The sequence below is a fragment of the Oncorhynchus mykiss genome, chromosome 13 (genome assembly GCF_057628025.1).
Source record: "Oncorhynchus mykiss isolate SJ-2025 chromosome 13, ASM5762802v1, whole genome shotgun sequence".
Classification (NCBI taxonomy): Eukaryota; Metazoa; Chordata; class Actinopteri; order Salmoniformes; family Salmonidae; genus Oncorhynchus; species Oncorhynchus mykiss.
This window is the reverse complement of record NC_143034.1, coordinates 43,371,213-43,493,108: the sequence shown is the minus strand read 5'-3', so window position 1 is coordinate 43,493,108 and position 121,896 is coordinate 43,371,213. Positions and strand designations below refer to the sequence as shown.

General features: G+C 41.8%; 4 protein-coding genes and 1 long non-coding RNA gene across 10 annotated transcripts; 1 reads left to right on the top strand and 4 right to left on the bottom strand.

The window, feature by feature from the left end:
* Positions 1 to 1,544: 1,544 nt before the first annotated feature.
* LOC110486179 (uncharacterized) lies at positions 1,545 to 5,841 on the bottom strand. 2 transcript variants are annotated; one of them, XM_021557597.3, is made up of 9 exons: positions 5,738 to 5,841; positions 5,397 to 5,493; positions 5,132 to 5,255; positions 4,819 to 4,976; positions 4,470 to 4,612; positions 3,991 to 4,162; positions 3,405 to 3,544; positions 2,580 to 2,742; positions 1,545 to 2,290 (listed from the first exon to the last, which is right to left on the bottom strand). In XM_021557597.3, the coding sequence occupies exons 1-9, from the start codon at positions 5,758 to 5,760 to the stop codon at positions 2,225 to 2,227; spliced, it is 1,086 nt and encodes a 361-aa protein (XP_021413272.3). In that variant the 5' UTR covers positions 5,761 to 5,841; the 3' UTR covers positions 1,545 to 2,224. The 2 variants fall into 2 exon arrangements, with proteins under 2 accessions (XP_021413272.3, XP_090052386.1); XM_090196260.1 differs by having other exon boundaries at positions 5,393 to 5,493; positions 5,738 to 5,776.
* A 1,627-nt stretch (positions 5,842 to 7,468) lies between these two features.
* LOC110486178 (insulin-like growth factor 2 mRNA-binding protein 1) lies at positions 7,469 to 66,130 on the bottom strand. 4 transcript variants are annotated; one of them, XM_021557594.3, is made up of 15 exons: positions 63,536 to 66,130; positions 62,263 to 62,323; positions 20,698 to 20,746; positions 19,488 to 19,539; positions 18,679 to 18,742; positions 16,767 to 17,054; positions 16,315 to 16,449; positions 15,983 to 16,105; positions 15,483 to 15,618; positions 15,148 to 15,264; positions 14,806 to 14,922; positions 14,340 to 14,414; positions 13,880 to 14,011; positions 13,546 to 13,659; positions 7,469 to 13,379 (listed from the first exon to the last, which is right to left on the bottom strand). In XM_021557594.3, exons 1-15 carry the CDS (start codon positions 63,708 to 63,710, stop codon positions 13,212 to 13,214), a joined length of 1,806 nt encoding a protein of 601 aa, XP_021413269.1. In that variant the 5' UTR covers positions 63,711 to 66,130; the 3' UTR covers positions 7,469 to 13,211. The 4 variants fall into 4 exon arrangements, with proteins under 4 accessions (XP_021413269.1, XP_021413270.1, XP_021413271.1 ...); XM_021557595.3 differs by having other exon boundaries at positions 15,148 to 15,258; XM_021557596.3 differs by having other exon boundaries at positions 18,679 to 18,733.
* On the top strand, positions 62,758 to 69,383 carry LOC149978896 (uncharacterized). Its single transcript, XR_016485909.1, has 2 exons — positions 62,758 to 63,099; positions 68,997 to 69,383. It is a non-coding gene; the product is annotated as an uncharacterized LOC149978896 (long non-coding RNA).
* A 9,694-nt stretch (positions 69,384 to 79,077) lies between these two features.
* On the bottom strand, positions 79,078 to 98,360 carry LOC110486177 (ubiquitin-conjugating enzyme E2 Z). Of its 2 annotated transcripts, none has more exons than XM_021557593.3 (7): positions 95,792 to 98,360; positions 94,237 to 94,309; positions 93,593 to 93,780; positions 92,898 to 93,009; positions 92,386 to 92,498; positions 87,926 to 88,016; positions 79,078 to 82,889 (listed from the first exon to the last, which is right to left on the bottom strand). In XM_021557593.3, exons 1-7 carry the CDS (start codon positions 96,226 to 96,228, stop codon positions 82,713 to 82,715), a joined length of 1,191 nt encoding a protein of 396 aa, XP_021413268.1. In that variant the 5' UTR covers positions 96,229 to 98,360; the 3' UTR covers positions 79,078 to 82,712. The 2 variants fall into 2 exon arrangements, with proteins under 2 accessions (XP_021413268.1, XP_090052384.1); XM_090196258.1 differs by lacking the exon at positions 79,078 to 82,889 and adding an exon at positions 83,177 to 85,830 and having other exon boundaries at positions 95,792 to 98,354.
* Positions 98,361 to 101,001: 2,641 nt separating this feature from the next.
* On the bottom strand, positions 101,002 to 108,195 carry LOC110486176 (ATP synthase F(0) complex subunit C3, mitochondrial). The gene is made up of 5 exons (XM_021557592.3): positions 108,114 to 108,195; positions 106,608 to 106,655; positions 102,259 to 102,339; positions 101,557 to 101,735; positions 101,002 to 101,324 (listed from the first exon to the last, which is right to left on the bottom strand). The coding sequence occupies exons 2-5, from the start codon at positions 106,644 to 106,646 to the stop codon at positions 101,210 to 101,212; spliced, it is 414 nt and encodes a 137-aa protein (XP_021413267.1). The 5' UTR covers positions 106,647 to 106,655; positions 108,114 to 108,195; the 3' UTR covers positions 101,002 to 101,209.
* Positions 108,196 to 121,896: the final 13,701 nt, after the last annotated feature.

Sequence of the window (121,896 nt, the reverse complement as noted above, 5' to 3'; positions counted from 1 at the left end):
CCAGCCATATCCGCAGCAGCAGGAAGAATTAAGTCCTCCACAATAGTATGGGGCTTGCCTGTCCTAGCCACTCGGTAGCTCACCATATAAGACACTTCTAGCACCTTCTTATTAATGGTATCTGCTGCTTTTATACATGTCTTACTACTCAAAAGTCGTCTTAATTCTTGCTCAGAAAACTCCATGGCTTATTTTTCAAATTGCCATGTTTTGTTTCTAAATGTCAACAGTGAAGGTTTCATAGAGTAGTGAGATAGTACTTTTTCACACACACACTACACACTGTGTATGAGGAAAGGCACTACTCCAAATATAAGTGAACCCCAAATCAATGTAGTGCTCATCATATTTGCGCCTCTTCGATGGTCCAACGTCCCTGTCTGTTGTTCGGTGCTTTCCCGGGTAAGGGGGCAGTAGCTCTTCGGCACTGTCAGATTCACATCTGTCAGTGTCCATGCTAGCTGGGCTGACAACAAATGTAGAATTACTGATGGCAGCATTGGATGTGCTCGTGGAAACAGAACAATTTGTGTCGTCGACAGGTGCAGGTGTAGTACTGCTGGTAGTAGCAGTACTACCAGTAGAGTTGGTATGTGTCTAGGTATGCGGGCCTTACTTCTTTAACCATTTATCAATATTTGAGCAATTGGAATGAGCAGCAGCTACGTTTGGCTACATACGGACAGTTAGTGGAATTCCCACGAGAGCGTAAAGGTTAATGTGATTGGATGTTAATTATTTGACTAGGCTACCTGTATTTGACATTGTGTTGTTATTTCGCTGAATAGTAGACTGTTTCATTTTATTTTTGGCAGTGAAACGAGGCTACTCAGGTGAGAGAAAAACCTCACCCAAATGTATAGGCCTGTTGGAAAATATAAATGGATTGTTTAAAAAAGCGAAGAATTTAATACATATATATTTTGTAAAAAAAAATGTACATTCATTTTTTAAAATGTGAATCACATTTTCATTTGGCGAACCCCCAATGGCATTGTGCTTACCCCAGTTTAGGAATACCTGGATTATGGAAATTAATTGATGGGATTCAGTTCTATACAGTATTTCTGTTGTTGTTGCATAAACACATTACATTTTCCATTTTAAAGTCATATCTGATAATGATTGGAACACAGGAGCTGGGCCTCTGAGCTGACTTCTATAAACTGAGAGGCCCTCTGTTAGTGTGTCAATGGTATAGGCACATGAGCTGAGCCATGGGGCAGACATCTACCAACCCACTATCATCAGACTATTATCTGCAATCACCATTACCCACTCATTAACTTGTCATTTTGTCAGATAAAACATGTTGAGCTTGTACTTCATCAATAATTATTTTTACAAATTAGCATGGCATTTAATATAATGGCAATTATTATATCATGCAGCGTTGGATGTTATCCTACTCAAAAGCAAATGGTTTAGACCATTTGGAATTTTCTGGAGCGCTTAGCCTGCTCTGACCAATGAATGTGACCATGCGCATCCTTTATGAAATGACCCTGTTCATGTATAAATGACCAAATACACTGATTGGATAGTTTTTCTTTAAACAAACTATTTATTATGGGGACCCGAACAATCAAAATAAAATCAGAGTGATTGAAAACCCCACTCAGCAGGTCGATGCGAGTTGTGTGCACTCCGGTAGACTACGCAACCCCAGTAAAAAAAACTATTCTACAGCGCATTTGGTAACAATGACCCGGCAAATTGCATTGGTTGTCACTCAACTAGTAAGACCCTACGATATGACACTGAGAAAGCCATTTTCAAAGCCTCTGAATGTTGAAGGTGCCGCGGTGATGTCCGGACAGCCCATTAAGAACATGGAGAGGCCTACTTCTAGTCGGCGCAAGCAGCTGTGTCTACCTGACAGTCATGTGCAGTTACACGCATAAAAGTTCAATAGCCTACTGAACTGAAGGAGAGGATGCATCAACTCAGTCACAACACATAAGAGGCATTTTTGGGATAAAACAATGAGTGAAAAGAACTGGCGAAAAGAACTGGCGATTGTAACGTTTGAAAATCGGTTTTCTGACCGATGCATGCTAAATTTGGATTGGTTTGGGGACAATGCACTAGCAACATTTGAACCAGGATCAATGCATATTGAATTGTTACATTCCTAATATTTACATATTAGAGGTAAGGGCGCCCCTTTGGTGACCATGGAGAGAAACAGCCACTTCCTCTGTGTCAACTAGAGAGAAGATGGTCAGACGTACGGACTGGAGGAGAGGAACTCCAGCCACTCTGTCAGAGAGGGGGTCTTCTGGGGAGGCTGCAAATTCAAACATACATGTCTCACATTATAACAGAACAGAATGTACAAATCAACATCACTTACATGGTTGTTTGTAGCTGTGGATTAGAAAATAAATAAAAAAGAAGACCCCAGAGGGTAAATAACTTCAAGAACTAAATAATTCATGTTTAAGCGTAGATAATAACTTGAGGAACAAGGGCAGTTCTCCATCTTTGCTAAATAAAGTTTTTCCTAATACCATTTCAATGGGACTCAAATGGGCCTCAATATATCAATAAACAAGTAATGGCGATGAATGTTTTACCTGTAGGACAGCGTTGTCGACCAGTTTGCCGTCCCTGCGTACAGAGATGAGTGTAGCTGTGCCTCTGGAAGGGTAGTCCTCCTCCACCTCCAGGTTGCACACCGAAGAGGCAGTCTTCAGGAACACTAGCAGTCTCTGGCCTGGACGCCAGTCTATAGCAAACCTACACACAGGGGAAATTGTCACCATGTCAAAAACAGGTGTTTAAGACCGCAAGCAGATTGGACGTTAGAAAACTTCACGTGTCATTGTGCTTGAAATATGAAAAAAGTCCTCAGATATGAATAACCTCTCACACAGTGTAATTCTTGCTTAGAAGTGTTGGAGTATAAGCAACGTTATGAACATAAACAGTGTTCTCGTGTGATTGAGAATGCATGCGAAAGGTACTCAATATTGGCTGACAACTTCTACTCACCTTCAGTAGAACTGAGTAGTTCAGAAGTAATATTGTGAAGATATACTATCGGGGGTCATTAAAAACATTGTCTTTGATGGGTTCTCAGCTGAGGTAGTTATGGTTTTTGAGTGCTACTCTGCATGTTTTCGTTTGTAGAAATCTCTGTTGATCTGATTGACTGTATACAACTGTTTTACATTGGTTTTTGTAAGCGCGTGTCTCAATGATCCCTCTCCAAAAGAGAGGCAGTGGGATATAGTCAGACGGCTGCTTTCAATGCTTTAGATCACATGGTAAGGCAATTCAAACAGTTACAGGATTCAGTCTCAGAAAGAAACATCATTCTACATCATTGAAGATCAAGGGTCTCACTTCTATCATCGCTGACTGATCTTCTTAGGCACTGTGTGTGTGTGTATATATACCTGGAGTGTAGGGCCTGGATCTCAGCCAGCATCTCTCCCTGGCTGATGTAGCACTGCATGACCTCCAGCAGGGCAGCACTGAGGTGAGAAAGGCGACCCTTCATGGACTCCACTAACAGCCCTGTAGTACCCTGATACACCTTGAGAGAGGGACAGGGGACAAAGTGGGGGTTGTGACTAATGGCGTCAAAATGTTGTTCTTTTCTCAATAGGTGCCAAAAACTGAGAAATATTGTATCAATATCTTACTTGGCTAAATCAAACAATGATTACCATCTAGGAGACAGGGCCAGGTAAGCGGCTCAGAGGGAGCTAAAGAGAAGAGTTGTAGGAACTAGGATGGAACCAGACAAGGAGCTATGGAAAAGAGCTGTAGGGACCGGAAACCAAACCAGGAGTGTATTCATTAGTCACTCACTGTAGCAAAACATTTTACAACGAAAACCGATTACTCTAAGCGGAAAACTTTTTGAAACTAAAACGAGTTTTTATTGGACAAATTCAGGAAGGTCCCTCCACATTTTGTTTGCTAGCGTTTGGTTCAGAGTGAATAACAACCTGGTCGGAAGTCAGCTGTGTTGTTTACCTGGAGGTGGAAGTGGTCATCAGGGCTCCAAGTGACAGTCAGTCTGAGAGGCTCCAGCTGGCCAGAGGATTCACAGGAGCAGGGCCTCAGTTCCACACACAGCTCCGAGGACCCCACTGACAACAGCCTACACTGCATCACCCCTTGTGTCTCCTCCACATAGCCCTGCAGGCTGGGGAAGGGAGACAACAGGGGACAGAGGTGAGTATGGACTAGAGCAGGGCAGTCAGGTGCCCATCCTAATTTGGAATTACCAAGGGTCTAGGTTAAGGGTTGATTTTAGACTGGGCAAATTTTCATCTCTCTCTCACGTTCATTATGAAATGGTAAATTGAATGAGAGTTCTAATACCTGAGTCAACAACATGGAAGTGTGGTAGCTCAAGACTAAAGTCAGGGAAAATTAGTGGTGGTAGAGTAGAAATAGGACATGTCTCTGCAAGGATGTATGATTGGTGGATAGAGCTGCTTGTTACTCACACATCTCTCAGGTGCTGCCAGTCAGCCGAGCGGGCCAGTGTGGCGTCTGTTTCCACCCTCAGCTGGGCCAGCTGCACCTCACATACACGCAAGGCATTGTGGGCCGTCTTGAGGGACTCCCCCATCTGCAGGCTGAGATCTTTCTATGGGAGAGATGTGGAAAGACATTACACATCCAAAACATGGCACATGACTATACAAAGTAACCATACGAAAGACCACATCCATCAAATGCCTGCAAATTGTGAGGACTGTTGCTCTCTTTTTTTTTAAATGTGGAAAGTCACTGTACAGACTAAAGTGTGTGTGTGTGTCCATGAGTGTGCATCATGAGTGCGTGTGTGTATACCTTCTTCTCTAGTGCTATGACCAGGTTTGTCAGTCTGTCCCGTTTGTGGTGCAGTTTGTCCATCCTGTCCTGTAAGGTGCTAATAAGTGTCTCCACCTCCTGGACTCCCTCTTTATATTCACTCTTCAGGACCTTCCAGCGTCTGTGAGCTTCGTTGCCTGAACACAGCAGACCAGTCATTTGCAAAAGTACTACACTGGGGTAGACCTGACCCCTCCAAATACTATTACATGGTACTCGGAGGCCATGGAAGTAAGGATATCTTGAGTAGCATGATAGCTGATTATGTGTTGGGTGTGTCTCTGTGTGTTACCGGGGTTTGGGGGGCAGGGTTCATTAAACAGCTGGTCAGTTGTCTCCAGTCTCTCCAGAAGCTGCATCATGTCATCCAGCACAAACAACTGTCTGCACAAAATCTTCTGTTTGCTACGACTTTCCTGAACAACAACACAGATAGTAATTATAAAACGTAATTATTGCAATGCATATGTTTTCTTTGACCATCTCCAACATTTTGACGAGTTGTTTGGCCAAGCATTTCAAAGTGTCTAAAGTGGGTGAGGTGTTAACCTACTCACGGTTAGGTAGGGCACCATCAACTCCGCTTCCCCACCCTCCTGATGCTCTGCCACATCGTACAATTCCAAATGTAGATGGTCGCATCTTTCAAGTAACCTGAAAACGATGGTTCAGAGTCAAACTCCGAATTGCTATCTAACTAGCAGCTAGCTAGCTAGCTTGCGTGCTTGCTTGTCTAACCACTCACATCATCTTGACAGTTATTTTTAGGGATTTATAATTAACTAACGTTAGGCTATTATATGAAGCCTAATTTAACGAAAGGCACGATATTATGGCATAAGGTTGAAATACATTGCATAAGAGTATTCCATTTGATAAAAATGCTTAGGCAACTTACGCTTGAACAGCCTCAGTAGCCATTTTGGTTTTCAAAATTGAGCGGCCGCCGTGCAACGTGGAATGTGATTGGATAGATTATTGTCCAATTAGATTGAAAGTAGTCCGTGTGTGATGGAAAAGGGAGCGGCTTCTCTCATAGCCATAAAAGGCAACGTTTATAAGGACGTCTATGTAAAAGCCTAGAAATGGTCTGCTTTTTCATTTTCCAAAGTATTTATTAGCAGCACAGGTTCCTGACTACCGAACTCAACAGTACTTTAGACATAAATACACACCACAGTGATGGTCTTAAACAGGTATGATTAGTGACATTTCAATCAGGAAACTACCAAGCTAGCACATTTGGTTCCTTGGAAGCTGTGGGAATGTAAGTTTTTGGTTTCACATTGGTTCTGGGAACAAAGTCATACATTTCCTGACCGGTAAAATTGAAAGGTTTTAAACGTTGTGAGAACATTCATTTTTAGGTTGCAGGCGGGTTCTGACAATGTTTTACATGGTTTCCTGAAAGTTTTCCTGTGAGGTTTTCTTAACGCTCTGAGAGTGGAAGCTATAGGTTATTTGGAGGTTTTAGAATAATTTCCTTAACTTTCAATGACACTGCTAGCTTAGTTTGGGTTAACTGTTTTGAACTCCAAGCACAGATAGGACACATGGAAATTATTTTGTTAGGCATTAATCATGCAAAAATGTTCATTTTCAGTGATGCTCAAACCTATGATCTTCTGTTCTCTATCCATGGAATTAGTCCACAGCGCCACGAGGATGGAGCGAGCATGCTATGTGTATTCTAACAGACCCCATTTCAATGGAAACAAGCATTCATTAAGATCAGGTGCCACCAATTAGTGTGCTCAGCCAACACACGTAAACACACTTAATAAGACCGAGGATAGAGAGAGTTTTGTTGGAGCTGAGAATGGAATGTATGTTTTTAAATAACATTATTAGAACTTCTTTTGAACGTTACTAATATTTTCTTGTGGTTTTTATGGAAAGTGTTCTTAATGTTCTGAGAACATTAATTTCAAATAGAACCATGAGGGAAAAAGTTGAAATTCCCACTTAAGAAACCTATGGTTCTCAGAACGTTATGTGCTAGCTGGGTATCTTGTGCCCAGAAAGTTGTAGGAAGGCTGTATGCAAAATAACCATAGAACAAACATGCTCTCACCAAGCTCTAGGAAATGTATGGTTCTCAAAACGTTATGTGCTACCTGGGGATTTTTTTTTAACAAGAGGGGGGTACTGCTAAATTCATAGACTGTAAAACAAATTTTTAAAAATTATAGGACCTTGATCTAGCCAAGTGTGTACCCATGATACAATTATTCTGTGTAATTTCCTCAGAGAGTAAAGCATTTTGGTAAACTCCTGCTGAGTGTCTCCAGATATAGGCTTAAGTATATTTGTTAATAACAGTGTTTGAGGTTGCTTCTAAGAAATTTCAATACCTAAAGTGCATCCTCTTTGCAAATATTTGCAGAAAATGCAGATAGTCATGGAGTTCCTAGACTCTTAATCAATATCTTTGATTGGAATTTCAAACTCTAGATCGAGGTATCGGATGTGACATGATACAGTGTTCCACTCATGGAAATATAATACATTATTCTAGTTCTGTGGTTAAATTGTAGTTTTTCTGTAAAGACCACAGTGGGTGAAGAAGGCACTGGTGGAGGCACTGTATAGTTAAAAGACAACACAGAAAACACAAGACAGAAGCGGGTTCCGGTTTCTCGTCTTTTAATAACACGTATCTATATGCTCTGTTTTGTTTACAAGGAGTTTAAAACAAGTCTTGATGAGAACTAAAGAAATCAGGCAGGCAGAAGTTGAAAGGCCAAGTCTCCAGAGGTGGAGGAGGGCTGGCAGCAGAGCAGAGCCCGATAGATGGGCCTCTCGCTCTACATGTCCTCCTCCTCCAGCTCCTCCGGAGACTGACCAGCTAAACCGGTCCTTTCTTTTCAAATGAATCATTGAAAATTAAAATAAACAATTCAATCGTTTAGACATCATGCTGCTCTGAAAAGGATTCACTGGGTGTTATTGTGTTGCAGTTCACAGAGAGAGAATCCTAATGCATTCAAACACAAGAAATACAATCCTATGTCATTTGAAAAAGCAATCAGAAAATAAATCAAACAAAAAAAAGATGAAGAATTTGAGGCTAAAAACATACGTCTAATGAAGAACAAAAATGCAACTGGATAATTAAATCTTGTTTTTTGGAGAGAAAAAATACTTACGTTTATCTCTCCCCTTGAATTTTTCCATTTCATAATCTTTTCAAAACAACTAACAGAGAAAACAAAATCATCTTTGGAAGAATTTAAAGTAATTTCTTTAATAGACTGAGCTGCAGTATATGGAGATGCCGCTACCTAGTTATTTATTCATTTACTTACTCTTTATTTCAGCATTTTCAAATGTTGAACTTTTTGTTTCCTTTTTTAATTTGACCTTTTACCTATTTTTTTTCTGAAGAGGTAGATCAATTATTTTTTACAGGGTTACAGGTATCGTGCCCCTTGATTCCGGAAGTGAAGACAAAGGGAGAGATGGTGGAAGAGGGGCAGAGCTAGAGAGGGGACTGTGGGAGGAGGAGGGTGGGACACTGGGTCTCAGGGCCCCAAGGTGAGGGCCCATGGGGGAGCTGGTTATCCGACGGGAACACGGAGAAATGTGGAACAGGCACAGAGTGTGGTGTATCGACTGAGGGACAGAAGCAATTTCAGGGCCCTCGGGTTCTCATTCAAGAGAGACCGAATAACCCTGCTCCACCAGAAGAGCCACAAAGGGTTTAGTTTCCCATGTATTCACTTTGTTCCAATCCTCAGTGCCCCCTTATCACTCAAACCAAAATGTCCCAGGCCTTATGGGGATGCCCATAATAAACCCAGTCACTCCCCACACATAGTCCTCTCCCTCCCTGCTCCTGCACCCCACTTCACCCTCTGTATTTATTTTTATTTTTACAGTCCCAACAATAAGCCGGAGAGGTAAAATGAAAATAAAAAAAATAAATTAAAGTGAAGGAAAGAAAATACTGTAACATGCACTGTTTGCTCTTGTCTGGTTGATTAAAAAAACAATCTTATGGCTAAGTCTTGAGGTAGCGTTCCCAGTTATGTGTGAGGTTTGTTTCATCTTTCTAGCACCCATCTATGATGTTTCGTTTAAGTGAAGACCAGAGTCTACCAATGAGGAAAAAACCATTGCGGTGTGCATCTTTGTTTCAATAATCATAGCCATCATTGAATCTGTCATCAATATGCGAAGCTACAAGCTTTGATGGGAAGTTTCAAAAGAGTTTTGTCATATTGTTGTGGGTTTGTTTTGTAAGTGGATAATCAACAGTCCACATGCCAAATGTTGACCATGAATATAGCTTGTCAACATATCACTCAAATTGCATAAAAAAGGACTTCAGTTCAGACATGAGAGGAATTTTGTTTGTGGACACAATAGTGAGCCATTCGCTTTGCCACAGACAACGAGCATGGATTTCATGTTATAGTGCTTCAAAGTGTGAGGGCTGAAGAGTAAGCCACTCAGTGAACAGACCAGGTGTCATCCATTACAGATAAAACCAAATTCTCATTCTTTCTCTTTTTGAGTACAAAAACTTGTGTTTGGCACAGTTATTACTTACATCATGTAATGTGTTACATGTTAGTATTTAGTATTTATTTAGTAGCTGTTTAAGAGTACTGTGCATTAAAAAACATGATCAGAAAAAAATGTAATCAACAATTTTTCCAAACTAAAGCAATGGAAACAAATTGAAAAAAGTATATGTAATACATCTAGAAACATCTGAACAGAAGTGAGAAAACAAACACAATCGAGGCCAGCGTAAGAGAGGGTGGAGGACTCTGTAGTTCCCCTTAACTCCCCAAAATGAAATGATTTAAAAAAATGTCCTCCTAGTCCTGTGAAGTACAGAAAAGTACAAATAAAATCCTGGTAGTAAGAGTGTGAGTAGAAGGATCTTAAACCAGGGTGGTGAAATAGTGAAAGAAGACTAGGGGGGAGGAGGTTAAGTGTGTGATGTTAAGTCTACTTTGACTGGACTATGGTATACAGTTGCATTTCCAGTGACCAAACATAAATAGGCAATTCTTGTATGTCAAACAAGGGTACGCTATTTGTCTGTCAGTCTCTGACATGGTAGATAAGTCCCTCCCCCGCTTTTCACAAAATATTGGCCCATCTCCTGTTACTCGTCTACGCCTCCGTTACTAAATTGCATCAAGTTTTAAAAAGCCCTGGAGGTTCTCTGTCATTTCAATATTTAGTTGTTTACATTATTCAATTAGTGTAACAGTATTTAACCAGATGTCATGTCCAAATAAAGCTTGCTGAATACAAAAAAAAGATACAAAAAAATGGCTGCAGTCTGAATAATCCAAAATAGTGTGTCTTGGTGTTTGTGAACAGAGCTCTATGGGTCGGAAAGAGACTGAAACTTCTGAGGAGCATTTGTACCCCACATGATGATGGAGTCATATGCTCGTTGCCAAGTAGACCTCTAAACATGTCAAGTCAGCTCTTGCCATGGCAAAACAAGAAGTTGCCCGTCTCTTGAAAAAAAAAAAAAAATGGAAGCATAAACAGTAGAATAGACTTTCACCTGTCGATGGTAAGAAAGTATGTTTCAATGCCGCTGGCCAGTCTACTGGATGTGTTAAATTAGTAGCTCAGGCTGTGGAAATGATGCTATCTGGCAGTGTCAATCAGTGACCTGGAAGTTTTTACTCTTCGGCTTTTCCATCATTCCTTCATCATTTTCCCTCCATAGTTATTTCAAAAAATACAAAAGTCTGGTGATCGGTTTCCTTTTACATCTTATGAACAGGTTGAATCTATTTATTTTATGCATTTTTTTCAACTTCCTTGTTTTTTGCTCCCATTTTTAAAAGGTTTTTGAACACCCCTCTGTCTGTTAAAAGACCAACCGAGTCCATAGGTTCTCTTTCTACTTTTTTTCTGCTTTTTTTTTACACCCCACCACTTCCCCCACAAAAAAATGTAACACTTAAAACCAATAAAAAAAATAAAAATAAACACTAACACACCCAAACCCACACACGATCACACTCACAGATCAAGATCATGAGAAATGGGGAGGGCTGAGGCTTATTGGTCAGTGCACAGAGCTAATAAATATTCACATTCAGTGTTTTCAGAGTAAGGGGACAGATCGAACGCCCTTCAGTCTTACATCAACATTTCTCTGGCACAGCACAAAAGATGGACTGCAACATGTAAGTAAACATTCTGCGCATTAAGCTGATGTCATCATGAAACAGACAAGAGGGCCTCGGATACACAGTGGTCAAAGTCATATCATGGGAATTCTGCCTCAAAAACCTGTCCTGTCATGCTGTCAGTATTCTAGTTCAGCAGTAAAACAAATGATAGCTTGTATGACAAACATATATAATCATAAATAACCTTTTGACCATGTCAAAAACATAATTACCGGGACCTGATCATAACCCACCCCCATGGTGTGGTATGGACCAAAATGTGCCCAGAGACCCTCTTGACTAACAGCGCCATTCCCCATTGGCCAATACTCTGATTTTAAAGACCGAATGCTCCAATCATACTTCAGAAGAGCCAGAGGCTGCCCCCAAAGCAGGCATGACAACACATGACATGGTCCTCTATCACCTGGCCATTGTTGGCTGATTTCACTTTTTCATCTGGGGCATCACCTCTGGGTCATTCTGATTTTCAAAATAAAAGTCACACAAAAAAAAAACAGAAAAAAATAACCAAAGCAACAAGACAAAACCTAAAAAAAGTTTTTTTCTTTCCTTAAAAAAATAAAAAATATTCAGGACTATCAGCTTTATATAAAACACCAGCAAGCAAAAAAAAAAAAAGAAGTTAGGAATACTGAGGTAACAATACCCTGAGGTAGGTTTTTATTTTTTATTTCATTTTATCTAATCTTTTCTAGTAACGGTGAGAGCGCCCCATGCTTCTACCCCTCCTTCATTAGGTGGGGTCTGGAAGCGTCACCAGCAGGCCTTCAGCGGAGGGGAGAGAGAGCGAGAAGAAGCCATTCCCAACTAACTGTTATTACCTTTCCATCTAGAGGAAAGGACTGTGGATCAACTCACCTGACCCATGCAGTCGTGGTCCTCAAAGACCGCTGTGTGTACTGTTTTTGATTCCATCTGGTCTCCTAACTAGTTTGTGACCACAGTAAGTATGGGTTCAATCCTGCTTGGTATCAAATTAACCAATGGATTTAGTTTTTGTAGATCCAATAAAACAAAATCCAGAACACACAGGAGATTCCAAAGAACCGGTTTTGGTCTAAATTGGGTCTGAGCATGAAAAAGGCAATGAGCAAAATCAAATAAGACCTCTTGTCTGTCAGTCATTGCAGGACTGCTACATATCTGGCTCAACTGTCCACAGTATTTCTCCTTGCCCTCAATTCATTCTCCCGAGGGACCGGGTTAACTCACATATCATATATATATAATATATATAAAATATGCCGTTTAGGCGTGGGCCGCTCGCCAGCGAGCATGGCTAGCTAGTTAACGGTCGTTCTCGTCCGCGTCTCGGAGCTAAGCCTCTGCAATAGAACTGCAGGACTAGCCGCGGCCTCCACGCACTTACTGATCTCTCACTGCTCCGACCGCCAGACGCCTATCGGGACCTCAGGAACAAACAGTGCCTCGGAAACGAGGCAGACCTGAGGCGACCCCAAAAGGCAAGGCGATCGAGGGCAGCATTTCATTACATTTCATGAAGATTCTATTTACAACCTCATATTTTATTTTTTTTCTTTCGTAGTTTTCTACGAAGGAGTCAAAGAGCAGTGTTAACAACTGCGGCCCCTCTGCTGAACTTTCATTGGCTGACGAAGGGTCACCTAATCCATGACACCGCCCTCACTGCAATGGCTTCCCTGCCCCCTCTCCCGGTTCCCGATCACTGCATTCTATTAATAATACCTCTGAATAAACATTTCTATACATATATCTTTATCTTAAAAAAAAAAACACCCTTAAAATATAGGACTGGCTGGAGATGGTTAAGAGCTCAGTGTGGGTTTAGTATCAAGTAGGCTGGCACATCCAAGTGTGATCAGGGAGAGTAGTCGCTCTCCATATGAGGAGAACCAAGTGCCCCCCATTGGTGTGAGAGAGACCCTCTCTGAAACACAAAAGGAGGCCTCTACCTGCCACATCCTCCAAACAACTCACCATTCCTAGTCAGTCGCTCTGGCCTGGCATCTGGTCTCTGTTTTCTCTAAGTTTACTTTTCCCCTCTCTAAACTTTGTCATCTCTCAGGCGTTTCCTCTCTCCGACTTAGTTTGACTCGCATCTCTCCCTGTCTATCGCTGGGTCCGTGTGTCGCTCTCTTTTATCCGTCTGTTCATCTATCCCCCGTCCGTTTTTCTGTCTGTCTGTCCGTCCGGTAAGGTCCCTCTGCCCCGTCACTTTCTCTGAGGCCGGGGCTCCTGTGCCAGTCCCTGGGAGGGCCCCATCTCAGACAAGACCGGGCCGGGGTGTGGCCCCTGGCGCTCCCCCTGGCGCTCCCCCATGCCTCCCTTCTGCTGCTGCCTGACCTGTGTAAGAATGTCCCTGATCTTCCTTTGGGCCAACTGCAAGAGAGACAACAACATATGAGTGAGCAAGTGAGGAGACGGGAGAGTACTGGAGAAACTGTTGATGGAAATGATGAGGAGAGGTTGGGGCCTCTTCAAATCTCGGTAGGTTCTATATCTATAGGCAGCTTATGAAAGAGAGTGAGGACTAGGAGATCCTCACCTGGCTTGCGTAGAAGTGGCCGATGATCTTAACAATAACCTGGTCATTCTCGTCGGGGGTCTGTTCGCGAGGGACCACCACTTCAGCTGCAGTGAGGTTCTGTAGCTCATTCACCTGAGGAATAAGAATGTTTTGTTAGTGATTTGCACTTAGTTAAAACTAACATGACTGTTTATAGCGAGTCGTGGTCCTATGCTCAGTTGTTCTAGCTCAGGAGAGGATAGCCACAAGGAAATATAGGAACAGAATTGACTGTAATAAAGGGTACAAGCTCTGCTAAAAAGAGAACGGGATGGAACCTGAGAAGGACTCAGAGAAGACCCTCTACACTCACCGTCTTTCCGCCTTTCCCGATGACTCGGCCGGCAGCGGCAGCAGCTACCTTGATGTGCGTCTCCAGCTTCACTTCCTCCTTTGGCCCAAAGAAGTTTTCCTCCTTCAGTTTACCATAAATCCTGCCCTGAGCCTGAGGTGGCGACAAAGAGTCAAACGTCAGTTTGACATCGAAAAGTAACTACACCCTATGGCTTGACATGTGACTTCAACAGGGATTTGGAGGGAAAAAAAGAGAGTACGAAGGAGAGGAAGAGTGTAAGGCTAAAAGTAGGATAATACAGGTTGGAGAAGAGGAAATGGATGGAGGAAGAGAAGGCAGGACAGGCAAGCAGAGACCACACACAAAGAAAGATGCAAACAACAAGAAGAGGGCTCCCAGTTCTGGACACTGATATGAACACTATGACAAACAGGGGCTGAAAAGGAGATTGTCTGATCATGCTCCCATTCTACTGTACCTTGAACTGGGCCTCAGGTGGGCCAGTTACAATGACCATTCGCATCTTGGAGTCAGGAGCCTCCGCTGGGGCAATCTGGAGGGGAAAAGATATGAAGGTCAACGTAAACCACATAGATAGGCGTCTTTGGCACATGGGGATGTGCGAAATTTACTTCACATGGCGCCGACCGGCAAGACGCTTAAGGAGGGCGGTCACGTGTGCTAGCGAAGCAGAGGTCCCTAGTTTGAGGCAGGTATGGGCCGAATCAGAAGGAAGTGGTACTCACTAAGCAAGCAGTGTGACGTCCTTTACAGAGACATGATATGTACAAGTATAGATGTCTCAAAAAAGTCATTGTTTTTCTCAAATCAGTTTCAGAGCAGTGATGAAATGCACTATTTACACCCGCTTGGTGCATTATCTTTCCTCATTGACCAATTTCCGTGTGTGAGTGAATGTCTGTGTGTACCAGTAAATCTCTCACCTTGATTGATGCTCCAGCGAAGCGGCTCAGCTGTTTTATATGCTGTCCCTTCTTGCCAATAATAGCTCCTACCGCCTGGGCCGGGATGTACACATGGACTGTCTCCTGCTCAGGGGCCTGTAGGGTGACATGAAACAGTTACAACTGTATCACTACATGACCACAGCCCAACCAATATCTGACCCCGCTGATCTAGAGGTTATTACCACACCACAACCCAACCCTGAGGCAGACCGAGGTAATGTTTGTGAAAGCTAGCATCAGCGTTTGCAAACACAGCTAACTCAACTAAAGCTCAATGACTGGAACCCAACGAGCTTAGATAGAAGCCTGTGCACTTACCCCAAAAGAGCCGTAGGGGGATGCAGAGTTGCCTGATGGGGGAGGGGGCATGGAACCGGAAGGGGGGAAAAGTCCAAGCGCTCCAAGGTTCAGTCCGGGAATCAGATGAGTCTGTTGCTGGAGACAAGAAGCAGGTAAGTGCCAAAGGAACTGATCTGAGAGTGCATGATAGTTTGAGTGCATGTGACAATGACTGCATGTGCGTTTCTCCCTACGAAAGTCAACAAATACAGGTGGAAACCTAAAGTGCCAGGGGCAGGAGAAAGATCTATGTGAGAGACCATTGTGTTTTCAAGAGAATTGGAGGCCAGTAACTTTATTGAGCATTGACTCACATTCATGGCGGCCATGTCATTGTCATAGGCCTCGCGCACTTTCTTCATGATCTCTGTCTCGGCCAGACAACAGGCCTCGATGGGTCCCTTCACTGTGATGGTCCTCTCTGGGTTGTACACAGTCAGGTCCTGGAGTCTTCAGACAGGAGTGGAGGGAAGGAAGAGACAGGGTGGGAGAGGTGAAAGAGAAGAATAGGAAAGAGGGAGAGGTCAGGTGGAAAAAGAGAACGATAAGAAACAGGAAGAGCAGGTAGAATGAGAAATAAGAAGCAGAAAGGTGATGAGGAGAGGAGCAGAGGGAGAAAAATAACAAGGAACGTTGTTAATCAACCACAGTTGATCACTTTAATCAGTCATTGGATATAGTCATATGTTTCCATCACACGGTGCATGATCTTTCCTAATTGACCATGGCAGCTCTACATAAACATACCCAGGGACCCGTGTGTTTCACGATGAGTGTTGATGTGTTTGTATGTTTTTAGATGTGTGTGACTAACGGGGAGATTGTGATCTTGGTGTCGGTGTCCTGCTCCACTTTCTTCAGGTTGCGCCCCTCCTTGCCGATCAGTCGGCCGACAAAGTTATTGTGTGCCAGGATCTTCAGGGGTACTTCTTCAGCACTTGAGAGGACAAGGAGAACACAGTATGAGATTAAACACAGAAGAAAATCAAATGTACCGTTTCCTAACTGCATGCATAAACGTCCTCCCCTAGCACAATCGGAGATACCGTTTTTCTTTATGGGAAAAGTTACGAAATAGCTGGAGGGTCACTTTAAAGTTGTCACACTGTGCAGGTTTGACAGCTGCTTCATGGACACTGCACTCACGTCTTGGTGTCCTTAGCCTCCTGTTGCATGATGTCCAGGATCAAACGGCAGGCAGAGGAGCAGCCCTCAGGGGTGGAGTGGATGCTGATTGGCTTCTCAGCTGCGCCGGCATTCTCTTTGCGATGGACGTCGATTCTAGCAGCAGGGACAGAAAACGCAGGAAAGTCCGTTTGGCCATACAGTGTTGTGTTCACAAGCAGGTGGGCTGGGCACTTTTGGTTTGTTCAAATTCAATCGAAGACCCTTTGGGTTGTGCAACGCTCCCAGTACATTTTCATAATCACTTTCAACGCCTTAATAACAAAGATGGGATGTAGTAAAGCTTCATTTCAGTAATGGATTGGCTCTGTCTATTCTAGCAACAAGTCACCGGTATGGCCTGACTTGCACTTACTTGATCTGGTTCACTGGCACTGTTACTACTATATTGGTCAACTCATATTGGTACTTACTTGCTCTGGGTTTGTTTGGTGATGTTGCGGATGGTGGCACCCTCCTTGCCGATGATGGCCCCCACGTATTGGGTGGGCACCAGGAGTCGGAGGGGGATGTCGGCGTGCTGGTGTTTTGAGGGCATGCCTGAGCCCGGGGAACCGCCACGGGGGCCGCGGGGCCCGTAACCGGGGCGACGACTATTGTCCGGGCCGTGTTGGGAGTCGACATCCGACGTCTCATCTGGGATGTAGGAGACACGCAAGGAATTGTTCTCAAACTCGTAGCCGTTCAGCTTCTGGATAGCCCTGGGAGAAACGGGTAGATGTTGGATTTCACATTTAATTATACATCGACAATACCAGCAAAACTAGAAATTGTCATTTGTAAGGATGACGAAAGAGAAGGAAAGAGTTCCCGTGGTTTGTGTCTTTCACCCATGAGGTTTTCTGAATAGCTTTCTATAAGGATTATCTGTTTTTACTCCCCAAAGGTTTTTTACCTGGACCTCGAAAGCCAAATGTCTCAAAACAATGCTTTTCTTAAGTGAAACCTTCTACTATGGCCAAATTCATCGGCTGCATGTGTGTAAGTTAATCTTTAATATCCTTGATCATTTTTCATGTTGCAGGGCAGAGCAATCCCCAACTGCAGTCCTACCATCATACCACTAGAGGTCAAGCGAGTGATATACACACCATACATACAAAAGTATGTGGACACCCCTTCAAATGAGTGGATTTCAGACACACCCGTTGCTGACAGGTGTATAAAATCAAGCATACAGCCATGCTATTGCCATAGACAAACATTGGCAGTAGAATGGCCTTACTGAAGAGCTCAGTGACTTTTAACGTGGTACCGTCATAGGATGCCACCTTTCCAACAAGTCAGTTCATCAAATTTCTGCCCCGCTTTAGCTGCCCTGGTCAACTGTAATTCTGTATTTTTTTTATTTTACCCTTATTTTACCAGGTAAGTTGACTGAGAATACGTATTCATTTACAGTAACGACCTGGGGAGTAGTTACAGGGGAGAGGAGGGGGATGAATGAGCCAATTGAAAGCTGGATTTGATTATCTTTCTATTCTGGTTAGAGACAGTTTGCACTGTTCTGTGAAGGGAGTTGTACACAGTGTTGTACGAGATCTTCCGTTTCCGCAATTTCTCACATGGGATAGCCTTCATTTCGCAGAGCAAGAATAGACTGATGACTTTCGGAAGAAAGTTCTTTGTTTCTAGCCATTTTGAGCCTGTAATCAAACCCACAAATTCTGATGCTCCAGATCCTCAACTAGTCTAAAGAAGGCCAGTTTTATTGCTTCTTTAAGCAGCACAACAATTTTCAGCTGTGCTAACATGATTGCAAAAGGGATTTCTAGTGATCAATTAGCCTTTTAAAATGATATACTTGGATTAGTTAACACAACATGTCATTGGAACACAGGAGTGATGGTTGCTGATAATGGATCTCTGTACGCCAATGTAGATATTCCATTAAAAATCAGCCGGTTCCAGCTACAATAGTAATTTACAACATTAACAATGTCTACGCTGTATTTCTGATCAATTTGATGTTGTTATAATGGACAAAAAAATAGCTTTTCTTTCAAAAACAAGGAAAATTTCAAGTGACCCCAAACTTTTGAACGGTAGTGTAATTTAGCCCTATACGCTTCATTCATATGGTCCTGCATAGCTCAGTTGGCAGAGCATGGCGCTTGCAATGCAGGGATAGTGGGTTTGATTTCTGGGACCAGCCCTTTGTAAAATGTATGCACTCATGATTGTCCCTTTGGATAAATGAGTCTGCTAAATGGCATACATTATATGGACACAAACACATCCAGATAAGCAAGGTGTGAAAGGATATGGACTGGGTACATTTGGAAGTAGAGATGTAGAAAAGATCATGCACTATGGGAGACTTACTGTCTGGCATGTTCCCGAGTTCCATATGTGACGTTGACCACCGCAGTCTCACTGTCTGTGTTCACTAAGAAAAGGAGCCAGAGTGAGAGGAGAGGAGAGAGGAGGAGAGAGAGAGAGAGGGAGGAGGGGAGATTGCATAAGTCAGAGGATATAAACCCACCTCCTTGTCAGACCCATTTTCTGAGAGTTAATGATATTGATTGACCTATGACAGAGCATGGGATATCCCATTGATCAAATCTGATTCGCTGACAGAGAAGGACTGAGAAGCAGCGATTTACCACTGACATAAAGACTTCACTCTTGCAGGGTGTCCTGTAGACTGGTATACTCAAGCTATTTCTTAATGAGCTGCATTCACAAAGGGAGGTGCTTGGACGACAGAAGGACTCTCAGAACTCTGATCACGCCCCTTATTCATAAAGCGCCTCAGAGTAGGAGTGCTGATCTAAAATCAGTTTTGCCTCTTAATGATTAAGATTACCTGGACAGGTAGGACCTGATCCTAGATCAGCACTCCTATTTTGAGACGCTTTATGAATATGCTTTTGTTTTGTAGCTCAGATGGGTTGGGAAAGCAGATCCGGTCAGGACTCGATAGAAAAGAGTGAGTGACATTTTTGTAGTGCAAAAGCATTGTGCAAAGTGCAAAGAATACTGTGAATCTCCTTATAATCTTGCCCAGTGAGTGTGTAAAGGAAGCCTTATCATTGGATTTGTAGATCAGATGTTCAGAGCAAAGTCTGACCGGCTATGAATAGAACAGAATAACTTAATTTTTTGCCCCAGAGGTAACTTCAGTATCTTACCTTGTTCGCAGTTCTCAACGGTCCCATATTGGGCCAGCAGACCATCCAGCACCTAGGGAGGGGAGAACACAATTTCATTATAGTTGTGTTTCGACATTTCCACCTCAACCGAGTTTCTCCAATGTTCTCCTATTTGCCTCACTTCCTACATCAGTGTAAAGCAGTTCCAGTCCTCAAGGGCCAAAGTGTCTGCATCATTTCAACCTCCCACTTCATTGATTAGTGTTACTGACTGGAGAGAGACACTTCCCTGGTCTAAATCAGACACTGATGTCCCGTGTGGCTCAGTTGGTAGAGCATGGTGCTTGCAATGCCAGGATAGTGGATTTGATTCCCGGGACCACCCATATGTATAATTTATGCACTGGTATGACGCTTGGATAAAAGGCATATCTGGCCATCCAGAAGCTTGGTTTGACTGCTCTGATGTAATGAGTTAGAATTGTGTCTTCAACATGGTTTCTTAGTCTGACATTGGGCCTATTTTTTTTAAAAACTCCTTCTGGCTCATGTTCAGGGCTATAACATGGATGGAGAAACGTTACCCTCGTGTGGCCAGCTAGGGAAGGACATACTGCGTTGCACGCGAGCACTGGCAGGATGGAGTGGAGAGCGAGAGAGAAAGCGAAAGAGCCCCCCCCCCCGCCTTAGCAGAGACATGTGGCCCGTCTTCGTCCAGCTGTCAGCGGTAGCGTGCAGCGCTCAACACCCACGCACACCATTTATTTTTAAACCTTTATTTAACTAGGCAAGTCAGTTAAGAACAAATTCTTCTTTACAATGACGGCCTAGGAACAGTGGGTTAACTAACTTGTTCAGGGGCAGAACAGCAGATTTTTACCTTGTCAGCTCGAGGATTCAATCTAGCAGTCTTTTGGTTACTAGCCCAATGCTCTAACCACTAGGCTACCTGCCGCCCCCAAAATAAAGCCGCCCCACAATAAAGACACAAATACACATACGAACACACACAATCATGTCCGCAGCCATAGTCAATCTAAATGCCTTTTACTCCCCTAACTCACTCACATCTCAGATGGTTACACAGAACATCATGTTCTGAACATATTTTTCCTGATTACTTACCTCTGTTGTAGCAGGGACTAACCTATGCCTTTTTCCATCTAAAACTGACTGAGAGACACTAACGGACCCATTGATACATTTTGATATGGTGAAACTATGTTATGGTCAAACCAGGGGCACTCACCTCCCACTGCAGGTGTGGAGGAATGTTTCTGATCTGGAGTTTCCTGGTCCTAAAAGAGAGTGAAAGAGAGAAATACTATTTGAAAATATTAAACTCAAACATGGACGTAAAACATTTACATACTTCATGCAGTCAAATGGATTTGGTCCAACTATTGCCTGGTGTGTGGGTCTAATCCTGAATGCTGATTGGTTAAAACCACATCCCAGCCAGTGTCTATTCCACAAGTTACCACCGGCTAAATCTATGATGTTAAAATGCCTATTTACTCTGTTCCATCTGACTGTGCAATCCACTGTCTCATCTCCCCAGCCAGGCAATTTATAAACTTGGATCTCCACTATAAAAAGCCTCTAGACATTATCTCACATTTCTTTTAGACTAACATTTAGTTTTCAACAGCGGACAAGACAGACAAGCAGGCAGCGTTTCACAGCCAGTCGAAATCATGAATCAACTGGCATCATTTTGATGGATATAAACAACCGTCAATTGAAATAAGGTCAAATGAAGTGCAGCTGGTTTGCAGTCTTTACAGTTTGAAGTGATTGTGTTAGCTGTGTTGTTGTCTAGCTCCGCTGAACAACAGTGTCCTGACGAGTGAACACGGTTTTTTTTTTTATGCCAGGCGAAATCGTGCCTCATTAGCACATTGCTATGGATGCATCCAAATCAATGTCACTAGAAAACAGCTTAAACAAATGCAAATGCAGCTATTCTGTTATTCTGGCTGCACTTTTTGCCGTAACTGTAAGTTAGCCATAGTCGGCTAGCTAGCAAGCAAGGGATAAGAACGTTGCCAGCCAGTATGACAATGGAACATTTAGAACGAATGGCTGGGTTGCGTCTCTGGCAACCGAACCACCAGCCGGCTTGAGTAACAACCCCAGATTTGTGTCGGGACTATATCTTGTGGAAGTATGAAATAGTATGACTAAATTCATCAAAATAATGTTTTTATGGAAAATATGTAAATCATTATTTGAATGTGTTGGTAACCCTTTGGATAAAAGTGATAGTACCCTCGAAGCCGGTGTTTGGAGGATATATTGGTAATAACAACACCCGTGCCAATATAGCCTCCAAACACCAGCTTCTCGGGCATTATCACTTAATTAACCATCCAATTCTGAAACTTTTTTTATTGTAAACCTACATGGAAATTTACCAAATACTTTTTTGGTCAAACCTCATTCTTTATTTCATTGAATCAGAAGCATGATTGGGTTCTCTGGTTCGAGGTTTAGCATCGTAAAATACCAGTGTATCTCAGAGTTTGCCTGCAGCGACTGTGAGAGGAAAGAGCATCGGTGTCACTACTCCATATGTTTTATACTAGTTCACAGGTACAACTCCAATACTTTGAGCCTCTCGACTGAGAATTCTGTGACCATAAAAAAAAACGATGAGCTCCATTGTACTGACCGCCAATGCACCATTGAAAGTTATGACAAGCTGTCAGAGACAGACAGACAGACAGACACACACACACTCACACACACACTCACACACACACGGTTGGCAGTCTTGTGTTTCAGGTCTTAACATCCTGGTTCAGTACACATGAGCGACGCTGAAAGTGTGTGTGTGTGTGTGTGTCTCAGCTCATCAGCATCTGCCAGCTTGCATATCCCGCTGCCTGTTGCTGGCCTGGACTCAGAGAGAGAGACAGAGAGAGAGAGAGAGATAGAGAGAGAGAGAGAGAGAGAGAGAGAGAGAGAGAGAGAGAGAGAGTGTTTGTGTGGGTTGGATGGACTGAGGGGTGTGTAGGGAGAAAGAATGGGTATATTGAAACCGGACACTGACGACAGATTTAGTACTCTGCCAGCTGCCCTGGAACGTTCCCAACACATGGGCACAGAGCGAGAAAGATAGAGAGAGCGAAAGAAAGAGAAAGAGAAAAACTATGAGGGAGTATAGTAGAGGGAGAGAGCGTGTGAGGTTGGCATTAAGCGAGAGAGAGTTGACTGCAGGGGAATGCATGCGAGAAAGGGACAGAGTGTGACAGAGCGCAAACAGGAGCGAGAGAGAAAGAACTGCAGCAGGGGGAGGACAATCTCCATAACAACAACATCAAGGTTCCCCAAAATACAAGAATAAACAAACAAGTTGAATAACTTGTATATTGAACCACACAGTACCAAAGTAGTATTTACAGATTTATTCAAAAGATTTGGCCACAGAGAAGGCAAAGTGGAGGAGATTGGGGGAACATAGTGAGGAGGGGTAGCAGGTAGGTAATAGTAGCCTATCAAATGTTCCTGCTTCAACCCCTTGGAATCTCTGACTGGGAGTAGAATGATGTCGCCTCTAGATGTACGGTCAGTTTTCGCATTTCCCACCAGATTTTAGAGGGTAAGCTGATGCTAGATCTGTGTGCCTAAGGGCAACTGAAACACAGAGCTCGCAATTGGTTGCCAGCGTCCTGATTTTAAACTCTAGAGGGAGCTCTAATGATCTATGTGAGAGGTGAGGGGTTGTGTGTGTGTGTGTGTGTGTGTGTGTGTGTGTGTGTGTGTGTGTGTGTGTGTGTGTGTGTGTGTGTGTGTGTGTGTGTGTGTTGTGTGTGTGGAGGAGAGAACGGGCGCCAGGGGTCATAAGGGAGGGGCAGCGCACAGCTCTGCTGGTTTGTAAAGGGTTAACATGTTGGAATCCCCTTGTGACCTCTGAACCTAAGTTTCTACACCCAGGAGAGACACAACCCAATAAAAATTCCCTGCCTCGCCTCTTGGGCTCTGCGCAACAAAACATATGGAAGGGCCAATCTAAGCTCATGGGCCTCAGGTAAATGACATTCTACACATATATTACCATAAAGCAACCCAATACAATCATGGCACATGTTGTTTTCAAGAGCAGAAACATTCCAAAAGGTTTCAGGGCTTTTTGATGATGTTCCTGTTTCCTGTGCCACACCGTTGGATGGTAGTTCAGCAACGTGTTGAATGTGTTGTAACAATTAAAGCACTACTGACTATTTAGCCACATAGAATGGTTCAGTTACTCGAAGGTCACCACAGTCTTGAAAACAAATGATTTTGTCCGTTTTTGGGGAAACTTGTGCAAGCCACCAAATTAACAGTCAACATCATGGCCGTGCTTCAGGCTTCATCGCCCACGGTAGGCTATTTGTGAGGGGGACGGGTGGGCCTTTGAACTGGTACTTCTCCTCCTCGGCGAAAACCCTTCTTCATTCATCAAAGTCTCTGTCCCGCAAATCAATACATCAATAGACGTAACCATCCACCCAACCCCCACATCTACATAGCCCCCCACCCAACACTTAACTCACATTTGCCCCTTCAACCCCCCTCAACCATCAGCCCCACACCCACACCAACTGTGAAATTAAATTAACCTAGACAACACTGAACGCCGACTCCCAGGCATCTCATTGGCTGACGCCATGACGACAGGGGAGGGGAGGGGAAGATGGATGAGTGGTGAGGAGACAATATGGTTGCACCCGTTCATATGCTGTTGTTCTTCCCTTCAAGGGTGGTCTTCCCTCCACATGCTCCCAACCTCACATAGCAAATACTCCAAAATGAACAAACATTTAAAATTCCTGAAAAACAAATCTCAGCTGAAGCTTAATGAATGTTTATGTCTGTGTTACTGACTTTGTATTTGAGGTAGCATCTAACGTACATAGCTAGTGTTGGTACCAACAGGACAATGGGAGAAAGAAGAGGGGCCTGGATGCTTAGAAGCCTCAAGCCTACAGCTTTATGCTGGTGGGGTCAAAAGCAAATGTCTTTAGTCTGATCAGGAGACTCTATTGGGGGTGAGACCATAGCATTGTCACATAGGAGGGGCATGGAGGTGTTAGCTTACCATGTGAAAGAATTGAATGGTCAGGGAATATAGGGTGGCGTGGGAGAAGCACAGCACGAGAGAGAGAGACAGAGAGAGAGAGAGAGAGGAGATCCATAAACATGGTTGAAAATGAGGAAGAGGGAAAATGCGGAAGAGGGAAAGTGTGAGGGAGCACGTTTGTGCAGACATGTGAAGGAGAACGAAGGTGTGTTTGTATGTATGTAAGTGTGTATATGTTGTACAGACACTGGCTGGTTATGTAAGGGAAAATTGACTTGAAGGAGGTTTCGAAAGGTCCTAACTGAATGGCTTGACCCTCTGTCATCCATTATACTCATGTCCTCAATTTTGGTTCCACTGTACCTCTCCTTTGAAGATCTCTCCTGCAACATTTCACTCAAGGATAGGCCTCCACGGCAGGGGTACCCAATTACATTCAGCTGTGGGCTGATTTTTCAGCGGATGGTCAGGGGGCCGGAACGTAGTTATAAATAATTGTACACTGCAAATTGGTCCGCAAAAATCCTAAACAGACTTTGGGATATGATCACATATCCCTCTATTTATGCATGGGAATATTTGGGAACACGTTTCCTAAATTATAATCACTTTGAGCTCACTACTCACAAGACGTTCTGGATAAGCGCGTGTCCTAAATTACTAAAATGTAAATGTACATTCAATATAATTTCCTGAAATTGTATATCCAATAACGAAAATGACATAATATATACTATACACACTCCCTGTCAAATGTTTTCAAATACCTACTCATATCAAGGGTTTTTCTTTATTTTCACAATTTTCTACATTGTAGAATAATAGTGAAGTCATCAAAACTTTGAAATAACACATATGGAATCATGTAGTAACCAAAAAAGGGTTAAACAAATCAACATGTATTTTATATTTGAGATTCTTCAAAGTAGCCACCCTTTGCCTTGATGACAGCTTTCCACACTCTTGGCATTTTCTCAACCAGCTACACCTGGAATGCTTTTCCAACAGTCTTGAAGGAGTTCTCACATATGCTGAGCACTTGTTGGCTGCTTTTCCTTCACTCCCTGGTCCAACTCATCCCAAACCATCTCAATTGGGTTGAGGTCAGGGGATTGTGGAGGCCAGGTCGTCTGATGCAGCACTCCATCACGCTCCTTCTTGGTAAAAATATCCCTTACACAGCCTGGGTGTGTTGGGTCATTGTCCTGTTGAAAAACAATTGATAGTCCCACTAAGCCCAAACCAGATGAGAGGGCGTATTGCTGCAGAATGCTGTGGTAGCCATGCTAGTTAAGTGTGCCTTGAATTCTAAATAAATCACAGACAGTGTCACCAACAAAGAACCCCCACAGCATAACACCTCCTCCTCCATGCTTTACAGTGGGAACTACACATGCGGAGATCATCCGTTCACCCACATTGCGTCTCACAAATACACGGAGGTCGGAACCAAAAATCTCAGATTTGGACACCAGACCAAACTACATATTTCCACAGGTCTAATGTCCATTGCTCATGTTTCTTGGCCCAAGCAAGTCTCTTCTTATTATTGGTGTCCTTTAGTTGTGGTTTCTTTGCAGAAAATCTACCACGAAGGCCTGATTCACACAGTCACCACTGAACAGTTGATGTTGAGATGTGTCTGTTACTTGAATGCTGTGAAGCATTTATTTGGGCTGCAATCTGCGGTGCAGTTAACTGTAATTTATCTTTGCTTATTTGAGCTGTTCTTGCCATAATATGGGCTTGGTCTTTTACCAAATAGGGCTATCTTCTACATACCCCCCCCCCCCCCCCCCCACCTTGTCACAACACCACTGATTGGCTCAAACACATTAAGAAGGAAAACAGTTCCACAAATGCACTTTTAAGAAGGCACACCTGTTAATTAAAATGCATTACAGGTGATTACCTCATGAAGCTGGTTGAGAGAATGCCAAGAGTGTGCAAAGCTGTCATCAAGGGTGGCTTTGCATGTCGATTTGTTTAACCCTTTTTTTGGTTACTACATGATTCCATATGTGTTATTTCATAGTTTTGATGTCTTCACTATGATGTAGAAAATAGTAGAAATAAAGGAAAACCCTTGAATAAGTAGGTGTGTCACTTTTGACACTTTTGACTGGTACTGTATATTTATTTATTATATTTTTTATTTTGCTCAGAAACCTTAGGGGCAAAAATAAAATCACCTGTGGGTCGCTTATTGGAGAACTCTGCTCTACAGTGTCATCTCACCATTTAATAAACAAACACAACTACAATACTAGAAACTTCATACTGAACCACAAATGTATTAAAAAAAAAGCCCGTTCCATGCCAAAATCAGGCTCAATTGCATAGCACACACACCCTCAGGTAATTTTACATGGGGGTAAGATGTACACAACCACACACACGCATACACAGAGGAGGTGCGATTTTCACAGTGAGCTGTTACACAGGCATGCAAGTCGCCCTGAGTGGCTCGCCTCCCCTTCCCATCAGGCCGTCTGTTTAGCATTGGAATGGTCCCTAGAGCGCCCCCCACCGGTGGCTCACCGATGCATGACGGGCCAGTCTCAGCAGCGCTGGAGGACTCGGGTGTCCTCCCGGTGGAAGGAAAAACAATGAGAAGCATTCCATAGCCCATAATCATAAATACACACCCAGACGCCCACACAAAACACACCAAGTCACACACCCTCCAAGCAGATTAAAAACAAACACACCCACTCGTCCACACATGTACACATTTGAACATACATCAGAATGAATATTGTAAAAAAATAAATAATAATAATTTAAGTACAAATTAACAGCCACATAATCACTTAGGCGCCACACATTCACGTTTGAACACACATACGCACACTTTGTGTTCTGAAAACACCAACACACCCACACCACACGCACCAAGTGCATACAGACTTTGTAGATGCCCCTTGATTTACAAAATACAGTCAAAAACAAACAAAGGCACACCATAAATGTAGGTTCGAACACACTAGCGAAAATAAAAGGGCACATAGAAAAAAATACTCATGATCATACTAACATACTGTAATCGCCTACCAACACAAATACACACATACAAACTGTGATTATGTCATTCACTTTTAAACTTAAGTCAGTGGGTGGTTGGCCTAAGCAACCCTTACTGTCCTTTTCATTTGAGAGTATAACTACAACAGACCATGGAGGTTTGAAAATGGAGGCCAAATTAGTTTTAGGGAAGATGGCGTAGCCGTAGAATTGTGACAATAACACAACAGCATTACATATACAGTCTACTACACAAAGGGGCCCACGACAACTCAACCCACTCAGCAGAATGAAAGAAGTACACACACACGCTAACACACACACACACACACACACACACACACACCAGGGTAGCTGCAGACTTCCAAATCCCACCAAATGAACTATGTGTGGCCCATTGCGAGGTGAAAGGTCAAGCAGGAAATGGAGAACACAGGAAGTCTCAGTCATGTAGCCCCACTTTGCATTTTCTTTTTATCCAGAGCTACTTCCTGTCTAATTTCACCCTGTCGGTGGCTTGGCCAATCAGCAACCAAGCTCTGAGTATGATGGGGGAGTGGGGAATGAAATGCGGAGAGAGAGAGAGATAGAGAGAGAATAAAAAACAATAGGCTTCAAAGACAGCAGCGTGCATTCTCTCTCTCTCTGTGCACTGCGCCCCTCCCCCACATGCACACACCCCCACTCAAAGCTAACTTCCTCTCAATGCATGTGGAGAGCAGAGGGAAGGGGCGAGAGATGGAGGAAGGGAAAGGGGTGGAGACTTCAAAAAGGTGCCTCTTAAAAAAAATACAAAAACAGGCTACTGATTAACGGCTCCTATGTACACTCTTTTTGGTTCCAGGCAGAACTCTTTTGGGTTCCATGTAGAACCCTCTGGGAAAGGGTTCTACCTGGACCCAAAAGGGTTCTACCAGGAACCAAAAAGGGTTCTTCAAAGGGTTCTCCTATCGGGACAGCCGACAAACCCTTTAGGTTCTAGATAGGACCTTTTTTTCTAAGCGTGTATAGAGCAGTTGGGTAAGGAGATTAAGCAGCGAACTGCCAAAGCCCTTCAGTCAAAATGTTAACGTCTTCTTCCTACAGCTGTGATGGGCCTTATGCGTTTAGACAACATAACGCATAGACTTTATCCGGGTTTTCTTTTACAACCAAATGCTTATTTCACTGCAACTATCCGGTGAATTTGACAATAAAACATTACTATGATTATTAAAATAAAAAATAAAAATGTATTAATGAATTCGTGTTTTGATTTCACATTAAAAAAAAAAGACCCGCCTGGCAACATTGACATTGAGAAATTATTTCAACACACAATTATTAGGGCTGTACCCATAACCAGTCTGTTCGAACGGTGTATTCTACAAACGGTGCATTCAGAATGCCTACCGTTTCAATATAAGCATCAAACGTTAAATTAAATTCTGTGTTTGTTTTGAGCGATCGTTCAACATTTCAGCTTAGCTGAATACACCTCACATCCCTAATAGCCATTCTCTGCTGCCTACGCCCTTCAAAAGAGGTAGCAGTGTTTCACAGGGATGCAACAGAACTCTAGCCTGAATTTCAACCCTAAAAGAAACCAAATCCACTCTCACCATACAACGCTCAAAGGCTCAAGATAATAACTATTACAACAAGGCCATACAATAGCAAAGGATGTAGCCTGGCAGCACCATAGCTTGTGCTCAGAGAGAACGATAGCGCTAATTGTGAATTGCAATCACTTAATTGAAAAGCTAAGCTAATTCCCATAATTGACCTCAGTAATGTTAGGTTGTCATACAACGTACACCCTAAAGCTCCACACTCATCCTTCAATTGTCCCAAATTACATCAATTTGGTTGGTGGACACAGTTGTTGCACCTTCTTTATGATCATTTTACACAAAAATACCAACAACTTGTTAATAGTAATGGAATAGTAAGACAAATGCAGATATGGCTTATTACACAATCATACATTGAGATTCGGTAGTATTGTTAGGGATACAAACAAATATCTATTTTTAAAAATACTTCAAATCATTCATCTCTTATTTCAGCAAAATTAACGAAGTTCAACATGTTAAATGAATGTTTTTGTTTTCACGCTGTTTCTCCAAAGTGTAGTGATTGATTTAGCAGGCCTCGGGAGAGCCCTACAGATGTAGGATCTTAATTTGATCACCATGTTGCAGGAGAACCTTCCTGCAATGCAGGACATTTTAAACGTTGAGTGCATTTGAGGTTTAAGTCCCCAGAAGTTTGTCATTTCCACTTTGAAATGTCAGACTTGAAAAGGCATCAACCCCTACAAAAATGGCCTTTAATTATAATCCACATAATAATTCACATATCCCGTTGCTGCAGGATTATTTTCATGCTGTAGCAAACTGGATCAAATTAAGATCCTGTATACACTATACGGTCAACAGCCGATCCATCCTGGGAATGGTGGTCAAGAAAGCTGATTGTGTGTGTGTGTTTTGTGTGCTGTGTGCTGTGTGTTGTGCGTTGTGTGTTGTGTTTATGGGGTGGGCTGGGAATCTGCAGGATAGCAGGCCAATGGTTAAGTTCTAAGCTGATTATACCGAATGAGGGAGAGAGAGAAAGAGAGAGAGAGATTATGAGCGGACTACAGAAGTAAATGAAAACCACAACACAAAGCCTAGTTAAGAAATTGGATCAGTGTCCACCTTGCTGTTGGTGAAAATGGGAATAGGCGAGCGACACCACAAAAACAACCACCTTTACACAAACACACACACACACACACACACTCACAAACACACACAGACACACACACACACACACACAGACACACGCACAAATCAAAATGTATTGGTCGCGTACACAGATTTGCAGATGGTATCGCAGGTGCAGCGAAATGCTTGTATTTCTAGCTCGAACAGTGCAGTAATACCTAGATATTTAAAAAGAAAACGATACACACATAATCCATAAACATAAATGATATATGATGAGCCATGACTAGAATACAGTATATACATATGAAGTGGCTAAAGCAGCATGCAAACGTTATTAAAGTGTTCAGTGTTCAAAGTGTTCAGTGCCAGCTAGAATAGTGACTTAAGTTCAGGGCAGGGTACTGGGTGGAGGCCGACTAGTAGTGGCTGTTTAACAGTCCGATGTCCTGGAGATAGAAGCTGCTTCTCAGTCTCTCGGCCCCAGATTTGATGCACCTCTACTGTCTCCTCCTTCTAGATGGTAGCGGGTGGCAGTTGTGGATGGCGCAATTGCCGTACCAGGCAATGATACAGCCAGACAGGATGCTCACAATGGTGCATCTGTAGAAGTTAGTGAGGGTCTTAGGGGCCAAGCCAAATATTTTCAGCTGATGCGCCTTCTTCACCACGCTGTCTTTGTGAAGGGACCATTTCAGGTTGTTAGTGATGTACACGCTGAGGAACTTGAAGCTTTTGACCCTCTCCACTGCGGCCCTATCAATGTGGATGGGAGTGTGCTCTCTCTGCTGTCTCCTGTAGTCCTCAATCAGCTCATTCATTTTGTTGATGTTGAGTGAGAGGTTATTTTCCTGACACCGCTTTGCCAGGGCTCTCATCCTCCACCCTGAAGGCTGTCTCATCTGTGTTGGTAATCAGGCCTACCACTGTTTTGCCTTCAGCAAATTTGATGATGGAGTTGGAGACGTGTGTGGCCACGCAGTCATGGGTGTACAGGAGGGGGCTTAGCATACACCCCTGTGGGGCCCCTGTGTTGAGGTTCAGTTTTTGTTGCCTACTTTCACCACATTGGGTAGGCGGTCAGGAAGTCCAGGACCCAGTTGCACAAGGAGGACCCAGGGCCCTGAGCTTAGTGATGAGTTTGAAGGCTGAACAGCATTCATCTTGTCCAGGTGGGATAGAGCAGTGTGTGCAGTGCAATTGTGATTGCGACATCCATGGATCTGTTGGGGAGGTATGCAATTTGTAGTGAGTCTTGGGTGTCGGGTAAGTTAGAAGTGATCTGCCTCTCAAAGCACTTCATGATGACAGAAGTGAGCGCTACAGGGCAATAGTCATTTAGCTTAGTTACCTTCGCTTTCTTGGGTACAGGAACAATGGTGGACATCTTGAAGCACAGGGACAACAGACTGGGATATGGAGATTGAATTTGTCCGTAAACACTCGAGCCAACTGGTCTGCACATGCTCTGAGATCGCGGCTTGCGATGCCGTCTGGGCATCCCAAGCCGCGATCTCAGAGAATGTGCAAACCAGTTGGCTCGAGAGTTTACGGACATATTTTTGAAATTTGGCTAGTTTGTCTTTTGTTAATCATGAAACAAACCCCACCTGCCTTTCTTTTTCCCCATAGAGTTTTTTTCTTCTCGTCCGCGAGATGGACGGAGAACCCCACTGGTTGAATGGACAGTGACAATATTGTCTGGAGAGAACCGTGAAGCAGTGGATGTGTGTTTATCACAATTCTTTGTGAAAAAAAGGCTTACTACCACCCAATAAGCTCTCAAGATAGCATGGAGGCTAAATGACTACATCAACATAAAGTGCAAGCAATGAGCACTGACATGAGACAAGAGTGGGGTAATCTGAGCCATTTTTTACATTCAGCATCACTCCGTCAAGCGAAATATAGTATTCTTTCTAACAAAGATATCTACATATATTTCAGTGTGGTGGGTATCCTTGGAAATTATCAGAATTCATGTAAACATTACAGTTTTAAAAACATAGCTTGTCCAAAAAAAGTGGTCTCTTGGCACAACTTACCCGGGGAATGGGGTAAGTTGATCCACAGGACAGAGTAGGTTGAGCCGCCTACAAATTTCTGTACTGAATGAAATATTATCACTACTTTTTTTAAACCATGACAATATTCATTTCCCAAACACAATTCAACACAATCACAATCACTTTTTTTGTCTATTAATCATTTTATGCATCTTTTAACACAGGCTTAACACCTAACAAACACTTTCTACTTTTTAAAAACACTTTTAACATAGGCCAGGCTCTGTTGTTACCTCATAGCCCATAGATAAGGCCTTGCATTACACCTGGGAAGAAAACACTTCAATTTGGCTCAACCATTGGCTCAACTTACCGGAAGGCAAACACGTGGACTATATTAGCCCACACATCTACAAGGATGCACTTTCATGCTAGGTTAAGGACCTCATATTGAAGCTTATAGAGACCCCAACCGAACAGTCTTAGAATTATCTACTTTGATATCTTGCCTACCGCTTTTTCCATGTGGTTTCTTGCTTCATAGACTCCATGAAATGATGACGTCTTCCCAAATATTTGGTCAAGTTTTTTATTTTGTTTATGGTTTCCTAGAAACAAGGATTGCTTAATTTACCCCTTTGGCTCAACTTACCCCACTCTCCCCTACACCGTATATTTACAACCCTTCCTCCCCCTCCCTCTCCCCCCACTTGACCACCCTTCCCCCCTTCCCCCTTAGAATACCTGATAGCTGCCCCCACCTTCCCTTTTTCCCCCCTCCTCTCTTTGCTCCACGCCCTGCCCTACAACGGGGTGAAAGGTCACTCCGCTAGCCAGGCAATCAGGAGGCGCCGATGCAACATTAACCCCAAATGTGCAATGGACTCTGATGGGGAAGAGCCACCACACACACAAAGAGTTGGACCTTTCTGTTGCTATAGCAGGTTGTCCATGTCACTGCCTACTCCTGCCTACTGCTCGTATTCACCTAAATCTACAGTAGACCCTACTACTAGAACATAAAGCTATACTCTTTTAATCACTCGTCTCTCTTTCTCCTCGCTTGACTGCAAGTTGCTGTGAGGGGGGAAGAAATCTGTTCTTCCATTTCATCATTTCTCAGAAATCCTTCAAATAGCAACCTATAGGGATTTGAGTCATATGGAAATGCCCAAAACCTGACATGCTAACAAAAAACAAACACAGGGAGATCATTCATAAGTAGGTAGAGTCTGTTGCATGAAGAGAGAACAGAGAGCTGGTGGAAAGACTGTCGCTGTCGATACGATTACAATCTTCACCTGGTACATTACACTTCAAAAACAGCCGTCGTGGAAAAGAGGCTCCAAATTTGCCCGTGTGGAGAGAATTGCAGAACAACAAAAGGGGGAGAAATAGCATGCAGCAGTCTTATTTTCTCAGGGTGCTCTAACGGTACTTATATAGAACCAATTGAAAAAACTACCGAGTGGGAAGACTTGGGGAAATGGTTAATCATCCCAAACGCTACAACTGTGAACTGTAGTTGGCCTATATGAATAAAAGAGACAGTTCCCACTGGGCAGAAATTGGTTGAATCAACGTGGGTTTTAGCGTAATTTGTCAACGTATTGGGACGTAGAACCTACGTGGAAAATACATTGGATTTGCAAAAAGTCATCAACTTTTGTTTGGGGGTGAAATTTCAACCACAGAATTGTGTCATTATGGTAACCAATTTTCAACATAGACAAACCTTTTATAAAATATGTTGAATTTGTACATGAAACAACGTCAGATCTTCAACGTTATATCCACTACGAGAAAGAAAAACTAAGCTGGGCAGCAACTCCTACTGGAGAGTTGATCTAACTACAGCTATGAATTTGGTTTCCCAGCTAGGCTTTTAACCAAGCCCAGCCTTGCTTAACTATATATTCATCACTAACTACTACTAATGTGCTATCATGATAATGATTAATTAGAGATCTCTTAATAACCAAATAGATTCACTGTTGCCATCGAAGTCATTCCAAAGGGAAGGTTTAACAGAGCAAATAAAACGTAGCCATACTCTCTATTAGTCATATGTCATCAATGATACTATTTAGGCCTATACATACTGAACAAAAGTATAAACGCAACATGCAACAATTTCAAAGATTTTACTGAGTTACAGTTCATATAAGGAAGTCAGTCAGTTAAAAATAAATAAACAACGCTCTAATCTATGGATTTCACATGACTGGAAATACAGATACGCATTTGTTGGTCACAAATACCTTAAAAAGAAGGTAGGGGCTTCTTTTTCAGAAAACCAGTCAGTATTTGGTCTGACACCCATTTGCCTCATGCAGATCTCCTTCACATAGAGTTGATCAGAGTGTTGATTGTCGCATGTGGAATGTTGTCCCACTCCTCTTCAAAGGCCGTGCGAAGTTGCTGGATATTGGTGGGAAATGGAACACGCTGTCGTACACGTCGATCCAGAGCATCTCAAACATACTCAATGGGTGACATGTCTGATGAGTATGCTGGCCGTGGAAGAACTGGGACCTTTGCAGCTTCCAGGAATTGTGTACAGACGCTTGCGACATGGGGCCGTGCATTATCAGGCTGAAACATGAGGTGATGGCGGCGGATAAATGGCACAACCTTTGGGCCTGAGGATCTCGTCATGGTATCTCTGTGCATTCAAATTGCCATAGATAAGATTAAATTGTGTTCGTTGTGCGTAGCTTATGCCTGCCCATAACATAACCCGCCCGCCACAACGGGGCACTCTGTTCACAACGTTGACATCAGTAAACCGCTCGCTCACACAACGCCATACACGTGGTCTGCGGCTGTGAGGCCGGTTGGACGTACTGCCAAATTCTCTAAAATGATGTTGGAGGTGGCTTATGATAGAGAAATTACCAGTAAATTCTCTGGCAACAGTTCTGGTGGACATTCCTGCAGTCAGCATGCCAATTGCACGCTCCCTCAAAACTTGAGACATCTGTGGCATTGTGTTGTGTGACAAAACTGCACATTTTAGAGATGCCTTTTATTGTCCCCAGCACAAGGTGCACCTGTGTAATGATCATGCTTTTAATCAGCTTGTTGTCATGCCACACCTGTCAGTTGGATGGATTATCTTGGCAAAGGAGAAATGCTCACTAACAGGGATGTAAACAAATTTGTGCTCAACATTTTAGAGAAATAAGGTTTTTGTGGGTATGGAAAAGGTCTGGGATCTTTTATTTAAACTCATGAAACATGGGACCAACACTACATTCATATTTTTATTCAGTGTAGCATTTGCAAAATTATCAACAGCTATTGTTTCAATTCAACCCAGGGTTCAACTAAAAATACACAATAAATAGGCCTAGGATTTCAAGCTTCGTTTGATGTCAAATTTAATCTTGAAGTTAATAATGAATATGTTGGATTCTCATCTCCAATTCAACCAAAAATCAAAGTTAATGAATAGGACTAAATCAAACCAAACTTTATTTGAAGTGCATTTAACGTTTGATTTGACTTGATTTAGTCCTATTCTTTAACTTTGACTTTTGGTTGAGATTGGGAATGTGAATCCAATATATCAATTATTAATTTGTAGACAAACTGGAATTAAAGTCAGACTAAGTCAGTGGCACAAAATATACATCTTCAAATGCAAATATTTGGTTGTGTTGAAAATGAAACACAATTCAGTATCAGTTTTGCTATTATGTAAATATAATTTGTTAGCCTTTTAACTTGTCGACAAGTTAATAGGCTATGTTGTTTTCACGTCTCCAACTAAACCAAAAAAGAAATGTTAAAGAACAGGATTAAGCCAGTGGCTCAGATGGAACTAATGGAAGCATTACATAAATCTCCTTTAAATGTTGATATTTGCGTTGTCAACCTAACACAATTCGACATGACTTTTGTAACACAGTAAATAGCCTCGAGTTAAGGCTATCTTACAAACGAATGTAACAGTCTGTATTCAACCTCAAATTAGCGAATCATCCATGGCCACGTTTTAAGGTTACTGTAACTATAAAAGTATCTACGGAACCACAGAAGATATGCATGTCCAAGACAGCATGCAAAGGTCGCAGGATCTGTGGAGATTTTCACAATGTACTTTTAATGCAATCTCAACTACAATCCAGGCCATTTGGTTGTGCTATTAGATGAAGCGCGGTGATAACCCATTAAGTTGTTGTATAAATACAAAATATCTGAGAGTGTATTCCTATTTCAACTTTGTTGTACTTTGAAATGGTTGAAAGTGCCCTTAGATGACAACTACACCAAAAATGAGACATTGTTTTTTTTTTATTGGAACTTAGTTGTGCTTTTAGATGGTTGAGAGCATAGTGATAACATATTGGGAATTGAACACACGTCTGGCTCTCTTTTTGAGTGGGTGAATAAAGGTTGAAATGTCATTGATTAATGTCTCAACCAAACATGTCCCACATGTCCACGTTGAAATGATGTGCTGTGCCCAGTGGGTTGTGTCAGTTCAAAAGTATCTTCACACTATGCCCAAAAGGAAGGAGATGGGCACTTTCCAGGTATGAATCAAAGAAAATTGAAAGTCAGAAAGCGAAACTGGGAAACCCGAAAATCGTCCATCATCTCTAGGCACTCAAACACAATAAATGGTTGGCTTTCGTTGAAATATGCACGTCATCACCACTCAGTTTCTATCTACAAGCCATCAGACTGCTGAACAGTCAAACTGGACTGACCACCTGCTCTGATTCTTCGCACCATAGCACACATGCGCTCACTCACGCACACACCCACACATACAAACACACACATACAGTACATATACATTCATGCTACACACACACACCACAACTGCTGCTACCATACTGTCATTAAACTGCAAAATTCATACACGTACCCACTTTCCCCAATACACGTGTAAATATTGGACTATAAATTGTGCCTTCCTGTATTATACTTGTGCAAAGAAAAATGTATGATGTATGATATTCTACTGCGATTTACTTTATGTTCGTCTTCTTATATTTGATTATGTGTTATATGTATTGCATTGTGGAGAAGGAACCACGCACTTCCTTACACAAAACTTGTAACTGAAACGCACTATTTGAAAATCCTATTCGAGGATGCAATCTCAAATTCAAATAACGTACAAGAGCAAAAACAATGGCACTAAGAGATGATTGGAGCTCTGTGCTCATCAGTAACAGATAGGCTACACGAATGTCAGAGGAGCTGACAACTGTTTTGATAAATGATTGATAGAAATGCATCACATGAATTGCAATGTAGAATTATTTGCATAACAAACCAGGGATTGTACAGAAGCGAGATCACACTTCCAATATGGCTCCACAGCAACGGCCTGACGTTGTTAACCGACTGAAAACTACACTTGCATGGATTGGTTATGCTCGTTGAAATGTTTCTTACTAAGACGCTAACTCACATTTTTCAAAGAGCAGAGAACAGAGTGAGGGAGAAACGAAAGCAAAAAAACACATATTGAAAAATATGAAAGACCCACAATGTCTGCTACAGGAGCAGCTATTACGTATGAGAGACAAGAAGATAAGTAAATATTTAATGGGGACTATCTAGCAAGCATAAAATCAGAGATGAATATTTCATTGTTAATGTGAAGGTGCAAAGGCAACCAAATATCGTGACAGTGTACGCTGGTTCGACTGATCTAGCTGCTAGAGCCTGAAGTGACAATATTCCTCAGTGTGTCATTCAAAGACAGACACATGAACCCTTCTGTGGATGTAATACTGTACTTCATGCTTTAAATAGCTAGGGTGTGCAAGAGAGGGAGGGAGAGAGGGAGGGGGTTGTGAACGAGAGTGGGGGTGGAGAAGAGCTCAAAGAAAGAGTGGCAGGGGAGAGGAAAATCTCACAAGCACTTGGTGAGATTTCTTGAAGTCAACTGGCAGCAGGCAGTCAACTGGCAGCAGGCAGTCAACTGGCAGCAGGCAGTCAACTGGCAGCAGGCAGTCAACTGGCAGCAACTGGCAGCAGGCAGTCAACTGGCAGCAGGCAGTCAACTGGCAGCAGGCAGTCAACTGGTAGTATGCAGTCAACTGGCAGCAGGCAGTCAACTGGTAGTATGCAGTCAACTGGCAGTATGCAGTCAACTGGCAGTATGCAGTCAACTGGCAGTATGCAGTCAACTGGCAGTATGCAGTCGTCAACTTGCAGCATGGATGACATGTTCTTTACACACGCTGAGCTTCAGTCTGCTTGGGGATACCACTTGGGGATACCACTTGGGGATACCACTTGGGGATACCACTGCTTGGTATTAAATAGGTGCCAGTACTAATTTCAGGTACTGGAGTCAGATTGTCGAGTCAATATTCTACAGAGTTTGAGTCTAAATTCAAGGTCCTGGTACTCACGACAAGTGCACACCTACCCAGCCCAAAGCAAGTGGATAAGTATTACGTAATGAAAAGACAATGAATCGTTGCCTTACAAAGACACTACAGTAGCAAGAATCGCCGGGGGAGTTCAAAGACTCGGGCAACCTCATTGGCCCGAGAAAACCCGCTGAGAGGGATGAATCTCTTCTAATCAAAAATGTATTGATATGTCACAACACATTTCCTCTGTGGTCGTATAGTATCGGTGGATGGGCTGACAAGGCACTGTGATGAGCAGTGGTTGAAGGTAGAGGATTGATTCCCCTGGCACTGGCCTGGTCCTGCTCCCTTCGCATATGAGTATTTCATGATTCACGATTAAAGACGGATCAAAAACAAACAAAACAACGTATTTTGTTTGTTTGAATATACGGTGCCTTGCGAAAGTATTCAGACCCCTTGGATTTCATCGCGTTCTATTGTGTTCAAAAGTGGGATTCAAAATAGATGTAATTGCCCTTTTTTCTGTGTGTCAACAATCTACACAAAATACTCTGTAATGTCAAATTGGAAGAAATATTCTTTCAAAGATGTTTTAATCAACTTAAAGGTCTTCAAATATAGTCGTTCAATAAGTATTCAGCCCCTTTGTTCAGACAAGCCTAAATGAGTTCAGGAGTAAAAATGTGGCTTTAACAAATCACATAATAAGTTACATGGACTCACTCTGTGTGAAATAATAGTGATTGACATGATTTTTTCATGACTAACCCTTCCTCTGTTCCCCATACATACAACATCTGTCTGGTCCCTCAGTCAAGCGTTGAATTTCAAGCACAGATTCAACTACAAAGATAAAGGACCTTTTAGAAAGCTTCAAATAAGGGCAGTGATTGGTAGATGGGCAACAATAACAAATCAGACATTCAATATCTCTTTATTGGGGATACATGGTCAAGCATGGTCAAGTTAACAATTAAATTATGCGGTGAATTATATACTAAACCACCCAGACACATCAAAGATACAGTTGTCCTTCTGAACTGAGCTGCAGGACAGGAATGAACCTGCTCAGGGATGTTACCATGAGGCCAATGATTATTTTAAAACAGATACAGAGTTCTGTGATGGTAGAAAACAGAGGATGGATGAACAACATTGTAGAGACTCCACAATAATGACCTAAATGACAGAGTGAAAAAAATGAATACAAACAAATATACAGAATACTTGCAACAAGTAGTGCAACAAGGCACTAAAGTAATACTGCAAAAAAAAAAACAATAGCAAAGGAATACATTTTTTGGGCCTAAATGCAAAACAGTATGTTTGGGGAATATCTATCAAACACATCACTGAGTAACTGCCTCCTTATTTTCAAGCATGATGGTGGCTGCATCATGGCATGGGTATGCTTGTCATCAACAAATACCGGGGTGGTTTTCAAGATAAAACAAAGTGTGATGTAGCAAAGCACAGGCAAAATCCTAAAGGAACATTTGCTTCAGTCTGCTTTACACCAGAGAATGGGAGAGGAATTCACCTTTCAACAGGAAAATAACCTACAACAGAAGACCAAATCTAGACTGGAGTTGCTTACCGAGAAGACAGTGAAAGCTCCTGAGTGGCCAAGCTACAGCTTTGACTTAAATCTGCTTGAAAATCTATGGCAAGATTTTAAAAATAGCTGTCTAGCCATGGATACCCAACATTTTGACAGAGCTTGAAGAACTGTGGAAAGAATCATGGGCAATCCAGGTGTGCAAAGCTCTTAATAGACTTACCCAAGAAGACTCACAGCTGTAATCGCTGCCAAAGGTGTTTCTAACGTCTATTGACTCAGGGAGCTGAATACTTAGGCAACAACTATATTCTAGTTATTTCATTTCAATTAATCTTTGAAAAAAAATTTCTTCCACGTTAGGCTACAGGGTATTTTCTGTCGATTGTTGACAACAAAAAATTTACAATTAAATACATTTTATTACCACTTTGCAACCAAATAAATTGTGAATAAATCCAAGGGGTCTGAATACTTTTGCAAGGCACTGTACTTGTAAGGCACTGTAGCTTCCTCTTCTCTGGAGATCCCAAATATGCCAAGGCATGATAAGATTTGTTTCTAACCAGGAATTTATCGAAAACAAAACTCAATCAATTCCAGAAAATGACCAAATCTTAACTCGGGTAAAGGATGCTATTTTCTTTGCAATCAAGCACCCAATGGCATTCTAGTTTTTTTGAATCGCTTGATTGAATTCTATTAGGCATTAATAGCCTAACACTTCATGACAAGGACAATTATTAATGACCAATGGTAGGTTTATAATTAAGCAATAAGGCACGAGGGGGTGTGGTATATGGCCAATATACCACAGCTAAGGGCTGTAGGCACGGCACAAGTGCCAGGACACAGCCCTTAGTCGTGGTATATTGGCCATACACCACAAACCCCCGAGGTGCGTTATTGCTATTATAAACTGGTTACCAGCCTAATTAGGGCAGTAGAAATACATGTTTTGTCAAACTTGTGGAATATGGTCCGATATACCACAGATGTCAGCCAATCAGCATTCAGGCTCGAACCACCCAGTTATTAATGCTGCCTATACACTTTTACAATATGATTAAAATAGTGTACATTACTGTTGAGGTAAATTATGTAACTTAACCATTAAATAATATGCCTACTTAAATTAAACTCTATGCAGCTGTTTATTATCATGTGTATTTACTGCTTATGAGTCAACTTTGGATGTTTTCTAAAATAGAGTCACGGTAAGGTGTTACTGACTATTATGCTGCTGTAAACAATAAAGCCTGGTCTTCAACGTTTGTGTATATATCTGTGTGTGTGTGTGTGTGTGTGTGTGTGTGTGTGTGTGTGTGTGTGTGTGTGTGTGTGTGTGTGTGTGTGTGTGTGTGGAGCAGTCAGTCCTGACAGTTTGAGGCCCCTGGAAGCCTCTGTGTTTTTGGTGTCATCTCTCTCACGCATCACAGTACTGCACCACACACGCACACACACGGGTGGACTGAGGAAAAAAAGCTCTGCTCAGCTGAGGAATGTCGGGCTTCTGCCATGGCAACCAGCAGGGGAGGGCACACAGGTCCTCTCCTGCATTATCACGTTAGGAGCCCCACCTTCTTACCTCCTCCTTTCCTCCCTCTATCCCTCCTCTCACTCACTCACTCCTCCCTATCCCAGACGCCGAATTCCACAGTTCCCGAGCCCAAAACAAATCTGGTTAGGTTTTCGATCCTAGCTCATTCCATCGCAGCAATGGCGGTTTGACCCGAACCATACACCGCAACCCTTGACTCCGGAGTGGTTATGGAAAGCTGTAGTTTAAGAGTTTAGGAAGGGCCAGAGGGCTGGCATGGTCAGGGGGTAGCACTAGCTGCAAACAATTGTACTGTTCAAATGGGCCGCAGCTTCAGCTGAGGTACAGCCGCCATAGCGGGGGATGGGCTTCCCCTGACTTAAAATAGCCCGCGCAGGGTATGTGGAACACTATCAGACAGTCAGCTGCACACTAAGGCTCATTTTTTTCACGGCTGCCTCTGGCACTCCTCTTACATGACATCATATATATTAATAGGCTATACATGGATATCATATTTGAGATTTTACGTAATTGCTTGAATCAAAATACCACACAAAAAACCACACCTCAACCAACAATCGCCCGAAAGCTTGAGATTGATAGCATCTGATATGCAGGCGTTTTGTTGCATTTTCAGAGTAGTTGAGTCCCATTTGTGCGTTCGCCACTTTATTACAGAGTTGTGGCTTGCATACACTAATCCTATTCTATTGCAAAATGCTGAAGTACAGATGTAGGATTTGATCACTGGTTTGATGCTGAGAATTTTCCTGCATAGCAGGAAATGCAAACGTATAGTCTATTTGAGTTTTAAAAATGTTATTGAACGGTTGAAATTTCCATTTATAAATTTCAGATTCGATTTGCCTTAACGAAAAATGTATTAGTCCCTTACAAAAATGGCCATTATTATAATCCCCATAATAATTAACATTTCCCGTTGCTGCTCAAATTAAGATCCTACATAAATTAATACACTGTGCACATGAATCAATGATGGGAATCGCAGCCAAGGACCTTCTCCTTCACTGGTGAAATGAGTCTGCTCTACAGGTCTGGCCTACACAGTAGAGAGCGCATTCGCGCCAATGCCTGGAATACGTGGGGTGTTCGTTGCGGTGGCTGGTATTGGGAGAAGCTGAACCTGCGAGGACAACAACTCTGGAGTTCATTTAGCAGTGGAGTCGGAGAGACGTGCCTTCAGTCTGGCTCAAAGTTCATGCTTTTCTCCACAATGACCCGTTCGCCATGAGAGGATGGCAGCCGCAAGATCTCCATTTTGTGTGGCACAGTAGCCTAACATTGCGTAATCTCCACGTTGTAGGCGAGACATTGATCACCATCGAGTACATGTAGCCACTGTCACTTTATTAACACGTAACTTATGAATATCTATTTTCTGTTATACCATTCCGATGACTAAAAAACACTTATATAGCCTATATTTCCATTCGGATAAGAGCAAGGTTGAGAGAATCTACCCATCTACCTACGCATGCAGGGCGATGAGTGCCTTTATTTGTTTCCAACATACGATATGGAATAATAAATCAATATTTATGCATGACAGTTGTTAATACTATTCCAATGCATGTTTTCTTTACACTGTAGATGTGCTACTGGAGTCTGGTCACTTTATGCCCTGTGCATATGGTCAGTAGGTTGAGTGGAAAAACGGTGAACATAGACCACTTTAGGAGAACGGAGAGTGAACCTACTGTAGCACACTACGTAGTACAACTATGCCTTGATGCTGCCTGCGCCTCTCGCTCACCACTCCCTCGTGCGCCATTTTGTGCGCAACAGTAGCCTACATTTTATGCACTGCATGGGTTCGAGAGAAAGGCATGTCCACTTCACAGCATGTAAAGTAAATTATTAACTTTGATTGAAATGATATTATAGCTCAAGAATAGTCTACTAGTATACTACTATAGGCTACTCGTTTAATTACTTACAGTTTGATCATTAGAAAAAAGGTGTCACTCAGATTTGGGTTGACGTTATTAAGAAGAGGCGGGTCAAATATATTAAAATGTATTCATTTTGGTAGGAGCATGCTACCTAGGTGGATGACCTTGCATCTATTTATCTTTCAAAGCGTTGTCCCTTTCTCGGTAACCCACCCAATTTGACAGGCTCCGCCATATCACCTGAGGCCCTATGCCCATATAGACCTATTGATTTGATATTTCTATGCAATATTAATGCCCAAATGATTGCCAATTAATTTCTATTGATCTAAAAATCAACAAAAAACACTGCTATAAGGTTTAGAATGTATATTCGTTCAACAGTTTATTCAATCAACTGATGGTCTAAAGACAAACGTCTTTAGAAACCTGTATCCAGTTTTCGCATTGGCACAGGACTACTTGTCGCCAACAATAATCTCGAGTGTCCAAAAAGCAATAGAGAGATTTAGGATACTTGACTGAGGCCGTAGGCCTAAACATTCCTCATTCATTAGGCTATATGGTCTATAAACTCATAATCAGAACCGACGGCTATTTGCCTTATTTGACTCTGTCCATATTCCATATTTGCCATGCAAGAACCCAGCGGGTAAACATCTGAATCAGACAGATATTGGGATGAATTCGCGGTCACTTGGTTAATGAGAATGCATATGTTTAGAATATAAACAAAACCAAAACACTGCATATAACTTGCGGCGGTGGCAGTTAATAAACACTTACAGGGCTCTTAGACACACACATGTCGGTAAAGCCGGATTTTCTAGTTCACTGCGAATGACACCACCCTGGATAAGTCTGAACAATGTGAGCCAGCAAGTTGGCAGCCATTTTTATTTGACAACGCCCAATTACCACAATGAAAAAGTCACATGTGGCAGAGCAGAATATACCAGAACATTTAGAAACATCAGTGACAGACAGCGCAATTCATCTGGGCGTCACCTTTTGAAAAAATGTATATGGATGAGTGTCACGTTGAGAATTGGTGGCTATGTTCCTGTATGGGTAAAACAAACGCTTATAAAGATAATATATTATTAATAACTTACACAAAAAAAAACAGCTGACATTGTATCATTATTGTTTAAAGGTTAAACAATGGCAGTTTTATAGGCTATGCAACCATAGTCGAAGGCATGCACAACATTGTAAATCTACATATCATGAATGCACGTCTGGCTATATTTCATTCGAAAGCAAGGACTGTCTATTACATTCTACTGGGGATGCAAACACTCTTGCTCCTCTCTCTGTCTGCCGGTGCGGTGGCACCCCCCACCCCCTCCCCCCCTTCGCTCAGCTGCTAGCGCTCGCTCTACAGCCTAGCGCTGCTGTTAGGAGGAAAACCTGCCTTCATTCATAAAGTCTGTAAACTACTCGAGAGTACTACAGCATCGTGGAAGAGGCGGTTCTCCGAGTAGCTGCACCGCCCACATAGAGAGGAGAAAGGGAGGGGAGGGGGAGAAGATAGAAGCAGTCATTGGATAGAAGAAAGGAGGGAGAGTGTGGCTACAATGTATGCCAGAGAGCACGCCTGACGCACACAGGGGGTATATAGCAAGGGTTTGGCTATGCTAGTGATATCGAGCAGTGACACATTTCTGATACATGTGAACTGTTTTCGACGAGTGCCAGATGAATCGTTGCTACAGTTGACGTGGACGATTTGATTCTCGTCGCTGCACTGTTCAGGAGAAGCCAAGCCTCATAGCGTGCAGAATAGAACCACGTAGGCTACTTTTCTATAACGTTTGACATGACTCATGGAGCAGAAACCTAACCGCACATCCTTACATTCGCTTTTAATTTGATGTCGACATGACTGCTGGTTCTAAAGAGATCGAGATTAAGGGAGTGTTTAAATGGTTAGCCTGTATTTTATATGCATTATAGCCTATACATTAATTATCAAAGCCTCATGGGTCCTCATAAACGTGCAAAATGTTTTTCTTAATTGCAACCATAACGTAGCATAAAGATGACAACAATTATGTTCCATTTGGATCCAAACTTTAGATCTGTGTTGTCAAAAGTTAGAGCATTCATAGGGGAATCTCACTCATTTTGCATGCAAGCATCATGCCAATGATCGCAAACAAATAATTAAATACTAAGGGAGAATGCGTACTAGTTGAACGAATTCGTGTTAACATCAGTATTATATAAACCCAAATAAAATGCAACAATTGTCAATTTTATTCACATTGTTTTGCCAGAGTAACAACTTTAGTGTCGTCAACTCATTGCTATCTAATCTACACTATGAACAGAACTTCGAAATCTTTGAATTCTATAATGAGAAATGTACATATTTCCAAACAAAATTCTTTAAGATAAACAATTCTTCCCCACTAATAATATAAAGCATTAACACCGAAGAAACAAGAAACAATTACATGACGAAAACACTGGTGAACGTTTGTATATTTGCTCACTCTACCTAGTTGTATATGATGTTACAGTACGTAAACGTTGTCTAAACTCAGATTTCTGTATTCTGTCTCTAAATGCTGGCAATCACTAGTAGCACCATATCACCAAGTAACATTCCGAGTATGTGTAAATGCACTTGGAGAATGAAGGTGATTCAGATTCTGAGAGAACTGATATACACCTAGGCCTACTGCTATAAATCTGATATCAATCACTGATAATTGTCTGAACTTAAATTTTAAAAAATAAACTTGGAAAACTGAACAGCACTAAAGTTGATGTAACAAAATTATCATTTTGTTGCTTTATTATACATCAAGATACATTATATTCTCGGCTTAACTCCGATGTTAAACAACTATCAGAGTACTTTAGGATGCACAGTGAATAACATGAATATACGTGAGAATAGAGAGTGAGAGGAGACAAACATTACTCCTAAATTAGAAAAATGAAAACATGATGAAAAGCTAGTTGTCTTAAATCTGACAGTATTAAACCATTGTGCCCACACCTTAATGAAATCACAATGTTACCACTGCAATGTTCCCGAATTCAAAACCACTCCTTTACATCTCAATTAAGCCCAGAAACCTTTACCACTAATTAACATATCATACTCAAAAAAGTTATTACATATCTTTACACATAAATTAAATTAATTGAATAACAAATTCATATCCATATAGTAATAACAGAAATTGTATTGTATTATACTCAATTATACAGTAATATTTCCAGTTCAATTTATAGGACCCTGTCCAAACGGTCAGCATTGGGGTAAAGCCTGTCCTTTGCCAGAATGTCCTTTTCTATCAAGTACACGTCGTGGTAAGTGACATCCAATTGACCACAAAGTTCTATGCCAACAACACCATCATCTTTAGTTAACTCTAAACTTGGTCCAACCAGAAGCCTTCTGTGAGTTCCACTTTAGAAGAACAGAGAAGTTATTCTTCCAATTTACCTTTAAAAAAGCAAATAAGGATTTGGACTAAATAAGATTGTCCTACTTTCAGAGAATTTAGAGTCCTGGATCAAATTAAAACACCTCAAAAGTAACAACGTGTGAGGTAGTCACTGACTACAATGCCCATGTACCTCTGTTTTCCCCAGTCACATATCAACAGATGAACAAAAATAAACACTTAAAATCTGCCTCGAAAAACATCGACCAAAATATCCATATTCATCAAGATGACCACAAACAGTTCTCATAATCTTACTTGAAAAATCTGCTAAATGTAACAAGCATCTCCAACTTCAAAGTTCACTTTGAGAGATTAAGAGAGAAAGAGAGAGGGAGAGAGAGAGAGAGAGAGAGAGAGAGAGAGAGAGAGAGAGAGAGAGAGAGAGAGAGAGAGAGAGAGAGAGAGCAAACTCGAGCCACAATGTTCTTGTGTTTCAAAAACAAGAGGGTGGTTTCTTCCTCGGAGGGTGTGACGTCAGCCCTGACTTTGTTTTGAATCAATGAACCCCAAGTACCTATAGAACGTCCAGAATGTGGGGGCCAGTCCACCCTATATGCAACTGACTCCTAGGAACAGCCAAGGCGCCCCACCCACGCCCGTCCTTCCTCTGTTTTGTCCCCTCCTCATGTGCAACTTCCAACACACAGCACAACGCCATGGCTGCTGCCCAAAACATTGATAGAGGAATGTCAGGTAATGATCATTGATAGAGGAATGTCAGGTAATGATCATTGATAGAGGAATGTCAGGTAATGATCATTGATAGAGGAATGTCAGGTAACGATCATTGATAGAGGAATGTCAGGTAATGATCATTGATAGAGGAATGTCAGGTAATGATCATTGATAGAGGAATGTCAGGTAATGATCATTGATAGAGGAATGTCAGGTAATGATCATTGATAGAGGAATGTCAGGTAATGATCATTGCTGATCAACATGGCAAAGATATTTGGGCTCTGGATTCTAGTAAAAAAAAATACATTTTTAAGAAGCACTAGAGCTCAACTCTGTTAACTATTTGTTATGTTTGGTACAGTCCACATAGCACTAGAGGAGAGAAATAACGAGTTAAAACGAATACAACTAAACTAGTTATAAACTAGTTGACAAATAACATTTATGTCAAGCATTTTGCTCAATACTTGAACATTGACGCAAGGACACACTACGTCATAATTCCATTGTATTGTTTCAGGTAGATTGCAAATCTTTTTTTCACATTTACTTGAGGTATCAGAAGTCCTTCTAAGAAATGATACAAACTGCAGGGAGTCTCTGTACATGTGTGTTTAATCAACGTTCAACGAATCTATCAAATTCCCAGACTCAAAATATTAACATTTACATTTTAGTCAATCAGCCGACGCACTTATCCAGAACGACTTACATTTAGTGCATTCATCTTAAGATAGCTAGGTGAGTCAACCACATATCACAGTTAGAGTAAGTACATTTTCCTCAATAAACTAGCTATCAACAAAGTCTTGTAACAGAATTATTACTAGAAGTGAAGAGGAATTGAAACACATTCAAACTCACTATGCAGAGATCAATCAACACCTTGGTTATCAAACCTACAGGTAACTGCCAAAATAAAGGAAACACCAACATAAAGTGTCTCAATAAGGTGTTGGCAACTTGTGGTGGCCCCAACACCCTATTCAGACACTTTATGTTGGTGTTTCCTTTATTTTGTGATTTGAAACGTGTTTCAATTCCTCTTCACTTCTAGTAATACTTCTGTTCCAAGACTTTGTGGATAGTTACTTTATTGAGGAAAATGTACTTACTATGACTGTGATATGTGGTTGACTCACCTAGCTATCTTAAGATGAATGCACTAAATATAAGTCGTTCTGGATAAGTGCGTCGGCTGAATGACTAAAATGTAAATGTTAATATTTTGGTGTTTTGTTGATGGCGGTGGAAAACGCTGTCTCAGCTGACGCTCCAGAATCTCCCATAAGTGTTCAATTGGGTTGAGATGTGGTGACTGAGACGGCCATGGCATATGGTTTACACCATTTTCATGCTCATCAAACCATTCAGTGACCTCTCGTGCCCTGTGGATGGGGGCATTGTCATCCTGGAAGAGGCCACTCCCATCAGGATAGGAGTGCTTCACCATAGGTTGAAGGTGATCACACAGAAGGGCTGTGTATTTATTGGTGTTTACCTTTCCCTCTAAGGGGATGAGAGGACCTAAACCACGCCAGGAAAATGCACCCCACTCCATAACCGAGCCGCCAGAACCCTCATTTACTCAAGTGTTTCCTTTATTTCGGGAGTTATCTGTATATGGATAATGAAGACGAGGATTAAATGTTGACCCAATGGCATCCCAACATGCCAGTCATTTTAATTAGACCCTTAAATGAAAACCCTACAAAAACAAGTTTTATTCATAACATCGGTCAGAGTGTGTTCAACCTCATCCTTTTTCGTATGAGACTGAAATGACGCCTGCGACCACAACTGGGGAGGGAAAATACAGTCGTTCATTCTCAAATAGCAAAGCAACCAAACATGTTTGCTGGACAAAATTAAATCAATATGGAACATATTTCAATAGATCTAGATCTCATCGCTCCTCGATCTATGTGCTCAGCAACTCAGCAAATACATCTCAATCATGAAATCCAACACCACACTTACATCCATGTCAGCATGTGTCCTGTGTGTAACATGGCACACACTCCCAGTATGATGTGGCTAGTATGAGGTGGCTCACTCAGGGTATGGGGGAGGGGGGTTGAGTAAGGGTGTAGGTTTGTAAGCTGCCCTCGCTCCCTCTGCCTTGTAGTGTGTGTGTGTGTGTGTGTGTGTATGCGCGCGCAAGGGTATAGCATGGCCATACCAGCACATGCCTGTTTGGCAGACATGTGACCTGGAGGCTCCATTTTAACTGATTCAGAGTCAGAGCTGTGAGACTGAGGGAAAGAGCGAGAAAGAGAAAGAGGGAGAAGGAGCGATAGAGGGGAAAATAATGGAGGGGAGAAAATGGGTCTTCACTGGGCTCTGTAAGGCCTCATAAGAGAATAATAATAATAATAAAATACTTACACATCATTTGACACACCCACTTCTTACCACCTTATATCCACATTTGAATTGCAGCAGAGACATGTCTATATCAACTTATCCGAACACTTATCTTCATACATCTAAAGTAATCATCCTCACTGATATGAGACTATTTCTATCTTTTTCCATTGATGTTGCCCTCTAATTCAACCCATTTTAAAGCATGACATAGGCTTATTTTTGTATATATTCAAGTATTTCCTTAATACTGCAGTAGGCTAAATCAGGGTCACACAGAGTGTTTCTTGGTAGTCTTAAACAAATCTACTTTGAAGCAAAAGTATACACCTCATACACATGGTTATGGGCTTAAAAAAAGAAGAAGACCTGTACAATTTCAGTTAATGTCTTGAAGTGTATAACATTGTATAACAGTTTGCATCCCAATATTACACTTTATATACAATCACAGAAGACTGAAATAAAAGAAAAGCGTTTGACATAGAAACACTGGATTTTTGGCGGTAAAAAAAATATAATACATGTTTATTAATTATGAAGTTATTACAAAGATGAATAACATTCCACCCATGAGGCCATTAGGTCTTTAGTCTGCAGGAAAGGGCTACAAAAAAACTCTAACTGTCACCAAGGTCAATGGATCTGGTAAAGGAAACCCCATTAACACATCACTGTTAACAAATATCAAGCCATCCTTGCATGTGCCCCAGCTACATCACAACCTTCTTAACTGTATGGGAAGGTTTACATGAAGTAGTCCGGTCATTCAGTAACTAGTTGAGTTGGGAAAATGGTGATGACTTCTATGCACTGACAGAGCATGGCAATACCGAGAGTGTTTACCCGTGAACGACAGAGCTATTTGGTCACTAAAGACATACTTTAAAATATAGATAAATGACCCGTAACCCTTTACTCAGTTCAGTCACAATTATTTTCGTTGTCTCAATAATTGGCCATTTTTGGATGTCTAAAATAACAACGCTTTCTCACCTGTGATGCAGCAAAATAATTAGTTTATAAACCATAGTTTAGTAAGGCTCAGTAACACTTTTATATGTGATGTCATATTACATACTTTAAAGACATATTTTATTTTTCAATTCAATACTATGAAAAATGTCGTTAAGATTTCATTCATTTGAAGACAGTTTTCAAAAAGTACCAACGACTTCTCCATTGAGCGCAAACATGTTACCAGCATTAGATCATTATTCATATGAAAACAATATTTCATAAATCAATAGTTATTCCTTACAAAAAGGTAAACATTCTGATTAGAATCCAAGAACCCCATTGTAAGTTAATATCAGAACATAACACAATTATGAATCTTTGGCCCACACAACTCCACAATCCTTAGATCTTGCTACTACGGCGACTACCATGAATCCTATCACGTTCCCACTTCAAGCTGCAGACAGTCTTTCAATAACTTCATTGAGCTATTCAAAATGTATTATGAAAATGGAAGTAATTCTCAACAGTCCATTAACTTAGAAAATGTAGAAATCAACTTGCCAAAGGACATGCTGTCCACAAAAGCTTTATCTTCCTCAGCTCTTTAATGACCTTGTACAGTACATACAAGATGTGCACTGGAATTGAATCTGTTGCTTGTCCTTAACAAAGTTTACAGCACCTATGCTTTCCACACCTGGGATCTGCAAACCCCCTTGTGAGTCAATGATGAGAGCACGGCTCTGAGTGGGAATCCACTCATATGAAACAGGATTTGGATGTTAAGACATACAAACTATGATTTTTGATGTTGTTGAAAATGTATAGAATTTGGCTGACAATTTAGAGCTCCGCTACTATGGAACCTATGGTCTACACCACTGAGAAGTGGGCCACGGATTTCTGAAGACAAGCAAAAAATACCCTCTCTCTCCCGGACGAAACCTTCCACATTCCAGCACCCAAGACCGACTGTGACACCCACAGAAAGGAGATGGGAAGAGAGTTGCTAAATCCACACGAGGAGACGCAACACCTCTTAAAGCAGAGCAGAACAGCAAGGGGACTGACTGGGGAAGCTCCGCCCACTAGGCTCTCTGCTCATTGGTGTCCAAGTGCACAGGGAGCACTCTGGAACAAAATGGCTGCCCTGGCTGATCAACCAGGTGGATGATGAAGCACATTCATGACAAACAACATTTGGGTCCTTTATGAGAAGAGGTGATTAAATGCAACAGAGCTAGTGAAAAGGGACTCTTCTCCTGCTGTGAACCAAATCTAAGGAGAGGAAGATCGTTGACACTACACAAATTGTCAACATCGTTGGCTATGAAATGAATAATCAACATCTTGGCATTTAATATTTATCCATTCAAAATGTGGAAACACATTCAAACGTATTTGTGAACTAATGAATGTATACTCAAGCAAAAAAAACTACACAAATAGGCAACATCAGAATAGCCCAGGAAGGGCCTCCTGAGTGGCACAGTGGTCTAAGGCACTGTATCGCAGTGCTAGCTGTGACACTAGAGATTCTGGGTTCAACGGGAGACCCATGGGGCGGCGCACAATTGGCCCAGCGTCGTCCGGGTTAGAAGAGGGTTTGGCCGGCAGGGATGTACTTGTCCCATTGCACACTAGTGACTCCTGTGGTGGGCTGGGTGCAATGCATGCTGACACGGTCGCCAGGTGTATGGTGTTTCCTCCAACGTATTGGTGCAGCTGGCTTCCGGGTTAAGTGGGCATTGGGTTAAGAAGCAGTGCAGCTTGGTTGGGTTGTGTTTCAGAGGACGCATGGCTCTTGACTTTCGCCTCTCCTAAGTCCCTATGGGAGTTGTAGTGATGAGACAAGACTGTAACTACCAATTGGATACCATGAAAAAGTGGGGAAAAAAATAAAAGAATATCTTGGTCACTTTGAAAGGAATAATGAACATCTTGGCATACAACATTTATCCATTCAAACTGTGAAGTAATTCATGCTTAAATTCAACTTTTAAGATAAATTAAGAGCAAAGGTTTGAGAAAATAAATGCGATGATGTCATTTAAATTTTCAAGCAAAACAAGTGTTTCTGTCTACAATGTGGGCCATGAACTTAACGTGAATTACATGTGAAAAATATCCAGCAATCCTTTGATGATGCCCAAATGTGACTACATTAAAACTCTCTGCAGCACTATATATTATAGCACATGAAGTGGTAATAACATGGTAATAAGATTTTAACAAGATGTTAGTTTCTCCCCAATGAAAACATTACTTCAATATAATTTAATAAACAGAACTAAAGATAAAACCAGTCACACCTTTTGTAATAATGTATCCAGTTGGAATTTTCACACAGTGAAATGAAACAAGACACGTGGCAATGGATGCATATTATGACTGTCTATTAGTCGTTTGTTCTGACTGTGGCCACTGTCAGAACAAGAGATGCTGAGAGATGCGGAGTACTGTATGCCGTCTAGAGCTGCAACCCGGAGGCATATCTTAGCTTCCTTTGGGTTTGCAGATGCAGAATAATACAGAGGCTCTGCCCTGTTCCCTCTGGCCTTGCTTTTTTTCCCATATCAACTCGGAAGGATACAAAGGAACAGGCGTGATAGACATAGCACTGATAGACAATTTCATAACAAGCCATCATAACAAGGCAACAAGACAAGCTTGTCTGCATTGAGTTTGGGAAGCCAAAGTCTCGGAGAAATCCAATAAGGATGTTTGACCTCCAGACGGATTCAATTTGATGAGTCAAACTCACAAAAATGAAGGAGATTGCACAAGATGCACACCCATAACGCTATTCATCTTTTAATTTTCTCCACATTTAGAGGGGAGATGGCATTCAGTGTTAAAGGAGCCTTTGTCCTTGAATACATTTTTACAGTTTGGTCATTTAGCAGACACTGTTATCCAGAGAGACTTACAGTCACTGCATTCAACTAGGTAAGACAACCACATATGGGTCTTTCCACAGACCACAGCAAACGTACTGATAGTGTAATACATTTTAATACAAAGTTACTAAATACGAGGATGTCAGTTGGATCTAGCTGTTACTGTGTCAGGTTAACTTATTTACAAAAAGCCGCATCATATTGGAGCAGAAGCTATATGTGACAACTTAAAGAGAGGACATCTCCCAACCTCAACAGTTTATATGATAGAAAGAATATTTCAGAAAAATGTGCCTTTGACATGTGCCCTTGGTACACATATTTCCTGTGAAGTTTGCAAAAACTCTAAAAAAGCAACAAAAAAAAAAAAAAACGATAGAGCACTGTTACATTTTTACAGCAGTCAACTTCAGGTTTGAAAATATCCACATGGATAGCAAGAGAGGGACTTCAATTACACAGAATAACTCTGCCACAAGAACCACTGACATAAAAAAAACTATAGCTCCTTGATCTTAAATTTCTCCTATTGCAAAATATATTTTTAAGCAATTAGGTCTAAGGGGCAGTGCCTGCCGTCTTCCTACCCCTTCATGCACACACACCCCTCTCCTCCTCCGCTTTGCCCCGGGGGAAACTTTGGGAGTGTTTACTGTGTTCCTCACCCATCCGAGCCTCCAGAGAGGCCGGTTCACAAGGCACACAAAGAAAGGTCAGGGGTGAGGGGGCAGGAGGCCCCTAACACAGGGAAGCACTTTTTTGTTTGTGTGTTGGGGGGGGGGGGGGGGGGGGGACAGACACACACACACGTTCTGCTAGACTGAGCGAGGCTGAAGACTTTGTATTCCAGGAACGGTGAAGTAAGTAAGTAAACATCCGCTGACTGTGTTACACAGAGTAAATAAATGTGATAACTAAAAACAAATCAACCAACACCCCTTAGTCGTGTAAGCTCTTCAGATTCAGGCCAGACATCACAAAAGGCACGCTTACTTTCAGTTCTACTCCATTCATAAATGTTCTATTTGGCATTTATTTAACTCTACGTTGATGTTTTTATTCAAACCAAACTGAACAGTCTGTATAATATCATAAAGGAGAGTAAAGGACCTGATTTAACTTAACAAAGTACTTTAAAGTGTATGGGCACAACCTAAAGCATGAATCAGACTGAATTGTATCACTGTGGGAGGCTGTTCCTTTTCTTGCTTGGAAATAACTGGTACCTGCTTCGTGCCGACCCGGTAGCAATGAACCTGCCGTTTCTACTTGTAGAATCGTAATGCTCATCAGTGGCCAACAACTTGACTTTAAGCCAATCAGAGAGCATAAACCCCCACGTGAGGAAGCCAACAGGAGTGACAACAAAAAGGGAAAAAATAGGGCATTTTACATCCACGGTTAAATGTCATGAGCCAATCACACTTCATATGCAATGTAGCTTATGGGATGGTAACTAGCGAAGTGCACTAGTGCAATGCACACAACACAAAACACTTCCTCCAAGCTAGATAACTAGTATAGACACTGTAATTAAATTAGCTGCCGTGATAGGTCAGTCTGCTTAACTAGCTAGCTAGCTATGCTGTGCTAGCTAGAGAATATGTTAACATTAGCTAGCTAAATATTTGGCTATGGGCTGGCACTGGCAGTAGGGGATTATGATCTTATCATCTTGTTAGGTAGTTATCTAGCTATGGCTTTCTATAAAATAGCAACATTAGCGCAGATAGCTATATAGCTAGCTAACATTGGAATCTAGACCATAAAAGAAGCAACACAAACAGACATGTATTGCCAAACAACGCTACTGCCACCTTCTGGTTTGGAGTATTTTAACATGGCTGAGTGGCTGACAACTTCAAGGTCTTTGCTGGATGAACACAAAAGTGATTGACTGGCAACACTGTTCAGAGGTGCTAATTACTGTCTGAAGGCAAATGTTTGACAAGCCTACCACAGTGTCTGAACTATAAGTGTCAACCCGTCTACCAATCCATGAAAAACACATTTAAAGAATGCATCATAAATTCCCACCCAATTTGTTATTATAGTTAACCTGTGCATTCTGTGCTTATCTGCCCCGTCAACTGCCCTTTCTATCCAGCTGTTTGGTGCAGAGCCACCCCTGGAGAAATACACTCTCAAGGAGGCTTCTTCTGGGTGACGTGCCCTTGGATGGGTGGGATGGAGTGGAGTGGGACGAGCCTCCGTCCGTCTACACAGGGACAACTCAACTCTACCCCGGGGCATCCCTGCTGTGTGTGTGTGTGTGCGTGTGCGTGTGCGAGTGCGTGCGAAGGGTGGGAAGGGCTGGTTTCCCTTGCATTTCAATTGTAGCTCGGAAAAGCCTGACTCTCACACATGGAGACAAATCCATTTGGCTGCACACTGACCCCAACCGAGGGGATCGCTCCTTTCCTTGCTCCACCGCCATATAGGCTCTCCCATTCAACACAAAACCCAAAGATATCCTATTTTTTTCTGTCCTCTCCCCTCTGCCTTTCTTTCTTTTCACCCTTGGCTTCATCCAGGTCAACGGTTCACATTTTTACCAAGATTTATGAGACACGTTGCCAATCCCCCTGCATTTTTTCCACAGCAGCCATGGTTGGTTGATGTGTGTGTGTTGGTAGGGGGACAGGGTTGGGGTGGATTTAGAGGCTAGTGGTGTCCATGGCAAGTCCAAAGCTGCGAGAAGATCTGAAGGGAGTAGGACTCAACCCCTTTAAAAACAGGACAGATGGTCCAAACCAGAGAGGGGGAAGAAGACACATTAGCAAGGGGTTGGGGGTTTCTTAAAGGGACAGTGCACATTTTCCCTCAGCTAGACCCCTCCAACAGAATCCCTTCCCTCTTTCCAATACATACACACAGAAATGGACACGTCTCTCTCGCCATCTCCACAACCCACACAAACCCCCAACTGGATTGTCTTTCCTTCTGAAAGCCCATAAGGAAGTCCTTCCATGCAGCGTCCCTGCCTCTCCTCCCTCCACTATAATCGGCAACTGATGCCCCGGAAAGAGAGCGAGCAGCTAATCATATGACCCTGTAGAGGAGCGCGCGTTCATGTATGCGACAGCTCTCTTTCTTTCTCTCTTTTTTTGTCTCACTTTTTCTCATTCACTCACTCACTCACTCACTCACTCACTCACTCACTCACTCACTCAGATGCTCGCACGCACTCTTTCTCTCATTCTGCCTGGCTGGCAAAAAGTTGTGTATCCGGAATGTAATAGAGTGCAGAACATGTCTTTCTACTCTGGGTGTGTGAGAGGTTGGGTGTGTGTGCCAGCTGTGAGTGGATGTGTGTGTGTGAGAAAGAGCAAGAGAGAAGGAAAGGGAGGGAGCGAGGGACTGCCTTTTTGTGTGCTGCAGCGTCAACGGCCTCTCGGCGCTGCACACAGGTGTTCCAGCCAGCTGATTGGTCGCACCCCCTCTCTCCCAACGCCCCCGCCCTCGCCTTTGGTAGTAGAACAATCGTAAGAGGAAGAAACAGTGAGTTTGCTGGTTGCTGGCTTGAGACAGGCAATGGGAGCAATACTACAGCACTACTAGGGGGCTTGATTGATGCAGATCAAGGACATTTCATACGTAACACATATTTCAAGGAAGTTTGTTTGCAACGCGGGAAAGAAAAAAAAAACAACAGGACCTGTTTTTTTTTTTTACATCTTTCAATGTACATTTCAAAGTATTTTCAAACATTTTCAATTAAACTTTGTGAAACATTATTTGAATAATCATATTACTGGGCTTTTCCCTCATAATAAAATCCCCCTTGTAACCTCCCCATTTAACCCTATATATAACAACAAAGAACACCACCCAACTTTAAAACTGTAAATATGCAAATATGTTTCTTGCAACCAATAAGAGGACGAACACAACTAATACATTCAGTTCCAAATCTATAAAACCCAGAGGACAACGTCTTTTGTTCACATAAGCGCAACAGTAACAGAAAGCCATACTGGATGGATAGGAGGCAAATGGGAAGATAATTACGGAATAGTTAAAAATATACATATATATTTACAGTAATGAACGCAATCAGGAGTACAGGGGGGTATGCTTTCTTTTTCACAAAGCACTCCAGCAACTACCCTGCTCCCCAAATACAGCTGTGCCCAAAGCGTTCAATTGCCAATCGCTGCATTCCACTGGGCATAGACAAGTGGCCTGGAGGCCAGCAAACACTGGTCATGATGTCACGATAGGACGCCAACCTTTCTTTTTTTTTGTTTCAGGTTCTCTCAGGGTGGTTTTGGGTGATACTAAAGGGGGGTGTGATGTGGGGGAAGTAGTAGGCTATTTTTTTTTACCAGCACCTGGCATTTAAGAGGGGGTCTGGAACGTCCCTTTGTTTCAACATCTCTCAGAAGTGTAGGCACATCATAATAGGCCCACCACATCATTGCAAACGGCCATGCTCGAGCTAATTTAGCATTCCTCATTAAGCTTAAAGCAGTGAAGCAGGGCCATGAGTTTGTGTGCAAGTGTGAGTGGAAGAGGTGTTGTGCACACAAAAGCTGTACACACCCACATTAAAAGAGTAGTTCACTATTTTACAACTCTACAACACTAAATCAACTCCATATTTGGTTTGATGTTCCTTAAAGGTGATTTGGCCATTTAAAAATGCTCACATCCTCCTATCCCTTCCATTGATTGTTAGCTTGTGGTGGCTAAAGTTAGCTGAAGTTTGTAGTGTCTGTTTAATAAAGAAAACTGAACCATGGATTACAGTTTCTCCTGGCCCATAGACTACTTTCAGGGTGTGGAAGCATCTAACACCAAGTTGTAAAATAGTGAACTACTCCTTTAAATCTGAAAATTCACAACAACAAAAAACATAATGTTCCACAGTTGCTTTTAAGAGTTGTGGCAAACTATACCAAAAATAGATAATATTTAAAGCTGCAATATGGAACTTTTTAACTTTTTGGGTGACCCGATGAAATTCACAGAGAAATGTGAGTAACAGATCTGTCATTCTCACTGAAAGCAAGTCTAAGAAGCAGTAGATTTGTTCTATGTGCGCTATTTCTATGCTTCCCATTCTTAAGTTTAATTTTTGGGTTGTTTACTTTTGGGTTTTGTACACCAGCTCCAAACAGCTTAAAATACAATATTGTTTGTTAATGAAAATATATTTAATAGCGGTTTAGATGGTACAATGATTCTCCACACTTGCTTGTTTTGTCTCATAAACTGAAATCAGATGAATTATTAGAATTTTAGCCACCAGGAAATGGCGGAGCGATTTCTACATATTGCACTTTTAACTTCATCTCAAACAATGTCTCCCATTTTTTCTTATAAAACATCAGATACAAGCTAGGAGTTGTCACAACAGCTTCATTATCATAGTAAGTAAGCATTTCACTGTGAATCTACACCTGTTGTTTACGAAGCATGTGACAAATAACATTTGATTTGGTAGGACATTTCAACGTAAATACATTTGTAATTTATAGTGTATGTACTTATGTCAGGAGGGACAGAGTGACGTCTGAAGATCCTTCCTCTATCACCCCTCCCCCTCTCACCTTTCTCTCTCGCTCCCTCTCTCTCTGACACACAACCACAACTCTACATCGTACTCTAGGTTCTACGTCACTCGCGGGCTTTAGCCCACCTCAATACTTAGGACGCTGCAGAAAGAACACGACTTGTGAAGATATATATTTGTGTTAATCAACAAGGGTGGCAACGTAAGCCAACACAAAGAAGCAATCATAAATACACAATCTAGCTTGAATATTTGAGAGTAGTCTAATTTAAGCACCAGTATGCAGAAAACAAACGAGATCAAGATAATATGTTGAAGTGACTTCAAATAGCCTATTTGTCCAAATTAGTGTTTTTACAGTAGGCGAAATAAGGTGGAACAACGAGTTGGTGTTGCACTCAAGTCACGTGGTTGCTCTAGAAGAGGACTGAGCCAAATGAGCAGAGTTTGAACCATTTTCTAATACCTCATAAAATGACCACTTTCTTCAAATGATGTTTGCCAGTAAAACTACTATGCCCGGGCTTCTCATCAAAATCAAATGAGGCTTTGCGTAGCATATTCATTGGAAATCTAAAACAACACAACTCGGCATAGGCTACTGCAGTAGCGTTTACATAATTCCCAAATAATTGATAGGCCTATTTATATGTTCGGGTGACAATGAGGGAACTATAAATATGTATTTGCCTGAATTTAAATTCCTAATGCTTGTTTTAACAGAATTTGGCCACCGCTAGTTGAGTTGTTGCGGCCATTTTGAGTGTCAGCAAGATATTAGGCCTAGTCGAAACATTCATTTTAAGCTTATGTTTAACTTCATGGTAAAGCCTACAGATGCCTAAGATCATCAGAATAGAACACTTAAACAGTTTTGCTACATTCATAGAGAGGAGTGAGTGCTTTGCAGCTGTGAATGAACGAACGAAAGAAAAAGGGCACCCTTTGCCATTCAGGATGAGGCTCGCCATTTTTCCCACTCAAGTGACGTTGGATGACTTCTCTCAGTGGGGGTGACCACGTGTTGTGTATCACCAAAGGTAGGCCTCTTCAGTAACACTGAAATGTAGGCTATTTCATGGGCGAAAACCTCAACACAACTATATTTATCTATGCCATTCAAGGTTGGTAATTTAAGACATATAGCCTCGTTCAAATTGCCCATAGGCCCATGCATATCCGTGCATTTGTTATTCAGACAAAGGTTATACGATTCCTATAGGCATCAATTAGTGTTATAATTGTTTTTCACTTATAGGCAAAAAAATCCACCAATGAATGACACTTGAATGGTAGGTTATAAAACATATTGATATTATTATTGCAATACAGCTATGACTTTTCCTTGTCAGGGCTACCGTCTATTACAGACTTGTATGTAGTCTATACGTTTACATCAGCCTACATACATAACACTTTTACAGATAGGGCCTAACATATGTTTGAATATATTTAGTAGATCAAAATAAATTGCCTTTGATTAAATGTCGTTTTTTAAAACAAAAGGCACAAAAAAGGTACGCCTACACCTGAATTAAAAACGGTTAGCCAAACCTCACAACTGTTAGAGCCTAATCTCAAACCCGCTCTTTCCTAGACTAATAATTTAAAAAATAACCTAAGTGTGGTAAAAGGTTAATGGTAGTGAATATTTTTGAAACTAAGCTAAACTTTCGTAATATGTAACTGGGTCAACTGTAATGGAGGGAGGGCTCAATGTCCCCATTTTGTTATAGCGTCTAAATAGATAGGATAAATAACCTAGGCTACTGAAATTATTTTTGATCGAACGGTCCATTGAAGTATTGTGAGTATTGCATTACATTTCAGCACAATATGTGTTTACTTCCATACACATGTATGTTTAATGACAAAATACGAATTAGACCAGAGCAAGAATAGGCATTGCCTATGCATGTACATATAACCATGCATTTTCTACAGGCCTACTTCATGATTAGAAACAGTCTTTTTCACATTTCTAACCTAGAGACCAAATTTATTGGTGATTCGACATAATAAAACATCGCCCAGACAACACCAAAACAACGTTCGTGTGCAATAAAAGCAAAAACGTAATTAAAAGACTTCACTCTTCATAATGAATAATCGCTGTGCAACAAATTACTGAAGTTTCAGTAGTTGCCGGGACGTGTATTAAACACATTTCAATCCCACATATTGACATAGCAAATCGATTGTCTCTAGGCTGTGCATGAAAATAAATTACCAACATACACAATGTAATCACGTAACTAATGCCACTAAACTCCAGAACATGACACTTAAAATGTGAAAAGTAGCTATGGCCTACACATATAAATAAATAATTATTCACACAGGAAGGCCTAGGCCTATGACAAGGCCTTCGGGAAGTAAAATGAACATGAGGTATTTAAGTGATGACGTTGCAATCAATATGAAATTCTCTGTGACAAATAAGTGTCCCAATAGTTAATGGGCATTCATCATTTTCGTTTTAAGAGTAGTCTTTAGTGCATACGTAGACAAGACTCGTGACACCACATACTCCACACATGAGTAGGCCACATCGTTCACAGCAATATAATTAAAGAGTAGCCTAAATACAAAAACTTCATTCAAATATTGGATTTGCGAGTCTTACTACTACACCCACACACCAGGCATATAACTCGACATCTAATGCGTGGATTAACTTAAATAGCAACATGTCCCTTCTGCAGCAAAATCCATACATTACCAGATGCAACAATTGAAGTGTTATTGGGGGAGGGTGCTAAATACCTTTGCTTCTTAGGGACAGAGTGTTCGACCTCAATATGTTTCCCATGGAGCTCCACTTTACCTGTAAAATAAATGTTTATGTTGAAAAAACGAGGCCATTTCCTCCATTCAGAGTGTAGAAAATGTATTGTATTTATTTGCCACATGGAAACAATATTTACCATGTGACTGAGTTGTGTGTTCCTTAATTGTGTCTCATGTTGTCTAATGTGCACGAATAAATGTCCAAGATTAGTAGTTAGGGTCTAATAACGCAATAGGCCTGTCATTCAAAGATGATGGGCAAGAAGTTACCCTCCTGGCTCAACTGGAAAGCCATTCAAAAATTGCGTTGTGTATTAACTCATCAACTCCTATATCACGTACACACATTGTTGGTATTTTACAACTCATTCATACACAGTAAAACATAACACGTATAACTTAATAGTCCATTTGAAAAGGACACTGTCAAGCATGTATTAAAAGCTGAAGATACACGTTTGCGTGTTCTTAGTGATCAATTGCAGGCTTAACACACGAGCAGCATGGCGTCCTTCGTGCTATATAGAACACACATCACATGCTACATATGTAGGAACTCATGAAGATACATTTAAGGAAATCAAGCACGTTCGTGACTTGTGAGAAGAATGGGAGAGTAATTTAGCAATGTAATGGTCAAGGCAATCAAAGCCATTAATCTATGAAAGAATAGTTTCGATGTATGCTTTTAAACTACACCTACAATCGCTATAGTGGCCTATTCGCCAAAAGGGGGAGGTGGAAGATTTAATTCTATAGCTCTACCGAGTACACAGAACCTAGTCATACAAGGCACCAGAGAGCAAGGCTTCGGTAAGTACAATAAAAGCGTGTGGCCATAAGGCCGAAATATAGGCATTTGGCTATCATATCCAGGACTAAACATGGGTTTTAGTGTATGTAAATTGACCTAAAATAGAATACGATTCGAGAAATCTGGATATCTTGATGTTCACATTCAAATAGGTAGGCCTATGTGATGGGCCCCCCTCTCCCTGTAAAAGTTGAGTATCTTGTTGTTCGGATAAGCACTTCATAAACCTTTCGTCGATTATTATAGGCCCATGGAATATATTTTCTTCGAAGTGTCTCTTAATTCTATCATACCTTCTACTGGACATTAACATTGGGACGCGTGAGGGGAGTGGGCAAGCCCTTATATATTTGAGCCTTGGTGGTTTCCCTATTGAATTAAATTACATAAAATGTAAGACGCTATTGAAGCGTTCATTTACGTTCAATTACTTACCAGAAAATGCTTCAATGGCTTTCATAGCCCATTGGTCGTCCGGACAATCAACAAACGCGTAGCCAGTTTTCATAAGAAACTGCCCAGAGTATGGAATCTTGTTGTCATCAAAGGTTTTAACCAAGTCCTCCGCAGTCACGTTTTCATTGAGATTTCCAATGTATAGCTTGTTCATGTTGAAAAATAGAGGTCCTCCAATTGAAATAAAAAAATCTGAGCAACAAAACTTTTTTTTCTTTGAAAACGCAACAAGATAGAGCTACCCAGGATGATCACAGGTTGAAAACACTTGCAAATGTCCACAAGCAGTAAAAGAAAACGAAAGACATTTATTTTCAAAGTAAAACTAAAGAAAGAGGAAAAAGTTGAAAGTAATGGTAATGTAATGTTGGAGTCTGATTAAGTCCAATACTGAAGTGGAGAAACCTTGACTGCAGCAACGCACGCGAATGTATCGCACAATGTAGAAATTGATCAATTTGAATTAATTTGATGGTGGTTATGGTGGAATAGTGGTAGAAGTATGGCGGGATCGGGAGAAATGTTTTCCTCTCTCTGCCCCTCAACCTCGAGTTGTACTCTGCACTGTCACAGATCCTTCTGCCTGGCGATGGCACCGCCTCTTAACCGACTCGAATTCACAATTTTTTTTGTTTGCAGCGAGGAAACCACGTGGTATTCGAGTAGCTAGAGAAAGGGCCAGCCTCCTGGCGGCGTAGCTTCCCAGATGAGTGTACGCAGCGAGCCTTCGTGCTATGCCACCGTGTTGTGTGCGTATAGGCTTTATGTATACGTAGCCCACACATGCGCGAGTGTGCTGGGCTTGTGTGCGGAATATCAGTCACCGGGAGGGGAGACTTCCTTCAAGATATGGATGTGTGTTTTGTCCTTTACAAATATATAAATAATTCGCAGGTTCTAGATAGGAACACAATGTATGACTATGGTGGCGGACGTGTGCGAGTTGTGGTCTCCGTAGTTTAATATCAGCTCTTAGCTCATATACCATTTGGTCATGACATTCTCTCTTCAGCCCAGCTCCAAAAGTCATCCCGCCTCTCCAATGCAATGCATTGTGGTAAAGAATTTGGTCGCCAGGAGGATGTTACATAAATGTAAAATCATGAGCTTTAAGTCATTTTCGAAAAGGCTCTAACAAAAGGTTGTGACATAGGCAACGAGGCCAACAGCAGTCAAGCAAGATACATTGTAACAAACTGCCGCGTGGGAGGAAATTGTTTGGGTTCATTGTAGCACTCGTAACATTGTTGCATTCGTCTGAAACTAGAAGGCCTCGCTGGAGCAACGAGTCCTTGGTTTGAGGTTATTCTTTGGCCATTTAGACAGCCTTTACAAGTGGGTGAATGACAATAGTCATGGTATGCAAATACGCCCAAGCCTCTTGGGTAACACAACTCGGCGAAATAGGCCATCAAAGCCAAAGAAGATATTTGTTTCTTCTGTTCTCATCATAGGACTTTGGGGAAACTGACAGCACGCAAAATGGAGGATCCAGTGTTGCAGGCCCAAAAAGCGCAAAGAGCAGCTTTTCATTGGAAGGGGAAATGGTAGAGCTTCTGAGGCAGTCAGTGTGCCTCGTGTGCTCCATCGAAAGTCGTGTATTTCATCATGAACAGTCACGAACTTACGTTATAGTGAGTTAAGTGTGTTTAATATAATCATGCAATTATCTCTACAGACAAAACGCTTACTTTGAATAAATAATGCGACAATGAAGCTGCATTGAGCCATTAGGTTGACTACTGAGACTGCAGCAATATACTGTATTCAACGTGGCATATAGGCATACTGTCGCTTAGTTGTAAAATGGCTCGCCTACAGACGTTGGAGGGTTAAAAACTCAAAATCTTCCAACAATTGTATTATCTGTAACACATGGCAACGACTCACGTTATAACACATGTGTTATGGAACTGACAATAATGTCACCGTAATTAATGCTATATGAAACATGCAAGTCGTGGGCTTGAGAACCAACAGCAAAATTATTTGTATGCTAATTGATTGTTTATTTTTTATTAATTACAAATTAAGACAAAACCTAAGTTTCACTTACATACTATAGAACCTGTTAGATATTAATAACATCATCTATAGCCTATTCCTCTTCAGCTTCACACAGTAGCTGCAGATAGAACAATGGCCGAATTGTACTGAAAGGAAACTGACCAGATTCTGTTTCAAATTAGCCACGAGTAAGCCTATAGAATAGGTACTGCATAGTTATTATACCAAGACCTTGAAATTCCATGTAACCACATGATATATGTTCACTTTTTATCTTTTAAAAAACGTTTTACAAACACACATATGCACATAATAAAAGTCAGTTATAAGATTTTTTTTTTTTTAACTGTAAAAGGCAAAAGGAACATACATTGTGAACGTGCATATGGCCAAAACATACTATAACATTAGAGGAAGAACATAGGCAAACACTTACAATAATACCTAAAACAATGGAATAATGAACACTTCGGGCTAATTGAGTTGATAATGAGGTCTTGGACTTCACACCAGGTTATAAAGATTCACAAAGACTAATGTAAGGAGGAACTGCCTCAGCCTTTGGCCCACCCTATATAATGTTTTAGCAACACTGTAATAGTATATACACTGTGTATGTTGAAAGCCATGACCAATGGCACCAGTCACTCAAAAAAACGAATGGTAGATGTCACTCAATATTGAGTCAACCCACAAATAACAAGTGCATGTTTTGTGTTATTTCGTTGATGTCATTTGTTGGGTGCAAAAAGTAGTACATTCTAGAACAAACTGTCACGTCAAAGGTTAATTGGTTCCTATACTATCACACTTTTAAATTTAATTTGTACCTTTATTTAACTAGGCAAGTCAGTTAACAACAAATTCTTATTTACAACGACGGCCAAACCCGGATGACGCCGGGCCAATTGTGCACCGCTCTATGGGACTCCCAATCACAGCCGGCTGTGATCCAGCCTGGATACGAACCAGGTACTATAATGCACTATAATGCTCTGAGATGCAGAGTCTTAGACCATTGCCCACTGTAAACAGGCTATTCAGTCTTCAGTCTGGCACAGTGTGGAAGTATTAGTCACTAGGGAATTGAAGTTGTAACCCGGTAGGTTGCTAGGTCAATTTACAAGATACTTAACATCAATTGCAGAAAATACCCTGAGGACAACAAAATGAATAACTCTAAATACTTGTAATGGTCTAAATGGAAAGGTTACAAAGTCATGTTTTTTTGCTTATGTCTTACATTGTGTTTTGTATCAATATGTTGCACTCACTACAACGATCAATAGAGTTATTATGGAGACCCACACACAACTGTGTTTGATAGGGAACTGGTATGTACAGATGCAGGGTCTTAATTTGATCACTCTATTGCAGGAGGTTTAAAAAGGCTTTTGAAGTTTGCCACTGAAATTTCGGACTGGATTTTCCCTTAAGAAAAATGTATTAACCTCTATAAAAATGTCAATTAATTATAATCCACATAATAATTCACATTTCCTGTTGCTGCAGTATAATTCTTCTGCTGTACCAAACTGGCTCAAATTAAGATCCTACATCTGTATGGGATCACTGGTATGTAAAACACACACTGGTAATGGCATACATTGAACCTAGCTAGAAGGTTTGATAACTTTATGAAACAAATGAGGTTCTAATAACTTCATCATCAAATCAAATTTTATTTGTCACGTGCCAAATAAAAGAGGTGTAGACTTTACTGTGAAATGCTTACTTACGAGCGCTTTCCCAACAACGCAGAGTTAAAAAGAAAAAAAAAGAAGAAAAAAAGAAAAAATTTGCAAATAAGAAAAAAAGCAAACAATAAAATAACAATAACGAGGCAATGTGTACCGAGTCAATGTGCAGGTGTAGGAGGTAGTTGAGGTAATATGTAGGGTAATGTGGGAAAACTATCCCCTTGGGGTAGAAACATAATCCACTTGTTTAGAGATACAAATTGTAATCAGATTTTAACAAAACAGTCAAATTTAAGGTAAGTGTGTTGAGGCTAACTGGCCCACTCCACAATAGGGCAACTTGTCCCCCGGCAATCCAATGCAAGTCAATGGTACCTAAATTAGCATTTTCTAAATCATGGAAATTATGTGATGCAAAAATTAAAAGAGGGATCTTATATCAAACCTCATCATAGTGAGAATATTAATAGTGAGATGTGCAGTGCCATTATGTTTCAATGTTTTTATTTTAGACTTTAGCTTTTAAGAGTTTATTACAACAACAAAAAATCGAAATAAAATATATACAATTGTTTTTACACACTAATCTTCGGGGGAACCAGTACCTCCGGACTTTGGAAAACATTTAATTAAATAATAAAAAATATTGTAAACATTAGCCACTTATTTCCCTTCATAGCTTGTTTGCCTTAGCATGACCATCATTCACATACCAAACATTGCTTTTGTTTTCGAATGCCAAGCCAGTCAAGATCCTCTGGATTATGTAGCCAACATATTGAAAATCAAGATCATTTTATTGTCCATTGTCCACGAATGTTCAACCAAAAAATGTGTGTTGTACTTTATCCCAACCCCTTTCGAAAGACACCAATAGCCTACACACACACAGAGGGTGGCGAAGTTAAAGCAGAGGGTCGGCCATAGTAGTTAAGGGGGTAAGTGCCTTGCTCAAGTGCACAACTGCAGGAGGTGGCATCTAGGATACAGGAGCACTGGTGCTTTTGATGTACAGAATCCCCTATTTGTGCTTTTCAACCATCTCTCTGCTGCTATATGAGTGAGGGGGACACTGACGATAACTTTGTTATAGAGGTAACAACAGAGAATGCTGTTCAATCAGTGCTATGCACTGCCGATTACTAACTCTGGCACCCCAATGAAAGGTTTTTCCACGTACAAAAACAGTTATGTCAGTTGATGTCTGATGGCACACATTGTTGTGTGTTCCAAAGCCTCATTCTTCTTCTTTGCTAGCTCACTGGTCTACCAGCAACATGAATGTCTGTGTAACAACAGCAGGTAGCCTAGCAGTTAGAGGGTTGGGCCAGTAACCGAAAAGTATCTGGTTTGAATATTTGAACCAACAAGGTGAAAAAAATCTGTAGATGTGCCCTTGAGCAAGGCCCTTAACCCTAATTTGTTCCATGGCTGATCCTGTAAAAACAACACATTTCACCACATCTATGTGTCAATTTGCAATTTTTGGTTCCAACCGGCATATCTTTGTGAGACGCAGAGTAGGTGAACGGATGATCTCAGCATTTGTGTTTCCCACATTGAAGCATGGAGGAGGAGGTGTGATGGTGTGGGGGTGCTTTGCTGGTGAAACTGTCTGTGATTTATATAGAATTCAAGGCATACTTAATCAACATGTCTAGCAAAGCATTCTGCAGCAATACGCCATCCCACCTGGTTTTCACTTAGTGGGGCTATCATTTGTTTTTCAACAGGACAATGACCCAAAACACACCTCCAGGCTGTGTAAGGGCTATTTGACCAAGAGGGAGCGGGATGGTGCTGCATCAGATGACCTGGCCTCCACAATCACCCTGACCTCAACTCAATTGGGATGGCTTGGACCACAGAGTGAAGGAAAAGCAGCCAACTAGTGCTCAGCATATGTGAGAACTCCTTCAAGACTGTTGAAAAAGCATTACTCATGAAGCTGGTTGAGAGAATCCTAAGAGTGTGCAAAGCTGTCATCAAGGCAAAGGGTGGCCACTTTGAATAACTTTTTTGGTTACTACATGATTCCATGTGTGTTATTTCATAGTTTTAATGTCTTCACTATGTTTCTACAATGTAGAAAATAGTACAAATAAAGAAAAACCCTTGAATCAGTGTGTCCATACTTTTGACTGGTACTGTATATATGGAATTCGAAGGGTGGTGTGTGGGTTGCTGTTTACATTGTGGGTTAAAAACTACACATATGGGAGAGTTATGGACATGCTGTGCAAACCAAAAGACAAAAAAACACCCACTTACTACTTTGACTTTCACCAAATCAGCTCACCTCCCCTTCTTCACTGGTAGTGGTGGTTGTGTGTGTATGTTGTTGGGGGAGGTGCAAAGAAAGAGGTCAAGAGGTTAGGATAAGCAGGGGTTATATTGGGCGGGAATGCAGAAGTAGAAGAATAGGGTCTCACCACCTTTTGCCTGATGGAACACCAGACTGCTTTTAAAAAAAAAATAGAGCCACTAGTTAGGTTGGCTGCGATACCCTCAAAATACCATGGAATGATTAGGTGTACCATCCTCAAAAAATCATGGTGGAATACCCTCAGAATATCAAGTCCCTGTGAATTTGCAACACAAACGTAATATTGTTGAGTTAAAAAAAAGGGTGAGACTCCCATTTACAAGTTACAGTGCCTAACACACAACATATTTGTGGGGATAACTTTGTGGGTGGAAATAACACCTTGAGCAACATTGATGGAGCAATGGAGATGAAACAAAGTATAGATCTGTATAGATCTAACATGGCAGCTAGTTTCTAACCTGAACTAACTTTATCCTTGTCACTCCACCTGTCTTGAAAAGTGATGTACTCTCAACCCCTTTCTATGAACACTGCTGATTTCTCTGTATTCTCCATTTGATATCTGAGTGATACAGACATCTAAGGAGGGAACTAAAACCGAAGCTGCATGAAATATACTCAGTGGGTCAGGCTGTATGGAGTTCAGCAATCGTACAAGGTCTTACCGAGTTCCCACTCTTACACTGGTATAATGGCGTCAATGGTACACGAGTAATAATGTTTCCATTTAATTATGTTTCTATTCAATGGTTAAATGGTGTTGGTGATATTCTATTTACCAAGATGTTCTCTCTTTTTCTTGTTACATTTAATGAAAATATAGCTTCATAAGCTACAGCATAAACCTTTGGGCTCACATAACATAACCTCAGTGGTGTAAAGTTCTTAAGTAAAAATACTTAAGTCGTTTTTTGGGGTCTCTCTACTTTTCTTTAGTAGTTATATATTTTTTCACGACTAACTTTTACTTCACTACATTCCTAAAGAAAATATGTACTTTCTACTCCCATACATATTCCCTGACACACAAAGGAATGTAACAAATGTCTGCGCATTAGTTACATTTCGAATGCTCAGACAAAACAGCGATATGGTCCAATTCATGCCCCTATCGATATAACATGTCATCCCTACTGCCTCTGATCTGGTGGACTCACTAGACACAAAGTGAGTGTTGGAGTGTGCCCCTGGCTGTCTGTAATTTTTTTTTTAAAAACAAGAAAAGTGTGCCATCTGGTATGCTTATTTTAAGAAATTTGATGTACAGCATTTACTTTTATTTTTTTTACTCAAAAATGACTATTGAGTACTTTTCCCACCACTGAACTTAAGTACATTTAAAACCAGATCGTTAATAATTCTACTCAAGTACTATTTTACTGGGTGACTTTCTCTTTTACTCGAGTCATTTTCTATTAAGGTATCTTTACTTTTACTCAAGTATGACAACTTAGTACTTTTTATTACCACTGCATAAAACAGTTCAAAGTACCGTTTTCAGAGGCATCAAAACACAAGGTGATAGTAGTAGTTAATGAAAATGAAGGGAAAGAAGATGTGATGAAGTTAACAAAGATAAGGTTTGGAAGAATGATAGAATAGTTTAGTTATGAGCAATTCCAGTAAAGTAGCGGCAGCGACCATATTGCTGTTTGCCTGAGCATTCAAAATATAACGTGTACTTTTGGGGTGGCAGGTAGCAGGTAGCCTAGTGGTTAGAGCATTGGGCCAGTAACCAAAAGGTATCTGGATCATGTCCCCAAGCTGACAAGGTAAAAATCTGTTGTTCTGCCCCTGAGCAGGGCAGTTAACCCACTGTTTCCCGGTAGGCCGTCATTGTAAATAAGAATTTATTCTTAACTGACTTGCCTAGTTAAATAAAGGATCAAATGTAAAAATGGTTTACTACTGAGTTTTAAAAAAATAACAAAAACACAGCTCAAGAGAACTCCAATGCAATTTTCTCAATGAAGATGAGACTGCATGCCAACAACGACACTAGGCTACATTGCTGCCTCTCTACCTAAAAGGCAATACCGGACGGCCGCCCAAAACTGTTCGTCAGTTTGTCTTCAGAGTTTGTTCTACACTTTTGTTTAAGTGGCATAATCGTAACAAGAGATTGATACCTAGACGGAGAAAAGAGACGTGTAGTGAACATGGTGAATGAAGCATTATTGTAAATAGCCACGAGGGACTATTGTTGACATGCAAGATACAATCAAGAGCCGGAAGGTTAGTGGCATACTGCAAACATGGTATTACATTTTAGAATGTACAGGATTGTGTGCAATTTAGGCAGAACACCTGAGGGGAGAACATATTGATTCTGCATCTATCCAATATTGTCACAGAACACATCATCTTGTATTTATCGTTTCCACCTTTGGAGAAGATACATGAAACATCCAATGAGAATGTGCCATATGTACCATCACAGTGATGGCTCTTTATGATACCAGTAGGTTGACTGACTGACTTTGGAGGTGGAGTGTTTGCATGATGGCATTGCCTACACAGCCAAAATATTCCAAGATAAAAAGAAAACTTAATTCTTCATTCTTACTGGCATTGTAACCCTGGATTTTCATATACGCTCTCAACTACGATAGATACATACGACTAAGGATTCCAAAGGTAGTTTAGACAGTGCTTGACTGTAGACATCCGGTCTATGTCTGTGAATTGGTTCGATCTGCACAAGGTATTGAGGATGTTCATCTCTCTCAGTTGGCATCACAGTCTTGGGCTATGTCCCAAATATTCCCACATAGTGCACTACTTTTGACCAGAGCCATATAGGTCCTGGCCAAAAGTAGTGTACTGTATAGGGAATAGGGTGCCATTCTGCTGCCTGCATAGATATGACATAATGTGTTATATTGAGGACCCCCATCCTAATCTAGATGTACTTATCTCAGGGAACAGTAGGACTCGTTAAGAGTCCTAAAGTGTGCTACCTTTTCAGAGGCTTGTATAGGATATCAGTGGGTCAGGGTGCTGTTTGTTAAGTGTTGTTTCTTGTTTGTGTTTTCCTTCTGGTTGTCAGTCACTCTTACTTCTGAGGTTGTGTGGTACTACACACTTCCTAAAGTAAAGGTTGGCGACATGAATGTAATATGAATACATGGTAGTGGGCTTTCAACAACATTTCTAGTGCAGTTTACATTTCCAAGCTGACTTACCTTTCTACCCATTTAGGGAATTACAGGGTTAAGTGAGAATGTAGCCAGATTTAGTACATGGCACCCCCCCCCCCCCCCCCCCAAATTGAATGTAACACGATAAATCAAATCAAACTGGAAGTGAGAATACTGTCCTAAAAAGTAATCAGCTTTAAAATCTTGAACCAAACTTGTAATGTTACAAAGTAGTTATGGCTAAAAGGGTATACATTCCTGTTCTTCAATTAGCCGGAAACAGGCGTGGGTGTATAAACACAATTGCTCAAAAGTTTGTCTTACTTGATACAGCATTTGTGGCACTAAAACATTAAACTAATACTACCGGTCAAAAGTTTTAGAACACCTACTCATTCAAAGGTTTTCATTCAAGGGAGTTCCCACATATGCTGAGCACTTGTTGGCTGCTTTTCCTTCACTCTGCGGTCCGACTCATCCCAAACCATCTCAATTTGGTTGAGGTCAGGGGATTGTGGAGGCCAGGTCATCTTATGCAGCACTTCACCACTCACCTTCTTGGTAAAATCACCCTTACACAGACTGGAGGTGTGCTGAGTCATTGTCCTGTTGAAAAACAAATGATAGTCCAACTAAGCCCAAACCAGATGGGATGGCATATCGCTGCAGAATGCTGTGGTAGCCATGCTGGTTAAGTGCGCCTTGAATTCTAAATAAATCACAGACAGTGTCACGAGCAAAGCACACCCACACCATTACACCTTATCCTCCATGCTTTACGGTGGGAAATACACATGCAGGGATCATTCGTTCACCCACACCGCGTCTCACAAATACACGGCGGCTGGAACCAATAATCTCCAATTTGGACTCCAGAGCAAAGGACAAATTTCCACTGGTCTTATGTCCATTGCTCATGTTTCTTGGGCCAAGCAAGTCTCTTCTTCTTATTGGTGTCCTTTACTAGTGGTTTCTTTGTAGCAATTCGAACATGAAGGTCTGATTCACACAGTCTCCTCTGAACAGTTGAGATGTGTCTGTTACTTGAACTCTGTGAAGCATTTATTTGGGCTGCAATTTCTTAGGCTGGTAACTCTAATGAACGTATCCTCTGCAGCAGAGGTAACTCTGAGTCTTCCATTCTGTGGCGGTCCTCATGAGAGACAGTTTCATCATAGCACTTGATGGTTTTTCAACTGCACTTGAAGAAACTTACAAAGTTCTTGAAATGTTCTGTATTGACTGACCTTCATGTTTAAAAGTAAAGATGGACTGTTGTTTGTCTTTGATTATTTGAGCTGTTCTTGCCATAATATGGACTTGGTCTTTTACCAAATGGGGCTGTCACAACACAACTGATTGGTTCAAACGCATTAAGGAAAGAAATTCCATAAATTAACTTTTAAGAAGGCACACCTGTTAATGAAATGCATTCCAGGTGACTACCTCATGAAGCTGGTTGAGAGAATACCAAGAGTGTGCAAAGCTGTCATCAAGGCAAAGGGTGGCAATTTAAATGTCTTCAGTATTATTTTAAGATGTAGAAAATAGTCAAAAATAAAGAAACACCCTTGAATGAGTAGGTGTTCTAAAACTTTTGACCGGTAGTGTATATATTTTGCAATGCACATATTTAGGCAAATAAGTGCAAGAAGTTCACAGTAAATTCAGACAGAAGTTGAACAACAATAACAACAACAACATTATGAAGGTAAAGCTTCCTGCTTGACACATTGATTCGTAGGCTATAAAACATTTACAACCAAATTTTTGTGAAAACGTTTAAGTCAACCTCAATTTCATGACAGGAAAAACTGTAAAAACTCCAAAACCATTTCAAGTCAACTTGGCCCATGTTTGTAACAAAAATACAGAAAAACAAATACTTATTTATAATACTTTATAATTCTGTTAATTTCAGAAAGAAAAAAAACTTTGGCAGATAAACAGTTACTAAAAAAGTGTTTTGAAACATTAAGGGATGTATTTTGTAATTGAATTGTATTCAAAATAATAATGTTCGAGACTTTATAGGTTATATACTGGATATTACTATTCACCAAATAAATTCTTACATAATTTATAAATATCAAAACATTATTTGAGGTTATTGTTTTCTCTATGAGAGATGTTAGTCAGTGATCAAAACATTGTTATATGATCTTTTAGGAAGAAAGACAAGTTAGAAATGAATACGTTTGCTCAAAGGCTACGAAACAGGTTACGAAACAGACCCGCGTCCAAATAAAGTAAATGAAACGTTTAAAAAAATGTACTTTTTGAAAATCTTAGTAATTCTTACCATTGACTTGTTCAGAAATGGCTCATGTGTCGTTCTCTGATACGATAGTTTCTGTTGTTTCAGTCAATGCTCAAAATGGAGGGGAGGGGAGGGGAGGGGAGGGGAGGGGAGGGGAGAGAGCGAAGTTATTTCCGACGAGAAAAGCGCCAACAGGAACGGAAAAAAATATACCGCTGAAGATGATACTGAGTTATTCCAGGAACGAATATTAAAATAAATAAACAGTGTTCAGTTATTATCCCCAAGTTTTAGGTAGCCTAATTGCAATAGTTACTTTCAATCAATTTGGAACTTTCTGAAATATTTAACTGAAAATCACAAATAGTTTTGATTTAGGATTTTAGTGCATGTGATTTTGATTGCTACTTCATCAATAACTTAGTGTTGGTTTGTCATAGTATCTAGCAATATCAGTACATCTGCCCAAGATTTCGTTCACTAATCAATTGCTACAGAAGACCTGTGAGAGAACATAAAACAGTTCTGTGTTCAGAAGAATGATTGATTAAGAGGTGGTCCTAGACGTTTCACCCACCAAGATTGTTCTGCTCGTAGCTACTCCCACCAAGTGGACACGTTGAGATAACGCATCGCATGTGCACATACATGAACTAAAATGGTTCATGTATGTTCCCACCATGAACATGAGTTTTTATGTTGTATTATCCTTCATTAAACTGTAATCCGCTAACAGGCCTGTAAGGGAAATTATAAAATAATCATAGAATGCTACACTTTATTTTCAAATTAAATTAAATTAAATTAAATTAATTTTTTTATACTGAATGCAGGCTACTGAGGCGAAGTAAACATTTTAAATACAATAACCTACCAAACAATATAAAATCAAATATATAAAATGCATGCACATATAGGCTACATTGTTACATATGCTGGCTAAAGCCAAACTAGGATTTATTCAGCATGTCGAAGCAGCCTGTATTTGATCAAACATGACAAGAGGCATGCCTGGTGACTGCAATGATGTTAGCTTATTTTCACGGGAACATTTGACAACAAATTTAAGAATGAACTGTAGTGAACTAAATCCCTTTGTCTTTTTAACTGTTAAATGTCTTCAATTTGTTTGAAGCTATTATGCAGAATCTTGTTTGAGTCATCGTTAATTATTGTGTAATAAAATTGTTAACTCGTGTTTTGGAGCGATAGAACAATTCTTCGGATTTCTCATCAAAAGTTCTACTGAAAGCACAAACGAAAAGCTCTCGAAAAGGCATATAATTACAAATCAACGCTCACCTTAAACGAAATCAGACCGTCACAATGGCAAAACATTATATGAAATAGCTTTCCAGGTGTAAATGTGAACATGTCATTGAATACACCTTTATTTTCCATGATTTTCTATTGTATAAATTGTGTAGTAATAATAATGATAATAATATGAAAAATAGGATACAAATAATATGAATTATATAGGTTACAATAGACTGAATGGGTGTCAAGACTGCCTACTGCCTACTAACTTAACGATTACTTTTTGCAGTAAATATTCCGTTTAAAATTCAACACACTTGACATATGAATAATTACAAAACCTCTCAAGAGACTTGATCAGTTACTACATCGACAAAAACAACAAATATGCTCCATATAGTTAGTTGTTTTTTTCGATGTAGTAACTGATCAAATCTCTTGAGAGGTTTTGTAATTATTCATATGTCAAGTGTGTTGAATTTTAAACGGAATATTTACCTCGAAGTTATGCTTTGGAAAACCATCAGTCATATTGAATCTTGTACAATTTCGAAATGACAAAAACATACTGGCTCCCTGTATTAAAAATGACTAAATTCTTTCATACCAATTCTCTAAATTGTTGTCGGTTGGGATGCAGCTAGCTACCTGTTGAGTTGAAAGAAAGCGTGTCCCGCCCATCTCAATCATAGGCTGTGTTTGAGGGAGGGTCGATAGAATGAAGCTATTTGGACCGTCAGATAGTAAGTAGGAGCGTTTACTAAACCAACATTGGGAATATTGAACAAGAATACTCTATAAAACGTATGTCAAAAAGTCGTTTTAAAATGTATCAATTATATAGGCCTATAGAACAATAGCAAAATGTTATTCGTCGACGAGACAACTGGAGAGAATTGTCTCACATTAAGCTGTCACCAACTAATGTCCCCGCTGAAGATAGTAGCATATAAATCACAAATGTTTCATCATGAAGTTGTGGCTTTCTATATAGTTTCATCAATAATTGAGATCAATAGTCCTATTTTTTTCTCTGAATTAAATGTTTTCACCCTCGTTTAAACTGTTAATATAACTACAAAGAAAAACATAATTAGAATGAATCAATAAATTAAATCAATAAAATCTGTCAAACTCTTACAGATGAAAGCCTTACTGCCTGTGCCTGACAAGCACACGACATTGCCCAAAGTCTGAGAAAGAAAATGATGCATCCATAAAAAGTTTAACCTAGTCCAAAGCAGGTCACCCTCAGAATAGCCAACATTTCAACATTGTTCCAGTAGTCCCTTATCTCACATGATGGAATGCTCTTATCTTAGTCAAGTAAGTCTCACATGTGGCATAGATTAATGTAATTCCGGTGTATTGATATACAAAGGGAAGTTAAAGAGTGGTGTGATTTAGGTTTAGCACTGTCAGGGGTTCTAGGCAAACAGTCACTGTTGCATTTCTAATGCCAAGCAGGGCCGCAACCTTGGTTTTATTAGTGGTGGGGGGGAACATAAAAATAATTATTATTTTATCCAGTCGGAAAAACACTCCAAACAGCCTACCCAACCGCTCGTCGGAGGTGTCAGCATGATCCTAAAGCACACCGCAGCCAGGGGGGGGGGGGGGGGGTGATTGGCAACCTTGATGAAGATTAGCAAAAAAGACTGCATAAAATAAACCGAGCTACTGTATTTTGTATGCAGAAAAAATAATGTATTATTTTAGCTTATACTAATACAAATGCTCAGATAAAAGAGATGTTTAACAAGTAATACTGTTTTCAGTACCTTTCAATACCTCACCTTGCAAGGATAACGGCACTGAGCCTTTAAAACAATGTTTTATGAGATTAGAGAACACATTGGGAGGGAGTTTAGACCATTCTTCCATACAGAATCTTTCCAGATCATTGATATCCTTCTGCTCATGTGGACTGCCCTCTTTAATTCACACCACACGTTTTCAATGGTGTTCAAGTCCGGAGACTAAGATGGCCATGGCACAATTAAGATTTTGTAGTCAATTAACAATTGATTTGTGGAATTTGTGTGCTTGGGGTTATTGTGTTGCTGGAAGATCCACTTGCGGCCAAGTTTCAATCTCCTGGCGAAGGCACTCTTGCCTGACGACTCAAACTGATTTCTTCCTCTGCTTTATGATCGCGAAACATTTGTGGGCGTGGCTAGGCGTTGGCCCAGAGCAATGTGGTTGGCTAGCCAGGCAAGGTTGCCTCTGCCGGGAGGCTGAAACTTGACTTAAAAGTGGATCTTCCAGCAAAGACAATAACCACAAGCACCAATCAAAATCCACAAAGAAATTGTTAATTGACCACAAAATTCAACATTTTGCAATGGCCTTCTCAATCTCCAGAGGTCAGTGCATAAGCGCAGATGAAAGATACCAAGGATCTGGAAAGATTCTGTATAAAATCCCTCCAATCTCATAAAACATTTTAGAAAAAGGCTCAGTGCCTTTTTATCCTGGCAAGGTGAGGTACTGAAAGGTATTGGAAACAGGGGTGCCAATAATTTTTACCCCTATGTTTTTGATAGAAAAATATATTGTTAAACAAAGTCTCTTTACCTGAGAAATCGTATCAATATAAAATATAATTTCCCAATTTTTTAGCATAAAATATAGCTCAGTATTGGTATTATGTATTTTATACAGTCTTTTTTGCTAATCTTTATCAATAGTGCCAATAATCTTGGAACTTAGTCCTCCTTGGCATTACCAACACAAAGGTGGCTGGGCTGAAGCCCTCAACTGAATGCCTATAAAATTGACACTATTAACAATATAACACTTGCACTGAAACAGAATGCCACAGATTAAAATAGCCATTGGTATATTTTATTATATATATATTTTTTTTACATACACAATATAATGAAAACAGAGATGAAGTCAGATGAAAATAGTCTTGCATAAACTTGGCGGTGAACGTCCTGGGACTAATGCCTTGGCCTGGAACGTTGAGTCAAGGCCTAAAATGGGTCCCACATCTTCTATCAACTCAAAAAGTGTAAACCATTCACTTACCCTTGACTGAGAATGAATGGCCATTTGAGTGTTGAGCGCCCCTGTGGGAATGTACTGCTAGGCCAGGGTCTCCCCAAACATGGTCCTGGGGACACGTATTGTTTTTTTTTTGCCATAGCACTACACAGCTGATTCAAATAATCAAAGCTTGATGAGTTGGTTATTTAAATCAGCTGTGTAGTGCTAGGGCAAAAAACATGATGTGCACCAAGGGGGGGGGGGGGCAGGACCGTGTTGGGGAAACCCTGAGAGCAACAGCTCTATGTGGCAGCTAGTTTTAGCAGCGCTGTACATTGCTGGTAGCTAGCTAAGAAGCAATGTGGTCTACTCTACACCATCCCAAGTCCTAATTCAATCTTGAGGAAAAGATGCAGTATATTTTAGTATCACTCTCATCTCATAAAAAAATGACATAGATTGAAGGTTAGGAGATAGAGACATCTAACGCAATGGGCCTCAATACAAATGTTACTTATCTCATTGAGATCGATGAGTTCTCCCTTTTTTATTATTTTTTTTTAAATTATGCCCATGGCCTTGACAACATTTATTCTAGAAGTTTACACTTTACATACTTCACTTCCTGAAAACACCTAGATGCAAATACCATTATCAATTGAGGATGCCTTAGTAAAAGGAATTCCGATCGATACTCTGGGTTGGGGGCGCAAACCATCAGACAAGGGACACAATAGAAGGGTCCCATCAGAATGATACAGGAATATACACACCAAACCATAACAAGGCTTCAAACTGACTGGTCGCTATATTTAGCATGAAGTGTCATCTCACACCTACTCATTTGCAGTGGAGCTGGCCAGTAGGATATTTGCTTGAATAGTTTCATTTGCAGTAGATTCATACATTATTTTTTTTCCCAAACTTCACAAACAAAGTTAGCAGTATTATCTCAAACATGAGATTTATTAAATCCAACATTATTTCCTGTGAGAGGAAGTCCCAATCGACTGAGAGAACTGAGCAGAAATGCACCCAGATGGGAGGGAATAGAAAAACATGTCCATGAGAAGGAAAAGAAAAAGGGTGTGGTCCGGTCCTGTTTTGGGTGCCAATCTTCACTGGAGCTGGCCCCCTCAATTAGACAGTAGATTGTGGTCCAGACAGTCCATTACAAAGCAAGAGGTTTTGTTGTATCCTGAGTGCGTAGTTTCAAAATGCAATAAGAACTGAAGACAAAGGTATAATTATTTGCACCTTGCTAGATAGGATTACAAACCAAGTGACACAGTAGAGGCGTTCAGCCCCCTATGCCTTTAAGCAGTTTTGATAAAACCAGAAAGATGAAGAGCCTTTGAGGCCTCAGAGGTTATTGGTGAGCTGCACTGGCTGATAGGCAAAGTTTCGTGACACTTTGAAGGGGGACGATTCAAGAGACAAACGATTGTGGCTCGGGCAAAGTCTCAAAAGGGGATCTGACTTTATGTCTTTCAAAGCAAGAATAACAACTCCACATCAATATGAAAAAATAAGATCTACCCCTTACAGCAGACAAGACCACTGGTTCTAACGGGTCATTCGGTTTACCGTAAAAAACATTTTTTCATCCTCCTTGGTCACCTGAAGTCCATTTTCCGTTTGTGTTGTCAATCTTACTGCCAGGTTAGGTTTATATAGAACGTGTACCTTAGACTGTGTCAACCTGTGGAACGCACTTCTGACACCATATATGTAAGCCAACGTAAAACATTTTAGCGCTTAAAAATGGCCAAAACCGACATAAGATCATTCTACAAACCAATCTACACAAACCCATCGCAGGCGAAAACTCGAAAAGAAAGAAAGTTCACACAGCCTTGAAGCAGGTGTCCGGTATTTCTTGTTACCATCATAAAACATTTCCCGTGGCTTTCAGATGACTGAAAAGGTGACACCATGGAGGTCTAACGGCCGACTCTGCTAAATGGAGCTGAAGAGGCACCAGTCCACTGCCTTCCAATGAAAAATGCAATGGAAAACGTTGCATTGGTTTAATGGGACAGGTCAAATGACAAATCTGGCTTTCTTGGCATTCCTATTAGTCTCTAACAGCATTTTAGCATCAGAGAAAAAAAACCATCTCTTGAAAGTTTAACCCTCAACACTATAGCTCAATGATAATCATACACATCAAACATTGATTCAGAGAGCAGTGTTGTCATGCATAGGGGAGAAAAAAGAAAAAAAAAACCTTCCCATGCAGGCTTTAGCATTCAGTCAACAGAAAATTATTTGAACACACTGCACACAGACCATAATAAAATCTCTCGCTGTGCGCACATATACATATACAGACAAATATATTGGCACCCTTGAACGATTCACTATTTTCTTATCAAATAAGTTCACACCTATATTTGTTTGATTTACATCTGCACAGGACCAAGACATGTTTTTATCAAAACTGACATTTTGATTTAAGTCAAAATATGGCCTGGGTGACATTATTGGAATTCTAATAAATTTGGTTGGAGGCAAGTGATGTGTAATTTTTCCTCACTTATAAATTGCAAGTGCCTACAGGGTAAAAAATAGCCACCCAACCAGTTTTGAAAATAAGAAATATTAAAGGGAAAAGGGGATACCTTGTCAGTTGTACAACTGAGATGTGTGTCCCCCATTTAACCCAACCCCTCTGAATCAGAGAGGTGGGGGGGAGGGGTGACAGATTTTTACCTTGTCAGCTCGGGGATTCGATCCAGCAACCTTTCAATTACTGGCCTCAAAGCTTTAACCACTAGTACAATCGGTTCCACTGTAAAGTGCAAAGGTGCCTACATATTTGGCCACAACTGTACATATTTTGTACTAGGCATTAGTGGAGTTTAAATTATTTTTTTAAACAAATGCAATTCATTATGAATTCATAACGTAATTATGACTGTTCATAATTGTATTAAGTACTGTTCCGATTAAGGAAAGATCATAAGAGACAATGTGACTTTAGAAGTGGATAGTCTGAGATGTATGTACCGATGTATGAAAGAATAGAAGTTGGTGATCTGATTTATACGATCGATGTGGTTGTACTGACTGAATATTGAGAATGGGCAATCTCAGATTTCCCCTCCACTTCCTAATCCAATCAGGTGTGGGAAAAAAAAAGACAACTAAAGGCAGAATATGACAAATTGCTTTCAAAACAACTAGTGTCCATTTCTACAAGCCAAACTCTCCCAACACAAGCATTGTTTACTTACAACAGTTGGAAAAATAAAAACAAATAAATCAAAAGGCACTTATGATTGCAGGGGAAGGAAAAAGAACCAATCAAAACAGTCATTAGCTATCCCCTGCCTTTGTATCATAAATGCTTCCTGATATCAAGCCTTTCCCCCCCTCCAACATCTCGCTTGTGCCAAAACCATCCTGCAAAAACAGAAAGGGAGAAACAGAAAAATATAGGTAGTGTGGCACCATCTGGTGGCTAAGGCTGGGAGCTGCCCTGGCTATCTGGGTCTGTGCCTGAGGAGCTGGTGTCCGAGTCCGAGTGCTCATCGTTGTCCTCCGGTGGGCACTTCTCCCGTATGCGCCTCTGGGTGGCACTCAAGCGTGCCAGTAGGCCCTGGTAATCGAAGCGACCCCTCTTCTCTCCAAAAGGGTCCTTGACGTATGTAAGGAGAGAAAGAGTGTGGGATATGCAGCTCATATTTCAACATCTCATATTTTCCACTGTGGTGGAGGTTTAAAGCATGTGGGAGAAGTATATACTGTGTTGTTTAAATTTATTTTGTATAAGTGTACAAATAATTTATTTATACATGTGTAGAGAGAACCGTCTGTAAATAAACCGGGACAAATTACTTTGGCAATGAAGAGTCAAATGAACTTGTGGCATGCAGTCATGGAGGCCAGGCTTCCCAAAATAATTGACCAAGAAAAATATTAATATCTTGTTTGTGTTTCATAAATCTCCTTCAAATCAAATTTTATTTGCCACATGCGCCAAATACAACAGGTACCAATGAAACGCTTACTTTCAAGCCCTTAACCAACAATACAGTTAAGAAAATAGTTAAGAGAAAAAAGAAAGTAACAATAAAATAACAATGAGGCTGTACACAGTGGGCACCCGTACAGAATCAATGTGCAGCGGTACAGATTAGTCGAGGTAATTTGTACATGTAGATAGGGGTAAAGTGACTATGCATAGATAATAAACAGTGAGTAATAGCAGTGTTACTCAGGAAACTAAAAATATTTGGCATGGGTCCTGAGATCCTCAAAAGGTTCTTCAGCTGCAACATCAAGAGCATCAAGTTGCATCACTGCCTGGTACGGGAAGTGCTCGGCCTCCGACCGCAGGGCGCTGGAGGGCAGTGCGTACGGCCCAGTAAATCACTGGGGCTAAGCTGCCTGCCATCCAGGGTCTCTATACCAGGCGGTGTCAGAGGAAGGCCCAAAAAAAGGTCAAAGACCCCAGCCACCACAGTCATAGACTGTCTCTCTACTACTGCATGGCAAGTGGTACCAGAGTGCCAAGTCTAGGACAAAAAGGCTTCTCAACAGTTTTTACCCCCAAGCCATAAGATTCCTGAACAGGTAATCAAATGGCTACCCGGACTATTTGCATTGTGCACCCCCCCAACCCCTCTTTTATGCTGCTGCTACTCTGTTTATCATATTTGCAGTCCCTTTAACTATACATTCATGTACATACTACCTCAATTGGGCCAACCAAAAAGTGCTCCTGCACATTGGCTAACCGCATTGTGTGCCCTTCCCCCAACCCCTCTTTACGCTACTGCTACTCACTGTTCCATCATATATGCATAGACACTAACCACATCTACATACTACCTCAATCAGCCTGACTAACCGGTGTCTGTATGTAGCCTAGCTACTTTTATAGTCTCGCTACTGTTTTTCACTGGTTTTAATTCTTTACTTACCCATTGTTCACCTAATGCCTTTTTTTGCACTGTTGTATTCGGTGCACATGACAAATAAAGTCAGGGTGGCCATTTGATTAATAGTTCAGCAGGGGGGGGGGGGGGGGGGGGGGGGGTAGAAGCTGTTAAGGAACCTTTTGAACCTAGACTTGGCGCTCCGGTACTGCTTGCCGTGCGGTAGTAGAGAGAACAGTCTATGACTTGGGTGACTGGGGTCTGACAATTATTTTGGCCTTCCTCTTATACCGCCTATATATTATATATTGGTCCTGGATGGCAGGAAGCTTGGCCCCAGTGATGTACTGGGCTGTACACACCACCCTCTGTAGCACCTTACATGCTGACCAGAACGGACACGTCGCGTGCGTGAGCATTGCAAAATAAATGTAGAAATTAACGTTATTCAATTATAGCACCCACACTGCTTGCGTGCGCCGACGAGCGTCTGCGTTGCCAAGGGCTAAAATAGAAGTCGTTCCTATTTTTGACACAGATCGCACTGCAAGTCCTGCCTCTCCCATCTCCTCATTGGTTTATAGAAGCAGGTACCCACGTGCCATCTCCTCATTGGTTATACCCACGTGGGTGATTAAAATAAACTTTTGCCGGTCGTCGTGGTAATACTATGAAAGTTCAGACGCCAATCACCATATAAGTTCAAAGATGAAAAAGCCTGGAAGGAGGAGAGATGACTAGAAACGATTCGGTTGACCGTTTATGTGTGGATTAATAATTAATTGTCAGAGTAGAGGACCTTGTGCATTTTAGGTAAAATAACTCAATGTTTACATCCCAGGACAAATTAGCTAGTAACAGCAAGCTAGCTAACTAGGACAAATCAGCTAGCATGTAAAAGCTAGCAAGCTAAATTGCCATACATATTTAATGCTTTTCGACCTGTCCCCAAATCAATGTAATTTGTTCAGAGTTTGTTTTGATATTTTAACCTGCGTGTCGTGATCGCGTTTGGTGCGGGTGGACAAAATAAATTGATGCACGATGGCGCACGCGCGCAGCCGGTTTGGGTTCCGTGTTACGGGTTCCGGATGCCAAGCAGTTGCCATACCAGGCGGTGATGCAACCGGTCAGGAAGCTCTCAATGGTGCAACAAGAAACTCTCGACCCACTCTACTACAGCCTCGTCAATGGGGGCCTGTTCGGCCCTCCTCATCCTGTAGTCCACGATCATCTCCTTTGTCTTGCTCACGTTGAGGGAGAGGTTGTTGTCCTGGCACCACACTGCCAGGTCTCTGACGACCTTCCTAAAGGCTGTCTCATCATTGTCGGTGATCAGGCCTACCACCGTTGTGTTGTCAGAAAACTTAATGGTGTTGGAGTTGTGCTTGGCCAAGCAGTCGTGGCTGAACAGGGAGTACAGGAGGGGACTGAGCACGCACCCCTGAGGGGCCACCATGTTGAGGATCAGCGTGGCAGATGTGTTGTTGCTTACACTTACCACCTGTGGGCAGCCCATCAGGAAATCCAGGATCCAGTTGCAGAGGGCGGTGTTAGGTTCCAGTGTCCTTAGCTTAGTGATGGGCTTTGTGGGCACTATGGTGTTTAGCAATAAGCTGTAGTCAATGAACAGCATTCTCACCTAGGTGTTCCTTTTGTCCAGGTGGAAAAGGGCAGTGTGGAGTGCGATTGGGACATCTGAAAAATTCACAAGAGGCGCAATGTACCTCACCGGAGAAAGCATGAGCGAGCAAAACAGCACCCCTCTGTCTCTGTATGCTGTCTGGTCCAAAAGAGTATGACATTGTTGCAGTCCGTAGCATTGAATGCAAGGGAAGCCAGTGAGCATTTGGCCTCCCTTGATAAAATAATAAATAAAATAAAAAGTATAAGATAGCCAATCAGCATTAAACAAGATATTTTGTCACGAAAAGATGCTCGACTATGCATATAATTGACAGCTTTGGAAAGAAAACACTGACGTTTCCAAAACTGCAAAGATATTGTCTGTGAGTGCAACAGAACTGATGTTACAGAAAAAACCCAGCGTAATCTCCAGCTGCAGTATTTTTCCGTTTGCCTCTGATGAGAAACCGACTGCCAGGAATGATTTTTCATCGATTAGATATGTGAAAAACAGCTTGAGGATTGATTCTAAACAACGTTTGCCATGTTTCTGTCGATATTATGGAGATCATTTGGAAAAAAGTTTGGCGTTGTGTTGACTGCATTTTCAGGTTTTTTTCTTTGCCAAACGTGATTAACAAAACTGAGCTATTTCTCTTACACAAATAATATTTTGGGAAAAAATTAACATTTGCTATCTGAGAGTCTCGTCATTGAAAACATCCAAAGTTCTTCAAAGGTAAATTATTTTATTTGAATGCTTTTGTTTTTGTGAAAATGTTGCCTGCTGAATGCTAGGCTTAATGCTATGCTAGGCTATCAATACTCTTACACAAATGCTTGTGTAGCTTTGGTTAAAGCATATTTTGAAAATCTGAGATGACAGTGTTAACAAAAGGTTAAGCTTGTGTTTCAATATATTTGTTTCATTTCATTTGTGATTTTCATGAATAGGAAACATTGTGTTATGGTAATGAGCTTGAGGCTATAATTACACTCCCGGATACGGGTTTGAAGTCGCAAGAAGTTAAAACGGGAACATTTTTCATCCAAAAATTAAAATAGCGCCCCCTAGTTTTAAAAGGTTAAGCTAAACTGAGTGAGCTCAATTGTGAATGGTCCTGGCAGACCAACAAAAAAAGTGTCAATGGAAGCCAGTTTGCATTTTGCAGAACTTCTATCAAATCCCATCAAGAGCACACATCACTGATAGAAACAACTGAAATTACATTTGTTGTGCTCCTCCGGTGGCTAGCTAGCAAAAATCGTGCCTTTCCTAAATTAGCCATGGATGGAGATAGGGATTTGGACTTGTGGTTTTACTTAATTCTCCTTACTGGCCAATGATTATAACAGTGATTCTAATCCAACCATTAATTAACCATATATTGTTGTGCCCCTGGCCTGAGAGTTCAATAAGTATAAGGCTAACATTGCCTACGAAAGGAAGTTAAGCTAGCGAGCAAGCAAGCATTTTAGCCAGGTAGTCTAGGACAACAAAAAAATAAAAGCGTGTACTGTATGACAGAGTGATCATCAACATGAGAGAGGATGGCATTGGCGGGTGAGTCAATATTTTTTTTTTCTACTTGCACGTCCACAAAATCAGAACCATGGACAGCCACATGATTTTATATTGTTTTTGGTATATTTTAGTTGTCACCGTATTAGACTAAGCATGGGTGATTTGATGATGTTGAAATGGTGGTGGTACAGTGGAGGCAGCTCCTGTTTTCTTTGCGACTTGCGGTAACTGTGGTTCTAAATCAATAGTTGTTTAGTAGTCCAAAAATGTTGGAAACATTAACTTGCTTGACCATGTAACTGTTACACGCACTGCTACTGCTCGTGGATATCATTATGTTTCTGCCTTCATTATGAAGGAAGTTGGAGGTAGTTTTGTGTTCAAATAATCAAAGCTTGATGATTAGTTGATTATTTGAGTCAGCTGTGTAGTGCTAGGGCAATAATCCAAAAAACGTGCACCCCTAGGGGTCCCGAGGACCTAGTTTGGGACCCCTGCTCTAACCCCAGGGAAGGTGCAGTGCATTAGTCATCAGGATGTGTGATGCATTATTACCCGTGTGTTCTGCTTCTCCAATGAGCATAGAATAAACATGTACACACACAGAGAGAGACACAGCGAGAATGAGGTCTCTGGCAATACCTGCATGTTCTGTCCCTGTTGGTGTAGTCTCTCTTTGCAGACCCCCTCGTAGAAGTCATAGTACTCCAGGAATGATTTCTCCATCACACTCCTGCAACACAGGAACATCCATGAGGTTAATTAACCACCAACAACAAGTGCTAAAACGACTACCAAATAAAATGACTCGCCATTGAAAGTGGTGTTCGTTCTAAAAATGCATTGTGGGTCAGTGGCTTTGAACATGTCTCTTGTAATCCAATCTGTTAAGGGTCAACTATATGCCTCATGTACAATAAGGAGATTAGACGTGGCCTGTAGCCTTAATTTGGAGTTCAGGCATATACAGTCCCTTCAGAAAGTATTCACACCTCTTGACTTTTCCCACATTTTGTTGTGCTACAAAGTGGGATTGAAATGGATTACATTTTCATTTTTGAGCACAATCTACACAAAATTCTAAATATTAATGGAAAATAAAACTATTTTTTGATTAGATAAGTATTCAATCCCCCGAGTCAACACGTTAGTCACCTTTGGCATCGATTATTGCTGTGAGTGTCTGGGTAAGTCGAAGAGCTTGGAAAACCTGGATTGTACAATATTTCCCATTATTCTTTTTTAAATTCTTCAAGCTCTGTCAAGTTAGACAGCCATTTGCAAGTCTTGCCATAGATTCTCTAGACAATTTAAGTCAAAACTGCAACTAGGCCACTCAGGAACACACAATGTAATCTTGGTAAGTAACTCGTGTACATTTGGACTGGCATTTTAGGTTATTATCCTGCAGAAAGGTCTATTTGTCTCCCAGTGTCTGTTGGAAAGGAGAATTAACAAGGTTTTCCCTCTAGGATTTCACCTGCGTTTAGCATACACATAACATGATGCAGCCACCACCATGCTTGAAAATATGAAGTGGTACTCAGTGATGTGTTGTGTTGAATTTTCCCCAAACATAATGCTTTGTATGCAGTATTACTTTAGTGCCTTATGCAAACAGGACGCATGTTTGGGAATATTTTTATTATGTACAGGCTTGCTTCTTCTCATTCCATCATTTAGGTTAGCATTGTGGAGTAACTACAATGTTGTTGATTCATCCTCAGTTTTTTTCATATCACAGCCATTTAACGCCAACTGCTTTAAAATCACCATTGGCCTCATGGTGATGAACTCCCTAAGGGGTTTCCTTCTTCTCAGTCAACCGAGCTAGGATGCCTGTATCATTGTAGTGACTGGGTGTATCGATACACCATCCAAAGTGTCATTAATAACTACCCCATTCAAAAGGCATATTCAATGTTTGTTTTTTAAAATTATTTATACACACCTCCCAATAGGTGCCCTTTTCGAGGCAGCGTAAAAATGGGGGTGGGGGGAACAATGCAAATAGTCCGGGTAGCCATTTGATTAGCTGTTCAGGAGTCTTAGGGCTTGGGGGGGGGAGAAGAAGCTGTTAGATGTGGCACTCCAGTACAGCTGGTTGTCATGAGGTTGGCCTGGGGGTGGGTTTACGACAGTCATAAATACCTCTTCCCCCCTTTTTCCTCTCTCTACCCTACTGATGTTACATTTGAAAACCCCTGGGTTAAAATAGAGATTCTGGGAACATCAGAAGGTGGGGGGAAATTAACTATATTCTGGTAATCTGACCAATGGTTCTTAATGAATATGATGTCAGTTCGGTTGTCATCTGAGACATTCATCCATTTCTTTATTTCACCTTTATTTCACCTGGTAGGCTAGTTGAGAACAAGTTCTCATTTACAATTGCGACCTGGCCAAGATAAAGCAAAGCAGTTCGACACGAACAACAGAGTTACACATTGAGTAAAATAAACATACTGTCAATAATACAGTAGAAAAATGGGTCTATATACAATGTGAGCAAATTATGTGAGGTAAGGGAGGTAAAGGCAAAAAAAGCCATGGTGGCAAAGTAAATACAATATAGCAAGTAAGTAACACAATCAATGATAAGATGAAACTCTACAGTGGAAAGTCTACACAGTTATCGGATTCACATGGAATTGTTGTTCAATTTAAAATGTTTGAACATGAAATTATTCGTGATGGGAGAAATGTGATTTTAGCTTCTAAAATGCGTTTTCATAAGGTTAGGGCTCTGCTCAATCAGTGGCCCGCCCCTGTGAAGGGACATGGGCTATAAAACTTTTCAAACACGCCCTTCCAACTACCGCCTACTGAAGCGCGGCTCAGAGTAAATATTTATTGCATTTTCCTTTTCCAAATGTGCGGTAATTTAGAATACATAAGATACTGTATTTACGATAGCACAGCGTCGCCCTTTGTTCCTCAGTCTTCCCGCTCTTTCACTCAAACCCAGACCCTTTTGTGTAACAAGCTGTCATATCTGTTCCGCCCGCTAGGGACGTTTTACTTTATGACGTAATGAAGTTATAATTAATTGTGTGTAATTCTGTGTGATTAGTTAGGTATTTAGTAAATAAATAATTAAACCCAATTTTGTATTGCTGATTCAACTTGTTGGCCAGGGTTCGTGAAGATTACCAAGAATTTACAACTTTCAGATGAGACCGAATTAAGGTGACGATTAATATTGACTGCTATTGATGTAAAATATTACTAGGTCCTTAAGAGTTTATTCGGAAGATAACAGCTCTATAAATACTCTTTCGCGGTGCCCCAACTCTCTAGTTAATTACATTAACATGATTAGCTCAATCAGGTGATATTAATTACAGAGAAATGATTTTATAGAATAGCATGTCATATCACTTCTTCCGGCATAGCCAAAGACACGACATTGTCGTGCAGTAGCAGAGAGAAGTATATGACATGGGTGGCTGGAGTCTGACAATTTCTAGGGCCTTCCACCGACACCGCCTGGTATAGAGGTCCTGGATGGTAGGGAGCGTGGCCCCTGTGATGTACTGGGCCGTACACACTACCCTCTGTAGTGCCTTGTGGTCGGGGGCCGAGCAGTTGCCATACCAGGCAGTAATGTAACCGGGCAGGATGCTCTCGATGGTGCAGCTGTCTAACATTTTGAAGATCTGAGGACCCATGGCAAATTTTTTCAATTTCCTGAGGGGGAAGAGGCACTGTGGTGCCCTCTTCACGACTGTCTTTGGACAGTGTGTTTGGACCATGATAGTATGTTGGTGATGTGGACACCAAGGAACTTGAAGCTCTCAACCTGCTCCACTACAGCCCTGTCGATCAGAATGGGGGCGTGCTCTGTTGGGGTGGTATGCAAATTGGAGTGGGTCTAGGGTTTCTGAGATAAAGGTGTTGTGAGCCATGACCAGCCTTTCAAAGTACTTCATGGCTACAGACGTTGAGTGCTATGGGTCGGGAGTCATTTAGGCAGGTTACCTTGGAGTCCCTGGGTACAGGGACTTGAAACATGTTATTACAGACATGGTCAGGGACAGGTTGAAAATGTCAATGAAGACATGCCAGTTGATCAGCGCATGCTCAGAGTACAAGTCCTTGTAATCCATCTGGGCCTGCAGCCTTGTGAATGTTGACCTGTTTAAAGGTCTTACATCTGCTACGGAGAGGATGATCACAGTCATCCGGAACAGCTGATGCTCTCATACATGCTTCAGTGTTGCTTGCCTCAAAGCAAGTATAGAAGTTATTCAGCTCGTCTGGTAGGCTCGTGTCACTGGGCAGCTTGCGGCAGTGCTTCCCTTAGTAGTCCGTAATAGTTTGCAAGCCCTGCCACATCAGACAAGCATCAGAGCCGGTGAAGTACGATTCAATCTTAGTCCTGTATTGCCTGTTTGACAGTTCATCAGAGGGCATAGCAGGATTTCTTATTAGTGTCCAGGTTAGAGGCCCGCTCCTTGAAAGTGGCAGCTCTACCCTTTAGCTCTGTGAGGATGTTGCCTGTAATCCATGGCTTCTGGTTGGGGTATGCATGTACGGTCACTGTGGGGATGACATCATCGATTAACTTATTGATGAAGCCAGTAACTGATGTGGTGTACTCTTCAATGTCATCAGAAGAATCCAGGAAAATATTCCAGTCTGTGCTAGCAAAACAGTCCTGTAGCTTAGCATCTGTGTCATCAATCATGTGAAAACAATTATTGCACAGAGTCCATTCAACTTATTATCTGACTTATTAAGCGAATTCTTACTCCTGAAGTTATTTAGGCTTACCATAACAAAAGGGGTTGAATACTTAGACTCAAAACATGTCAGCTTTTCATTTGTTATTAATTTCTAAAAACATAATTGCACTTTGACATTAAGGGGTTTTGTGTGTATATCAGTGACAAAATGACAATGTAATCATTTTAAACTCAGGCTGTAACAACAAAATGTGGAAAAAGTCAAGGTGTGCGAATACTTTCTGAAGCCATTGTAGCTGGATCTAGACAATAAATGCCGTGGAACATTGACTCATCTCGACATCAGTCCACTTTTGAGTTTTCAAAAGGGCCTCAAACTTTTATTTTGGAGTGAACAATCCAAGACAAACTCACCACAGGGCTTCTGGACAGGGCACCTTCCCATCCAGCATGTCACATACAGCCACGCGCATGGTCTCATGGCGGATGCACTCATTGTAGTTCTTGCTGTCCCCCGGGTGTCTCTCCTGGCAAAGGGAGTGTCAGAGGGAGCAGGTGTAAAGGGGACAATTCTCAAGACACAAAAAGTGACACATTCCACACTGGTATGGTCAGTCTGTAGCTGTTGACAGAAAAAACGCTTTTCACACACACGTTTACACAAACTTCTACAAATGGGGAAGAAATGGCAAACGGGCTAAATAGACAAATAGAACACCGGCTGAAGACTTCTGTAAGTCAGACAGTTATGATATTGTGATGTAATATATGCCAAAAGAACAGTAGCTTTGTTGATCAAAATGGGTGCATTTCTTCAGTGAACCACATTCCCCATAAGGCTGTAGGATTTAAACTGCATTCTGGGGATTGTGGTTTGGCTTGCCAGCTAAATTAGAGGCCAACTTACCAGTGGGCTATAGGCTTACCTGTTCAAAGCCTGGCTCATTGTGGTAAGGGTTCTCAGTCATCAGAGACTGGATGGAGATCAGAACTGAGGAGATGCTTTGGGCCGGGCTCCATGCTGGCCCTGTCCAAGTCCTACACAACAACGTTATTCCAAGAAAACAACGTTATTCCAAGAAAAATACAAATGTATTCTATTTAAAGCAGGAGAATGATGGCATCACATCCTCTGGGCCAAAGTCACCCACACAGACAGTGAGGGGGAGATCTGGACCAAGTCTGGGTGCTGACAAGTGCTGACATGCAAGAAATTATCTGCGTCTCTACATAGAGAGCTGCCATAAATAAGCATGTTCAGCCAAAGAATGGCCTCTACCTGAATCTACCCCTTACAGTTGTGGTCAGACCAGGTCAGGCATTAATAATACAGACTGACTTGCAACTATTGGGCACAACTGTCTGCTGGTTTTCCATGCTCGTGTGTGTAATTAGGTGGAATCATGATATTGATTGCAGGTCTCATTACACAGTGTCCCAAGTATATAATTTGTAAGAGATGCTATTCTATGGGCCTGGGTTTAATAGGTAGACTTATGAATGCCTTGTCCCATTTCAACCCCTATTCTCCCCATCCCCTAGCTAGAAAGGGAACTGGGCATAGAAGTATGGGTTGCTCAGGTGCAGCAGGTTTCCCCTGAGCTGCAGGACCCTGGCTTACCCGAGGATGCTGAGGCATACTTTGCCGTTGCGGTAAAAGTTGGGGTTGAAGCGCACAGTGTTTTGGCCAGTGGTGATGAGCTTGACCCGTGGGGGGTGGATGGGGTAGTCCGGGGGGCAGCGGAACAGAAAGAGGAAGAAGCCTCCCTCGTAGGGCGTGTCGAAGGGTCCTGTGATGAGGGCATGGATCTGAGGAGGGAAGACTAGAGTCAGGACTAATATATAGGGAGGGTGTCGATGCGTTGAATATCTCCATAATTCGCATGGTTGCCATAATCCTCATAATAGTTGTGCAGAAGATAAATTCCAAGATGGCTGTTGTTCCTCTTGCCACAGCAACAGTTCTTCAAGGCTGTATTTTTTTGTTTAGTAAGTCCAATTTCATTTTTCTTTTGACTTAGTACAAACATTGAGTCTGTGTTATAATTTGGAAGACAAACAAGGGTAAATTACCTGATAAATACTTAAGTAAATTGTGGCCTGACTAAATTATGTTAACTTTCTTTCAAGAAGGATCCTCCCAACCACAACTTGAGCCAGGGATAGGAGTTGTTGGGGGAAGGCGCCTGGCTAGCTCAATGTACAACAGTAAGGTGGTCTGGACAGACCCCGTGGACCTAGGTTCTGGAAGTCTGTGAGCTTTACCTTAGTCATGTCGTGAGGGTCAGGAACTACAAACATACCCGGGGGAGGCTCCTTGTAGATGGACATTATATCCCTGAGGAAAGAGTAAGAAGAGAAACTTAAGAAAATATGCAAATACAAGGATAGTAGCCTGATCCCAGGTCTGTTTGTGCTCTTGCCAACTTGGAATAACATTTTTTTTTTTTTAAATGTTTAACCTTCATTTAACTAGACAAGTCAGTTAAGAACAAATTGTTATTTTCAATGACGGCCTAGGAACTGCCTCGTTCATGGGGCAGAACGACATACGTTTTTACCTCATCTGCTCGGGGATTCGATCTTGCAACCATTCGGTTACTAGTCCAACGCTCTAACCACTAGGCTACCTGCCGCCCATGAAAGCACAAGCAGACTGGCACTCGGGGCACCTTTTATGTCAACAATGTAATGTTGACAACGTTGTGTTCTTATGTTTCATAAGGTCATTATATTAATTACTGAGTCACATCGTACGCAAATGGATTAACACATGATATCAGTAACTCTGACCAATTAATACAAACTATTGGCCTAACTAGTAGCCTAAGTAAACATTTTCTTAGGGCACATTTTCCTACAGGATTTACCCCCGTGTTTCACCAAAAAGGCTCAAACTTTTCTTTCCCATCTATGCGGGCCAGCATCAGTGTCTCACTGGGTCATAGCTCTGATGGACCCGCTCTCGCTTGGAACCAAAGGCAGGCCTCTGGTACTTTTCAGCTGGAATTTACACCTCACAAAGCAACCGTTTTGATTATGCAGAGGTCGTTGACTCTGCTCTTCACAAATCCTGTCAGTCCTAGCTCTCCAACTCTAGGCGGCATGCTGCCTTCTCCCTAGTTTTCAGCTGTTAGCGTCGCCCAAAACTACATATTTTGAACTACAATCCTGACGCTGTTTTAACGTTTAGAAACGTCATTAATCATCGTTTGCGACAGGGCTTTCGAAACATACCGCCCCTATCTTTCACCAACGGGAAATAATCCTTTAAAAAAAGAAAGAGATCCATACAGTTATGGGTGCCTCCATCCAACGAAACTACACTTCTGCTACACTTTCCGAGTTATGTTTAGACACAGGTGTTCGGAACATGCTAGATTAAACAATCACTGTAACATGGCGATATGGACGTGTGGGAACACTAACCCTATGAAGGTGTATCAATTATTTTTTTAAATGTGAAAATTATTTCCCCCTGATATGAAAAGGTGCTTCCAAAACCGTACTGCAAGCGACGAGTGTTAACGTTCAGATTGAGTGTCAGGGCTCTTAAACAAAACTCCAATACAGAAGACGCCTTTCGTCCAATGACTCATGTGTATGGTCAAGGAATTGAGAGTCACGATCAAAGACTACGTCTAGCTATATAAACACAGTAGTGCAACACTGGTGTTTGTAGAAAAGTCGCGTTTATATTCACAGAAATACACGTGTGGTGTGGTTCTTTCGTTTTCAGACAGCATTGAAGTTGGAGCCACATCCCATATGTTGTAACAGGCAAGCCCACCAGTGTATATCTGCATACTCAAATTATTACCTTTTGATTCGGAGAATGCATTGCTGGGACGTCTTCTCGTTGTCCCAGTCGGTACTTAGTGTTGGGTCCCAGGACGTTGCGTGAATCTGGGACAAGAGGCCCGCTCCGGCCACCCCCAAACCGATACCGCCCGGCAGAGCATTGGTGGCCGAGTAGGTGGGTATTGGAATGGCAGAGCCCACTACCGCGCTAAGAGCACCTGCACCTCCAAACCCGCTCCCAGTCCCCATGGTTGAGGTAGTTGCGGCTCCAGGGGCCATGACGGCTAGGCCAGTCTCCGCAGCCGCTGCTGGGGATGGCGAGGCAGGGTTAGCTCCACTCGTCGAGTGGCCCGGCAGAGAATTACCCAAACTCGGTAACAGCGGAGCTCCATTTCCCTGACTACCAACACCTAACCCAATTTCACCATTAGCAACCTCTCCTACGCTATCCGCCATTGTAAATTAGCACGTGTTGAGGTTATAGCTAGCTTCAGTTATCGATACAGTAGTTTCTTGTTTTGAGTCCGTCCTCACGCAGTCGGTAAATGAGGAAGAGCAAGGAGAGCCGAAGATGACAAAAGGCGCTCCCACGGCATTGTATGCCTTTCTTCTCACCTCCAAAAGTAGCTAATCGTGTTTAGCTATGTCTTAAGAACTTACAAACTGTCCGTCGAAAAATCCATGCTATAATATATTACCCGTCACATTCTCAGTTTTACCAGTCAACCAACACAGTTTGCGGTTTCAGCCTGTTTATCGCTTAGCTTTTTTCTTCGGTTTTCAATAACCACGTCCTCTCCACAACACAGAATACATTTACTGCCACCTGGCGGCGATCTTCAGCATTGTAGTTCCACTCTGCGTCCACACCCGATTAGAGAACATTCACCCCATTAAAAAAGGTGGAAATCTCAAAGTAGCCACATATACATTAAAATGGTCACAATACATTAAATGGCTACATATGTATGGTTGTGTGTGTGTAACCTTTCAAGTCAGTAAAGAACAAATTCTTATTTACAATGACTGCCTACCCTGGCCAAACCCGGACGATGCTGGGTCAATTGTGCGCCGCCCTATGGGACTCCGAATCACAGCCGGATGAGATACAGCTTTAAAATCGAACCAGGGACTGTAGTGACGCCTCTTGCACTGAGAAGCAGTGCCTTAGAACGCAGTTTCCAGTGTGCTCAGAGGGTTGTTACATTTGTATTTGAGGGGTGCGCACCACGAGCAGTCATTTGTATAATTGTACTTTGTCTGTAAAAACCAGCACAGGCAAGTCTGATTAGGTTAAGTCAGAAACATTTCTTAATATGGCTGGGCTAAGCTATAGAACAGCGGCTGCCATAGAAACAAACGGAGCATTACTTTGTCTGTGGTTGCGCCTTTAAAATGCAGAAAACTACTCTGTAGCCCAAACCGTTCAAAACTAAAGACCTACATTAACGGAGCTAAACATTTAAATAAATCTGGCCCAGATTGGTGAGATGCAGTTAAGGGCTACACACAAATGAACCATGAGTAAGGAACTATCAAAAACTATGAAACTATTCGTAATAAAACCTTAATCTATAAACAAATGTTTGTCACAGAAAATCGATCATTGCAGTATGAATTCGATGAGGTCATTACCACTAAAAACATTTACAGGGACATTTAAGTGCGTCAGAATTTTATAGCCCGTCAAATTGTGCCACAGTTCAAAATAAATTGGGAACTACTGACCTAGCGAATAAAACTACTCCCCTCTGTATTTATGTGGACCGTGAAGCTACAACTTTGAATTTGGCGCTATACTCCAGCATTCTGGATTTGAGCTCAAATGTTTTATCAGGCAACAGTACATGACGTCACATTTTATTTGAGGGTATTGTCAGACATGTTTTACCGTTTAGAATATGAAAGCACTTTATGCATCTAGTACCACCATTTGAAGGTGTCATTTAGTATTTGGAAAAACTCACTTAATGTATTAAAGTAGTCAAAAAGTTTAGTATTTGGTGTCATATTCCTAGCACGCAATGACTAAATCAAGCTTGTGACTAAATTTCGATGCATCTGCAGTTCTTTGGATTATGCCAGATAATTAAATGGTAAATAATGCATTAATGTGGATACTACCATGATTACTGATAATCATGAATAACGAGTGAGAAAGTTAAGCACCCAGATCATAGCCCTAAACATGCTAACCTCAAATCTTTCACAATGTATTAACTTTAATCATGGCAACATCCGCATGAATGTAGAAGTGTTCAGAAGCATATTCTATTCTTATTTACAATAAAAGTGACAATACATTTACCATTCATTTCTATGGGGCACATCATAATCCGAAACCACCAAAAAACTGCAAACACTAGTTAAAGGCTTAAATCGAAACGGTGATATCCTTAAATAAGTGTAATTCTGGATTGTTGCCGCATATGAAACATTTGATCTCAAATCCAATATAAAGCGAAAAACATTTCAGCTTCACCGTCCAAATAAATGAGGGGCGTGTACAGCCAATTCAAAATATACTTAATTTCAAGTGCTCAAAGATGTGGTTCACCCATAGTTGTCCAGAAACAACGCTGACTTCCGTGCTGAATTCCTATTCTCCCTCCAAAGTGTGCCCATTGGCTCCCCCTCATGCATTCAAAAGCAATTGACAGGTCAGGTGTCAGTGGGAAGTACCTATAGTCCGTGACTACACCAAGGATGAAGTCCTTTGATTCCTTGCGTCCCCCATTCTATCCTCTTCCAACTCAAAATGTCTGAGGGATTGCATCGTTGACCACTAGACTGCGGGAAGTTAAACTTGCAAAGACTCTTAGGAAAACTGATAATTTCCCAAATCAGCTTTTGAATCAAGTCCAAAGTAATTGTGGCACAATCCTGTATATCAACATTTTGTGCAGACATAATACATTGAATATACACCAAATGTACAAAGCATGCTTTTTCTATGACCGACTGACCAGATGAAACCTCTCCATGTCCTGTTAAATCCACTTCAGTGTAGATCAAAGGTGACATGTTAAATAGACGAAAGCCTCAAGACTGTGCCATTGAGGATAAATGGGCAAGACAAAAGATTTAAGTGCCTTTGAACGGGGTATGGTAGGTGCCAGGCGCACCAGTTTGAGTGTGTTTGCAACATTACTAGGTTTTTCCACACTCAGTTTCCCCATGTGTATCAAGAATGGTCCACCACCACCCAAAGATCATCCAGCCAACTGTGGGAAGCATTGGCATCAACATGGGCCAAAACACTTGACACCTAGTCGATGCCCTGACAAATTCAGGCCGTCCTGCGGGTAAAACTCATTAGGAATGTGTTTTTAATGTTCTTTACACTGTATAAACTAAAAGGGATGGACAACTTTAATTGGGGCGGGGGCCACAAAAAAAAAAGACCTCATCACGAGGGGCCGCAATGACTCGTGTCTGACAGCGCAGACAAGTTATTTTCTGAAATTCTACACATTGCCATAGGGTGGAGACAAATGCTTAAAGTTAAACTCACCAAAAAAACCCATCAAGACCGTCTTTCAAAAATAAATTTGTAAAAATCCAAACTTCAGATCTTCATTGTAAAGGATTTAAACATAATTTCACACTTGTTCAATGAACCATAAACAATTAATGAACATTCACCTGTGGAACAGCTGTTAAGACACTAAACAGCTTAGACGGTAGGCAATTAAGGTCAGTTCTGAAAACCTAGGACACTAAAGAGGCCTTTCTACAGCCTGAGAAACACCAAAAGAATGATGCCCAGGGTCCCTGCTCATCTGCGTGAACGTGCCTTAGGCATGCTGCAAGGAGGCATGCAGATGTGGCCAGGGCAATAAATTGCAACGTCCGTACTGTGAGACGCCTAAGGCAGCGCTGCAGGACGGACAGCTGATCGTCCTCGCAGTGGCAGACCACGTGTAACACCTGCACAGGATCGGTACAGCCGAACATCAAACCTGCGGGACAGGATGGCAACAACTGCCCGAGTTACACCAGGAACGCACAATCCCTCCATCACAGTGCTCAGACTGTTCGCAATAGGCTGGACTGAGGGCTTGTAGGCCTGTTGTAAGGCAGGTCCTCAGACAGGCAACAACGGCATCTATGGGTACAAACTCACTGTCGCTGGACCAGACAGGACTGGCAAAAGTGCTCTTCACTGACCAGTCGCGGTTGTGTCTCACCAGGGGTGAAGGTCGGATTCACGTTTATCGTCGTAGGAATGAGCATTACACCAAGGCCTGTACTCTGGAGCGGGATCGATTTGGAGGTGGAGGGTCCGTCGTGGTCTGGGGCAGAGGGTCACCGCATCATCTGACTGCCTGCAGTGACAAGCTCAATCGCAACACTTTGCATTACAGGGTAGACATCCTCCTCCCTCATGTGGTTCCCTTACTGCAGGCTCATCCTGACATGACCCTCCAGCATGACAATGCTACCAGCCGTACTGCTCGTTCTGTGCGTGATTTCCTGCAAGCCAGGAATGTCAGTGTTCTGTAATGGCCAGCGAAGAGCCTGGATCTCAAACCCATTGAGCACATCTGGGATCTGTTGGATTGGAGGGTGAGGGCTAGGGCCATTCCCCCCTAGAAATGTCCAGGAACTTACAAGTGCCACTGTGGAGGAGCAGGATAACATCTCACAGCAAGAACTGGCAAATCTGGTGCAGACAATGAGATGCACTGCAGAACTTAATGCAGCTAGTGGCCACACCAGATACTGTTACTTTGACCCCCTCTTTGCTCAGGGACTCATTCCATTTCTGTTAGTCACATGTCTGTGGAACTTGTTCAGTTTGTCTCAGTTGTTGAATCTTATGTTCATACAAATATTTACAGGTTAAGTTTGCTTTAACTGAACAGTTGACTCTTTTTGCTGAGTTTATGATAATTGATGATCAACTGGGCCCCACCCCGGTCGGCGATGCGAACATGCTTACATAGCTGGTCCCTAGAATAATTTACCAATCTAAAAATGCTTTGCTGACATGGGCTGAATTGGGTCACATCTGACACACATCTACATTATGAAATTGCACCTTGAGTTAGAATTAATAGAATACACAACAGCAAGTTGAGACCCAGACTTAATTGCTAAGAAATTCCACATCCCTGTACTAGTACATTTGGCTTATATTGCATTCAATGTGATAAGGTAACTAGTACTTTTAGTTTCCCCATCTTGAAGTCCAGCATCCAAACACTGAAAATAAAGACTGACAAGTTTAGTTATCCCAACCATTTATTCAGACAGACCGTCTAAACCAAAGTGAGCTCTTACGTAAAACCTCTGGAAAAAAAGAAAGGGGAACATAAAAAGGCAGGATTTGTAGTCGTAGATTTTGTTTGGAATGGCGGTGCCACGGCCTCATGAGCTTCGATTCCCTGGGAGAAAGGTGATGGGGCAGGGATGGGAACAGGGTGTGACTAAATTACATAGCGAACAGGATGAGGAACGCCACCATGAGACAGAAGAGCCCCATGGCCTCGGACAAAGCAAAGCCCAGGATGGCATAGGAGAAGAGCTGCTGCTTCAGGGAGGGGTTCCTGTCAACAAGAGAACGAGGACTGGAAGTTAATCTTTGGCTGGACGACAGCACCAGTAGCAAATTGTTAATTATATGAACAGGCTCACACACACACCCATCAATACTCTTGCAGTAAAACGTTAGCATTTCTCTACCACCCACATAATCACAACTATTCTTTTTCATCAAGTTTTGCTTCTGAATCTGCTCACTCCCACAAAGGGTTGAACTCCTTTTCGTTCATCAGTTACCTGGCATAGCCGATGATCAAGCTGCCGAACACAGTTCCAATTCCAGCCCCTGATCCAGCCACTCCCACTGTGGCGGCTCCAGCACCGATGAACTTGGCAGCCGTGTCGATGTCTCTGGAGACAGCGCTGGTCTGGAACCCCCGGGTTAGAAGAGTGGCCTCACCAACAGGCAATAGGGTCTGGGGAAGATGCAGGGGCAGAGCAGTCAACATCAGAACATAGAGAAGCTTGAGAATGACATGGAACCGAGACAACCTGACAGGTGTAGATCATATAAACACCCATCACTCAAATTTAAAAATCTAGGCACACAGAAATTTAGGAGCACTATGAAAAATCTCAGGTAATAAAGCTAAAAACCCTTCATTTCTCTTCGCACACTGGTGCTCCCAAATGTAAATTCCATGTTACACAGAAAAATATTGAAGGCGGATAAAGTGGTCACACTGGAGAGTCCTGAAGGGACCTGTGGAAATGGTCACGTTAGTATTTCACCAGACAAGGATTCAAAATGGTCTGGTGTTCAGGATAAATACAACTGAAAAGAAAATAAGGGTTACTGAGGTGTTGAAAAACAAACCTTATGAACAAGTGGCCTTATCACAAAAAGGGGCAAGTGGCAAAAGGTTCACAAACTTAAGCACAGAATTGTGAGCAATGTTACGGTCACAGGGTTTCATTTTGGTTTGAAAAGAGGCTCACCTGCTGCTCACTTCTGGCTTCAGGTCTGTTGAAGACTGAGACCGAGACTGGCCGGGCGAGGACTCTGGACCCCCCACGCAGCTGCAAGAGACAACTACACATCAGACTCCTAGACAGACTTAGAAGCTTGTAACAAGCTCTACTTAAGTCATTACTATCAGACTGCCAAATGTAGATTACCCTGAGGTGAGTTTCTGGAGCACGCCAAGATTATGACCCTACAGAGTTGCATCTAATAGTCTTAACGTCTAGGAAGATAGAGGCATCAAGACTGTTAGAATGGCAATATCATGATTAGGGTTGCAAAGGGTCAAAAACTTTCTGGTAAATTTCCATGGGAAGTTAAGCCCGGGAATTTTGCTTAAATTCATCAAAAAAAGTTAACAGTGAACCTTTTGTGAGATACACAAGGTAATTCTAGGTCGTGTGGCAAATTCTGGTTAAACTATCTCCAATTCAATGGAATTGCAACCCTCTGTATGCACAGTGCATTTTTCCCCATCACATGTACAGCTGAGTCTCAAGATCTTGCCCACTAATGAGATGCTATTGAGCCCACACTACTACACTGAGCCAAGGACTACATGCTTACAATACTGGGTGGGGTGAATATATTTTATAAGACCATTTTTTGTTAACTGGTAAATAGTAGCCTACAGCAAAGTGTTTAAATAATTTCTAACAATTTCTGCTAGTTAGTTTTAGCTTGCTTGAGTCTGCTAACTGAGGTGTTAATTCACCGGTTTCCATACAGGTTTAATTTTAAAACATCTTACAAAAAGTTGTTTAATTTAACCGCTTAACTATTTCTGTACATGGAATTGTATATTTTATTTTTACTCTTTTCTAATCTTTACAGGAAAATGCCACAGGCACTGTGGTGGAGACATTTCAGGGCAGTTAATGTATAAGGAAAAGCTGTGTACATTTGCAAATACTGTGCCAAATCATGTGAAGAAAACAAATGCATCATCTGGCCAAGTGCATAAAGTTCCCTCAGCGCTCACAACCGCTGACAAAAGTCCCTCTACTTCTATGCGATGTGAAAATTATGAATAGACAACTTATCGATAGCAACAGCTCATGGTCCTCCTGGAATCAGAAGTTTTGTTTGACTCAATGGAGGAACGTAGTCAGAAATGCTGATGAAGGTCTTGCTCGAGCTGTGCACACAACTGGTTCACCTCTGACGCTCACAGGCAATGTGTATTGGAAGAGATTTCTGGACGTTCTTCGCCCAGCATACACCGCTCCAACCAGACATGCTTTATCTACTCATTTGCTGGGTGCAGAGTTCAAGTGAAGGTCAAGCAAATCAGAGAAAGCAGACTATTGCAATCTCTGATGGGTGGTCAAATGTTCGTGGGCAAGGAATAATTAACTACAGCATCTCCACCCCTCAACCAGTATTCTACAAGAGCACAGACATCGGTCTCTTCAGTGCAGATGCGCTGAAGGCAGTCAATGACCTTGGACCATAGAAGGTATTTGCACTGGTGACAGACAATGCTGCAAACTTGAAGGCTGCTTGGACTAAAGTAGAGTACTACCCTTACATCACACCCATTGGCTGTGCTGCTCATGCATTAAATCTGTTCCTCAAGGACATCATTGCACTGAAAAGAATGGATACGCTCTACAAGAGAGCTAAGGAAATGTTGGGTAAGTGATAGCAATCTATGTCACCAAGCAAAGTGAGAAGAATAAGAGCACCACATTGAAGCTGCCCAGCAACACCCGTTGGGGTGGTGTTATCATCATGTTTGACAGTCTCCTGGAGGGGAAGGAGTCTCTCCAAGAAATGGCCATATCACAGTCTGCCGATACAGACAGCCCCATCAAGAGGATCCTACTGGATGACGCATTTTGGGAGAGAGTGGTAAGCAGCCTGTAGCAGTAGCCATTGCACAGATTGAGGGAGACAATGCCATCCTGTCTGATGTTGACTCTGTAGAGTCCGTACTGCCCTGCCCACTTCACTGTTAGTCCAAGCAGAGGAAACTGAAGTGTGAAGACCACTGCCTGAAGCCCATACACACCACAACATACATGTTGGACCCCAAGTATGCTGGCAAGAGCATACTTTCTGGTGTAGAGATCAAAAAGGCATGTGGTGTCATCACTACCGTGTCTCACCACCTTGGCCTGGATGAGGGCAAGGTTCTTGGCAGTCTGGCGACGTACACTTCCGAGCAAGGGCTTTGGGATGGATACATTATGGCAGTCGTGCCAACATCTCAGCCACCTGGTGGAAGGGACTTTGTGGATTTGATGCTCTTTCCCGTTACCTCCATGGGTCTTCCAAATGGACAATGACCCCAAGCATACTTCCAAAGATGTGGCAAATGGCTTAAGGACAAAAAAAGTCAAGGTATTGGAGTGGCCATCACAAAGCCCTGACATCAATCCTATAGAAAACATGGGCAGAACTGAAAAAGCATGTGTGAGCAAGGAGGCCTACAAACCTGACTCAGTTACACCAGCTCTGTCAGGAGGAATGGGCCAAAATTCACCTAACTTATTGTGGGAAGCTTGTGGAAGACCACCTGAAACATTTGTTCCAAGTTTAAATTGTTTAAGGCAATGCTACCAAATACTAATTGAGTGCATGTAAACTTCCGACCCACTGGGAATTAAATAAATAATTCCCGACTATTATTCTGACATTTCATATTCTTAAAATAAAGTGGTGATCCTTACTGACATATGACAGGGAATTTTTACTAGGATTCAATGTCAAGAATTGTTTGTTATGGTAAATATACCCAATGTAAAAAAACATTGCATTGAAATGGTAATATAAATGGCATACATTGCCATTAATTCCCATATATTCCCACCTCTGAATATCCCAAAATGTGCAACCCTTATGATCAATCCAAGTCTTGTCCTTAGTAAAGACTAAGTACTATAGGGTTTGATTAGCCTACAAGGTGAGAGGTTAATCACCTACATAGTTACAGCCCAACACCGTGCAGGAAGTTTGGCATTTGCCAGAGAACACCAAGATTGGCAAATTCACCACTGTGCGCTTCACAGATGAAAGCAGGTTCACACTGAGCACATGTGACAGTCTGTTCTCCATGGTGTCTCCATGGTGTCTCCATTCTGCAGCATGACCGGTTTGGCGGTGGGTCAGTCATGGTGTGGGGTGGCATTTGTTTGGGGGGGCCGTACAGTCCTCCATGTGCTCGCCAGAGGTAGCCTGACTGCCATTAGGTACAGAGATGAGATCCTCAGACCCCTTGTGAGACCATATGCTGGTGCGGTTGACCCTGGGTTCCTCCTAATGCAAGACAATGCTAGACCTCATGTGGCTGGAGTGTGTCAGCAGTTCCTGCAAGAGGAAGGCATTGATGCTATGGACTGGCCCGCCCGTTCCCTAGACCTGAATCCAATTGAGCACATCTGGGACATCATGTCTCGCTCCATGCACCAGACTGTCCAGGAGTAGGCGGATGCTTTAGTCCAGGTCTGGGAGGAGATCCCTCAGGAGACCATCCGCCACCTCATCAGGAGCATGCCCAGGCGTTGTAGGGAGGTCATACATGCACGTGGAGGCCACACACTACTGAGCCTCATTTTGACTTGTTTTAAAGACATTAGATCAAAGTTGGATCAGCCTGTAGTGTGGTTTTCCACTTTAATTTTTAGTGCGACTCCAAATTCAGACCTCCATAGGTTGATACATTTGATTTCCATTGATAATTTGTGATTTTGTCAGCACATTCAACTATGTAAAGAAAAAAGTATTTAATAAGAATATTTCATTCATTCAGATCTAGGATGTGTTATTTTAGTGTTCTCATTATTTTTTTGAGCAATATAGAGAGATATATATATATATATATATATATAAGGCTATATATATGTGTCAGAGGACGGCCCTAAAAATGGTCAAATAATAAAATGGCTACCGAGACTATTTGCATTGTCTCCCCGCCTCCTTTTTTACACTGCTGCTACTCTTGATTATCTATGCATAGTCACTTTAACCCTACCTACATGTACCTATTACCTCAACTAACCTGTAGCCCCACACATTGACTGTACCGGTACCCCCTGTATATAGCCTCGCTACTGTTACTTTACTGCTGCTCTTTAATTATTTTTTACTTAACATTTATTCTTAAAACTGCATAGCTAATTAAGAGCTTGTAAGTAAGCATTTCACTGACCTGCTGTCTTTGACACATTTGACAAATAAAAAGTGATATTCCTTACCAATGACTCTTATTTGCTGTGCATCTTTTAGCTAAACAAGAGTGTGTACATGCTAGATCTAGACTGATAAGGCACAACTGGCAGAGCATCAAACAGGTGACATTGTAGTTTCAAATAATACATACCACAGCAGGTGAGGTGACAAACTTAGCACAGGCGTACATGGCTGGTGCCTGTGAAGAGAGATGAGAAATTACATTTTTTGAACTGCTAATTCTGACCCCTTTTTTTTTTTACAATGGAAGGCATGCACAATACTTAGCTACAGTCCACCACCTAAACCAGCTCTACACTGCTAAAGGTAGAGTAAAGGTGACCCGAGCTGTAAGTGTAACCAGTCAAGCATTTGACCATGTGCATCAGGGAAGAGGATTTGCAAAAAGCAGACTAAAGTCCTGTAGTAAAATCTGACTGTATAAGCCCGAGGTTACAACTCTGCACAAATAAAGAGTCAAGTTACAATCTTCACACCCAGGCCATAAGGCTTTTTGATTAAGTGAAATTCCATGAAAAATAGCCAGGCTTGGTTGAATGCGGCAAGACCACAATGAAGCATTAAAGAAATCTTTCAAAACACTAAATTGGGTGCTGAACTATGATCAACTTCGACATCCAGAGATGTCTAAAGCTAATTAATCCAATTGCGTTGGTAGCGAGATAGTGTATTAGTGCCTGCGCGCATAAGGCCCAGACAGGCATGCTAGCCTTCTAGCTATGAATGAATACAAATCTAACTAGCTAAATTCAGTGTAAAAGATAACATACTTTTAGCGCAGTACACCCCCGTCGCCATTCCACCCCTGGGCCGGCAACGTTAACATTAGCACAAAATACAAATGAAGGATTCACCATGGGGAAACCTAAACTGTCCCAAATCAAATGTCCATGCGCGAATGGGGCTTATTAAACCCATGTCACATGCAGTGAGGGTAGCAGCGATTTGCAAAAAGGACGAAAGCATGAAACGCTAGTTGACTGACCTGGGTAACGTTAGCCAGAGCTAGCTACGTTTAATATACTTCAGGCGGACACTGCTAACGTTAACAGATAGGTGGGAGCAGTTGGCTAGCCAGCTCCAGACGTGAAGGTCAAAAATGACCCAGACACCAATACAGGATTTAAAGACAAGGACGCGGCATTTGGTACAGGACACAAACTATAACATTTGATAGAAATTGTTAAACGTCCTTCTCAATCCTCAGGGACATGAATCCATAATGACCGACAACATGCACGGGTTCACTAGGCCCAGATATGGACGAGCAAGTCAGACATTTTGCAGAAGCTTCACCTCATCTTAGAATCGGTTGTACTTCAATGCATGGATTCGCAAGTTAACATTTGCATGTTTATTTCCCAACAGTATACGCGGCTGCCCATGTAGACACTTCTCTGGTAAGAATTCAACAGCACGAATACAGTCACTGTAAAATGTCATTCTTGGGAAGGAATCATTGAATGGCCGTCAACTTCACCTACAATGCATGGATAACGTTAGCTAGCTAGCATGCTAACAATTTCTATTCGTCCCAGCAATGCAGACAGGACATTTCAAAATATTCACAACGCGATTATAAGCTTTGCGAAATGACAAAAATATGTCACACTGAAACCCTAAACTACTAACTCACCTTAATGTTACAGTACACACGGGGTCCTCGATTACTAGCTCACAGCAGCAGTCAATGTGCACTCTGACAACTGTCACCTTGTTATTTATAAGCTTAGTGCATACGTCCTAAACGACCATTGGACAAAAGGAAACCTCCTTCGACTGTGATTTCCTTTTTATCTTGTCACTACTTTTAACCTAGCCTATAATGGGGCTTTCAATGAACTACAATAATTGCAATTGGTTGACAGTATTTTTGGGCGGCTGGGGGACTCGAACGCTAAGGTATAGTAAGAATGGACTCGAATCCTATTCCCTTTCCCCATTGGACCATATTTCCATTAACCTTTCAAACTACATCCAGTGTCCTCAATTGCTATAGGACAGTGTATAGGACGTCCCGCCTACTTCCAAAATCTTAGGCGTAAAGGAAATTCTGTCTGCTTTAAATGACTTACTGCTTGTAAAGGCTTCATACAATCATCTATCTATATGTTATACTTTATAAAGGGTTCATAAGTGTGGCATTAATGTGTGACATAACCACCAATGTCAAATGTGACATAAACATGTGCTTTATAAAGGGTGGCATAAGCAACGCTTAATAATGGCCTTATAAATCATTCAATTGAGGCGTCACAAAGCATGCATCTTGGTAGAGCATTGCAATGCCAGGATATTGGGTTCAATTCTTGGGACCACCCAACCATATAAAAATGTATTCATGTATGACTGAAAGTCGCTTTGGATAAAAGTGTCTGCTAAATTTGATATATTATATTATATTTCCCAAAAACATTTCTAGGATGGCCAAACCTTTTTCCCTCTTGGGTGTATAGTCAATATGGGACCTGACCTCAACTTCCCCAAAAATGTTGTGCTGCAGGATGACACACTTTAAAATGCAGTCATGCAAAGCCAAAACCGTTGGTATGGCTCTTTTAAAATCCATAAAATAGTTTTACCTAATTCTGTTTTGTCCAAAAATCAGTTATTTTGGTTTTGTTTTTCCAGGTTTCACAATTTTCTTCTGATTTTCCACCGTTAACACTTTTTTTAATAGAAAAACAACAAAAGGTGGTTTTCTGTGTTCACAATTCTTAAACCACATCAGGGGATGACATTTGAGGTCTGGGAAAAATCTAAGAAATTCGATTTTTTAATGTTGTTGCCCTTTAATTCAGTGAGCATGCCACTGTTGTTTGGTCAGTGGTTTTCTTTAGTGCAGTAAGGGCACATGTAAAGTGAACACTCCATATTATTCAGAGTCCCCTGAAATGAGACCATATACAGTGCCTTCGGAAAGTATTCGGACACCTTGACATTTTCCACATTTTGTTACTTTACAGCCTTATTCTAAAATGTATTAAATAAAAACAATTCCTCACCAATCTACACACAATACCCCATAATGACAAAGCAAAAACAAGGTTTTAGACATTTTAGCAAATGTCTATAAAAAATAAAATAAAAAATTATCTTATTTACATAACCAGACCCTTTGCTATGAGACTGGAAATTGAGCTCAGGTCCATCCTGTTTCCATTGATCATCCTTGAGATGTTTCTACAACTTGATTGGAGTCCACCTGTGGTAAATAAAATTGATTGGACATGATTTGGAAAGGCACACACCTGCCTATAAAGGTCCCACAGTTGACAGGGCATGTCAGAGCAAAAACCAAGCCATGAGGTCGAAGGAATTGTCCTTAGCGCTCCGAGACAGGAGTCGGTCAAGGCACAGTTCTGGGGAAGGGTACCAAAAAATGTCTGCAGCATTGAAGATCCCCAAGAACACAGTGGAATCCATCATTCTTAAATGGAAGAAGTTTAGAACCACCAATGCTCTTCCTAGAGCTGGTCGCCCGGCCAAACTGAGCATTCGGGGGAGAAGGGCCTTGGTGAGGGAGGTGACCAAGAACCCAATGGTCAGTCTGACAGAGCTCCAGAGTTCCTCTGTGGCGATGGTTGTCCTTCTGGAAGGTTCTCCCATCTCTGCAGCACTACACCTATCAGGCCTTTATGGTAGAATGGCCAGACGGAAGCCACTCCTCAGTAAAAGGCAAAGACTCTCAGACCATGAGAAACAAGATAATCTGGTCTGATGAAACCAATATTGAACTCTTTGACCTGAATGCCAAGCTTCACATCTGGAGGAAACCTGGCACCATCCCTACGGCGAAGCATGGTGATGGCAGCATCATGTTGTGGGGATGTTTTTCAGCGGCACGGACTTGGAGACTAGAATCGAGGCAAAGTTGAACAGAGCAAATTACATTGATCCTTCATGAAAACCTGCTCCAGAGCGCTCAGGACCTCAGACTGGGGCGAAGGTTCACCTTCCAACAGGACAACAACCCTAAGCACACAGTCAAGACAATGTAGGGGTGGCTTTGCAAAAACATTCTTTAAACCTATTTTCACTTTGTCATTATGGGGTACTGTGTGTAGATTGATGAAGAGCTACTGCCCCCTTCCCGGGGAAAGCACTGAACAACAGACAGGGACGTTGGACCATCGAAGAGGCGCAAATATGATGAGAACTACATTGATTTGGGTTTCACTTATATTGGGAGTAGTGTCTTTCCTCAGCCACAGTGTGTTATATGTGCAAAAGTACTATCTCACTACTCAATGAAACCTTCACTCTTGAGCAGACATTTAGAAACAAAACACAGCAATTTGAAAAATAAGCCATGGAGTTTTCTGAGCAAGAATTAAGATGACTTTTGAGTAGTAAGACATGTATAAAAGTAACAGATACCATTAATAAGAAGGGGCTAGAAGTGTCTTATATGGTGAGCTACCGAGTGGCTAGGACAGGTAAGCCCCATACTAGTGTGGAGGACTTAATCCTTCCTGCTGCCGTGGATATGACTGGGACACTGCTGGGGGAAAAGGCCCCAAAAAACTATACAGACAATGTCTTCATCAAACAACATTGTTTCACGACGCATCAGTGACATGGCAGGAGATGTTTTGAAACAATTACTGTTTCGCATACTAGCCAGTGAATTCTATGTGTTACAGCTGGATGAGTCAACAGACGTGGCAGGCCTAGCACAGCTCCTGGTATATGTTCACTACGTTTATGGGGGGGTCAATTAGGGAAGACATCCTCTTCTGCAAACCACTGGAAACCAGGTCAACAGGAGAGGATAGTGATGGAGTGCTGCATCAGATGATCTGGCCTCCACAATCACCCTACATTAACACAATTGAGATGGGATGAGTTGGACAGCAGAGTGAAGGAAAAGCAGCCAACAAGTGCTCAGCATATGTCTTCACAATTATTCTACATTGTAGAAAATAGTAAAAATAAAGAAAAGCCCTTGAATGAGTAGGTGTGTCACGTTAACTCCCGCTCCCCTTCTCTGGCGCTCATTGTCGCCAGTTCTCATTATTACGCACACCTGTCACCATCGTTATGTGCACCTGCGCCTCGTGAGACTCACCTGGACTCCATCACCTTCCTGATTACCTCCCCTATGTCTGTCACTCCCTTTGGTTCTTTCCCCAGGTGTTATTGACTCGGTTTCAGTGTTTATGTAGGTATGCTACTCGTGTGTCTTGTTTGGTTCAATGTTCATTTATTAAATTCACTCCCTGTACTTGCTTCCTGATTCTTAGAATACACATTACAGTGTGTCCAAACTGTTGACTCTTTCTGTATATGTGGCCACTGTAGTGACCTTACTCCTGACGTAGGGACCTCTTAGGAACAGGCATTATGCTTATGGCCTGTGCTTGATCATGTGGCCAGTATTGCGGAGTAGTGAACTAGGCTTATGTAGTTTATCTAGTAATTTAACTACATTTTACAGTAGCTTGGTGGTAGTTGAACTAAAATCAAATCTAGGTAAGGTTTTCAGTAGATAATTACTTTTTTGCAGTGTAGCTAACTATTGGAACTACAAACTACTTTAGGCAATACGTTTTATTTTTTGGTATCAGACCTGACTAATTTTCACTTGAAACACAATTTATGTGTTGACCCCAAAGTTATCTGTTCGTTCAGTTTGTAGTCTATGACATATCAGTTTTTCATACAATAATGTTTCACAAGTAGTTTGGATATAGTGAACTACTTTTTCAAAGCAACTTTAGTTAAGTAAACTATTTTTTCATAAGGATGGCTTTATTGTAGTTTCACTTCTTCCAGTGTGAAGTTATTAGTAGCTTGGTAAACTATGTTTTCAGAGTAGCTTCCCCAACACTGCATGTGACCCCTACTAAGAGAATACATTAGGTTGCTATGCACATTTTTCTTCATATTCACACTCTTCACCAAAAGTAATGAGGTCCAATTCAAGACAAGTCTTGTTTTTTTCTTGACGTAGCCAAGGGCCTACAGTACATTGTCATATTGTGTCTTTCTCATCTAAGCCAAATCTTATTCCATAATCCATTTTACATCTACACAATAAACCAAGCTGCATGAAGACTCAATAAGGCACAACTTGGTCCTCTCTGCCACCTCCTTTCGACTATCTACCGTAAATAATCTAATGGGAGATAATCTGGTTGCCATCTCTTCTGAAACAATCAACTGAAGTGATAACCTCAAAGGTGCTGACTCACGCAAGTAGGTGGTTTGTTGATCAACCCTAAAATTGTCACCCTTGAATGATAAATGTGGATAGAGTATACCCACGCACAGAACAAGCAGTATGGCTGGTGGCATTGTCATGCTGGAGGGTCATGTCAGGATGAGCCTGCAGGAAGGGAACCACATGAGGGAGGAGGATGTCTTTCCTGTAATGCACAGCGTTGAGATTGCCTGTAATGACAACAAGCTCAGTCCAATGATGCTGTGACCCTCTGCCCCAGACCGTGACGGACTCTACACCTCCAAATCGATCCTGCTCCAGAGTATAGGCCTTGGTGTAACGCTCATTCCTACGACGATAATCGCGAATCCGACCATCACTCCTGATGAGACACAACCGCGACTCGTCAGTGAAGAGCACTTTTTGCCAGTCCTGTCTGGTCCAGTGACAATGGGTTTGTGCCCATAGGCAACGTTGTTGCCGGTGATGTCTGGTGAGGACCGGCCTTACAACAGGCCTACAAGCCCTCAGTCCAATCTCTCTCAGCCTATTGCGGACAGTCTGAGCACTGATGGAGGGATTGTGCGTTCCTGGTGTAACTCGGGCAGTTGTTGCCATCCTGTGCCTGTCCCGCAGGTGTGATGTTCGGATGTACTGATCCTGTGCAGGTGTTGTTACACATGGTCTGCCACTATGAGGACGATCAGCTGTCCGTCCTGTCTCCCTTTAGCGCTGTCTTAGGCATCTCACAGTACAGACATTACAATTTATTTCCCTGGCCACATCTGCAGTCTTCATGCCTCCTTGCAGCATGCCTAAGGCACATTCACGCAGATGAGCAGGGACCCTGGGCATTTTTCTTTTGGTGTTTTTCAGAGTCAGTATAAAGGCCTCTTTAGTGTCCTAAGTTTTCATAACTGTGACCTTAATTGGCTACCTGTTAGTAAGCTGTTAGTGTCTTAACGACCGTTCCACAGGTGCATGTTCATCAATTGTTTATGTTTCATTGAACAAGCATGGGAAACAGTGTTTAAACCTTTTACAATGAAGATCTGTGAAGTTATTTGGATTTTTACAAATGATCTTTGAAAGACAGGGTCCTGAAAAAGGGACGTTTCTTTTTTTGCTGAGTTTAGTAATCATGTGTTTTGCAGTAGCTTTGTGGTAGTTGAACTCAATTCTAATGTAGGTATTGTTGCTGCCCAGCAAACATGTTCACATTGGCCAATGCAGGCTAAAATATTGGCCCCATGTCGGCTGCCAACATTGGGTTAATGCTCATTGGCGCCACGGCCCCCGAGGCATTTTCCCAGGGGTACATTCAGTTCGATTAAACATTTGGTACTTTGCGTAATGGCTTGTACTGAACAACATGTTTCCCCAAAACATTTTTCAAATGTTCTTAGACTTTTAGGTACGTTTGCTCCATATGGTGGGTGTGGCGGGATGTGGCTTGAAGCAATGAGTGGCCATGCTGACAGCGTTCCACAACCCACAACCCACAACCCAACCCCTCCCCATTTTTCAACTGGTCATTCAGTACAGAACCCTTTGCATTTAATTGAATGTTGCATTGTGTTTCTTCGTACTGAGCGTGGCACCGTGTAGGCAGCCCATATCCACTTAAGGCAGCCCTTACTTTACCTGAAATAAGTCTTTATTTTTCCAGAAAACATGCCCACATTGGCACGACGTGGCCCCAAAGCAGGCTAAAATAATGGCCAGCGCAGGCTGCCCATATTGGGCTGATGAGCCTTTGATATTTTATAGGAATGTATTTATTTCAAATGTATTTATCACAAGTTAAAAGGTATTTAGGAAATTTGATACACTGTATCAGAAAGACAACCAAGTTGTTACTTTCATACATATATTTTTTCCAAGGGAAATTGTTAAGTTTCTATATGTCACATGCACTACAACTGTTTGCAAACCATGACCCCAAATATTCTAATGATACCACGTCTCTAGCTGGGCTTGGTGTAGGCTAGCATGTGCTGGGCTTTGTGTGGGCTAGTCCGTGATGGGCTTGATGCATGCTAGCCCCTGTTGGGCTTGGTGGGGGCTAGCCCGTGTTGGGCTTGGTGTGGGCTAGTCAGTGCTGGGCTTAGTGTGGGCTGGTCAGTGCTGGGTTTGGTGGGGGCTTGGCTGTGTTGGGATGGTATGGGTTATCCTGTGTTGGGATGTTATAGGCTAGCACATGTTGGGGTGTTGTAGGCTAGCCCGTGTTGGGTTGGTGTGGGCTGGCCCATGTTGGGCCTTGGCTCTGCGCTGGACCGGTGTAGGCTAGCCCGTGTTCGGCTTGGTGTGGGCCGGTGTACGCTAGCCCGTGTTGGGCTTGGTGTGGGCTGGTGTGGGCTGACCCATGTTGGGCTTGATGTGGGTTGGTGTGGGCCGGTGTAGACTAGCCCATGTTGGGCTTGGTGTGGGCTGACCCATGTTGGGCTTGATGTTTGTTGGTGTGGGCCGGTGTAGGCCAGTCCACACCAAGCCCCACATCAAGCCCAACATGGGCTAGCCCGAGACTGAGTTCACCATCACGGCTGAAAGTATGCAGGTACAGTGGGGAGAACAAGTCTTTGATACACTGCCGAGTTTGCAGGTTTTCCTACTTACAAAGCATGTAGAGATCTATAATTTTTATCATAGGTACACTTCAACTGTGAGAGACGGAATCTAAAACAAAAATCCAGAAAATCACATTGTATGGTTTTTAAGTAATTAATTTGCATTTTATTGCATGACATAAGTATTTGATACATCAGAAAAGCAGAACTTAATATTTGGTACAGAAACCTTTGTTTGCAATTACAGAGATCATACATTTCCTGTAGTTCTTGACCAGGTTTGCACACACTGCAGCAGGGATTTTGGTCCACTCCTCCATACAAACCTTCTCCAGATCCTTCAGGTTTCGGGGCTGTCGCTGGGCAATACCGACTTTAAGCTCCCTCCAAAGATTTTCTATTGGGTTCAGGTCTGGAGACTGGCTAGGCCACTCCAGGACCTTGAGATGCAGGACCTTGACGGAGCCACTCCTTAGTTTCCCTGGCTGTGTGTTTCGGGTTGTTGTCATGCTGGAAGACCCAGCCACGACCCATCTTCAATGCTCTTACTGAGGGAAAGAGGTTGTTGGCCAAGATCTTGCGATACATGGCCCCATCCATCCTCCCCTCAATACGGTGCAGTCGTCCTGTCCCCTTTGCAGAAAAGCATCCCCAAAGAATGATGTTTCCACCTACATGCTTCACGGTTGGGATGGTATTCTTGGGGTTGTACTCATCCTTCTTCTTCCTCCAAACACGGCGAGTGGAGTTTAGACCAAAAAGCTCTATTTTTGTCTCATCACACCACATTACCTTTTCCCCATTCCTCCTCTGGATCATCCAGATGGTCATTGGCAAACTTCAGATGGGCCTAGACATGCGCTGGCTTGAGCAGGGAGACCTTGCATGTGCGCTGCAGGATTTTAATCCATGACGGCGTCTCAAGTCATTGACCAGGTCCTGCCGTGTAGTCACCTTCCTCATGATCATTGATGCGCCACGAGGTGAGATCTTGCATGGAACCCCAGACCGAGGGTGATTGACCGTCATCTTGAACTTCTTCCATTTTCTAATAATTGTGCCAACAGTTGTTGCCTTCTCACCAAGCTGCTTGCCTATTGTCCTGTAGCCCATCTCAGCCTTGTGCAGGTCTACAATTTTATCCTTGATGTCCTTACACAGTTCTCTGGTCTTGGCCATTGTGGAGAGGTTGGAGTCTGTTTGATTGAGTGTGTGGACAGGTGTCTTTTATACAGGTAACGAGTTCAAACAGGTGCAGTTAATACAGGTAATGAGTGGAGGCGGGCTTCTTAAAGAAAAACTAACAGGTCTGTGAGAGCCGGAATTCTTACTGGTTGGTAGGTGATCAAATACTTAATGTCATGCAATAAAATGCAACTGAATTACTTAAAAATCATACTTTGTGATTTTCTGGATTTTTGTTTTAGATTCCGTCTCTCACAGTTGAAGTGTACCTCTGATCAAAATTACAGACCTCTACGTGCTTTGTAAGTAGGAAAACCTGCAAAATCGGCAGTGTATCAAATACTTGTTCTCCCCACTGTATATTGCACCCCCGTTCAAAATAATCTTTCACTAGAACAGGCTCCAGTTCATCCACAGGATAGGAGGCCGAAAACCCACATGGGGCCAATGAGGTCAGGTTTGCTGGGTAAGTACTGGAACTACACACTAGGCCTACTCTTTTTGCAAAAATAAAATAGGGGTGAAGTAGGCAATAATTTGTCTTTTTCAGCATCAGACCTTCTTAATTATCACTTGAAACATATTTTTTTGTGTTTAATAGGCTTAATTACACATTCTGTAATTATGATGTAACCCTATATTCAGTAGTCAATAGTCATCAACAATGGTCCTGGTTGGGTATACAAACAATGTAATTACAATGTCATCTTGTTACTTTTTAAAAGTAACTTTAGTTAAGTAAACTACATTTTTCTTAAGTGTCGCTTTAGTTTAGCTTAACTTCTTCCAGTGTGAAGTTATTGGTAGCTTGGTAAGCTATTTTCAGAGTAGCTTCCCCAACACTGTCAGTAAACATCATGTAACATTTTGATTTCATGGCTTTAGCCAATAAGTCACATCACTCTTGTCATTCTTGTCCATATATTATTTAATCAACAAATAGTTCCAAGGTAGAAATGTTAACTCCATCCACTTAATTGATAAGGGCTTTGTCTCCACCTGTTGGTGGCAATGTGTCTGTACACTACTGTGTGTTGGAGCCGCTGGTGGTGTGTGTGTGTGTGTGCGTGAGTATGTATATGTGTCCTCATAATTCACCCTTCCTATGGTCTCTTGTGCATGAACTGGAACAGGGCTGTGCCTGTTCGAGTGAACGGTTATTTTGAACGGGAGTGCAATATACCTGCATACCTTCAGCAGTGATGGTGAACTCTTGAGTCTCTTCTCCCCAATGACCTGAGCTGTCAGACCTTTCCTTCTCTCCGTGTCTAGATGTCTATATCATTTTAACTGCCGACCTGAACATGGGCCGCGCTGGATTATAGTGAGGGTATAAATCAGCCCCAAAATCTCTCTCCTTCTCCCCCCAACCCCATTTCACCACCACCACCCTCTACTTCTACTTTAAACCAGCATGCCTCCTCTTTCAACCGCCATATTGCTTTCACCTACAGTATCCTGGAGTTTCAGATCAGTGCAGATGAAGAAGAGGAGACGAAGGGAGGTCACGTTAGTCTATTGAGATGCACCCAGTGTGTCCAATCATCTATGACTCATTGATGCCATGTTGATACACCACAAGTGAGGTTCTTGTAATTAATCAACCTCAGCTCCTCTGTGCTTGGTCACGCTCTAACAACCCTAACTGCCATTGGACAATAACCCAAGAATGCGTAACAACTGTAGTACCACTGCTGTAGCCAAAACGGGCATTGACAGCCGTGAATATAAAATCTAAAGGTTCTAAAAGAAAGGATTTGGTCAAAACGCCAACATTATCTCTATAAAGTTACTCCGTTACTATTTACAGATGTCAGGAATCTGGATGTATCTTGAAGTTTGTTAGATACAGTTCACCATGCAGCAAGATGTAGTGCAGCAAGATGTAGAACTAATTAATGCAAATCCTCATTTGGTGGGAATACTCAAGTTGACAAATAAAACATGTAAACACATTCAAAGCCGTCTACATGTGGTGATATTGAAATCTGAAAAATTGCTCCTTTTAAAAAAAAGGATTGGTATGAAATCATTGTCTTATGGATATTCAATATTTGCAATACACGGTCACTTTTGCATACATTTATGCTATTGCGTAAATGGAATTGGTGTGTCTTGTGTTTTCAAATTATCGAGGGATAATTGTTGATGAATTTTCGTGATTTATAATGCGTTATCCCTATCACCAAAGTTCTATAGATACAACCATAAATATTATGATTTCCTAGTTGTGCATTTCCTCTATAGTCAGGCTATTTTACAAATAATATGCTAAAATAAAATGTTATACAAACTGAAAAACAGAACTGGGATGATGTTTTTACAACAGAACCTCAAAATAATGTCCTAGTTTTATTTTCCTCTGATGACAATTTTAGTGAGAAAGGCAACATTTACGGCAGATAAGAACAAAGGAACGGACCTTTTGGACGTTCACCTTGAATTATGAATATGCAAAGCATCTAGATATGGCCATGGTCTGCTTCTCATTCAATGCAGTATAACTCTTGTAAGAGGATACACGAGTAGATCATCCATAATATATTCCTAATTATACAGAATATCATAAAAATGTAGGCATATATTGGGACCGACATAATTTCTGTCTTTCCTTGGTTTTTTTCATAATTTGCGGGGTATGAAGAAGGGGAGGGGGTATGGGTTCGTCCTGTCCTGAAAATAGCGAGACAAACCCTATTCATATGCGAAGCTGCTTCACTTCAGCAGGAGGAAGATTTGATATGTTTTACAGATGACAAGAGCAATAAATTATGGCGCCTTTACAAGCTGCAGTGAGAGACGCACAGAGTCAGTCTGCATGCTGTTGGGGGGAAGAAGAGCGACGTACAAAGGGCGGGGGGTTGCATTTATATGATAGAGATGTAGAAGTAACCCTTGAGAATCCCTAATAATTCAGTGGAAGTCAGACTGCAGTAATATCCTATCTAATCCACATTTCATCTCACGTTTATACTGTTCTGGTAGTTATTGAGATTTGCTCATTTGCATTTCAAGCGTTATGATTCTGTAGGGGTGTATGTGCTAATTCAGACCATCAGGTGGCACTATCTTCTCAGTGGTCAGATATGGTCCTTAAAAATTAATTCTAAATGGCTTTTTTCCCCACTTTCACTTTCATTCTACTTAGTTGTATGAAACCCCTCACTTTTAACCGAATCTGAATATAAATGCTCAGCCTCAATCTATTTCGAAATACCCAGCTATAAACTATGCGTTAACGGGAAAAGCCTGGTGGCAGTTCATCCATCATAGCTCATCATTAGGATGGTTCATATTCATTGCTCATCAATAATCAAACATATTCATCCAGACATTCTCTCACACAGAGTGGACTACCAGGTATTCTACAGCAGCGACAATGGCTGTCTCCATCCGTTATGCATGACTCAAATCGTTAAATAAATTAGAATAAAAAATAAATAATGCATGATTCAATCATACACATAATGTACTGGACGCAGAGAATTGAGCAGTCCGGTCATGATTGTCCAGATTTGAGATCTTTAAAACAATTTCAGTTTGATTTATATGAATATTGCAAATTCTCCTAGTCACATGGGGTTGTGAGGGAAGTGGGTTTTAAATATACTTTCCTGTAGCTTGTGAATGACAAACCTGCTCACTAGAGTGGAAGATTGTACCCCCTCAAGGTGCCGTTGACAATTTCAACTTTTGAAATATACACCTTGATTATTGAAGAGTATGACTTCAATACTTGAAATACCTGAATCGAATACCTGCATTTCCTGCCACCCAAATCATCCAGAGATGATCCTTTCCCCCCTCTAATTGGCTCAAGGGGAAGCTCTTAACTTAGTGTCTGCAGTCAGATCAGCTGAACCAGTGTCAAAACTTCAACCAGCAGCTTTGGCTTCTGTAGGTATGTAGGCTATCTCACAGCTCTCCACGGTGCCAGCTGACATCAAAGGGTGAGAATTTCACACTAAAGTCAAACACTGCACGAGGTCGCTACTCACTACGCAGCTTCATGCAAGTCATTGTAAATTAGAGACATAATTCAATGAATGTATAAAAACCATAGAAAAGTCACACTAATCATGTTTTCACAACAGTGGGCACTATTGGTCATTGGGCAGCCATTTTGGGGGTTGTGAGACCCCTCTTTCTCAAACCCACCGGCATAGACGTGATAAAAAGTCTAATAGGTCTCCATTGTGGGGAAGTTGGAGGCTCTGAGAGGGTTTTACGGGCTGACGGCTGTTGTCCACACGGATGCCGATAAACCCACACTCAGATGTGTAGAGTTTCCCAACCAGCTTAGTGTGTGTGTTTGTGTCTGCGCATCTGTAGACGTGCGTGTATGCTTGTGTGTGTGTGTCAAAGAGAGATAGAGGTGGAGTGGTTGATGGAGATTGAGGAGATATGGTGAATGTCAAGGGGGGGGGGGGGTGTTCTGATTAGGGCTGGGAAAGAGTGAGGAGGTGGTTTTGTTGTTTGTGTTTTGTTGTTTTCATATGGTCATGTGGTGAGGTGTTGGGTTGTGGACTATAGGTAGGTGTGTGTGTGTGTGTGTGTGTGTGTGTGTTGGAGGTGGGGGGGCTGAGACAGCTGCAGCTAGGGGGACTTTTCCTATAATCAGAAAGGGGGAGATGGGTCTCACATGGGGCCATGGTGTCGAGTTTCCATCAGGCCCACCCTGGTCGCCATACACATGGGCAGGACGGACTGAGGCCAGAGGCTGGGAGGCCTGGAAACATGGGCCAAAACCCCTGTGTTTCCTGCTGGACCTATATACCCGAAGGCTAAGCCAAGCTGCAAGACTAGAATACCAGACAGCTTACATCAGTGTGTGTGTGTGTGTGTGTGTGTGTGTGTGTGTGTGTGTGAGTAAAAAAGGGGAGCGAAAAATAGTGATTACCCGTCATTGCCAATAAAGACGCAACCTTCAATTATGAGATGGCACGCGACAGAACCATAAATATTTTAATTATTAGCCTATTGGGTTGGAATGGAAGCCTTAATTGGTTCTGGTTGAAACTAAAGCCTCCATTGGTTGAATTGGAAGCCTCCACTGGTCCTTCCATGATGGCCACTATGACTGTTTTAATTACCAATACAATACGGCCCATCCCTCATGAGCCCACATGACGGCTGTACGATAAACAGAACACAGCGGCAATACGGTTGTGAGCTGTGTCCAATTTTGGCCAGAAACGTTTGAGGCTCGTTCACTGTGAGCACTCTGCTGCTGCGATGACGTACATGTGATTTTCATGACAATGCAGTAAACGGAGGACGAAAAACGACGTAACACTGACCCACCACAGCAAAACAGTTGGGTAGTGAGGTAATCTGTCGGTGAGGTCAAAGGGCAGCCGTGCTTGAAGCCTGGCACCTGAGCCCACAGCGCAGATGGAGACAGCAGAGGATGTTGGTAGGCGGAGCATGGGGTATCGGTTGCGATTATGTTGTAACCAATGGCAGTGGGCATCAACTTATGAAGCCATCTCTGTTTTTTT

What these genes read in the sequence shown, in the direction of transcription:
- LOC110486179 (XM_021557597.3), bottom strand. Translation starts at nt 5,760, where the DNA reads ATGGCTACTGAGGCTGTTCAAGC. An exon ending in TCATAGCACTAGAGAAGAAG is followed by an intron (nt 4,613 to 4,818) that starts GTATACACACAC and finishes TCTCTCCCATAG; the next exon opens with AAAGATCTCAGCCTGCAGAT. An exon ending in ATGACCACTTCCACCTCCAG is followed by an intron (nt 3,545 to 3,990) that starts GTAAACAACACA and finishes CCCTCTCTCAAG; the next exon opens with GTGTATCAGGGTACTACAGG.
- LOC110486178 (XM_021557594.3), bottom strand. Translation starts at nt 63,710, where the DNA reads ATGAACAAGCTATACATTGGAAATCTCAATGAAAACGTGACTGCGGAG. An exon ending in CCCCCTACGGCTCTTTTGGG is followed by an intron (nt 14,923 to 15,147) that starts GTAAGTGCACAG and finishes GTCACCCTACAG; the next exon opens with GCCCCTGAGCAGGAGACAGT. An exon ending in GCCACTTCTACGCAAGCCAG is followed by an intron (nt 13,380 to 13,545) that starts GTGAGGATCTCC and finishes TCTCTCTTGCAG; the next exon opens with TTGGCCCAAAGGAAGATCAG.
- LOC110486177 (XM_021557593.3), bottom strand. Translation starts at nt 96,228, where the DNA reads ATGGCGGATAGCGTAGGAGAGGTTGCTAATGGTGAAATTGGGTTAGGT. An exon ending in ACCCTCACGACATGACTAAG is followed by an intron (nt 93,781 to 94,236) that starts GTAAAGCTCACA and finishes TTCCCTCCTCAG; the next exon opens with ATCCATGCCCTCATCACAGG. An exon ending in AACAGGGACAGAACATGCAG is followed by an intron (nt 82,890 to 87,925) that starts GTATTGCCAGAG and finishes ACATACGTCAAG; the next exon opens with GACCCTTTTGGAGAGAAGAG.
- LOC110486176 (XM_021557592.3), bottom strand. Translation starts at nt 106,646, where the DNA reads ATGTACGCCTGTGCTAAGTTTGTCACCTCACCTGCTGTG. An exon ending in AAGCCAGAAGTGAGCAGCAG is followed by an intron (nt 101,736 to 102,258) that starts GTGAGCCTCTTT and finishes CATCTTCCCCAG; the next exon opens with ACCCTATTGCCTGTTGGTGA. An exon ending in TTGATCATCGGCTATGCCAG is followed by an intron (nt 101,325 to 101,556) that starts GTAACTGATGAA and finishes TCTTGTTGACAG; the next exon opens with GAACCCCTCCCTGAAGCAGC.